The sequence below is a fragment of the Chlorocebus sabaeus genome, chromosome 6, assembly GCF_047675955.1.
Source record: "Chlorocebus sabaeus isolate Y175 chromosome 6, mChlSab1.0.hap1, whole genome shotgun sequence".
In the NCBI taxonomy this organism is placed as follows: Eukaryota; Metazoa; Chordata; class Mammalia; order Primates; family Cercopithecidae; genus Chlorocebus; species Chlorocebus sabaeus.
This window is the reverse complement of record NC_132909.1, coordinates 23,936,104-24,057,999: the sequence shown is the minus strand read 5'-3', so window position 1 is coordinate 24,057,999 and position 121,896 is coordinate 23,936,104. Positions and strand designations below refer to the sequence as shown.

The 121,896-nt window shown below is 43.1% G+C and overlaps 1 protein-coding gene and 1 long non-coding RNA gene across 3 annotated transcripts; both read left to right on the top strand.

The window, feature by feature from the left end:
• The first annotated feature begins 695 nt into the window (after positions 1–695).
• ZNF30 (zinc finger protein 30) lies at positions 696–120,175 on the top strand. Its single transcript, XM_073016654.1, is given in 5 exon segments — positions 696–733; positions 735–1,422; positions 92,331–92,336; positions 107,910–107,921; positions 118,615–120,175. Coding segments are annotated over 5 exon segments (1,593 nt in total). The 3' UTR covers positions 119,464–120,175.
• On the top strand, positions 40,811–50,064 carry LOC140711873 (uncharacterized). 2 transcript variants are annotated; one of them, XR_012093197.1, is made up of 3 exons: positions 40,811–40,861; positions 42,884–43,001; positions 48,196–50,064. It is a non-coding gene; the product is annotated as an uncharacterized lncRNA (long non-coding RNA). The 2 variants fall into 2 exon arrangements; XR_012093198.1 differs by having other exon boundaries at positions 40,815–40,861; positions 42,880–43,001.
• Positions 120,176–121,896: the final 1,721 nt, after the last annotated feature.

Sequence of the window (121,896 nt, the reverse complement as noted above, 5' to 3'; positions counted from 1 at the left end):
AGGGCAAATTAAAATAATGAGATACCACTACTCACCTGATAGAATGGCTGAAATCCAAAACACTAACAACACCAAATGCTGGTAAGGATGTAGAGAAATGGTATATCCACTTGGAAGACGCTTTGGTGGTTTCTTACAAAGCTAATCATAGTCTTACCATATGATTCAGCTATTGTGCTCCTAAGTATTTACCCAAATGAATTGAAATCTATGTCCACATAAAAACTTGTACAAGAGGGCTGGGTGCAGCGGCTCATGCCTGTGATGGCTTGAGCCTGGATACTCAAGACCAGCCTAGGGCAACATAGCCAGACCTTCAGCTCTACAAAAAATTTAAAAATTGGCTGGGCGTGGTGGCATGTGCCTGTAGTAGCAGCTACTTGGCAGGCTGAGGCAGAAGGATCACTCAAGCCCAGGAGTTCAAGGGTGCAGTGAGCTGTGATTGTGCTACTGCACTACAGCCTGGGAGACAGAGCAGGACCCGGGCTCAAGAAAAAAATGGCAACATGGTTTCTCTATGGTCCCCACCGGCCACCAGCACCGGAAGCAGCTGCGAAGCCAGCCTTCCCCAGCCTTCCCCAGTTTCTCCCCGGCAGCGCTGGGTTGGTGCTTCCCGCCGGGAAGAGTGTCCATAAGGAGAGCTCCACTTCCTTGAGGATTAAAGCCTAACAGTACTGAGGTATTTGCCAGTCAAAATGTCTGCAAAATTGGGAAAGTCATTATCACTCCTAACACACTTCAGAGGAGTGTGATGGGATTCTGACAGTGAAGACAGAAGAGCAGACCGGTGATCTGGACTCTAGCCTCCGTTGGAGCAGCAGCTACAGCCCAGAGACCTTCCGCTGGCAGACCTTCTGCAGTCAGTTTGACTACCAGGATTCACCGGGGCCCTTGGAGGCTCTGAGCCGGCTCTGGGAACTTTGTCATCTCTGACTGAGGCCAGAGGGGCACACCAAGGAGCAGATCCTGGAGCTGCTGGTGCTGGAACAGTTCCTGGCCATCCTCCCAAAAAACCTGCAGCCCTGGGTACAGAGGCATCATCCAGAAAACGGAGAGGAAGTTGTGGCTATGCTGGAGGATGTGCAGAGAGAGCTTGATGGACCAGGGCAGGTCTTTTTTGGACAAAGAAAGGACATGGTTGCAGAGAAGCTAGCACCTTCAGAAATCACTGAGCAATTACCAGCTAGCCAGCGCACGCCCGTGAAAAAGCAGCTCCAGGGAGCATCATGGGAGCTGCAGTCCTTAAGACCACATGATGAAGACATCAAAACTATAAATGTGAAATCCGCTTCAAGGCAAAAGACTTCTTCAGGCGTAGAACTGCATCGCGATGTTTCCAACATCCTCCGTACGAATGCCTCCCAGAGTTCCACATATAGAGGAATCTATGAACAAGATGATTCAAAATATGAGCATAGGATTGTAGAGTCCCAAAAGAATATGTACTTCAAGCCTAGGCTGAAGTGTCCCAGGTCACTGTCAGGAGGCAGATAAATAAAGGACCTTAATCTCTTATGAAAGCTCACAAGACCCTCTATACTATTGATGATATCAAGTTAATTTCCTGTGTTGGAAAAAAATAATCTCCTTTGCAATGTATTTTGGAAATAACTCATTGGAAACATTAAAATGACTGCATGTCTATAAGAAGTCACCTAAACATAAAGAATGTTTTCATAATAAGCAACATTATTCTATGGGTGCTTCTGTAAGGTGGATGATCATCTTAATATAAAGGAAAAAGGGAGATGAACAGAACAAAATTGTCAAACAAGACTGGTGTACCACAAGTGTTGGCAAGTGCAGTGTGTGATGGAGAAATGTACCACAGCTTAACTGGAAGAGGAAGCCCTTAACTGCTGATCACAATGCCTCAGTGTCCCCTTTTCCAGCATAAATCAGCCATGAATATGTTTCAAGCATCACAAGACAACCTTTTCAGAGTCTCCTGCATTCTTAGTAAGATGAGTTTCTAGACATGCTGTCATGAAATGAGACCCTGGATTTTGATGTTCTTGTACATACAAACAAATCACTGAAGTTCAATTTAAAGGGTCCACTGCAGTCCCTTATAAACAATTGTTGAACCTAACCTTTATAGTTAATAAGTTTTAAAACAACATTTTTGGGATATCTTATTTGACTTATCTACGAGATATGAGTAGCTATAAGTTTTACCTGTATTTAATTCAGTCAGATTTCCTGTTTAAAAAGAAAATTACTGACTCGTGTGTTATTAAAGTTATTTTGACAGTATACACACAGCATAATGATCTCTTTTCCAGAGATTCTTGATAAAATTCTGTAATGTTATTACAAGAATACATGTATTGTGTTTTCCATGGTGCTACAGTTAACCAATATGGAGAAAAACATCAGAAATCAAAGCCCTTGAAAAAACAGAAGAGGATCTTAGTCAACTTCTTTGTCTGGTTGAGTTCCTCATAGAGTGTAAAACATTTCATTCTCAGAAAATCCAACCATATCTTAGAGTAGCTCCAGAAACTGGTTTAGAGGAACTCCAGAAATGTGGAGTGACCACACTCTGCTTAGTTAGTATGCTAATAAATTTAAGATCAGTAGGAGGAGAAATGAATGTGAATTTTATTACAGAATTTTCTGATAGTGATTATGCTTTATAGCTCTAGTGAATAGGAATAAGTATTGAGTTGTATTTTCAGTCATTAAAAATGTAGGATACTTTTTATTTGGGCCTCATTCTCTTTGTAATTAAAGAGAGGAACAAGCACATCTATTGAAACAACAAATGCCTCAGAGATATGTGTATTGTGAATTACTGCTTAATTATGGGAAAAGTTTCTTAGGTTCTATGTCATCAGCTTTGTAAGATTACATTCTCTTCATTGTGAATAATTTGAATGTCTCCACCAGAAAGTGGTGCGAATCATATCATCTAAGTATGTGATGAATCTTTAAGGGGTATTGCTGTGTAATTTGAATTATTTTGCAGTTATGTAGGTATCCTAATGAGTGGATGGTACTAGTTTATATATAAGGAGGATTACTTGATCTAACCTTGATTTTTAAAAATTAGCATTTTATTAGCACCCCCATTACATTGATTAATTTTCAGGGATAGTAAATACTCCAAAATGAAAACAAACAAAAATAACAACAACAAAAAACACCTTGCACATGAATGTTTGTAGCAGTTTTAATCATAATTGCCCCAAATTAGAAGCAACCAAAATGTCCTTCAAAAAGTGAATAGATAAACCAACTGTGGTGTATCTATGCAATGGAATATTATTCAGCAATATGAAGAAATGAGCTGTTGAGCCATGAAAAGAGATGGAAGAACATTAAATGCATGCTGCAAAGTGAAAGAAGACTGTCTGAATAGGTTAAATACTGTATGATTCCAACTATATGACATTTGGAAAGGCAAAACTAGAGACAATAAAAAGATCAGTGGTTGTTAGGAGTTTGGGGGAGGAAGGGATTACATGGAGCACAGGAGATTTTTAGGGTAGTGAAACTGTTATGTATGATACTACAATACAGGTACATGATATTATGCAATTGTCAAAATCTGCAGAACTGTATAACAGGGAGAGTTAACCATAATGTGTACTATAGACTTTAGTTAACATATTAATATTGGACCATTAATTGTAACAAATGTACCACATGAATCCAAGTGGTTAATAACAGGATAAACTGTGTATGTACAGGTAGAGAAGATACATGAGAACAGACTGTACTTCCTCCTCAATTTCTCTGTGAAACTAATATTGTTCTAAAATAAAGTTTGTTAATTTAATAAAAAGATTACAGAAGTTGTAACTTGACTTTATTGGTATTTGTAAAACATATAACCCAACACCAGCTGAACACATGCTTCTTTTCAAGAGCACATGGAATGTTCATTAAGATTGGGCCAAAAAATAAGTCTTAATAATTTTGAGATTAAAATACATTTTCTTTGATCACAATAGAATTAAAGTAGAAACAATAACAATATGATATCTACAAAATCCTCAAATTTACAGATTAAATATTAAATAAGTACTATAATAAATATTAAATTTAAATCATTAAATATTTAAAAATATGTTCATATCTAGAATGAAAACAAGACACACTTTTATACAACCAATATATTAAAAAACAAGGAAAAATACAAAATATTTTGGACTGAGTAAGCAAAACACAGCAAATCAAAATTTGTGACAGACAGCTAAAGTGTGGCAGCTTTAAGTGTTTATATTTAAAACAGAAACATTTTAAGAAACAATGATTTAAGTTTCTATCCTGAGTAGAAGAATCAAAGAATAAATTAAATACAAAATGGGTAGAAAAGAAGAAATAATAAAAATAGAAGTGGAAATAGAAATTATAGGCATTACATTAATTCTATTAATTTATATTTATAGACATTTCTATATATAATATAGAAATGATAAAGTGTAATAAAATAGAGAAAGCTCCATCAAGATTGAAGAAGAAATAACAAAGAGAAAACTCAAATTACCAATATTAGGAATAAAAAGGGAAGGGCACGAGTCAGATCTGAAAGATGCTAAAAGGATAATGGGGAATCGTAAACATCCTCTAAGAAAAAACATGCAAGTCCAGATGGTTTTTCTGGTGAATTCGATCAAATGTGTGAGAACAATATTTTACCTGTGTTACACAAACTCTTTCAGCAAGTGGAGAAAGGGGCAACTTTTCCTAACTCATTCTATAAAGCCAGTATTACCCTAATATCAAAACCTAACAAGAAGAGAAAATTACAGATTAATATCGCTCATAACATAGACACAAAAGTCTTTAGCAACACTTTAGGAAATCAAATCCAACCAAATATAAAAAGATGATATTTTGTAACTAAGTAAAGTTGTCCCCAGGAAGGCAAAGATTCGTTTGACATCTAAAAATCAATCAATGTAATTCACCATATTAAGAGAATAAAGGAGAAACATCCTATGGTGATCTCAATAGCTGTGAGTCTTACATCACTTTTCAAAAACATTCTAAGCAAAGCAGGAATTGGAGAGAATTCATTTCTGTGATAAAGCACATCTACAAAAACTCTTCAGTTAATACCATACTGAATACTCTTAACCTATGATTAGGAACTGGGAAAGAATGTCCATTGTCTCTGCTTGTATTTGATAGTTTCCTGGATGTTGCAGCAAATGTAAAAGATGAGAAAAATTAATAAAATGCATGGAGATAAAAAGAGAAGAAGGAAAAGTGCCTTTATGCACAAAAAAAGTCTGTGTATGTAGAAAATCCAAAAGAGGGCTGGGCACAGTGACTCACACCTGTAATCACAGCACTTTGGGAGGCCCAACTGGGCAGATCACCTGAGGTCAGGAGTTCAAGACCAGCCTGGCTAATATCCCCATTTCTACTGAAAATATAAAAATTAGCCAGGCGTGGTGGTACATGTCTATAATCCCAGCTACTCGGGAGGCTGAGGCAGGACAATCACTTGAACCCAGGAGGCAGAGGATGCAGTGAGCCGGGATCACCCAACCGCACTCCAGCCTGGGGGATAGACCAAGACTCTGTCAAAAAAAAAAAAAAAAATCCTAAAGAATCTACAAAGGAACTATAAAATGTATGTAAATAGGAGTTGAGCAAGGTTTCAATATAAAAGTAAATATATCAAAAGCAGTTATTTTGTCCATATACTACTATATGCCCATATATGTATATAGCACATGAGTACACACATATATACACACACACACACACACATCATTTTCAAGGGCTAGGGAAGTTGATATTGGTCAATTATCAATTTCAGCCAGGGCCCTGACAGCTGGCCTATGGAATTATTGTAAGTGATATTGGTGCCCTTGGGGCATAAAGCTTTTAAGCTAGCATGGATCTTGTACCTACCTGATGTACATCTTACGTCCTTGTTCCTGGGAGAGGACAGCTCACAGACAGCTGAGTTTTTGGCTGCACATCCTACTTAGAAGAGAAATGCCTCATCGTGCCATGTTGACAAGTGTTGGTCCTGGCAAATACAGAAGGAGATAAAGAGAAATAAAAGGCATGTAGATTACAATGGAAGGAAAACTAGCTTTATTCACAGAAACATGATTCCTAGAAGCATTATTGTGTATGTAGAAAATCCTAAGGAATCTGCAAAGAAACTACCCGAAATCAAAAGCGATTTTAGTGAGGTTCAATATACAAACTCAATAGGTACCCATATATACATTTATGTACATATATAGTCATGCACCTCGTAACAATGTTTTGGTCAGCAATGAACTGTAAATATGACAGTGTTCCCGTAAGATAACATGATATTGTTACTGTTTCTCTTCTGTGTTTAGATATATTTAGATACACAAACACTTACCATTGTGTTACAATTGCCTCAAATTCAGTATATGCTGTACAGGTTTGTAGCTACAGGCTATACCATATGGCCTAGATGTATAGTCAGTTACGCTATCTAGGTTTGTGTAGGTACAGTCTATGATGTTTGTGCAATTACGAAAATCACCTAATGATGCATTTCTCAGAAGGTATTCCCATCGTTAAAGCGACACCAGACTGTGTATGTATTACCTGTATTCTACCACTGAACTATCAAAAATTAAAATTTAAAAGATTCCATTTACAGTAGCACTTACAAACCCCGTAGAATACTTAGAAATAAATTAGCAAAAGCTGTGGAACATCTATGCACAGACAACCACAAAACAGTGGTTGCAAATTTTCTCTAAAAAGCCAGAGATTATTAGGTTGGTGCAAAAGTTATTGCGGTTTGAAAGTAATGGCAAAAACCGCAATTACTTTTGCACCAACCTAATAAGTAACATAGGCTTCGTGGGTCACATTGTCTGTGACACAGACTCTGTGTGTTTCTGTGTATTCTGCAACTCTTTAAAATTGTTAATACGATCCTTCACTCACTGGCCTTACATAAACAGGCTACGGGCTAAATTTGTTGGCCCGTACGCTGCAGTGCTGATCCTTGCTATGAAATATTTCTAGGAGAAAATATTCAAGACCTAAATCTGTGGAGATACATACCATCCTTGTGACCTGGAAAAGTTAATATTGGCAAGTTGTCCATCTTGGCCAGGACCCTGAAAGATGGTCTACGTTATTGTAAGAAAGATTGGTGTCCTTGGGAGCATGGGCTTTTAAGCTAGGGTGGAATCTGCAGAAGTCTGAGGTGCCGTTTCCTGTCCCTATACCTGGGAGAAAATAGCTCTCAGACAGCTGTGTGGTTTTCTGCAAAGCTCAATTAGAAGAGAAATTATCAGACATGTTGGCGCATGCCTGCAGTCTCAGCTATTTGAGAAGCTGAGGTGGAAGGATTGCTTGAGCACAGGAGTTCGAGGTTGCAGTGATCTGTGACTCCAGTCTGCGTGACAGGGTGAGACATTGTCTGGAGAAATTCATCATGGGGATATGCTGATAATTGGTGGCCCCTGCCATCCTCCCAGGAGACTGAGCTAGGCCTGGTGTGGCCAATGGTCCACTTATAAATTGAACCAAGTTAGACCTCCTAACAGTGAAGGTACTCATTACAGCTCTGCCATGGTGCTAAGCACCCCAAGTATTATTAAAAAATGTAATCCATCATGTACACACGGTGAGACGACACCAAAGTCTGGTGGTTAAATGCATGATCTATGGAATCAGACAGCATGGGTTCAAACCCTAGCTGGGGTGAGATGGGGAACTTTCTAAGGCTTAAATGCTGTTTTACCAAATCTTGTTTCACTTTTGAAAGTGAAAATACACTGCCTGTTAGAAAGGGAAGTTTTGGGGTGAAGTTTGCAGGCAGTTTAGAATACCTGGTCCCCACCGCAGAAACCATGGCAGCCCAGATATTATAGGTTCAGGTCTTTTCAGGGTGACCACATAGAATGTCCTTGCCTCCAAGATTTGAAGAGCTGCCCTATAAAGGTTCTTGGAGGTGGTGTCCTGAGCCCAGAGCTACCTGCAGGCGGGCAGCAGTTGTGGGGGTGTTGGCATGACCTGATGTCCTCTGCGACAGTTGCCTGAAAAGACGAGGCCGAGGGTTCTTTGTCCTGTGTCTCTCCCAATCTTAGTACCTGCCCTGCAGCAGCCTCCCTGGCTGCCAGGGCACACCTGTCACCCCGGGAGACAGTGCCGGCCCGCCCTCGCCAACCCCTTATCCCAACTCCCATTTCCAGACTTCCAGGAAGCCCGATCCCCACCATGTGGGCTGCTCCTCTACTCCGCGGAGGGGAGGCTCTGCCTCCGGTGACCTCTAGGGAAAGAGCTAGAGCACCCACAGGTGCTGACTGCCGCGGCGCTGACGACGCTGCACACCCGTTCCCCGGCGGTCCCAGTGCTGCTGACAACCAGCGTCCGCGGCCCCCAACCGTCGAACAGAGCGCGTGGGGCCATCTGGTGCCAAACGCCCGCAACGGAGTGCGGAAGGTCACGAGGCGCTAGAGACCGGTTGGGGCAGGCGGTTGGGCCTTGTCACTCTTTGCTGGGCGTGATTTTTTCTTCTCTTCCCCTTCACTCCCGGCTCCTGTGCGCTTGGTGCTGAAGCCCTGGGCTCACATACCCTTTCTCTGTCACGTGTTCCAACAGCATCTCACCTGCATCAGGCTGAACAGGAGACCTGAATTTTCTACTCTACTCCAAGGATTTGCTGGCTCACAAACTGCTCTTCCTATCTTCAGCAAGCTTTGTCTGTGCCCTGCTCCTCTGTCCCCCATTGGCTACCATACCCGCTCCCACCAAGCCTACATCACCTCGCTGTCTCTGTTCCACTCTCCCGGGCCCCCTTCCAGGCCCTTCTTCCAGAATTTCCAGTCTTTGCTCCTGGATGTTCCGTCCACCCTAAGAGGCGGTATCTGCTCTGGCAGGCTCAATGCCTTTCTCTGGCGCTGTCTGCACCTCCAATATATTCAGTGACTCAGGATGGATCCATCCTGCAGGGCGCAAATAGACTGTCCTGTTCGCCACCTGAGCAGAAAGGCACCTCTATGAGGTCTTTGCCACCCAGTCACCCTACCAGACCCAATCAGCACGTGGGAGAGGTGGAGGAGAGGAGGACAGATGGAGAGAGACCAAAAGACTACATGGGGCCTTGAAAGGATGTCATAAGAATGTTGCCTTTTACTGAGAGATGGGGACCATGGAGGGTTTCAAATTGAGACTGGCATGATATGACTTAGGCTTTTGTTTTTGTTGTTGTTTTTGAGACAGAGTCTCAGAGTCTAGCTCCCTCATCCAGGCTGGAGTGCAGTGGCATGATCTCAGTTCACTGGAACCTCCATTCTCCAGAGTTCAAGCCATTCTCCTGCCTCAGCATCCCGAGTAGCTGGGATTACAGGTACCCACCACCACACCCGGCTAATTTTTGTCTTTTTAGTAGAGATGGGGTTTCACCATGTTGGTTAGGCTGGTCTATAACTCCTGACCTCAAGTGATCTGCCAACCTTGGCCTCCCAAAGTGCTGGGATTATAGGCGTTAGCCACTGTGCCCAGCATGGCTTAGGTTTTTACAGGATCATGCAGCTTGCTAGGGGCACAACATAGAAGCGGGGACACCCATCATGAGGCTACAGCCCTAGTCCAGATGGCAGTGCAGGGGGTGAGAGGAGGATTTTGTATAGGTTTCAAAGTATTATTTGCTGTTGGATTCAGTAATACATACACGGATGAGAGAGAAAAAGTGGCCTATGGAGTTACCATTCTAGGCTAGAGAAAGGTTTTAGTCATCATCAATGTGTACTTGTCACTGTAGTCATAGAAAAGGACTGCTTGTGGGGAATTCCAGAAAGGGGAAAATAAGAAAGGAAAACAAAAGGCATAACAGACCCCTTGGTACATGTATTTGGGATTATTGGCTGTGCATGTGGAAAACAAATGCTAAGACCCTGTCTTCGTCCATTTTGTGTTGCTATAAAGGAATATCTGAGGCTGGGCAATTTATAAAGGGGTTTATTTGGCTCACAATTCTGCTGTCTGGAAAGTTCAAGATTGGGCTCCTGGGCTAGGCGAGGTGATTCATTCCTGTAATCCCAGCACTTTGGGAGGCCGAGGTGGGTGAACCACTTGAGGTTAGGATTTCGAGACCAGCCTGGCCAACATGGCGAAACCCCACCTCTACTAAAAATACAAAAATTATCCGGGTGTGGTGGTGTGTGCCTGTAATTCCAGCTACTCGGGAGGCTGAGGCAGGAGAATCACTTGAACCCGGGAGGCGGAGGTTGCAGTGAGCCAAGATTGTGCCACTGCACTCCAGCCTAGGTGACAGAGCAAGACTCTGTCTCAAAACAAACAAACAACAAACAAACAAAAAAAGATTGGGCTTCTGATGAGGGCCTCAAGCTGCTCCCACTCATGGCATAAGGCAAAGAGAAGCCTGCATCACACGGAGAGAGAGGAAGCAAAAGAGAGTGGGGAAGTGCCAGGCTTTTTTGGTACAAATTTAGGGAGTGTAAGTGCAGTTTTGTTACACGGATACATTGCACAGTGGTGAGGTCTAGGCTTTTAGTGTAGCCATCACCTGAATAGGGTGCATTGTACTCATTAAGTAATTTCTTATCCCTTACTCCCTTGCCACCCTCCCACTCTTCCAAGTCTCCAATGTCTATTATTCTACACTCTGTCCATGTGTACCCATTATTTAGCTCCCGGTTTTTAGAAAACGTGGTATTTGACTTTCTGATTCTGTTTCACTGAAGATAGGGGCCTCCAATTCCATCCATGTTGCTGCAAAAGACATGATTTCTATTTTTTTTTTTTTTTTTTGGCTGAGTAGTATTCTGTTGATATGCGCGCACACACACACACACACACATATATTTTATTTATCCAGTCATCCACTGATAGACACCGAAGTTGGTTCCCTATCTTTGCTATTGTGAATAGTGCTGTAATAACATATGAGTGCAGGCATCCTTTCGATATGATTTCTTTTTTCTTTCTCTTTTTTTTTTTTTTTTTTTTTTGAGACGGAGTCTCGCTGTGTCACCCAGGCTGGAGTGCAGTGGCGCGATCTCGGCTCACTGTAAGCTCCGCCTCCCGGGTTTCCGCCATTCTCCTGCCTCAGCCTCCGAGTAGCTGGGACTAAAGGCGCCCGCCACCACGCCCGGCTAGTTTTTTGTATTTTTAGTAGAGACGGGGTTTCACCATGTTAGCCAGGATGGTCTCGATCTCCTGACCTCGTGATCCACCCGCCTCGGCCTCCCAAAGTGCTGGGATTACAGGCTTGAGCCACCGCGCCCGGCCTTTTTTTTTTTTTTTTTTTGAGATGGAGTTTTGTTCTTGTTGCCTAGGCTGGAGTGCAATGGCGCAATCTCCACTCACTGCAACCTCCGCCTCCTGGGTACAAGTGATTCTCCTGCCTCAACCTCCCGAGTAGCTGGGATTATAGGGATGTGCCACCACCCCCAATTAATTTTTTATTTTTAGTAGAGATGGGGTTTCTCCATGTTGGTCAGGCTGGTCTCAAACTCCCAACCTCAGGTGATCCACCCGCCTCAGCTTCCCAAAGGGCTGAGATTACAGGCGTGATGGCAATCAAGTGCCTGGCACTTTTTGATATGATTTCTTTTCTTTTGGGTAGATACCCAGTAGTGGGATTGCTGGATTGAATGCTATTTCTAGTTCTTTGGGAAATTTCCATATTGTTTTCCATAGAGGCTGTGCTAATTCACATTCCCATGAACAGTGGCCCCTTTTACCACTGTTTTTTAGTTTTACCAAAACCAACTTTTTGTGGGAGTAAATAGAGTGAGAAGTCACTCACCCCTAAGGGAGAGCATTAATCTATTTATGAGGAATCTGCCTCCATGACCCAAACACTTTGAGAACTTTGGGTTCAGATTATAACATGTGGTTTGGGATCAAATTATAACATGTGGTTTTGGAGGAAAATATCCAAGCCATAGCAGACACCCCAAACACTAAAACTCAGACACCAGATTTTTTTAAAACAAAATTATGAATGCTTTAGAACAGATTAGGATAAATTATGAGAATCTGTTACAGCTTTGGAATATGAAGGCATTCTTAATATTGAAAGATCATAAGATAAAATATTGAGAAATTGAACGCCACTGAGTTTTAAAATCTTTTAAAAAACAAAATGCAGAGGTAAAAGATAGATTTAGAACTTCTGTTCATCATAAGATACAATTCAGAAAATGAATACTCAAGCTGTCAACTGTGCAAAAACATTTGCAAACATATCTCTAACAACATAGTGCGAGATCTATGAAGATATATGAAGAGTTCCGACAACTAAATAACAAAATCCCAAAGCCTCTAATAAAAGCGGGCAGAACACTTGAACAATGCCTTTACAAAAAGTGATTCATGAATGTTCCAACAACATTCTGGGAATCATGCTTGCAAACCTTTCTGACTAATGAAACTGAGCGTCTTTTCATGTGCTTATTGGCCATGTGCACATTATCTTTGTAGTCTCATTTTTAAGTCAATTTAGGTAACCTTTTCCGTCACTTGCAGCCTAGAGTCCTAACTGATTCAAGAAGTATGTTTCATCTCAGAGAAAGAGTTTCCATGTTCTCTATCTCTTGTAAACAGGTATTCTTCAAGAAACTTTACAATATAACACTCAGACACAGAAGTGTACAAATCATCTATTCCTCAATATATTTTTGCACAATGAACAAACCTATATAATCTAGATCAAGAAGAAAAACACAGGCACCTCAGAATCAACCTCATGCTCACTCCTAGTCAGTGTGCCCCCTCCCAAACTTTTAACATTATAGATGAGTTTTGCCTATTTAAAAACTTTATATAAATGGAACCCTACCATGTGTCCTGTGTGTGGCTGTGTCTTTTCATTCAGCAGTTTGTAACATTCATCCATGTTGCTTTTAGCAGGACTGTGTTCTTTTATATTGCTGTGTGATGTTCCATTGAACAAATATAATTTATCCATTCTATTATTGATGGATATTTGAATGGACTTAGTTTTTGGCTATTAGAAATAATAATGCTGCTGTGGCTGGGTGTAGTGGCTCATGCCTGCAATCCTAGCAGTTTGGGAGACCGAGGAGAGTGGATTGATTGAGACCAAGAGTTCAAGACTAACCTGGCCAACATAGTGAGACCCCCATCTCTATTCTTTTTTTAAAAAAAGAAATAATGCTGCTGTGAACATTCATGTATATGTTTTCGACTACTTCTGAGGTAGGACACAGGACTTAGCTCCAAGGTGGGGCTTGGACACTGAAGCAAATTGAGGACTAGCTAAAACAGCATCAGGGTGGAAGCAGCCTTCCATCAGACACATCCACCAGTGCGCCATGTCAGTTTACCATTGTCATGGCAACATGCAGGAATTACTGCTCCTTTCCATGGCATTGACCCAATGACCCAGAAGTTACTACCCTTTTCCTAGAAATTTCAGCATAAACCACCCCTTAATCTGCATGCAATTAAAAGTAGATATAAATATGACTGCAGAACTGCCCTGAGCTGCTGCTCTCTGTGCACTGCCCATAGGGTAGCCCTGCTCTGCCGGAGCAGTCACAGAGCTGTAACACTGGCTCTTCAATAGAGCTGTCTTCTTCCACCACCAGCTCACCCTTGAATTCTTTGCTGAGTGAAGCAAAGAACCCTCCTAAGCTAAGCCCCAATTTGGGGCTTGCCTGCCCAGCATCACTTCCAATATCATAGACATTTTCAGTGATGCCTACTTATGAGGTTTATCACTTAACTTTTCACATTTAGGTCTGTAATTCTCCTGTTGATGTGCATGTCTTTTGTAGATTTATTTCGTGTTTATTGATGCTACTATATATCCTCCGAAGGAATTTACCTTTGGAGGTAGCTAAAGGCAGCTAGGATGGGAAAGCATACTTTATTCTGAGATTAATGTAAGTCACAGTCATGCTTCACTCCTTTTGAAGGCTGAATCTCTCCTGTTATCCTTATTTCTGGGATATTGGCTTTCAGACGTTTTACATGAAAGCCTGAGTATTTACTGGGGACCCTCTTCACTAGCAGGTCCTGACTCTGAATTTTTTTCTCACCAGCCCCTGAAATTGCTGAAAAGCTCTTCTCGGCTTCTCTGCTTCAGAGCCACAGTTTTCTATGTAGTATTTCAGAAGCCACTTATGAATCAGTAACAGTTTAAAGGGGAAAAGAAGTACCCGAGTCAGGCTCATTTCTTAACACTTCCTCTTCTATGTCCCTAAGAAATTGGACCTTCAGTTCTTGGCTTCATAGTTAACACTTGATGCTCGCAAATAGGTGTTTTAAAGAATATTTTATGCAGCTTTTCTAGATTTTCCTGCAGGAGAGTTGATTTGATAACTAGCTTATCTGTCATTTCTGGAAGTGAAAACAGTGGCATACTGTGAAATTTATAATTGTTCCTTTAGGGAAAAATAAAATTTTAATTTGTAGTCTTTATGGGTTTGCATACTGTAAATGCTCTCACGATGGCTGATTTTGAATAACAAATGTGACATCATTGAACACAAAGTGGAGACTATCACAGCTCACCAAAACAAAAACAAAAACAAAAAAAACACAGTTACAGGAAATAGCTAAAGTTGCACATCATGTTGAAAACTTATGTGTTGTCACTGGACTCCCAAGATTCTATAATCTGCTTTGTGATGCTGGGGTTGCAACTCCTCATAGACTCCTCTGCCAGTTGACTTCTTCCCCCGAGGAAAATGGGTAAACAGACACTGGCATACCCATACAACGGGTTACCACTAAAAAGTAAGATGGAATGAACCATGGATGTATGCAACGACACAGATTAATCTAAAAATCAGTATGCTGACCAAAAAGAGAGCATGGTCACACATACACATGCAAGACTACATGAGTCAATTTACACGAAATTCTAGAAATGGCAAAATTAATCTATAATGTTTCTTTTTGTTTGTTTGTTTTGTTTTGTTTTGAGACGGAGTTGCTCAGACTGGAGTGCAACAGTACAATCTTGGCTCATTGCAACCTCTGCCTCCCAGGTTCAAGCGATTCTCCTGCCTCAGCCTCCTGAGTAGCTGGGACTACAGGTGTGTGCCACCACACCCGGCTAATTTTTTGTATTTTTAGTTGAGATGGAGTTTCACCATATTAGCCAGAACGGTATCAGTCTCCTGACCTCATAATCCGCCCGCCTCGGCCTCCCAAACTGCTGGGATTACAGGTGTGAGTCACCGTGCCTGACCATAATTTATAATGTTTAATAGATAAGTGGTTGTTTGATCTATTGATCAATGGTCATAGATCAATGTTTGTTTCGGGCTAGATATATGGAGGGATTGAGAGGGAAGGAAATTTTGAGGAGATGGAATATTCCTATATCTGTCTCTTAATTACCTTGTTAGGTGCTTAAGAGCATGCATTTGTCAAAACTTACCGAGCTCTATATTTTAAATGAATACATTTTGTTTTACACGAATTTTACCTCCAACATTTGATTTGAAAAAAAGCGAAGCAAAGGTAGAAAGAATATCATTCTAAAATCATTGTTTTATGAAAAGATTTTGCTACACAGATGAAATTGGCCATAATAATGGCAGAGAAGGCCAGATTTTCTTTATAATTGTTGTAACAGTTTTTAAACATGAAAAAGGTTCATTTAGGAAACAATGTGAAGGCAGGGACATGGCAGAGAATGGGAAGATGGTCAGCGGGGAGGAGCAGAGTAAGAAGAGAGCAAAGACACAAGCACTCTTGTGTGCAGAAAAGGCATGGTGAACATAGGGGTAAAAATCACTAGCCCTTCTCAGAGCAATTCCACCATTCTCTGAAGGAAAGTCCATGGACCATGAGAACCCCCCACCTTCTGGGACATATATATCTGGACTGTGGGACTTTGACCTCTGTTGGATCAGCCAGATCCCCTTTCCCTGGAGCAGTCTGTCAGCACAGGAAGAGAACAGCTCAGCCCTTGGGAGAGAGAGTCATTTATGGGTAGGATGCCCTGGCTTCCTGCAGCTGGCAAGTGTGAAAGTTGATTATATAAATTGAGCCATTCTTGTTATACCCAACTTAAACAGAATTGGAAGGCCATGAGGAGAAAACACACTCAGGGCATGCGAAGCATGTAATTCTTTGCAAGCCTAGCTGCTGAAATTGCCTGCTGTAACCCAAAAACAGTTTTATGTAGTAGCTTCTGAAACAACCTGCTGGACTCTATGACTACTTTCACCCACTGCTATCACTTACCAATCCTAGCTTGCCAGCTCCCCAAAACTTTACTAGTGCCAGTGAATTGTCTTTGCAAAACAAATTGTCTTTTCTCTTTTTAATGAAACCTCTAACCTTCTATTTGTTCTTCTAAAAGGCTGCCCAGTTGTATGCCCTGAATTGCAATTTTCACTTCCCAAATAAAATGGTTTATATTTAGAGATATAGTTCTGTATTTTGACTTCGACCCAAGGCCCTGATTTGCTCACTGCTGTGATCCAGTTGCACCTCTAGGTTCAGTCAATCCTCTCCAATTCTTCAGGGATTGTCCCAGGATAGGTTAGTTTTGGGTGTCCTAGCTTGTCATATAAATAGGAACATGCAGTATGCATTCCTGTGCAAGGATTCTTTTCACTTAGCAGAATGTTGTGATTTTTGACTTTTCTTGTCTGTCATCAGGGTTATTTTCTTTGATAGCTGAGTAATATGAATACTTCATAATTTTTTTTCTATTCTCATGTGAATTGGTATTAGGGATATTTCTAGATTGTGCTTATTATGAATCAGGCTTTCATGAATTTTGCCTACTATGCAAGGCTTTTTGTGTCATGCAAGGCTTATCGTGTACATATGTTTTCATTTCTCTTGAGGAAATAACTCAGAATGGAAGTGCTGAGTAAGAATAAGTGTATGTTTAGTTTTATAATAAGTTTTATGATATTTTTTCAATGTGATTGAACCATTTCATATTATTATTGCAATGAGAAATGTTCCATGTTTTCGTTTCTCTCGAGGAAATAATTCAGAATGGAAGCACTGAGTAAGAATATGTTTAGTTTTACAGTAAGTTTTATGACATTTTTTCAATGTGGTTGTACCATTTCATATTATCATTACAATGAGAAGTATTCCACATTTTCATTTCTCTCGAGGAAATAATTCTGAATGGAAGTGCTGAGTAAGAATAAGTGTATGTTTACTTTTATAATAAGTTTTATGACATTTTCTCAATGTGATTGTACCATTTTATATTATTACTGCAAGTAAGAAGTGTTCCAGGTGCTTCACACCCCTACAGGCATTCTGGTGGATGAGCAATGGCATCTCAGTGTGGTTTCCACTTAAACTTCCCTGATGATTAATAATGTTGAGCATTTTTGATGGGCTTATTGAACATTTCTGAATCAACTTTTGGAAAGGGATTATTGTTCAAATGTTTTGCCCAGTTTTTTTTAATTGAGTGGTTTGCCTTATTGTTATTCTATCATTATTATTGTTACGTTTTGAAGGGAGGGAGAGAGAGAGAGAGTTGGTGGCTCTACAGCAACACAGGTTTATTGCCAGTACAACTTGCAGAGAGGGGACCAGCTTAGTGCCAGAGCTCACTGCCGCTTAGAGGCTGGGGTAATTACAGGCCTGGGCAGGAGGGGTCTGGGCCGTATGGCTTGCTGCCCGGGAGGATGTTGATAAGGATGTTCCTTGGGCCTTTGCCCAGCAGGATGTGATAAGGAAGTCATGTGGCTGGGCAGGATGTTTCTCACAGCCCAGGGCCCCATGGAATGAATGTTTCACTCTGACCAGGGTCTGTAAAATGGCAGGGGCTTGCAAAATAGTGCAACTTGGACTAACAATTATTGTTAATCCTAAAGGGAGAAGGAGATTCAGCAAGAATGGTGAAAGGAGAATTATAATTTGGGCATCTTATTTCATGATCAATATCTCATGGTGGGGTAAGAACAGAGGCAGTCAGGATTGGAGGGTCTGGCAGGCAGGTCAGCTGAATCCGTGTCTACTAATGAGGCAGGAGCCAGGATCCGCATGATGAAAGTGGTCACAGTCAGGAAGTCTGAAATTTTCTCAGCAGAAAGGAAGAAAGAACAGACAGGCTGAGTGGCCCTGCTGTCTGAAGGGGCCTCAGTTTTATCCTCCAACACCTTGGGGCTCCACTGGTGCTCACCTTTCTTCTCCAAGCCTAGGTCTTCAGCAGTGACTACACAGGGAAGGTAGGGGGCAGGGGAAGCTCTCCTCCACCCAACAACAGTGGCAGTGGCAGCAGCAGGAGTACTGGAATTGGGGGTTACAGAGCTTACAGCTGTCAGATGTGTTTGGAAAGTTCCTTCTTGACAGAGAGTGTCTGGAAACTTTTTCTCCCTGTGTCTTGCCTGGCTTTAGTGAGGCTGAAGATCTGGGTGAATGGCCTCCATCAACATCTCCCTTTGTCCACCTCTCCAGTAGCAGAGCGCAGATAAGACTGGACGGGACAGCCCTGCTGAACCCACAGCAGACCTCCAAAGAGGGCTGTATAAGTTGGCGATGCCACTGCCTTTGGCAAATGGGCTCAGAGAAGATGTTTGGGCTTTTCTTACTCAAGGTGTCTTCTGGGTGTTTGGGACAGAGGCTTCCTTTCAGGGGTCCAGGACTGCACTGGAAGGAAGTGACCACAAGATGACACCGTTGTTCTTCCAGACACTCCCGTTGTTATGAGGGTGAGGGGGCAGCGCTTCTCTAATCATCCTTCCTTTGCTACTTTTCCCCTCCGCCTTAGCTTTTCCTTTCCTGCACTTTCCTGGGGACTTCAACTCAGTCTTCCTGAGACAAGGATAGAGGGGAGGACGGGACAGGCCAGCCTCGTAGAGGTCACTAACTGCTCAAACCCCAAACAGAAAGGAGTCATTTGCAACCTGGTAGAGGACTCTACCATTCCAAGATATTCAGCTGAACACCCTAGCAATGGCTCCTGAGACCTCCACACTCGACAGAGTCCCGCACACAGTCAAGGTAAGAACCCTAGAGAGGAGCCCAGAGCCTGCGGAATCAGACACCGCCTCCTAGCGGTGATGTCCGACCGAAACGGCGCGGGACTGCAGTAAACCTGGGCGAACAAGGTCGAGGAGAGCTCTGTGCCGGGACCGCGAGGCGATCCAGACCAGATGGGGACCACTGGGGGCAGTGGCGGGGGGCGAGGGGCGCGTGTAGAAGAGGTTGCCCGTGGAGAGCAGCCTGTGCGCTGCACACCCCGTTCAGCCGGATGCAGTTGAGCCGCCGTTGGAACGCGTGGAGAGAAAGGGTGCGCGAGGCCAGGGCTCGAAGAAATGCCGCAGAGGGCAAAGCGCGAGGTACAACGGTCCAGCCCCAGCAGGGGACTCTCGAGCTTCGAGCTTCGGAATTTCGCTTATCGGGTAGGGGCTGTTTAGACCCAGACCGGCTCCTGCGCGATGTGAGCACTGTTCAGGACTGCAGCTGTTGGGCACCAGCAGCCGGGTCGGCAGGCTCCGCGAAGCCTGGCCCGGACCGTAGCTTCTGCAAGCAGTGCGGGTGTACCCTGGGGTCACTGGAAGGCAGCGGCTGCTCAGAGCCAGAGTACAGAAGCAGCCCAGGTCTTCCCAGCACCAGGTTGCTGGAGAGGGAAGAGGGCTGTACTGGTTCCCGAGCTGAATGAGGGCCAGGTAGCTGCAGCAGGTGCTAAGGTGAGGAGGAGACGCTATCATGGGGTGCAAATATGGAGCACACAAGGCTGGACCCTCTTCCTTTTAGGCAACTGCTGCTGATGACATCAGTTTCCTCTCTCCCCTCCTCAGGCCACCACCTCCTTCATGCTCCTCTCTGATCACATCTCCAAGTCCTGGTGTCAGGAGCCTTCTCTGTGGCCGCCCTGGAGAGACTTGAGCCTGGGACATGACCTGCTGGGCTGTGAAGGTTTCTGAGAAGGGAAACTTGTGGCCTGACCTGCCTGGATGCTGCACCCAACCTCATCTCTTCCTGGGAGGCAGGTTCTCTTCGCTTGTTTCTACACATTTGGTAAAATAGCATTTAAGTCCTAGTCCCTGGTAGTTACCCTGCCAGGATTTGACCCAGGCTGTCTGACTCTATTTATGCACACATCATATATTACCGTTTTTTATTGTCCTTAGGCCATGGCACACATATAATGAACACTTAACGTGACCCACCAGGAAGTCTTTCCTTTTTGGTTCAACTCAGATCTTGGCCATTGGCCACAATGGGGCCTTGGTCTCCTCTGAAGATGACCTGGGACTGCTGTTCACAGGCAAATCCCCATTGGGCATTTCTATTCTCATTGAGCTTGCAGCAAACCATGAAGGTCTCTGTGGCCTATCTTCTCCCAAAGCCAAGGACGGGAGATGGTACGTCAGGTGGGCACAGGATTCATGCTGATTTAAAAGCTTTATGGCAGGGCACAGTGGCTCCTGCCTGTAATCTCAACACTTTGGGAGGCCAAGGCAGGAGAAATGCTTGAGACCAGGAGTTTGAGACCAGCCTGAGCAACATAGTGAAACCCTGTCTCTACAAAAAAAAATTTTTAATAAAATTAGCCGGGCATGGTGGCATGCGCCTATAGTCCCAGCTACTCAGGAGGCTGAGGTGGGAGGATCACTTGAGCCCAGGAGTATGAGGTTATAGTGATCTATGATCACACAACTGCAGTACAGCCTGGGCAACAGAGCGAGACCCTGTCTTTTTTGTTTTGTTTTGTTTTGTTTTTGAGATGGAGTCTTACTCTGTTGCACAGGCTGAAGTGCAGTGGTACAATCACTGCAACCTCTGCCTCCTGGGTTCGAGCAATCCTCCTGCCTCAGCCTCCTGAGTAGCTGGGATTACAGGCACCCACCACACCGCCCAGCTAATTTTTGTATTTTTAGTAGAGATGGTGTTTCACCATGTTGTCCAGGCTGGTCTTGAACTCCCGACCTCAGGTGATCCACCCACCTTGGCCTCCCAAAATGCTGGGATTACAGACATGAGCCACTGCGCCTGGCCCTGTCTCTTTTTTTAGAAAGACTTTTCAGAATCCTGGTCAATATTGACAATTTATCAACATTAACTTTTCCAGTACAGGAGCATGATATATGTCTCCATATATTTAGGTCTTTTAAGATTTAAGATTTTCACTCAACAATATTTTGTAGCAAGATCAACAAGCTAATTGGCCCCGGAACTATTTTTGTAAGGCCAGTGACTAAGTACAGTGTTAACATTTTTGGCCGGGTGCAGTGCCTCATGCCTGTAATCCCAGCACTTTGGGAGGCCGAGGCGGGTGGATGACCTGAGGTCAGGTGTTCAAGACCAGCCTGGCCAACGTGATGAAACCCCATCTCTACTAAAAATACCAAAAATTAGTTGGGTGTGGTGGCAGGCACCTGTAATCCCAGCTACTCGAGAGGCTGGGGCAGAAGAATTGCTTGAACTGGGAGGCAGAGGTTATAGTGAGCCAAGATCATGCCACTGCACTCCAGCCCTGGGCAACAAGAGCGAAACTGTCTCAAATAAAAAGAAAAATTTGAGGGGCTAAAAATATAAAAACGAGAATACGTGGAAAAAACCATAAGCAACCCATAATGCCATATTTACTATCTGAATTTTTAAAAGAAAATTTGTAACCACGGTTTTGTAGTTTTCTGTGAATTGAACTTGTACAGCTTTTAATTTATTCCTAAGTATTTTATATGAGTTGTAAACACTACTGTAAATGGCATCATCCCAATTTTAGTTTTCAATCATTCATCAATGGTATACACAAAATACATTTTGAAAATATGTATTGACTTGTATACCGAGTCCTTGGTAAATTCACTTTTGACTTTTGGTAGCGTCTTTGTTTTCTGTGAATCATGTTTATGTGAATAAAGCTACTTTAACTTCTGTTTTAATCTGCATGCCTTTTTCTTTCTCTTTCTTACCTTTACATTTGCAGAAACCAACAACTGTCAGCATTAACACCGTCAGGCATTTCTCTTCTAATTTAACCTTGCAGCCAACCACACAGCTATCTGTGCGTGACTTCTCCCCAAGCGCAAGGACATGAGATATGGATCAGGTAGGTGCAAGATCCATGCTGTCTTAAAAAGTCTTATAAGGCCAATATGTCTTGTAGCAATTCCAGACCAGTACTGGCTGTGGCCTGTTAGGAACTGGGTCGCACAGCAGGAGGTGAGTGGCAGGTGAGCAGGTATTACCGCTTAAGCTCTGCCGCCTGTCAGATCAGCAGCGGCATTAGATGCTTATAGGAGTGTGAACCCTACTGTGAACTGCGCATGCGAGGGATCCAGGTTTCACATTCCTTATGAGAATCTAATGCCTGAGGATAGTTTCATTCCAAAACCATCTCCCCGCTACCCATGGAAAAATTTTCTTCCGCGAAACCAGTTTCTGGTGCCAAAAAGGTTGGGGACTGCTGCCATAGACCAGCTTTCTGGATTCTGGCTGAAATGGACAACTTACCAATATTAATTCTTCACTCTACCAGCTGATACACACACACACACACACATACATTCATACATGTATTGGTATATGGTAGTTTACAGAAAAATAATTGTTTTATATATATTGATTTTGTATACTGGCACCTTGCTAAATTCACACCTTACTTTTTATAATTTCTTGATAGATGGCATAGGATTTTCTGCATACACAATCATGATTTCTGTGCATTGAGTAATTTTACCTTTTCCTGTATGATTTTAATTTTTCTTATCCTCTACATTTGTTACAACCTCCAATACAATATTGAATCCAAGAGAAGTCAATGGACTCCATTTTTTACTTCCTGATCTTGGGGGGAAATATTCAGTATGCTGTTAACTGAAGTTTTTTTTTCTTCAATGCATGCATTGTCACATAAAAGAAATAAGGAAATTCCGTCCACTTCCTACTTTACTGAAAGATTTTTTTGAACAGAATGTTAGCTTTTTTCAATTAGTTTGTTCACAACTTTGAGACAAATTGTATCGGCTGATTCTTTTCTAATAGCTTTTTTGAGAGATAATTCATGTACAATACAATCCACATATTTGAAGTATAGAATTCAATGGCTATTAGTATATTCACAGAAATGTACAACCATCAACACAATTTTGTAAAATATTCATCACTCCAAAAAGAAATTTTGTACACCTTAGCCATCACCTTCTAATACCCCCACACCTCCCAGTTCTAGGCAAGCATTAATCGACTTTCTCTCTCTATGAGTTTACCTACTCTGGATGTTTCCTGTATGAAATCATAGACTATGTGGTTCTTTCGGGCTGGATTCGTTCATGTATTATAATGGTATTATGTGGTGTATACATAACACAAAATTTACCATTTTTACAATTTCTAGATGTACAATTCACCGGCATTTAGTACATTTATATTGTTATACAACCATCGCCACTATTCATATCCAGAACTTTTTCATTATCCTAAATTGAAACTCTGCCCCTATTAAACAATAACTCTCCAGTGCACATTCCCCACAGCTCTGGTAACCTCTACTCTGTCTCTATGAATTTGCCTATTCCAGGTATATCATATAAGTAGAACGATACATTTGTCCTTCCATGTCCAGATTTTTTTACCTGGCATAGTTTTTTTTTCAGGTTTTATCCATATTGTAGCATGTATTAGAATTTCCTTCCTTTTAAGGCTGAATAATATGCCACTGGATGTTTTGTTTCCAGATTCCTACATTGCTGGTTACCTGGGTTGCTTCCAGCTTTTGGCTATTGTGGATGATGCCACTGTGAACACGGGGTACTACTGGGAAATAGAGTATACAATGAACTTGACGTTTATCCAACAACATAGATACATCTCAAAGCCATCATGCTTATCAACAAGCACCCACACCCAAAACTACATACTCTGATTCTGTGTATAGCAAATTTTAGAAATAGCAAGATTAATATGAAATGTCAGAAAGCGGATGAATGGTTGTTGGTGGTTAGATATGTGGAGGAACTAACAACAAAGGAGCATAAGGGGATTTTTTAGGATGATGGAAATGGTCTATACCTGAATTACGGTGAGTCCTTGAGTGTACACATTTGTTAAAACTGAGCAAACATAAAACAGATGCATTTTTCACGTAAATTTTACCTCCAAAAGGTTCATCTGAAAAAAAAAAAAAAAAACATTTGATGCAAAGGCAGTCACGTCATGCTAACGTCATTGATTGTTTTATGGGCAATTGCTATTGCACTAGATGAATTCGAAGATAATTGGGGCAGAGAGAGACTATGTGGTTCTTTGTGGCTGGACTCACTTACATAACATAATGGTTTTACATTGTGTATACACAACATAAAATTTACCATTTTAGTAGTCTCAGCTACTCGGGAGGCTGAGGCAGGAGAATGGCGTAAACCCGGGAGGCGGAGCTTGCAGTGAGCTGAGATCCGGCCACTGCACTCCAGCCTGGGCGACAGAGCGAGACTCCATCTCAAAAAAAAAAAAAAAAAAAAAAATTACCATTTTAACAATTTTTAAATGTACAATTCACTGGCAATAAGTACATCTATATTGTTGTACATCTATCGCCACTCTCCATCTCCAAAACTTTTGTTCCTAACTGCTATGGTAGTTTGTAATATATTTTAGATAATTAATTTAGAAAAGATTAATGTTAAGGAAGGGGTATGGTGGATAATAGGAAGGCAAGCAGTGGGGGTGCTGGGCCGGGGGTAAGGCAGGAAGAAAGACAAAGCAGCAAGTAAGCTTAGATGCAGAGAAGGCTCGATAACATGCAGACCTTGTCAGAGCATCTGCTGCAATATACCCTGATGAGAAGTTCATGTGCGATGAAACTCCAACTCCTGGGACCCATGTGAGGGACAGTGGGACCCTGATCCCGTCAGATCAGTCAGATCCCCCTTCTCCAGAGCAGATTGGTCAGCACAGGGAGACAACAGCTCAGATCTTTGCCCTGTGAGGTCACTTATGGGAGGGGCTGCCCTGACCCCCCACATCCGACTTCCCCGTGCTATAGTTCGGTTTGTGTGACCCCTCCAAATCTCATGTTGCAATGTGATCCCCAGTGTTAGAGGTGGAGCCTGATGGGAAGTGTTTAGGTCATGGGGTTGGAGCGCCCATGATGTCTTGGAGCTTTCCTCACAGTGATGAGTGAGTCCTCACTCTATTAAGCCCTGCAAGAGCTGATCGTTAAAAACAGCCTGGCACCTTCCTCCCCTCCTCTCTCGTTTCTTCTCTTGCCAAGCGATCTTTGCACATGCCAGCTCCTCTTCACCAGAAGCAGATCCTGGCATCATCCTTCTTATATAGCCTGCAGGACTGTGAGCCAAAGAAACCTCTTTTCTTTTTTTTTTTTTTTTTTTTTTTTTTTTTGAGACGGAGTCTTGCTCTGTCGCCCAGGCTGGAGTGCAGTGGCCGGATCTCAGCTCACTGCAAGCTCCGCCTCCCGGGTTCATGCCATTCTCCTGCCTCAGCCTCCCGAGTAGCTGGGACTACAGGCGCCCGCCACCTCGCCCGGCTAGTTTTTTTGTAGTTTTTTAGTAGAGACGGGGTTTCACTGTGTTAGCCAGGATGGTCTCGATCTTCTGACCTCGTGATCCGCCCGTCTCGGCCTCCCAAAGTGAAAACCTCTTTTCTTTATAAATTACCCAGTCTCAGGTATTCTTTTATAGCAACACAAAAATGAATGAAGACATCCCTCTCTTCAATGCTGCAGGAACTGTTTTCATTACAGGTTTGAGCTGCTCTATAATTTCACATAAATGGGAGCATACATTATGCACTGTTCTTAAGCCTTAAGGTGTCTTTCATTCAGCGTCATGTTTCTGTGATCTATCCGTGTTGTTGCCTGTTATCAGGAATTCATTCATCTTGATATCCGAGTATGAATGCACCATGGTTTGTTTTTGCTTTCTATATAAATAGACATCTGAGATACTTCCAAGTTTTACATGTCATGAATAAGGCTCCTGTGAACTTTTCTGGTAGAAGTGATTCTGTGTCCATGGGTTTTTATTTCTCTCAGGTTAATATGTAGGAATGAAATTGCTCAGTCAGACTAGATATATGTGTAGTTTTCTGAGAAACCATATGAACTTTTTTCCAAAGTGGTTTTACAATTTTATATTCTCCCCAGAAATGAAGAAGAGTTCCAGGTACTCCATATGCCTGCCAACATTTGGATACCTGGGTAGGATACCTTTTAAACTTTATCCATTTTTGTGGCTGTGTAGTGGTGTTTGAAATTTTCATTTCTCTAATGACGAATGATGTTGAATACTTTTACATGTGCTTGTTTTATGATGCTTCTTTATAGGAGAATTGTTCAAATATTTTGCCCATTTATTACGTGACTGGGCATTTTATAGTTGACTTGTAGGAGTTCTTTATAGATCTTGCACACTTGTCCTTTGCTAGATAAATGTTTTGCCAATAATTTTCCCAGTTTATAGCTTATGGTTTGCCTGTTTATTTTCTGAATTAAATACTTTTGGGGAAAACGTTTTAAATCTGAGGTTTTTTTGTTAATCTCATCTATGGTTTCCAGATAATAAATTTTCTTTTGATACAATCTCATTTCTCAGTATCTTATTTTATAATCTTTTTATTCTTAAAAACTTCTTTGTAGCCCAAGGGATTAATCAGGGTCTCTTACATTTTGTTCTAAGACATTTATAATTTTTTGAAAATCTTGTTCTTTGAATCCATCTGGAATTTGTTTTCATAATAGCCTAAGGTGAGGATGTCAGCATTTCTCCCATACACACAACCAATGATCTTAGATCTCAACTGCATGTTTGAGGAGGAGAAAGAGGAGGAGTCCATCCATCATTCCTCTGTTTTCTCCCTTCTTATTTTTTTTGAGACAGGGTCTTGCTGTCACTCAGGCTGGAGTGCAGTGGCACAATCATGGTTCACTACAACCTCCAACTCCTGGGCTCAATTGATCCTCCTGCCTCAGCCTGAGTACCTGGAACTATAGGCACATGCCTGGCTAATTTTTGTATCTTCTTATAGAGATGGAGTTGTGCCATGTTGCCCAGAATGGTCTTAAACTCCTGGGCTCAAGCAATCCGCCGCCTTGGCCTCCCAAAGTGCTGGGATTACAGGCATGAGCCACTGCGCCCAACCTTCCCTTCTTATTTTTGGATGCCATCTGTGTGATTTGTTTCCATAGTCCCTGTGATCAAGTATTCATTAATAAGAAAAAATCTCCCCCTGCCCAGAACAGCAAATTCCTGGACTCTTTCTCTCACACACACTCCCATCATTCAATTCCACAATACTTTGCTACATGTACACAATCCAAAGTGAATGTGCACAGTCCACTTCTCATGCCCCCCACTGCTGTTGCTGTGTCCAAGCCATCATTACCCTCCACCTTAGGGGCTCAGCCTCCTGACTGGTCTCTCAGCCTCCGTGCTCATCCAAGCAACCAAAATCATCTGCTTAAAACCTATGGCAGATGATGCTGTCCTTTGCTTTAAGCCCTCCAGTCATTCCCATCTCTGAGGATGTCATCAGTTTATAATGACAACCTACAAGGCCCTCCCTATTTTGTGTGTCCCCATCCCTCTCTGCTCTCCTCGCTCCCACTCTCTCTCGTGCTGACCACAGCCCCATCAGCTAACTGACTGCTCCACGAGGATGCCAGCCATCCTCCCTTCGATCCTTTGCAGTGGCTACTTCCGCTATTTCCAGTGTTCTTCCCTCACATGTCTGCGTCGGTCAATTGATGGCCCCCTTCTAGACCTTGCTCAAAACTCACCTTCCTAGTGAGGTTGTCCTGTCTTCCACGTGAACATTGAGACTTCCGCTTCTCCTTACTTCAAGTGTCAAGCCTCCATCGGCAATTTTATTCTTCATAACGTGTTACCAGCTAAACCACCACATCATTTACGTGTCATTGCGATTGTTGCTTATTTTCTCCTCCCCGCCCAACTCGAATGTAAGCTCTACTACTTATAATAGGTCCCAGCTCATCCCAGATGCTCAATAAATATGGCAAATTGACAAAATAATGAGTCAACTGCCTTCTGAATATTACTGATTCATCCACAGGGTTTCACACTATTAAAAACTGAACACTATTAAAAGCTGAACTCACCCTACCAAAGCAACACATGTCCATTTGTCTAAGTCAAGTGGCTAGAGTCGCCCTGGTGGTGTGTGGCAGTTACTCATCTCACTTCCTTCCCTCTTCTGTTACTTCCTCTCCAGCCACTCTCAGCTCCTCCGGAACGCATTGTCTCGTCTTTGCTTTGATCATGCAAAGAACCCCCGAAGCCCCTTTACCTCTGTTCTAGCACCCACTGGATTCTTCCTTCCAGGGAAGTACAAGAATGTTTCTAAAATCTACATATCATCATTTCACTTCTTTGCTTTCACTCCTTTCATGACTCTGCATACTTTCAGCATGACTGACAAGTGCCCATCATGATACATTAATTTGTCCATTATCTGGCCCCTGCTGATCATTACAGCTGTACACCCCAGGCTTGACTTCATTCTCCAGCTGCACCTGACTACCTTCCTGGTCTCCCACAGGCTCACAGCCTCTCCGGCTTCCTTGACTTTTCACATAATATTTCCTTGATGTGAAAAAAGCCCTGCTTTACCTAGAGGCTTCCTACTACTTCTTGAGGTGCAATTAAAGTTCCTTCTCTCCCGTATTTAATACTATGTCTTTCTTTCCTGCTCTCCAATCCCTAGCATGAAGTCCTGTTTAAATTTTTGGTTTGCATCTGTCTCTCCTACTAGACTATAAGTTCTTGTAGGTCAAGATATGTCTTTGAACCCCATCTCACCAGTGACTAGCACAGTGTCTAGTGCAGTTTCATCACTAAGTAAATGTTTAATAAAATAATACGTAAGAAGCTGGCAGAAATTCTTGGGTTTTCCCTCTTTCCTCCCTCTGAAGGTGGTTTTCCTGGGTTATAAAATGCCTTAGAAAGTATTGAGTTTTCAACAATGAAATCTAGTTTAGACTCGGCCTGGCTCTATGATCAGCCATGAGGTGGGTGGAGCGGCAACTTTTGCAATTTGGGATTTTAGTGGTTTAAATAGGGACAAACTGGATCTTTTCCCACATCGGCCCAATCCAGGTACTTACTTGAAAATAATTTATTTTTCTTTCTTTTTTTCTTTTTGAGAGGGAGTTTTGCTCTTCTTGCCCAGGCTATAGTGCGGTGGCGCGATCTCAGCTCTTTGCAACCTCTGCCTCCTGGGTTCAAGCAATTTTCCTGCCTCAGACGCCTGAGTAGTTGGGATTACAGGCGCCCACCAACACACCCAGCTAATTTTTTGTATTTTTAGTAGAGATAGGATTTCACCATGTTGGTCAGGCTGGTCTTGAACTCCTGACCTCAGGTGATCCACCCTCCTCGGCCTCCCAAAGTGCTGGGATTACAGGCATGGGCTACTGCGCCCGGCCTGAAAATAATTTTTTGTAGGACTTTTTAAAGAAGTATGATAACAACTTTTGAGTCATATATTTTATCCTAGACTTAAAATGTTTCCATAATTACCCAGTGGCATGAACTCTTTCTTTCATTGTTCTTGCAGGCCCAAGAGCCTGGATGCCAAGCCTACCCTCTCCATGTGAAGCACCAACTTGGAGGTGTCAACTTAAAATATGAGACCCGTAAACTTGGAAAGGAGGACTTTATTTCTTGAGAAGGGTTGCAAACTGCAGGCTCTGGAAAGTGACACCTCCAGCAGAGACCACAAACAGGTACTCTGAGGGAGAAAGGGTGGGATAGGAGTTTTATGCCAAACAGGTTGGCTAAATAGACAAATCCAACAGGTCACAGGGGGAACTATGAATATTCATGAAAGGGGGTCATATGTGTGCTTGATAAGCAAACATACGTGTTACATACAGCCCATGTTTACCTTCGAGTGGAGATATAGCATTAAATGCAGTAAAATTAGGCTCTGTATGTTAAAAGGCGAAACACAGGGCATGAAGGCACTTTGTACACAGCCTCGGTGAACCAGCCAGAACCAGCCCATGGTTGAATACTTTATAGCCTGGTCAGTTTGTCACGTCAAAATAGCAAAACGGGTTGGGAGTCAGGCGGCAGCAGCAGGCAGTTGGTTGAAGTCAGCGGAGGGGTGTTCCATTCGTTGTTTTTCCAGGGCTGGTTTCTGTTTAATTTAGGAAAAAACCAACCAAACAAACAAACAAAAAACCTGGTAACAGTTAGAAAGGAAGTGCTATACGGAGGCGCAATTTCTCGTCTCCTTATGGCCGGGAAACTTAGTTTTTCTGGGGTCGCCTTGGCCAAGACGGGTTGTTTCAGTCGGTCAGAGGGCCCAAGGTTTTATTATTGATTTGTTTATTTATTTTTCTGAGATGGAGTCTTGCTCTGTCACTCAGGCTGGAGTGCAGTGGCAAGATCTTGGTTCACTGCAACCTCTGACCCCCGGGTTCAAGCAATTCTGCCTCAGCCTCCCGAGCAGCTGCGATTATAAGCACATGCCACCATGCCTGGGTAATTTTTGCGTTTTTGTAGAGATGGGGTTTCACCATGTTGGCCAGACTGGTCTCAAACTCCTGACCTCAGGTGATCCACCTCCCTTGGCCTCCCAAAGTGCTGAGATTACTAGCGTGAGCCACCTCACCTGGCCTCAGGGTTTTATTTTTATTTCATGGTGGAATTCCTGGCTCCAATCTAATTTTTTTTTTTAAAGACACAGAAAAGATAATTCAAACATTTTAGAAAGACTAAAACCATAAAGTGTGGTTTCCTGTCACACAGCAGGGAGGATCTGACCTTCGGGGAGGTCAGATGGTGCGGAGGAAGCACAGAGGGAGGTGGCAAGGGCATTTCCTGGTCTCTCTTTCTCTGGACCTCGCCTCCTCCTGGGCTGATATCCTCACACTCTCCATGGAGACGTCAGAAGTTAGCACAAACAGTCCTAGAGCGTGCTACTTCCATATCACATTAGCTGAGCCACAGAAAATTTGGAAATGTCAAGTCAGGCTCAACCTGTCACCATTTATAGAAGGCATCCCTCCTTCTAGACTGGCCTAAAAGTGAAGACCCCAGAGCAGAGGACTCATTAACATGAAGGAAGCTTTAGATATTTAATCCGGAAAAGCAAGTAAAAGGACCATGGAGACAAATGGGTTAAGAGAAAAGGAACAGCCTGCCAGCTGCGGGGTGGGAGTTGCCAGAGGTGCTACCAGTCCCAAGACTAGAAGGAAACTGTCCCAGAGCTTGGGTCTTCCAGGCTTACAGACAAAACCAGAGTGGAGCACAGTTGGTACTTACAAGTCTCTCTTTCCTCCCCACAGTGGACCTTCTCAAACCGGGGTATTGACCTCTGATGAACCCCCATCCAAACCCGTGCCTTCCATCATAAAAAGAAGCACTTTGAGGTGCTCAACTTCAAGCTTGCTAGAGAAGGAGGAAAAGCAGGTTGAGTTTGACGTAATTAGAATGGGTTGAGCCTTTCCAGCAGAGTAAGTTTCTTTCATGGTGGACAGCGACCACCCACTGCCATTTCTACAATTTCGGCGACCACCCACTGCCATTTCTAAGAAGATTTTGCTTCTTAGACACTGAGTTCCTGGTTCTTTCACTAGAAAAAAATGAGTATGTTGGCAATCCAGTACTTCTAACTTCTGTGAAGACCTGGGCAGGCGACGGGAGCTTGGGGACGGGGGCGGGGCCCAAAGACAAGGCTGCCATTTGCTGTGCCCACCACAGAGGGACATTTACTCTACCTGAAGCACATGTATTTTCTCAGTGATGTTGGCTCCTACAAAGTCGAAAGGGGTAGGCTCCCTGGCTTACGCCCCGAGTTTGGACTGAAAGGGAGACTGAAAGGGTCTTCCTCTAAGTTTATGATGTTGCCCTCCCCTGGCTACAACAGATGTGCTCTGGCCATAAGCATCCCAGGTTCTCTGAGTGATGGTGGGTATGGAAATGTTGCCAAACACAGGTATGGGGGTGTCCCCTCCCACTGTACCAATCCATGCCCAGGGCTGGAAGGTCCCTGGAGCTCTGAACTGGATTCATAAGCAGTAGCATCTCCAACCACAAGTATGGTGTCAGCCCCTCCAACAGTAGCACATGTGTTCCCATGGGTGCCTGATAGAAAGTGGGAACATGTGTTTATTAACCAGGTGGGCCCCAAATGCTCTGATAAGGTGCAGAAAGAGGACTCTTTGTCACTGTTGTGCTGTGCCCTCCCATTACAACACATGTGCTCTGAACAGGTGGAGCCCAGGTGCTTTGCATGTAGGCGGACACAAGAGGGCCTCTAAGCACAAGTGTGGTGTTGGAACCCTCAAAGCTACAGATGCATTCTGGCCAGGTGTGTCCCAGGTGGTCTGACTATAGACAGCAGTAGAATTCTCTCCAGCACAATCATAGAGAGGCCCGTCCAACTGATGTGCTCTAGCAGGATGGGACCTGGGTGATCCGAACACAAGGAGGAACAGAAGTTTCTTCTGAGACATGCTTTTTCTTAGCGATGCTGTCTCCTTCAATAGTAACAGGTATGCTTTGGCTGGGTGGGCCTCAGGCACTCTGACTGTAGCCAGGAAGGAAAGGTCTCCCAGAACAGATTTCTGCTCTGTAGCGCTGATCTTCCCTCATTGCAACAGGGATGCTATAGGCTGGCAGGACCTTGTGCTCAGGTCTAAGCCCCTCCTAGAATAAGCTGTGGTTCTGGGTGTTCTCCTCAGCTCTTCTGCAGATTTCAGTGCCCCCTGACAAGGAGCCAGGGTTTGGGACAGACACAACGACTGCAAAGCTGCCACTACCCAAAGGGGCTTAGATATTAATGGCGCATGCCACTGCTGCGGTGGCCCTTTCTCGGACGGTCATCCTTTGATCCCTATTTTTTTTATCATCCTCCTCCTATGCTATCCCTTTTCTGTGAGCTCCTAGAAAAGGAGAAGTCTCTTAAATTTTTTTTTTTTTTTACTTTTTTGAGACAGAGTCTCACTCTTATCGCCCAGGCTGGAGTGCAGTGGCATGATCTCAGCTCACTGCAACCTCCATCTCCTGGGTTCAAGCGATTCTCCTGTCTCAGGCCTCCACCTCTCAGGTTCAAGTGATCCTCCTGCCTCCACCTCTGCCTCCTGGATTCAAGCAAACCTCCATCTCCTGGATTCAAGTGATCCTCCTGCCTCAGCCTCCCGAGTAGGTGGGACTACAGGTGTGCGCAACCATGCCCAGCTAATTTTTGTATTTTTAGTAGAGATGGGGGTTTCACCATGTTGGCCAAGCTGGTCTCAAACTCCTGACCTCAGGTGATCTGCCCGCCTCAGCCTCCCAAAGTGCTGGGATTACAGGCGTGAGCCACCATGCCTGGCCCGCAGTCTCTTTTAAGCAAGGATCAGGGGAGCAATCGGATGGCCCAGATAGCGCTCCTGCTATTGAAGAAGCCCAGATGTTGCTCAGATAGCAGCAGGAAAAGAAGTCACTTTCCCCCTGCAGGTTGGATCGGTACTTTTCCTAAGTGGCTGCACTTCCTCGAGGTGCAAGCATACAGTGCTGTCTTTCTGAGAGCCCCGGCGTGACACCAAGGGGAGGCCCGCTTCTGATGTAAACACTGAGCTTGCTGGGTTGCATAAGGCCTCTCATACATCAGGGGTGATATAAACTGAGGGGGTAAAGGTGGCCGTATTGCTCTAGGAACTGTGTTCAGAAGACGCACAGGTGCAGCAGGAGGATTCCTGCCAGAAGCAGGAACGGAGAGGGTGGGGAGAAAAAGGAGGATGGTGGCCCCGGGGCCGGGCAGGGTGAGGCTTACTGAGGAAGTTGTCCGTGAAGAGCAGTTTGTGTGCTGTCTGACACTGAGAGTCTAGTAAGAAATTTGGAGAGAGAGGTCTCCTAGCTGCGTGTTCCTCCAAGGCAAACCATGCTGGATGCTTGTGACATGTCATTGGAACACATACCAGAGAAAGGGTGTGCTAGAGCAGAGAGGAAAGACAAGTCACTGAAGGGCAAAGGGGAATCCCAGCAGGACTTTTGAGAGCTTGAGACAGCTCATGCTCTTCGCAGGTGCTTGGCACCAGGCATGCCCGATGACACGGAAAAGCATTCAGGACTGTGTATTATAGGACCCCACATAACTGTCACCCCCAGATCGCCGGGTCTGCAGGCTCCTCAGCATCTAACCTAGGGGCAGCAACTAGTGCCTGTGAGTCTCCTAGCCCTTTTCTCTGGGGTTATTGGAGGTCAGAGGTCAGAGTGTCCTAGATCCTGCCAGGATGGGGCCCTGGCTCGCAGGAGGTCAGGGTAGGAGAGGTAGGGCTGTGGCCAGCAGAGATCAGCTCTGTCTTATGCCATTACTGGTGCACCCAGCTGGCCCAGCAGGGCTGCAGCTGCAAGACACGTGCTCTAATGCGGAGGAGAGAGCAAGCAGTGTGGGCGTGATTTGCCCTGACCTCTTCCTTTCAGACAACCTCTGCAGAGGACACCAGTTTGCTCCCACAACATCCCCTTCCCATATGGTAGCTCAGGGCTACCACACACTGTTTCCTCCAGGGATCCCTCTAGGGCCTCTCAAGTCCTAGAGCGGGCATATCTTCTCTGTGGCCACCCAGGAAGGTGTGGGTCCATGAGCATGAGGCATGAGTCCAGCTGGGCTGTGAAGGTTTCTGAGATGGGTACTTGGCACCTCGATCCTCCCAGGTCCTGCACCCCATACCATCCCTTCCAGGCAAGCAGGTATCCTTCCCTCTTTTAACAAATTTTTCAAATTGAAAACAGCATTTAGGACTTGGCACCTTCCTCAGGTCACCCATGTGGGCATAAGGGAGAGTCAGGATTTGAACTCAGACTGTCTGATTCCAGAGTTTATCCACTGACCACCTGACAGTGGTGATGCCTCATCATATGTGTCATGTATTTACATTTTTAAATAGTCCTTAGGGTACACCATGGTACACCTGTCATGAGAGTATTCACTGCCTGCATCAGAAGATGCAGGGTGGAGAGCCCCAGTTGTCAGCACAACCTTATTGGGCATTTGCTAAATGAGTCTTGCACAAACCACATAGCTGTCTGTGAACTGTCTTCTCCCAGGTACAGGACAGGAGACCACTTAGGTGCAAGATATACCCTGTCTTAAGAAGCTTATGCTCCAAGGACACCAACATCTCTTGTGACAATTCCATAGACCTACTTTTCAGGATTCTGGCTGAAATTGGCAATTTACTGATATCAAATAGTGCACTCCATCAGGATGGTAAACAGTTCCTTACATTTAGAACTCTTTTTTTTTTTTTTTTTTTTTTTTGACAGAGTTTCACTCTTGTTGCCCAGGCTGGAGTGCAATAGTGTAATCTCAGCTCCCTATAGTCTCCACCTCCCGGGTTCAAGTGATTCTCCCGCCTCAGCCTCTTGAGTAGCTGGGACTACAGGCATGCACCACTATGCCCAGCTAATTTTGTATTTTTAGTAGACTTGGGGTTTCACCGTGTTGGTCAGGCTGGTCTTGAACTCCTGACCTCAGGTGATCTACCTACCTTGGCTTCCCAAAGGTGTGAGCCACCATGCCCAGTCTTTACAATGCTGTAATTTTCTCTCAGAGACTATTTTGTGGTTGGGGTTGACAAATTACAGTTTATGAGCTGAATTTTTTCCAGTCAGTTTCTGTAATACCAATAACCTTAGAATGGTGATAAGAGTTTTCAAAGTTTATAGAAAAGAGGAAAGGGAAAAAGAAAGAAAAACAGAGGAAAATAATGCAACAGGGACCATATGCAATCTGCAGAACCTGTAATATTTACTATCTGGTCCTTTACAGAAAAATTTGCCAACACTTCTTTTGTGATTTTCAGTGTATAAGTCTTCTACAGTATTTACTAATTTATCCTTATGTATTTTATAAGTTTTTTGTATACTATTGTAAATGGTATCTTTTACATTTTAGTTTTCAGTATTCACTACTGGAAAATACAGTTGATTTTTATATATGCACCTTGTATGCTGGAACTTTGCTAAATTCACTCTTTACTTTTAGTAGTTTCTTTGTAAATTCCTTAGGATATTCTATGTACACAATCATGTTTTCTATGAATAAAGAGAGTTTTGCTTCTTCCTTTTTATTCTGTATGCCTTTTATATTTGTTTCTTACCCTTATATTTGCTACAACCTCCAGTAAAATGTTGAGAAAAAGTAGAGATATAGACATAGTTTTACAGTCCCTGATCTTAGGGGAAAAGTATTCAAGATGCTATTGAGTGAAAGTTTGTGTCATATGCACTTAATCACTCAAAAGAAACATTCTCTAATTCCTAGTTTGCTAAAAGATGTAAAATTGTGTTAATTTCTTTGCCCATTTTGTTAATTTATTTTAGTTCCCACATCTGAGGCAGAACATGTGGTATTCATATTCACCCCTTTGAGCTCATCAGTTGTGACATCTAAGTCTCTAAATTATGTTTTGCCTGCTGGACCAGGAAAATGTGTTGTTTTCCTCCCTTAATCTGGTAATAATACAGCCATGAATCTTGTGATCTGTGCAGGGAAGTCTATTATTTATTTCATCCTTTGTTAATATGTTGGTGACTATGAGGTGCTAGTTATAATTCTAGGAATTTAGTATACTCATTGATTAAGAGTGGCAATACCCAGCTTTCATAAAGCTCATTGTAGACCCCAAATACGAAATTATTTACAAAATTTACAAGGGTGACTCAATCTAGTCATGTGTTATTCATTGATGTAGAATTTCGGAGTCTTTCAAGGAAGTACATTTGAGAGAGACTACCAAATTAAGGAATGTAAAAGAAGTATTTTGCACTATGCCTGTGTCTTAACCATTTTCATGTTTTCTAAGCTCAGATATGCCACACAGCTGCATTTGGAAGAGAAAAAAATCATCTAAAATGACTCATGTAGGCAATGCACATATAACATAACTGAACCAAAAATAAGCTATCCAGTGTGTCCCAGAGAATACAGGAGATTAGACAAGAATTCTAAGCTTTGTCCTAAAAGTAAAAGCCGATCAATGAAAGGGCTCAGTCATATGTGTGAATCATCAGCTCTGTTAATTATAAAGCACATACTATGTAGTCAATTAAACATGTTTCACTTCAATGTAGGTAGTTAACTTCTCATTTTGGTTAAAATATTTTAATAGTCTTCAAGCAGAATGTATTTTCCAAGTTATAATGTGCATCTTCTTTCTTAACATGAATGGTTGTGTAGTTTTTTTCAAACATTGATATCCAAAGGAAAACTTTCAAAAGAACTTAATTTAATTGTTTTGTTTCCCATTTTTACCCCTATGGTAAATTTCTTTTCAATGACCTGATTGTTTTATTCAACTGAGGCTCCTATATTGCTTTATTCAGCTGCCGCCTCCCCAGCCATAGTACCAAAGACTGCAAGTAGCTGGTCCCATATTGTCTTACTAGCTGAATTTTTAAAATTATCTTTACATAGCCAGCTGTTTTATACAAAGGTACTTTGCTGGCCCACTTTGATTTCCTTTAACTTCATATTGCTTTTACAAATAATCACTTCATTAAACTCTTAATTGCCCTGCTTTGAAAACAGTTGCCTGTTACCTTCCAGGACCCTCACTGACAAGAGTAATTGGAACCAAGAAGATCCCAGGAAACAGATGTGCAAAATGGGATTTGGGGATTGGTTTGATCACATATTAAAGGAGAATAGGTATAACTAATTTTATGGTACTTTGCTTTCTTGAACTTTGCATAAATTGTGTTTTTTTACAAATTGAAGGTTTGTGGCAACCTCGCACCGAGCAAGTCTATCAGCACATTTTTCTAGCAGCCTGTGCTCCCTTTGGGTCTCAGTGTCACAGTTAGGCAATTCTCACAATATCTCAAACTTTTCCATTATTACTGCATCTTTTATGGTGCTCGGTGATCACTGATCTTTGATGTTACACTGTCGTTGTTTTGAGGCACCACAAACCACGCCCACCACCATATAAGATGGTGAACTTCATGGAGAAATGTATATTTCCTGACTGCTCCATCAACCGGCCATTCCCCCAACCCTCTCCCTCACCTTGGGTCTCCCTATTCCCTGAAACACAACAATATTAAAATTAGGCTGATTAATAACCCTATAATGGCCCCTAAGTGTTCAAGTAAAAGGAAGAGTCACATGTCTTTCACTTTAAATCAAAAGCTAGAAATGATTAATTTAGAGAGGGAGGTTGGCCAAAAGGCAGGCCTGTTACATCAAATGATTAGCCAAGTTGTGAATGGAAAGGAAAATTTATTGAGGGTAATTAAAAGTGCTACTTTAGTGAACACACAAATGATATGAAAGGGAAACAGTCTTATTACTGATATGGAGAAAGTTTGAGTGGTCTGGGTAGAAGCTCAAACCAGCTACAACATTCCCTTAAGCCAAACCCTAATCCAGAGCAAGGCCCTAACTCTCTTCAATTCTATGAAGATTGAGAGAGGTAAGCCAAACCCTAATTCAGAGCAAGGCCCTAACTCTCTTCAACTCTATGAAGTTTGAGAGAGGTAAGGAAGCTGCAGAAGAAAAGTTGGAAGCTAGCAAAAGTTGGTTCATAAGGCTTAAAGAAAGGAGCCATTTCCACAACTTAAAAGTGCAAGGTGAAGCAGCAAGTGCTGTCCAGAAGATCTAGCTAAGATCATTGATGAAAGTGACTACGCTAAACAACAGATGATTTTATGCAGATTAAACAGACTTCTAGTGGAAGAAGATGCTATCTAGGAGTTTCATAGCTAGGAGAAAAAAAAAAAAAAAAAGTCAATGCCTGGCTTCAAAGGACAGGCTGGCTCTTATTAGGGGCTATTGTAGCTGATTAGTTTAAGTTGAAGCCAATGCTCATTTACTTTTCCAAAAACCACAGGACCCTTAAGAATTACATGAAATCTACTCTGCCTGTGCTCTATAAATGGAACAATAAAGCCTGGATGACAGCACATCTGTTTATAGCATGGTTTACTGAACATTTTAAGCCCACTGTTGAGAAATACTGCTTAGAAAAAAAGATTCATTTCAAAATAATTACTGCTTATTGACAATGCACCTAGTCATCCAAGAACTTTGATGGAGATGTATAAGGAGATTCATGTGGTTTTCATGCCTGCTAACATAATATCCATTCTGCAGACCATAAATCTAGGAGTAAGTTCAACTCTCAAGTCTTATTATTTAAGAAATATATTTTGTAAGGCCATAGCTACCATAGATAGTGATTCCTCTGATGGATCTGGGCAAAGTAAATTGAAAACCTCCTGGAAAGGATTTGCGATTCTAGATGCCATGGAGAACATTAGTGATTCAGGAGAGGAGGTCAAAATATCAACATTAACAGGAGTTTGGCAGAAGTTTATTCCAGCTCTCATGGATGACTTTGAGGGGTTCAAGACTTCAGTGGAGGAGGTAAGTGCAGGTGTGGTAGAAATAGCAAAAAAAGAGAATGGGAAGTGGAGCCTTCAGATGACACTGAATTGTTGCACTCTCATGATCAACCTTGAACAGATGAGAAGTCGCTTCTTATGGATAAGCAAAGAAAGTGGTTTTTGGAAAGTGACTCTATCCCTGGTGAAGATGTTGTAAACATTGTTGAAGTGACAACAAAGGATTTAGAATATTCCATAAACTTATTAATAATTTATAAAGCGGTGGCAGGGTATATGAGAGGATTTCCTCCAATTTTGAAAGAAGTTCTACTGACAAAATGCTATCAAACAGCATTGCTTGCTACAGATAAATATTTCCTTAAAGGAAAAAAATCAACTGATGCATCAAATTTCATTGCTGTCTTATTTTAAGAAATTGCCACAGCCACCCCGACCTTCAGCAACTACCACCGTGATCAGTCAACAGCTATCAAGACAAAAGATTATAACTGGCAGAAGGGCTCAGATGATCATAAACATTTTTGGTAATCAAGTATTTTTAACGATGGTACCCACATTTTTTAAAAGACAATGCTATTGCACACCTAATAGACTACAGTATAGTGTAAACATAACTTTTATAGGCACTGAGAAACTAAAGAATTCCTGTGACATACTTTACTATTTATTTATTTATTTATTTATTTATTTATTTATTTATTTATTTATTTTGAGACGGGGAGTCTCGCTGTGTCGCCCAGGCTGGAGTGCAGTGGTGCAATCTCGGCTCACTGCAAGCTCCGCCTCCCGGGTTCACGCCATTCTCCTGCCTCAGCCTCCCATGTAGCTGGGACTACAAGCGCCCGCCACCGCACCCGGCTAATTTTTTGTATTTTTAGTACAGACGGGATTTCACCGTGTTAGCCAGGATGGCCTGTATCTCCTGACCTCGTGATCCGCCAGTCTTGGCCTCCCAAAGTGCTGGGATTACGGGCGTGAGCCACCGCGCCCAGACTCTCCTGTGACATACTTTATTGCGATATTCGCTTTATTGCAATGGTCTGGAACCCAGTTTGCAGTGTCTCTGAGGATGCCTGCATTCGTTAGCTCTCAGCTGATAGGCACACTGTATTGGACTGGCATTACCGTGTTGTGTACCCAACTGATGTTGCAGCTTTGGAGTGCACGTGAAATACTGACTCCAAGTTTTCTTTTTTTTTTTTTTTTCTTTTCCTTTTTATAGAGGCGGGGTCTTACTCTGGGTCCCAGGCTGGAGCGCAGCGGTGCAATCCTAGCTCACTGCAGCCTCAAATTTCTGGGCTCAAGCATGTCCCGTCCTCAGTCTCTCGAATAGCTGGAACACAGGCGCGCGCCACCATGTCCCGCCCGGTTCAGTTCTTGAGGCTTGGAAACAGCATTTCCTTAAGCCCTTCCGAGGGTCCCTTAGCCTATGCTCGGTGGTCTGAAGCAAGTGTGCCTAGCCAGGACCCTTGTCTCTATGGGAACTACATTACCCAGATGCCTCTGCGCCATGCGCCTGAGAAGTTGGGCCAATGGAAGCCGAGGAAAGAGGCATTTCCGAGCATATAAAAGCGACAAGGCGGGACTTCCGGCGTCCTCCTGGAGGCGGTCAATTTGGTAGTTCTGAGGTGAGTCCCTTGACAGAACAGTACAGTGGGGCGCAAGATAAAGTGAGTGGGAAAAGCCCTAGAGCCGGTGTTGCCCCACGGACAGAGGCGGTTCTGAAGCTTGGCGAGGGCTCTGCCGGGCGACCTCGCGCCAGGCCGGGTGCGGCCGAGTCCACCGCTCCGGGGGTCCTCGCCGCCAATGGCCTTTAATGGCGAAGCTTGAGCTAATCAACCCGGCGCGGGTTAGTGCTGTGTCCTCTAAACCCTCACCGGGCAGAACTCCTCTCAATCCTAAGACCCGAATGAAGGGCGCCCACTCAGTTTACCTTCAGTGAAGTTTGTTCAGGACGGTGGCGCGTTCCTAGTTGTGTTCCCGTCTTGACACCTAGCGTGATGAGGGTGAAAGAGTGTTACGAGTAGAGCCAGCACGTGCGGGGGCTTGGAGGTCTCATTGTGTGGAGCAGTAGGGAAACCGGGGCCTGTCACCTGTCCACAGGAAAGAGATTGCCAGGACATGAGTCACATGTGACTTGGTTGCCTGAGCATTACCCTTTCCTTCTGAGGTCGCCATAGAAGATTAGCCCCGGGGGTGTTAAACTGAGAGATTCCAACTGAGACAGGATTTGAAAAGGTTCCCAAAGGCTGCTCAGGACTGAGGAAGTGGGGTGGTAAGAGTGAAAGTGGAAGACCTTGGGGAGGCTGCTGGAACAGGAGAGTTACGATGGGGGAGCCAGAGGAGAAGCCATAGAAGAGTGTCAGAATAAAAAATGAACTGGAAAAAGTTGAAACAGGCAGAGAAAGTTATTCAAGACTTTTGCAATATGAGAGAGGTACCGAAGTCAGCGCCATTGGACCAAAAGGTGGCAGGCTTTTGAAGCACTGGAGTGAGCTAGTGGAAAAATACTGGAACACGTTAAGTGGGGAGGCTGACCAGTGGGATCTGTGAACCACCGTGAATTATTCATGAATTTGCTAATGTTTTGCTCCAGCCCTGAATGTTTGATAATAGGTACCCATTGATGTTAGGCTCCTACCCTCCCACAGAAACTGGGAGATAGGTGTGCTGTCTCCTTCCATATCTACAATATCTACGTTTTAAAACAAAAGTTTCCAAGTCCTTTAGAAAGACATTTCCTGGTTTGTGAAAGTGGCAAGAGGCTGGGAGAAGATTTAAGTACATTTCAAGGGGCGTGGAAAGATTACAATTAAAAGTTTCCTGAAGTGAATGCTCTAAGGAAAGGGAGGCCAGGGGCCTATAAGAGGAGAAACCTGTCTAAGTTTAGTCAAGCTGAAGGAATGTGCAGGCTGTTTTGGCTATGGGTAGAAGGGATACCATTCAGGGCAGATCTTAAGAATAGAGGACTATTTTAAGGATAGAGAATTAATGCTCACACCACAGGCCCGGAGTTACCCTCTCTACTCACTATTTTTAACTTATAAATTTATGAAACACCATTTATTTCAACATTAAGCAATTAATATCGTGCTAAATATGTGCATGTAGGTAGTGAATTAAACATTGAAAATATATGGATTTAAGAAGTTAAACTTATGCAAGTACTTCATATTTGGTTCACCGTTTAGTATGCCACTAAGCGTTGTAAACATACTAAAATCAAAAGCCTTAAATATCACATTGTCTTTGTTTTGTGCTGCTATAACAGAATACCACAGACCAATTTATAAAGAACAGAAATTTATTTTCTAGCAGTTCTGGAGGCTGGGAAGTCCAAGATCAATGGGCCAACAGATTTAGTGTCTAGTAAAGGCCTGTTCTCTGCCTCCAAGATGGTACCTTGAATGGTGCATTTTTGGGGGCACAGGAGAAGGGTCAGGCTGGGTGGAGTGGCAGACACACTATTTCCCAAATGGCAGAAGAGCAAAGAAAGCATACAGGTCCCAGAAACCTTTTCTAAAAAGCATTAAACCCACTCATGAGGGCAGAGCCCTCATGGCCTAATCACCTCTTAAAGTTCCCACCTCATAATACTGTTTCAGTGGTAATGAAATTTCTTTCTTTCTTTTTTTTCTTTTTTGAGACAGGATCTTGCTCTATTGCCCAGGCTGGAGTGCAGTGGTACAATCTCAGCTCACTGCAACCTGCGTCTCCCAGGTTCAAGCGATCCTCCCACCTCAGCTTCCCGAGTAACTGGGACTACAGGTACGTGTCACCACCCAAATGTCATCTTGAATTGTAACTCCCACAATTCCCATGTGTCGTGGGAGGAACTCAGTGGATGATGATTGAATTATGGAGGCAGGTCTTTCCTGCACTGTTCTACTGATAGTGAATGAGGCTCACAAGATCTGATGGTTTTAAAAATGGGAGTTTCTGCATGAACTCTCTTTGCCTGCTGCCATCCATGTAAGATGTGACTTTCTCCTCCTTCCCTTCCACCATGATTGTGAGGCTTCCCCAGCCATGTGGAACTGTGAGTTCTCCATTAAACCTCTTTCTTTTGTAAATTGCCCCATCTTAGGTATGTCTTTATCAGCAGCATCAAAATGGACTAATACAATGCCCAGCTGATTTTTGTGTTTTTAGTAGAGATGGGGTTTTACCATGTTGGCCAGGCTGGTCTAAAAGTCCTGGCCTCAAATGATCCACCTGCCTCAGCCTCCCAAAATGCTGGGATTACAAGTATGAGCCACCATACCCAGCTGGCAATGAAATTTCAATATGAGTTTTAGAGGGTACAAGTATTCAAACCTAGCACACATTCTCTTAAATGCTTGAAGGTGGCTAAAACTCATTCAAAATTTCAATCACTTTGCATTAAGAACACTGACAAAAGCCTTAATTCATTTTTCCTTTTTATGTGTTATAACATGGTTTTAATTTAGATAATGAATTAAGTGAAACAATTTATGATGATGTAAATCATTATGTCATAATAATGATTTTATCAGTATAAAAATTCTGGTAGTGAAATTTTGAGTTCTAAAAGATACCTGTATGCCGAGACCAACTCGGTTGGGGAGACCCTAACCCAGCAGCGCTAGAGGAATTAAAGACACACACACAGAAATATAGAGGTGTGAAGTGAGAAATCAGGGGTCTCACAGCCTTCAGAACTGGGAGCCACGAACAGAGATTTACCCACGTATTTATTAACAGCAAACCAGTCATTAGCATTGTTTCTATAGATATTAAATTAACTAAAAGTATCGCTTATGGGAAACAAAGGGATGGGCATTCCATGCAGGAGCATGTCCTTAAGGCACAGATCACTCATGCTATTGTTTGTAGCTTAGGAATGCCTTTAAGCAGTTTTCCGCCCTGGTGTTGCTTGTTGTCATTCCCGTAAACCCACAGCCTGCCAGCGTGGATATTAGGGCCATTATGAACATGTCACAGTGGTGTAGAGATTCTGTTTATGGCCAGTTTTGGGGTCAGTTTAATGCCAGATTTTGGGGGGCTCGCTCCCAACACCTGTAAATTAAACACTTTTGTGCATGCAAACATATAATGAACTGCTTTAGTCAACATCTGAGACAGCTTTGTTTATGGTTGTTTTGATTTACATTAAAATTACACAAAATAATATTTATGATGTATAAGTAAGGCAAAAAGAATGACACTAAGACAGACAGCCATGAAGCTATCATCTGCTTTAAGAAACAGAATTTTACCAGTATCTTAGAAGTTGCATCTGTATTCTCTCCCCTGCTGTAGAGAATCATCCATTCTAAGTTTTGTGTAGTCAGTTAGTAATTTTATTTTCCTTATACTGTTTCTTCGGCCATATACGGCTGTATCCCATAACCATATATTACTTATTTGTGCATATTTAAAACTTTACATAAATGTTGTGATACTGTATTTGTTTTTCTGAGATACATTCATGACATGCATGTGGCTGTAGTTTATTTTAACAAAAGTCTTGATTCTGTGGATAAGGATAGCATATACTTAGCACTTTATATGTACTAATGTGTTTGATACTAACACTACCCCTATGAGTTGGTTCCATTACTGTCCCCATTTTACAGATGAAGAGGCTAAGGAACAGGGAGGTTGAGTAGCCCAAGATCACACAGCTGATAAAACGCTGCCCTAATGTGTGAGGCCCACCACAGTAGACAGTCAGCTGGAGGCCATCTTGCTCCAGCACCAGGAGAAGGGGTTGGACAAACCCTTAGAACCCCACCATGGTTGCCAGTTGCCTATAGTGTTGTTCTTCTCACAGATACTAATGGCTGCAGAAGTGCTTGTAGGTCATGCACAGGTGAGTAGAGGGTGTCTCAGACCTGTACCCTCCTCATCTCCTAACCATATAGTCTCTGGGATTATGGTGTCCCGGGACTATATGCCTGCCACTTTCCTGGCTGTTGGGTTTAGGGCCCCTGAGTTCCCTCAGACTCAGGATCTTAATCCTAGGTCAGGAGATACATGCAGAGGTTCCCATTTCTGCTAACTGCTAGAATGCTATGTAGATGGTGTTATGAGCACAAGGATCAGCATGTGAACATATTTCTATGCAAAACTGAGCTGGCGGTATTCAGGGAACTGAAGGTCTCCATTATGTTTGGTGGGACCAGAAAGTGAGGATGCAGGATTCAGACCTGGAAGGGCAGGCAGAGCAGATGTGTCTCTTTTCTGAGGAGTCAAGGAACATTTGGTGGAGAGGATGGAAGTCAGAATCAGGTCTTAACCAACATCCTCTGGCTGTAAAGTGGAGAACAGGGAGCAGAGGCAAGGGAGAAGGCCATAGTGGAATTAAACTAGAAATCAGTAACAGATAGTTCTGAAATATAGAAAATTCCAAAATATATGGATATTAAGCAACACACTTCTAAAAAACACATGGATCCAAAAAACAAACAAAAAAAAAGTAAATATTTTGAACTAAATGAAAATACAACCTATTAAAATCTGTGGGATACAGTGAAAGCAGGGTTTATAAAGAAATGTATGACATTAAATGCCCACATTAGAAAAGAATAAATACCCCAAAGCAGTAATCCAAATTAGAAAATTAGAGAAAGAAGAACAATTTAAATCCAAAGTAAGCAGAAGAAATAATACAAATTAGAGGAGAAATCAATGATATTGAAAACAGGAAATCAATAGAGAAAGTTAATGAAATAAAAAGCTGTTTCTTTAAAAGGTGAAATTAATAAGCCTCTAGCCAAGCTAATGTGAAGAGGTGGGGCAAAGAGAGAGAACACAAATTATTAAAATCAGAAATGAAAGGGAGTATCACTATAGATCCCATGGACGTTAAAAGGATAACATAGGAATACCATGAACAACACTCTGCCTACAAGTTTGATAACCTAAGTGAAATGGATCAATTCCATGAAAAACACAGTTTGCTAACCTCACATAAGAATTAATAGATAATCTGAATTGTCCTATTTAAAATGAAATAAGTAATAACCACCTGAAATAGAAAGCACTAGTTCTTTACAATGTCTTCCAGGAGATAGAAGTAAAGAGCATACTTCCTAACTCATATGATGAGCCCAGCATTACACTAATACTAAAACATTACATTGTAAGAAAGGAAAAATGCAGGTCAACATGTTCTATGAATATAAATGGAAAAGTCTTCAACAAAATGTTAGCAAATCAAACCCAACAATATATAAAAAGCATTATACACACCATGGCCAAGTTGGGTTTCTTCCAGATATGCAAGGCTGGTTCAGCATTGGAAAATCAATTAATATCCATCACATTAACAGGATAAAGAAGAAGAAATCACATAGTCATATCAATAGTTGCAAAAAGCATTTGTCAAAATACAGCACCCATTCATAATTAAAAAAACACTTAGCGGCTGGGCATGGTGGCTCACACCTGTAATCCCAGCACTTTGGGAGGCCGAGGTGGGCGGATCACAAAGTCAGGAGATCAAGACCATCCTGGCTAACACAGTGAAACCCCGTCTCTACTAAAAATACAAAAAATTAGCCAGCCGTGGTGGCGGGCACCTGTGGTCCCAGCTACTTGGGAGGCTGAGGCAGGAGAATGGCATGAACCCAGGAGGTGGAGCTTGCAGTGAGCCGAGATCACGCCACTGCACTCCAGCCTGGGCAACAGAGCGAGACTCCATCTCAAAAAAAAAAAGAAAAACACTTAGCAAACTAGGAATAGAAGAGAGCTCTCTCAACTTGATAAAGAACATCTACAAAAAATCTACAGCTAACATAACACTGAATGAGAGAAGCTAGAAGTTTTTCTGATAAGATCAGGAACAAGGTAAAGATATCTCCTCTCACCACTTTTCAATGTTTTAATGGAAGTTGGGTATACAGATTGGAAAGGAAAAAATAGAACTGTCTTTGTTAGTAGATATGATTGTCTTTGTACAAAATCTTTAAAAATCAAGGAAAAGCTTCTGGAATTAATAAACTATTAAGACTGCAGGATATATGTTAATATATACAAGTTAATCACTTTCCTGTATACCAGCAATGAGCCATAGGGATTTGAAATTAAAAACAAAATATCATTTACATTAACTTCCTCCAAAATGACATTGTTAGGTGTAAATCTAACAAAATATACAAAAGGTCTTTTATGAGGAAAACTACAAAGCTAAAATGAAAAAAATAAATAAATGGAGAGAGATTTCATGTTCATGGATAGGAAGACTCAGTATTGTCAAGATGTCAGTTCTTTTCAATTGATCTGTAGATGATATGGTTTGGCTTCATGTCCCCACCCATACTTCATCTTGAATTGTAATCCCATAATCCCTACATGGTGTGGGAGGGACCCTGTGGGAGGTAACTAAATCACGGGGGTGATTTCCCCCATGCTGTTCTCATGATAGTGAGTGAGTTCTCGTGATAGTGAGTGAGTTCTCGTGAGATCTGATGGTTTTATAAGTGTCTGGCATTTCCCCAGCTGACACTCACTCCATCCTGCCACCCTGAGAAGAAGGTGCCTGCTTCCCCTTTGCATTCCACCATGATTGTATGTGTCCTGAGGCCTCCCCAGCTAGGTGGAACTGTGAGTCAATTAAACCTCTTTCCTTTACACATTACCCAGTCTTAGGTGTGTCTTCATAGCAGTGTGAGAACAGACTAATACAGCAAATTGGTTCCAGTAGAATGGGGTACTGCTATAATGATACCCAAAAATGTGGAAGCAGCTTTAGAACTGGGTAACAGGCAGAGGTTGGAACAGTTTGGAGGGCTCAGAAGAAGACAGGAAAATTTGGGAAAGTTTGGAACCTCCTAGAGACTTCTTGAATGGCTTCAGTCAAAATGCTGATAGCTATATGGACAAAGAAGCCCGAAATACGCCTAACCGCTTTGGGCTCACTCCTTATGAAATCCTCTACGGAGGACCTCCCCCTTTGTCGACCCTGCTTGACTCCTTCTCCCCCTCCAACCCTAAGACTGACCTGCAGGCTCGGCTGAAAGGACTACAGGCAGTACAGGCCCAAATCTGGGCCCCCTTGGCAGAACTGTACGGGCCGGGACATCCACAAACCAACCACCCCTTCCAGGTGGGAGACTCCGTCTATGTCAGACGGCACCGTTCTCAAGGACTGGAGCCCCGGTGGAAAGGACCCTACGTCGTTCTCCTGACCACACCCACGGCCATAAAGGTTGACGGAATCGCTATTTGGGTCCACGCATCCCACGCCAAGGCCGCTCCAGAGACGCCCGGACCAACGCCGCCTGGAACATGGAGGCTCCGTCGCTCGGAAGACCCGCTCAAGATAAGACTCTCTCGCACCTAACCCCTTGCTTACTACTGGTTCTCCTTCCCTGCGTCGCTTGTAGTAATCCCCATCAGCCATATCGATTAACCTGGAAAGTAACTAATTTTGAAACTCATGAAGTCCTAAATGAGACTTCGCAAATTGCTCCTATAGGCACTTGGTTCCCCGACCTCTATTTCAACCTAGATAAAATAGCAATGGTAGATGACATGGAAGGGGGAGAATGGAGAAAACAGGCAAGAAGGGTGTCCATAAGCCGGAACGGGTTCTATGCCTGTCCCGGATTCCGGACAGGGCAAATGAAAAAAACCTGCGGAGAAATAACCTCCCTATATTGCTATAGTTGGTCTTGTGTAACCACTAATGATGGAGAATGGAAATGGGCCACAAAACCCTGGTACATAACCATGTCTTATGTCCAGCCCTGTACCAGAACTCGGTATTCGGCCAATTGTAATTTAATCCGCATCAGATTTGAAGATGCAGCAAAGTCTGATTCCCGCTGGACATCAGGGTTAATATGGGGCCTATATTTATACCAAAAGCCACTGTTTGGGCTCCCTATCCAAATTAGACTAACAGTTAGCCCAGTCGCAACTCCTGTCGCGGTAGGGCCAAACCAGGTTATATCAGAGGTGAAGCCTCCCCAGCCAGGGTTGGGACGGGGACAGCGGCATTAGTGCATGGCAATTACCATCTGCAACAACTCAGGGTAGCTATAGATGAGGACCTACTCTATCACGAAGCTTGAAGAGTCTCTAACCTCCCTGTCTGAAGTTGTACTGCAAAACCGGCGAGGACTAGAAATTGTTTTTCTGAAAGAAGGCAGGCTCTGTGCGGCCCTCAAGGAACAGTGTTGCTTTTACGCTGACCATTCAGGAATAGTTAAAGACTCTATGGCAAAACTTAGAGAAAGATTAGACAAACAACAGAAAGAAAGAGAGTCTCAACAAAATTGGTTTGAAAGTTGGTATAACCAGTCCCCTTGGTTTAGCACCTTAGTCTCTACCATCTTAGGTCCCCTGATCCTACTCATGCTCATCCTGACTTTCGGGCCGTGCATACTCAACCGCCTGCTCACCCTAATCAGAGATAGATTAAATATAGTACAGGCTATGGTCCTGACCCAACAATACCAGGCACTCAGGACTGAAGAAGAGGCTCAAGATTGAGCCTCTGAGTCACAAAAAGAGGAGGGAATGAAGATAGGTCATGGGTGACTAAGGAAAGCCCCCCCCCCCCACCCAATGTTCCCGGAATTCAAACAGAAAAACAATTCCAGAAAAGGGAAAAAAAAAAAAAATACCCCACGCGTACAAGCCCCAACCAATCAGGGTGAGACGCCTTGCTCAGGCCATGACAAGCCCCAGTCATCTCGCGCCCCTAAGCTTTGTTTGAATTTCGCGCCCTAAAAGCTTTGTTTGAATTTGTGGTTTTTGCCTTTATAAGCAGCCTGTAACAAGCGCTCGGGGTCCCTTGGCCATCCTTGTGCATGGGGGACCCTAGCGCGCTAGAAATAAAAGTGTCTCTCCGCTGTGATTTCGGTGTTGAGTGGTCTCTCGCGGCGACCCCTGCCCAGAGTGGAACTTTAACTTAGGTTCCAACACACCTAAATAATTAAATAATTCTTCCTCAACCCCTCCGTCTCTCTAATTCCTTAATTATCCCACAGCAGGACGACAGAGTGAGACTCTGTCTCAAAAAAAAAAAAAAAAAAAAAAAAAAAAAAGTCAGGTGATCGGGCAGAATGTTTCTCACAGCCCAAACCCCTGTGGAATGTTTCACTTTGACCAAGGTCTGTGAAATGGTGGGGGGCTTACAAAATAATGCAGTTTGGACTAACGCTTTCCTTGTTTTTCACGGCCTTGGTAGTCTTCAAGAGACCTGGCCAGATGGAATGCCCCACAGTCTGAGTTTGGTGCTTCCTTACCATGAGACTGGGGTTTTGGAGTTTTGAGGTTTTTGGAAAGACACCTTAGAAGTTAAGTATCTTTCTTGTCACATTGCATCGGGGTACATGGTATCAATATCTCTTATCTCTGGTGATGTAAAACTTGATCATTTGAATAATGTAGTCTTTCATGGTTTTTTACCCTCTGTAAAGTTGCTATGTGTTCCTCCCTCTACTGTAGTCTTTGGAAAGGAGTCACCAAGTCAGCCCACCCTTAAAGAGGGAGAATATTTAGTCTCCACCTCCTGGAAGAAGGAGCATCCATATGTATTATTTGCAATTTGTCTATAAGATAGGTTTGTCTACCCCATTAAAAAGTGGGCAAAGGATATGCATATGTCAAAACAAAAATGACATGAAAATTGCTGGGTACTTTTTTTTTTTTTTTTTTAGGTTCATGGGTGCATATGCAGGTTTGTTACATAGGTAAACTCATGTCAAGGGGGTCTGTTGTACAGATTATTTCGTCACCCAGGTACCAAGCCTAGTACCCAATTGTTACTTTTTCTAATCCTCTCCCTCCTCCCACCCTCCACCTTCCAACAGGCCCCAGGGTGTGTTATTCCCCTCTTTGTGTCCATGTGTTCTCCTCATTTAGCTACCACTTATAAGTGAGAGCATGCGGTATTTGGTTTTCTGTTCCTGCATTAGTTTGCTAAAGATAATGGCCCTCCAGCTCCATCCATGTTCCCATAAAGGACATGATCTCATTCTTTTTTGATGACTGCATGGTATTCCATATTTTTCCATCATATGTATCACATTTTATTTATCCAGTCTGCCATTGATGGGCATTTAGGTTGATTACGTTTCTTTACTACTGTGAAAAGTGCTGCAATGAATACATGTGTGCATGTGTCTTCATGGTAGAATGATTTATATCCCTTTGGGTAGATATCCTTACCAGGTTATTTATGCCTACCACCAGGCAAAAATAAAATAAAAGGGCTTCAGATGTTAAAGACTTATCAATAGACCTTTTTATATGAATATGTATGGCTGTGTGTGTGTGCACTGGAGCTGCTGCTTGGTTTTTTTTTAATTCACAAGCCCCTTTCACATGAAAACTATTACGGTTGGGTTTCTACAAAGATCTATTCATATCTGAAGTATATCTCACTATTTTTAAAATGTTTTTATTGCTAAATAAGGCACATACACAAAGAAGAGGAGGTGTTCACTTATATGAACACTTTAAGGAATAATGGACAATGAACACCTGTGAATTCACCATGCAGGTGAGCTCACAGTGCAGAGCCCCCTGGATCCCTCCTCATCTGCATGCAGTCCTAGTCCACCCTCCTGCCTCTATCCTGCACTTTTTATTAGTCATCCTTGTTTTTCAAAATAGTTTAATAATGACTGCATGGCTCCACCTTTAATTTACTTTTATTTGCTTTTCACCATTAGATAAGCAGAATCAGGCAGGGCATGGTGGCTCACACCTGTATTCCCAGCACTTTGGGAGGCTGGGGCGTGTGGATCACTTGAGTCCAGGAGTTCAAGACCAGCTTGGGCAACATGGTGAAACCATGTCTCTACTAAAAATACAAAAATTAGCCGGGCGTGGTGGCACACCACCTGTAGTCCCAGCTACTCAGGAGTCTGAAGTATGAGAACCGCTTGAACCTGGGAGGTGGAGGTTACAGTGAGCTGAGATCATGCCATTGCACTCCAGCCTGGGGGACAGAGCGAGACTCCATCTCAAAAAAAAAAAATCATAAGCAGAATCATACTGTATATATTCACCTGGAACCTTTCCTTTTGCTCAACATTATGCATCAGTTTGTCAACTTGGGGTTTATTCATTTTAATGTCTGTGTAGTGTTTTTTGTATTTACAATTTATTCATTGTACTGTTCCCGTTTTTGACATTATAAACAGACCTGTTTGCTGGACACACCCGATTTTAAAAAACTTTTAATATATTTTGTTTAAAAACATTTTTAACTTTTAAGTTCAGGGATACATGTACAGGATGTGCAGGTTTGGGGTTTGTTGTAAAGATTATTTTATCACCCAGGTATTAAGCGATACCCAATAGTTATTTTTCCTGGTCCTTTCCCTCCTCCCACCCTCCAACTCCAATAGGCCCCAGTGTGTGTTATTCTCCTCTGCATGTCCATATATTCTCATCATTTAGCTCCCACTTACAGGTGAGAACATGCAGTATTTGGTTTTCTGTTTCTGCATTAGTTTGCTAAAGATATGTCCTCCAGCTCCATCTATGTCCTTTCAAAGGACTTGATCTTGTTCCTTTTTATGGCTGCGTAGTATTCCATGGTGTATATGTACCACATTTTCTTTATCCAGTCTATCATTAATGGGCATTTGGGTTGATTCCATGTCTTTGCTATTGTGAATAGTGATGCAATTAAATACACACATGCATGTGTCTTTCTTTATAGTAGAACAACTTACATTCCTTTGTTTAAGGAATACCCAGTAATGGAACTGCTGGGTCAAATGGTATTTCTGTCTTTTGGTCTTCGAGGAATCTCCACACCATCTTCCAAAATGGTTGAACTAATTTACACTCCCACCAACAGTGTATAAGCGTTCCTTTTTCCCTACAACCTCACTAGCATCTGTTAGTTTTTGACTTTTTTTTTTTTTTTTTGAGACGGAGTCTCGCTCTGTCGCCCCGGCTGGAGTACAGTGGCTGGATCTCAGCTCACTGCAAGCTCCGCCTCCCAGGTTTACGCCATTCTCCTGCCTCAGCCTCCCGAGTAGCTGGGATTACAGGCGCCCGCCAACTCACCCGCCTAGTTTTTTGTATTTTTTAGTAGAGACGGGGTTTCACCGTGTTAGCCAGGATGGTCTCGATCTCCTGACCTCGTGATCCACCCGTCTCGGCCTCCCAAAGTGCTGGGATTACAGGCTTGAGCCACCGTGCCCGGCCGACTTTTTAATAATAGCCATTTTGACTGGTGTGAAATAGCACCTCATTGTGGACACATCCAGTTTATCTAGGGTTTAGAATTGTAGAAGTTAAATTTTCTCATTGTACAATATGTACATATTCAACTTTATTAGGCAATGCTAAATGATTGAATTATCCAACTTTGAAATTTCTGCCACCTGGTGGATATGAACTAACAGCTCATACTGGTTTTAATTTGCTTGTCTTGCATTAAATAATAAAGTTATACATCTTTTTATATTTAATGGCTGGTGTAGTTTGGCTGTGCCCCACGCAAATCTCTTCTTGAATTGTAGCTCCCATAATCCCCACATATCATGGGAGGGACCTGATGGGAGGTAATTGAATCATGAAGGTGGGTTTTTCCCATGATTTTCTCATGATAGTGAATAAATCTCATGAGATCTCATGGTTTTATAAAGGGCAGTTCCCCTGCACACGCTGTCTTGCCTGCTGCCATGTAAAGACGTGCCTTTGCTCTTCCTTCACCTTCTGCCATGATTGTGAGGCCTCCCCAGCCATGTGGAACTGTGAGTCCATTAAACTTATTTTTCTCTATAAATTACCCAGTCTCCAGTATTTCTTCATGGTGGTATGAAAATGGACTAATACAATGGCTACTTGAGTTTTCCTTTCTGTGAAATGCCTAATAGCATGTATTTCCCCACATTTCTATTGGCCTATGTTTAATTTCCTTATTGAATCATTAGTGTTCTTTACATCAGTCCTTTTCAGTTATATATGATGCACATATCTTCTTCCAGTTGGGGTATATGTTTTCATGCTCTTTGTGACATCTTTGATTAACAAAGTCCTTGAATTTAGTTGTGTTTTCCTTTGGGGCTTATGCTTATTGCATTGTCTTTAAACATTTTTCTTTACCTTGAAATCATAAAGTATTTTCCTATATTTTCTTTTAATTGAATTTTTCTTTTTCTTTTTTTGAGACAAAGTCTCACTGTGTCACCCAGGCTGGAGTGTAGCAATGCGATCTCAGCTCACTGCAAACTCCACCTCCCGAGTTCAAGCAATTCTCCTGCTTCAGCCTCCTGAGTAGCTGGGATTACAGGCATGCGTCACCACACTCAGCTAATTTTTGTATTTTTAGTAGGACAGGGTTTTACCATGTTGACCAGGCTGGTCTTTAACTCCTGGCCTCAAGTGATTCTAATTGAATTTTGAATGTAACCTGAAGTAGGGATTTGTTTTCATTTTTTCAGTACCATAGCCAATCAATTTTTCAAGCATGCTTTATTGATTGGGCCATCTTTTCTCAGCTAATCTGTGTTGCCTCCTCTGTCATGTATCAGATTCCCATACATGAATATATTCCCTCATCTTTAGGTTAGCTCCTGCTGGAAGTCTGATAGATGTATATTGGACTTCTTGACCTACCCTCTGATCTCATAAACTTAATACCTTACTTCCAAACCGTAACCCTATTAGAGAAGTATATTTTGTATTATATTCAATACTTCAAGCATGTTCAGTCCAGCTAGTCAGATTGTATATTTTGTGTGTGCATGTGTGTTTTCTGTTGTATTTCCATCATGATCAATTATTTCCTCATGTGTTTTGTAATTTTTTGAATTGTGAGACCATGATCCCTAATCTTTCAGAAAATAACTGGTTTTCAATTTGCCAGGGACCTAGCCATGCCTGTTCCTGTGTGTAAAAGTACACTGGAGGGTAAAAGTACACTGGAGGACTGTATTCTTGCATCTAAATTGTAGAAGTAATAAATTGAACAAAAACACAATTCAATGAAATACATCCTATCCTCCTACCTTGATAAATATTTATTCATAATGACAAAATAGAAACAAATTTTAAAATCCATGGATTTTATAGGACTAGAAGTTGTTCAAAAAAAATCAAAGATGAGGAAGTTTCATTATTGTTATTATGCATGTCTATGTCTTCTCTTGATAGGCTGGTGAAGTTTGGGTTCATTATTGTGAAAATAAGTAAAAGGGAAACTAACACAGGCCTACTGTAAACACTAGCTCAGGAATGTATGTATGTGCAAGAGCAGCTATGCTAGTCAAAGCTATGTGTTGCAGCCTCCCATAGATAGACACGTGTCAGCTTCAATCCCAAGGCCTATAAACTAAAGTTGACCACTTCCTGTGTACCTAGAGTCTGTTGAATATTTCACTGATGGGTACTGGTTGTAAACTTGTTTATCAGTTGTAAAACGAGGCAAGATAAAATCAATTATCCTTCCACCAGGCCCTAAGATGCCTCCATCTCCTACCCACTCAACCACACATTTGCTTTACCTTATGTATAACCTCTCTAAACACTGATCAAAATCACAGGAATGTAATGGTTGCTTCACTGCCCACCCTCTGTACCACAGTATCCCTGATTTAAAAAAAAAAAAGTTAATACTGTGCTTTATGTAATTGACTTTGGAACTCAGTTACAGACTGCTGTAATCCTGGCTCCCCTGATGCGCACTCTCAAGCTCCAGATTAGTAAACCTTGTTAGATTGTGATCCCTGTCTCAGTCCCTCATTTGGGTTGACATTACAAAAAATTTATTTTATTAGTCTATATTTACTCTACAAAATTTACTTTTCTTGCCTTCATTTTAACAAAATCAGTAAATATGTTATAATCAGGGTTTTGCACATCATCTTTTCTATTAAAAATAACAAGCTAAAATAGGAAAATGAAATGTAATTAACAGTGACATCAGCAAAATAGTGGAGTAGGCAGCTACAAACTCTCATCCTCCCACGGAAACATAAGTAAAAAGCAGGGCCAAGCATGGTGGCTCATGCTTGTAATCCCAGCACTTTGGGAGGCTGAGCTGGGAGGATTGCTTGAGGCCAAGGGTTTGAGATCATCCTGGGCAACATAGTAGGACCCCATCTCTACAAACAAACAAACAAAAACTAGCAGAAATTGTTAGAAACAACTTTGCTAGAACGCTGGAAAACCGTCAAAGGTTTACACCAACCAAGAAGATGCTGAATCAAGAAAAAGCTAAGTAGTAGGAAAGCTTTGTACATTCTTACTGGCCTTTGCCCCATACCCTTTTCAGCTCAGTGGCAGTTTTGAAGACTTCAGTTCGCATTCCCACCATAGGGTCCTGTTCCCTGGTTCCAGAGGGAGCAGAGCAGACCTTACTCACAAATTATCATGTATTGCTGTGCTAACCTGCTTAGGGGACACATGAAGGACCAATGCAAAGTGTTTATTTCCAATTAATCTAACTTCAAGTCACACAGGCTGGAAGACAGACATTGCTTGAAAATATTGTAATGCAAACAACCTGAAGTGGTGTAGGGCAAAAGTTATGGTTGAAAGAAACAATAGACCACCTAAGCCAGAGAGGAAGAGTAGGAAGAGAGTTGCTCTGGGAAATTAGGGCATTAAAAGCGCCCTTAAATATGACTAAATTTAGAAAATTCCATGCATGTTCAAGGCAAGACACATGTTCAGAAAGACCTGAAAAGACAGACCCTTAGCTTTCACCATGGGCTCGTCCCCAGCTCAATAAAAGCCTTGCTAAGTGTTAATGAATGCCATAGCACAGAGCCAGTCTGAAAATACTGGAAGAGATAGCTGCTGCTTCTTCTCTCATCTGTTTTTTGTTTCTTTGTTTGTTTATTGCCCTACCCCAATGCCTTTGTCTCTGATAGTTAATTTCAGCTGTCAGTCTGGCTGGATTGAGGAATACTTAGAAATTGGGTAAAGCATTATTTTGGGTGTGTCTGTGAGGGTGTTTCCACAGGAAATTACCATGTGAGTCTGAGTGGACTAGGTGGGGAAGGTTCATCCTCAATGTGGGTGGGCACCATCCAATCTGCTTGGGGTCTGGAGAGAACAAAACCAGAGAAAAGGTGAATGTGTCAATCTATCTGTGGGAACTGGGATACACTCTTCCTCTGCTGTCCCTGTACAACAACTCTAGGCTCCCCAGCCTCTGGACTCCAGGACTTACACCAGTTCCTGGATTCTCAGGCCTTTGACTTCAAACTGAGAGTTACACCATCAGCTTCTCTGGTTCTGAGACCTTTAGAGTTGGACTGGGCCATGCTACCAGCATCCTCGGGTCTCCAGCTTGCAGATGCCCTGTCTCAGGACTTCTCAGCTTCTATAATTACATGAGCCAATCCCCCTAATAAATCCCCTCCCATATGTCTGTACCTCTATCAATATATCCTATTTATTCTGTCTCCCTGGAGAATCCTAATACGCTTTATCTTTCTCTCTTTTTTGCCCTTGGCATTCAAGGAATACTCGGTCAAAACAGTAGCTAAACATAAGCTAAGGAAGAGAGACATCAGTTGGACACATAACAAGAAAAGCAGTCTATGCAAAAGTAGTTGGGAAAAGTCAGTAAACAATTGAACTACTATAGCTTCCAATAATTAAAATAAAGCAACACACCCTGGGTAAGGTGAAAATATGACTTCCAGAATTATCATACTGTAACTTTCAAATGGCCCATTCAAAGGGAAAAAATAAATTCACAGAAACTATTCCTTAGGAAGCTCAGATATTGGACTTACGAGACAAAGACTTTGAAACAACCATTTTAAATATGGTGAAAGAGTGAAAGAAAAACATGGACAAAGAATTAAGGAAATCAGAAAAATTATGTTTGAATAAATAGTGACTATCAATAAAGAGATAGAAATTACAAAAAGGAACCAAAACATTCTGAAGCTGAAAAGTATAATAATTACAGTGAAAAACTCACTATTGGGGTTCAACAGTAGATTTGAGCAGGCAGAAGACAGATTCAGTGAACATGAACACAAAACAATGAAAAGTATGTAGTCTGAGGAGCAGAAAAAAAAAAAGTGAAAAAAACATAAGACCTGCAGGACAACATTAAGCACATTAACATATGCAGTGAAGGATTCCCAGAAGCAAAGAGAGAAAAAGAAGAAATAACATTTGAAGAAAGAATGCCTGAAAGCTTCCCGAATTTGATGAAATACATGAATCTATGATCAATGTATTAGTCCATTCTAATGCTGCTATGAAGAAATACCCAACACTGAGTAATTTATAAAGGATGGAGGTTTAATTGACTCACAGTTCTGCATGGCTGGGAAGGCCTCAGGAAACTTACAATCATGGCGGAAGGGGAAGCAAACACATACTTCTTCACGAGGCAGCAGGAGAGAGAAGTGTCAAGCAAAGGGGAAAAAGTCCTTTATAAAGCCATCAGATCTGGTGAAAACTCACTCACTATTTTGAGAACAGAAGCATGGAGGTAACCGCCCCCATAATTCAATTACCTCCTACTGGGTTCCTCCCATGACACATGGGGATTATGGTAATTACAATTCAAGATGAGATTTGGGTGGGGACATATCAATCAACAAACTCCACATAGAATAAACTGAAAGAGATACACATTGAAATACATTACAATCAACCTGTTGAAAGACAAGCACAAATTCTCTTAAAAGCAACAAGAGGGAAGGAGCTTATCATGTACAAGGGATACTTGATCTCACTTTTGCCCAGGCTGGAGTGCAGTGGCACGATCATGACTCACTGTATCCTCGACCTCCTGGGCTCAAGCAATCCTCCAGCCTCAGCCTCCTGAGTAGTTAGGACTACAAGTGTGTGCCACCATGCCTACTAATTTTTAAATTATTATTATTATTATTATTTCTGCAGAAATGAGTTTCACTATGCTGCCCAGGCTGGTCTTGAACTCCTGGGCCCAAGCAATCCTTCTGCCTTTGCCTCTCAAAGTGCTGGGGTTACAGGCATGGGCCACCATGCCCACCCAACAACCAGTTTCTCATTGGAAACCATAAAAGCCAGAGGTATTAGGTTGCTAAAAGAAAAAGATGAACTGTCAACCAAGAATTCTATATCTGGCAAAACAGTCCTTCAAAAATGAGGCAAAAATTAAGATACTCCCAGGTAAACAAAATCTGAAGGAGTTTGTTCCCTACAGGAGACCCTAAAACGGGCCTTTCAAATTGAAGAGAAAGACCGTTAGACAGTAACACAAGGCCGCAGGAAGAAACAAAGATGTCTGGTAATGATAACTACACAAGCAAACATAGGAGTCAGTGTTGCTGTGCTTTTGATTTGTAAATCCACTTTTTCTTACATAATTTAAGAGATGAGTACATAAAAATTATAAGTGTATATGACTGGGCACACAACATATAAGGAGGTAATCTGTGACAAGATAAAGTGGGAGGAGCTGTATAGGAGTAGATACTTTATATGCCACTTAAGTTAACTTGCAATAATTTCAAACTATATTGTTATAGGATGTTAAATATAATTCTCATGGAAACCACAGGAAGTATCTTTAAAAATATACATAAGGTCATGAAGAGGGGATCAAAAACATTTATTATAAAATATCAGTTAAACACACACAAAAAAGCAGTAATGGAGGAAAAGAACAAAAAAGACATAAGATATACAGAAAACAAATAAAATTGCAGAAGTTCTACCTTATCAGTAATTACTTAAAATGTAAATGAATTAAACTCTCCAATAAACATGTGGATATTGGCATAATAAATGAAAACCAAGACCCAATGATATACTGTCTAAACAAGACTTGTTTAGATCTAAAGACACATATAGGTTGAAAGTGAAAGGATGGGAAATGTTATCCAATAAAAATAATAACCAAACAAGAGCTGAAGTGGCTATACTAATATTAGACTTAAAGTTAAAAACTATTAAAAGGGCCAGGCACGGTGGCTCATGCCTGTAATCCCAGCACTTTGGGAGGTCAAGGTGGGTGACTCATGAGGTCAGGAGTTTGAGACCATCCTGGCCAACATGCTGAAACCCTGTTTCTACTAAAAATACAAAAATTAGTTGGGCATGGTGGCATGTGCCTGTAATCCCAGCTCCTCAGGAGGCTGAGGGAGGAGAATCACTTGAACCAGGGAGTCGGAGGTTGCAGTGAACCGAGATCACGCCATTGCACTCCAGCCTGGTGACAGAGTGAAACTCTGTCTCAAAAAAAAAAAAAAAAAAAAGAGACTATTAAAAGGAGAGACATTATATACTGATAAAAGGGTCAGCTTATCAAGAAGATATAACAATTATAAATATATATGATCTAACATGACCACTTTTGGGTGGGGTTTTTCCCAAAAATGCAAGGTTGGTTTAATATTTAAAAAATAAATGTAATTCACCATATTAAGAGAATAAAGGAGAAAAGCCATAGGCAGTGCCTGTGTTCACTATGGAGGTGTAATTGTACTAAGTACCCTAAGGACTGTCAAAAATGGTAATATGTGATGTCTACATGATGGGAAGGCACCATAGTCTGGTGGTTAAATGTATGAGCTCTGGAATCAGACAACTAGGGTTCAAATTCCACCCAGTGTGGAATGCGGGCCGCTAGTACACATGTGATATGAGGAAGGTTTTACGGCTTAAATGCTGTCTTACTAAATTTGTAAAAATAAGTGAAGATAAACTGCCTGCCAGGAAAGAATGTGTTGTGGTATCCTCATTGCCACCTCAGAAAGCCTAGCAGTCCCCCAGAGATGCTTGGGATACTCGCCTGTCCTGGGTGGCCACAGAAAAGGTGCACCCAGCTCCTGGAACTGAAGAAGAGCTAGGGAGGCCCCTGGAGGAGCTGGTGCTGGAGCCTTGACCTGCCAGCCTGGAGGAGTGGGGATAGGTGTTGAGGGTGAACTGGTGTCATCTGCGGCAGTTGTCCGAAAGGAACAGCCTGAAATTCGCCCTGTGGCACTGAGGTGCCTGCAGACATGGTGCCCTGGAAGTGACAGTTATGTAGGCTCCTGGAGTTCAGTCTTGGACAGTCCCACCTTGCCACCAAGACTGTCTGGTGCCAAACACCTGCAACCTGTAGGAATGCCAAGAAGTACTAGAGAGTCCTGCTGGGGTTCGGCCTCTGGGCCTCTTGCCCTTCAGTGCTTTTCCTCATGCATTTTCCTGGCAGTATGCCCTTAGCTGGGGCACTTTTTCTCTGTCACGTGTCCCATGTGTCACATGCGTCAAGCTGAACAGTACCTGGTTTGCCATGGAGGTAGCAGGTAGTTAGGAGACCTCTCCAAATGTCATATCCTCCCAGGACCTGACAGCACACAAACTGCCCTCATAGGCAACTTGCTTAGCAGGCTTTGCCCCCATCCTGATCGCATGCCTGGCCATGCTATCACGTACTTGTTCAATCCTACCCAGTGTGCTCCCCCTTCTGGCTGGGATCACTCTATTTTGGCTTTTTGCCTGGTAGTTCTACCAGGATCCTGGTGTCACATACCCTAAAGGATCGTGTCCCACCAGGAAGCCTCAATGTTCCTCTCTGGGGATCCTGAGATGACGCTCTGAAAATGACATTGCTGTCTGCTTGTACCACAAAGTGGCCACTCCAGAATGACAAAGATCCCTCCTCCGAGGCACAAATGGACTCTCCTCCCTCATCACCTGATCAGACAGTCACCTTTGAGGCCTGGGACAGCCACTTACACCTCCCCCCAGATCCTTGCTTAAAGGAGACCGAGATAAAGATACCAGGGGCATGAAGGAAATGGATACTGAAGGAGGAAGATCCTCAGTGTGGGAGAAGACAGAGTTAGAGAAAAGGGGCCCCTATTGCAGTGGGAGAGTACAATCAGCATCTAGGTCCCTAGCAACCAACAGAAGCATCACATATTTGGGAGCAGTCCTGGACCCCTGAAGATAAGCCTCTATTCCAATCACTCAGAAGACAGCTGAGGTCAGATGTTACAGATGTCTTCTATGAGCTCATTCACAAAAGATCATGCCATCACCAGCCCAGATAGTCCTGCCTGCTGCAGGCTTCCTGCCTCTTCATGGCAGTGAAGGAGGTGCAGCAGGGCTGAATGGCCAGCCACATTCTCCTTCCTGCTGCCAGAGAAAGGAAGAGCTTGATGAAGGCCATTATCAACCCAGCTCACCAGCCACATTGAAGTCAAAGACAACAACTCACAGAGGAAAGCTTTCAGATACTCTGTCAATGAGAAATTCTCCACTCACATCTGCCAGTTGTAGGCTCTGTGAACAGAAATTGTCAATGCCCCTGCTGCTGCCATTGCTGCCCCCATTGCCACTGTTGTGAGAGTGAAGAGAGCTGCCCCCATCTCCTACCTTGCCTGAATAGTTACTGCAGAAGACCTAAGCATGGAGAACCCTGAACACCAATAGAACCTCAAGGTGGGAGAATAATATTGAGGCCCCTTCAGACAGCAGAGCAGCTCAGCCTGCTTGTTCTCCCTATCTGCTGTGGAGGCCACAGGTCCTTTGCCATTGGTCACCTTTTCCTTGCAGATTCCAGAAACTACCAAATTTAGCAGTCACTGACTTGACTGGCCTGTTAGGCCACCCGTACTCTTTGCCCCTGTACCTACACGCACATCAGATACTGATCATGAAATGAGACGCACAGTTCGTGACTCTCCTTTTGCTCTTCCTGCTATTTCTCACTTTGGCTTCCAACCTATATTTGCTATTCCACTTCATAATGAGAACAGGGGCCCTCTGCATTCCAGTCCCTCAGTCATAGTTGCAGGATCCTCTACTTCTGCCTAACCCACATGTCCTAGAACTTTCTCCCTCTCCTTAAAGCTTGCCTTCTGCAGAATGGAGTCATATACACCTGTGCATGTGGATTCTCCTCCCCGTTTCTTACAGATCCCTCCTTAAGTTGCTTGCACCAGTACCCCTGTCTTTACCAGCCAACCCATCACTGCTTCTGCAGTTACTTCTAGCATGCCAGACAGCCTGTCTGCAGACTGGATATCCCAGCCTGCTTGGACTGTGTTATAATTTATGTGAATAGTACTCTTCCTTCCAAGCTTTCTTCTTCAGGTCTCCCTCAAGATCTGGGGTGGGCTTCCTCCCATTGGACCAGGCCCATCCCAGTGTGGAGCAGATAGCCCCTGCAAAGGCCACCGTCCCCACCAGCCCACCTGCTTTTATGGTCAGCAGCCCTACTTGAACTTCTAAGCTTGTTTTTGATTGAGGAAACACTTATCAGCTGAAATCTTGGGGTGCTGATTCAGGGCCTTGCCAAGAAGCCACTCTCCCCAATGCCCTGTCTTTTCTGGCCCACCTACCACTGATTCTGCAGTCACCTTCACTCCAGTATGCAATCCGTCTTCAGACTCGGTGTCTCCACCTGACTTTGCCTCTAAGGAAATCAACATGGGTACCATGCCCATTCTCCATCTGTTATCATCCTGTCTCTCCCTGCAATGTTAACAGCTGTTTTCCTTTGAGAAACCTGCCAGTCCCTGAAAACCCTTCATACTTAACCTCTACTGCAGCCCTAGAACCCGATGGCAGCACAACTCATTCAGCTTTTGGGAACTAGACACTCCCATGTCCACTCTGGCATCAATGTCAGCATTCAGCCAGCCCATGGTGATGCCTTGGGTGTTTTACCCATTGGTGTGGCCACTGTTATTCTTGCCATGAAATGCTACCAGAAAGCACAACACTGAGGACTGTTGCTCATTTCTTGCTGATGCCAATCCAAACCAATTTGTATTTGTGGGATCTGAAGCCCTGATGGATAGTAAAAGCTTTGGGGTCATTGGGTCTACCATCCAGAGTCTACCACCACATCTGGATCACTTAGTTTTGGAGCAAAATGACTGGGGGACAGCCAGTACCATAGCTCATGATGGGGGAGGCTTAGACCTGAGCACCAGGGTCCTGTCAGCCCTGATGCACCCCTGCTGCAATTGGGGAAGACAGCACTGCTAAGAACAAATCAAATCTGTCCTGGGAAACACTTTCCTTCCCAACTGTAGTTAGAGCACCTGGTGCCAGCCCAGCCAAAACACACCTACCACTACTGGAAGATTCGTCAGCACTAAGAAGGAGTGTTTCAGAAGACATGACTGTTCCCCCTTTTGTTCAGATCACCTGGGACCTGTCTAGCCAGAGCACTTGTGTTCCAGTGGAAGGGACCAGCACCACACCTGTGCTGAGATCCTTCTCTTCCTGCCCCCAGTCAAGCCACCGGGGGCACACCTAACTAAAGTACACCTGTCGCAGTCTAAGGGACCAGCACTGTATCTATGCTTGGATGCCATTACGTTCCTACCTATAGCCAGAACACCTGAATCCCACCTGTCCAGGGCACATGTGTTGCAATGGAAGGGGCCAACATCATAACTGTTTTTGAAAAGTCTTCTCTTCCTGCATATGGTCTAAGTATTGGGGCCCACCTGGCCAGAGCAAACCTGCTGGAGATACCTGCACCACTGAGAAGAAATGCATGCCACGTGATATATCTGTTCATTCCTTCCATCAGACATGTAGGGCCCACCTGTGCTGTTTGAAGGGCTGGCATTTCACCTGTGATTGGAGATGCTGCTGGCAGAGGACCTGGGGTACACAGTCTGGAGCACAGGCGATACTCTGGGAGGAGGCAGGCCCATTTCTGTGCTCCAGGGTATCTGTATGCTCACCATCATTCACCGCTGCTGGCGTGGTCATGCTCAGGGCACATCTGATACAGTCTCACAGGAGAACACCATGCATACACTTTTCGGGAGACACTTCTATTCCTGCACCCACTCAGAATACCTGGGCTCTATCTAGACAAAGTAGCCCTTTGACTTGGTGTAGTGAACACCACTGAGAAAATACCTAGTTATGGGCCGGTTTTCCATTAGTCTTAGACTGGCAGTACCCCTTGCTGCCTATAGCTATCCCCTTTTGTCTTGCCCATTTGCCTTAACAAACCCCATTCTTTCTTTCCCAGATTGCTATACAAATATAATATAATATAATATAATATAATATAATATAATATAATATAATATATACTTGTTCTTGTTCATTAATCCTGTGCTAAGCTTCAGCACTTTTGCTCCATCTTTCAGAGCAAATGTACCTCCAGCGTGAGCATAGAAGCAGCAGTCCTGCTTAAGGCACCTTTGTCACCTGCCCAGGCTTCCTTTGGAGACCGAAGTTTGGGATCACCAACTCGTTCATTTTCTTCTAGTGAAAGAAACAATATCTCATCAACTCTAAGCAAAAGCTATCCAGAAGTAGCTGGTAGTGGTGGGGGACCACAACTTGCCATAAATGGACCTTGCTCCATTAGGAAGAGGCTCCGCCTCTTCTAGTTATGTCAAACAAACTTAACCTGCCCTCTATTATCCTTAAGAAAGCTGGCAGCCCAACCCTTCAGGGTGTTTTGTATATATGTTAAAGGGTGTGGGTTCAGATGAGGCTGGTCAGAAGTCAACACACAGGCCTTGAGGCAGTCTACTGTGGAAAGAAGAAAAAGATCAGTAAGTGTCCACCACACCACACCCAGTTTCAACTATCAGTCTGGTAGAACCAAGCTATGGGTCAGTTTTCCTCCCGTCTTACACTGGCAGGACCCCCTGCTGCCTGTAGCTGCCTCCTTTTGTCTGGCCCATTTGCCTCAATGGGCCCTTTTCTTTCTTTCCTAGACTGATAAACACACACACACACATACACATTATATGTATGTGCATATGTATATATACACACACATATACATTATGTGTATATACATATATACATCATGTGTGTGTATATATATATAGAGAGAGAATGCCTTGTTTTTGTTCATTGATCCTCTCTGCTCACATGTCTTTGCTCTTTTACTCAATTGTGGAAGAAAAACTGACTTCTATAAGTGGTGCTATGTTGAGGCAGATGTAGCTTTTCAAAGTTCTGTGGCTCAGCAAATAGGATGTGGCATAGCCACACTTTACAACTGCACAGGCTGACATCTGACATCTCTGTGTTTTGATGTAAGGGATAGCAGCCATGAGGAAGAGAAGCTCAAAGGAGGAAGGGATGGGTGACCCTCCCTTGCCTTTTCCCTCTTTGCTTCTCTTCCATCACTCTGATTTGGTCGTAGGCTAGACCACCCCTGATGTGTGTTAGAGAAACAAACTTAACAAATTTGGTCTTTTGAAAATAATTAAATGTCTCCTTTGTGTCTTTCTCTTTCATTTAGACTTAAGAAAATCATCCCCACATATTCACACCTTGACTAGAGAGGATAGGTATGGCATAGAGGCCCTTATGTCTAGAAGAAAAAAAGGAAGAAAAAGCTCATGGCTCCTTTGTGATTATTGGAAATTTTAAGTCTAGGATGTCACATATTATATAGAAGTGTTTTCATGCTCCATGAAAATTCAGAAAAGATCATTTTTTCAAGAAAATACCTAGATAAGGTCTATTTGGAAAAGTAATTGGTCTGGCTCTAGTATAAAACCCTAAAATAGCAAATTACAGTCCTTACCATTTTATCCAAATCTAGTTGTCTGTGGAGTCCTGCTATGTCCTCCACTAGACTTAATTCCTGAAAATACATCTTTCCTAAGATAATTCATGGTTCAGGAGAACCAGCTGAAGCTGGGGGGAAAAGAAAAATATAAGCATTTCACTTAGCTTACACATATTATTTTACTAAATGTTTATTCAGAGTTGATTCTACACTAGACATTGTGCTTGAGCCTAGTGACATATAGCTGAAAGGCATCTATTGCCTCAAAGGAATTTACAATATAGTAGGAGTGATGGGTGAATATATCAAAAGTAAAATTGGAGGGGTTACTAGTAGGGATATGGGAGCAGTAAGAACACTAAACTAAGAATATCATTTCTTCAGAAACTAACAGAACTAGACTAACAACAATGAACAAAAAAAATAGTAAATCCTTCCCTATCGATAATTACTTCAAATATAAATAGATTAAATTTCTCAATCAAAAGACACAGAGTAGCTGTATGGATAAAAAGAGTTACCGCTGGGCGCAGTGGCTCACACCTGTAATCCCAGCACTTTGGGAGGCCGAGGCAGGCGGATCACGAGGTCAGGAGATCGAGACCACGGTGAAACCCCGTCTCTACTAAAAATACAAAAAATTAGCCGGGTGAGGTGGCAGGTGCCTGTAGTCCCAGCTACTCAGGAGACTGAGGCAGGAGAATGGTGTGAACCCGGGAAGCAGAGCTTGCAGTGAGCCGAGATTGTGCCACTGCACTCCAGCCTGGGCGACAGAGCAAGACTCCATCTCAAAAAAAAAAGAAAAAAAGAATTACCCAACTACATTCTGTTTACAGTAAACTCACTTTAGATTTAAGGACATACATCGTTTGAAATGGAATGAATGGAAAAAGATATTCCATGCAAATAGTAACCAGAAGTGAGTCAGGTGGCTACACTTATATTGGACAAAATAGACTTTAAGTCAAAAACTACCGTAAGAGACAGAGAAGGATATTATATAATGATACATGGGTCAATTCATCAGGAAAATATAACAATTATAAATATATATGAACCAAACATAAGAACACCTAAATATATAAAGCAAATATTGACAGGACTAAAGGGAGAAATAGACAATAATAGGAGACTTCAATTCCTGACTTTCTGTATGGATAGAAAAAACATGCAGACAGAAAATCAATTATAAACAGAAGTTAGTAAACAGAAGACTTAAACAACACTGAAGACCAAATAGACCTAACGCATATACAGAACATCTCACTCAATAGCAACAGAATACACATTATTCTCAAGGCCACATAAAATATTCTCGGGAATAGATCAATTACAATTTTATCTAGATCTGGCTGGCTATCGAGTCCTGCTATGTCTCCACTAGACTTAATTCCTGAAAATACAGTCTTTTCTAAGATAATTCACAGTTTAGGAGAGCCAGCTGAAGCTGAGGGGGAAAGATCAGATAACAAATTTATGAAGATCATGTCAAGTATCTTATCTGAGCCAAATGGAATGAAACTAGAAATCAACACCAGAAGGGAAACTGGAAAATTCACGTATATGTGGAAATTGAACATTGAAGAGGAGAGTACACTTCCAAACTCATTTTATGAGGCCAGCACTACCCTGACACCAATGCCAAAGATAGCACAAGAAAAGAAGACTATTGGCCAATATCCCTGATGAACACAGATGCGAAAATCCTTAGCAAAATATTAGCAAATTGAATTTAACAGCACATTAAAATAATGAGATACCATAATCAAGTGGGATTTATCCCTGAGATGCAAGTATGGTTCAATATATGAAAATCAATTGGCCGGGCGCGGTGGCTCAAGCCTGTAATCCCAGCACTTTGGGAGGCCGAGACGGGCGGATCACGAGGTCAGGAGATCAAGACCATCCTGGCTAACCCGGTGAAACCCCGTCTCTACTAAAAAATACAAAAATCTAGCCGGGCGAGGTGGCGGGCGCCTGTAGTCCCAGCTACTCGGGAGTCTTGAGGCAGGAGAATGGCGTGAACCTGGGAGGCGGAGCTTGCAGTGAGCTGAGATCCGGCCACTGCACTCCAGCCTGGGCGACAGAGCGAGACTCCATCTCAAAAAAAAAAAAAAAAAAAAAAAGAAAATCAATTAATGTGATTTACTGTATTAACATAATAAAGGATAAAAATCATTTTATGTGGCTCTAAAACCCAATGGCAGCACAACTCCATCAGCTTTTGGAAATTGGAATATGCAGAAAAGGCATTTGATGAAATTTAACACCGTTTCGTAAGAAAAAATATCTCAACAAATTAGGTTAGACGGGATGTATCTCAACACAGTAAAGGCCAATAGGAAAAGGCCATAGCTAACATACAGTCAACAGTGAAAAACTAAAAGCTTTTCTTCTAAAATTAGGAACAAGGCAAGGACTCCTGCTCTTACTACTTCCATTTAACTTACTACTGGAAGTCCTGGCCAGAGCAATTAAGCAAGTAAAATAAATAAAAGGCATCCAAATTAGAAAGAAAGATGTAAAATTGTCTGTTTGCAGATGATATGATCGTACATATTGAGAATTCTAAAGAATCCATAAGAAAACTGAGAACTCAGCCCGGGCACAGTGGCTTACACTTGTAATTCCAGCATTTTGGAAGGCCTAGGTGGGCAGACCATGGGGTCAGGAATTCAAGACCATCCTGGTCAACATGGTGAAACTCCATCTCTACTAAAAATACAAAAATTAGCTGGGTGTGGTGGCGGGCACCTGTAATCCCAGCTACTTGGGAGGCTGAGGCACGAGAATCGTTTGAACCCGGGAGGAGGCAGAGGTTGCAGTGAGCCAAGATTGCACCGTTGCACTCTAGCCTGGGAGACAAGGCGAGACTCTCAAAACAAAACAGCTGGGCATGGTGGCTCATGCCTGTAATCCCAGCACTTTGGGAGGCCAAGGCAGGTGGATCATAAAGTCAAAAGATCGAGACCATCCTGGCCAACATGGTGAATCCCTGTCTCTACTAAAAATACAAAAAAAATTAGCTGGGCGTGGTGGTGAATGCCTGTAGTCCCAGCTTCTCAGGAGGCTGAGGTAGAAGAATCACTTGAACCTGGAAGGTGGGGGTTGCAATGAGCGGAGATCACACCATTGCACTCCAGCCTGGGCAACAGAGCGAGACTCCATCTAAAAAAAAAAATACTGTTCAAAAAAGGCAGAATTCAGAAAATGAAAAGGTAAACCTTAACAAGAAAAAATATTTGCAAAATATGTGTCTAACAAAGGACTGCTACAACTCAATTATAAAATATCAGGCCATTGAATAAAAATTGGCAAACTTTTAGCTATACTGACCAAGATAAAAGGAGAAAAGATTCAAATTACCAAAATCAGAAATGAAAGAGGAAACGTTACTACCAACATTATAGAAATTAAAAGAACTATAAAGGAATACTAGTACAATTTTATACCTAGAAATTCTATAATTTGGGTGAAATGGACAAATCCCTAGAATCATAGAAACTATGAAAGCTAACTTGAGAAGAAATAGGATCATCTAAATAGGCATACAACAAGTGAGGAGTAATTAATTCATAATCAAAAAACCACCCACAAAATATTCCAGTTCCAGGCCAGGAGCAGTGGCTCATCCCTGTAATCCCAGCACTGTGGGAGGCCAAGGCAGGCAGATCACTTGAGGTCAGTAGTTCAAGACCAACCTGGCCAGCATGGTGAAACCTATCTCTACTAAAAATACAAAAAAAAAAAAAAAATTAGCCAGGTGTTGTGGTGCATACCTGTAGTCCCAGCTACTCAGGAGGCTGAGAAAGGAGAATCGCTTGAACCCAGGATGCAGAGGCTGCAGTGATCCAAGATCACTCCACTACACTGCACTCCAGCCTGGGCAACAGAGCAAGACTCCATCTAAAAAAAAAAAAAAAAAAAAAAACCTTCCAGGTCCAGATGACTGAATTTTGTTAAACATTTAACAAAGAATTAATACCAATTCTTTGTGAACTGTTCATTTTATGGACAGTTAACTCATTTTATGAAACCAGTATTACCTTGATACCAAAACAAGACAAAGACATCATAAAAAGAGAAAAGTACAGGCCAATATGATTCTTATAAATATGGATGCAAAACTCTCAACAGAGTACTAGTAAACAAGGCCCAACAATATATAAAAAGAATGTATGCCAGCAATGCAAGGTTGGTTTAACATCCGAAAATAAACTATTGTAATACATAATATCAGTAGAACAAAAAACAAATCATATGGTCATTTCAACACATGCAGAAGAAGCATATCACAAAATTCAACATCTTTTCATAATAGTAATTTTTAAATTATTTTTATTTTTCAATATAGAGATGGAGTTTTGCCATGTTGCCCAGGCTGGTCTCAAACTGCTGAGCTCAAGTGATCTGCTGGCCTTGGCCTTCCAAAGTGCTAGGATTACAGGTGTGAGCCATCATGCCTGGCCATAATAATAATTTTTTAAAACTCAACAAAATAGTAATAAAAATGAACTTCCTCAACCTGATAACAGCAAGTACAAAAAACCCACAGCAAACATCATAATGATTAAAGTTGGATGCTTTCCCTCTAAGTTTAAGAACAAGATTATAGGCTGGGCATAGTGGCTCATGTCTGTAATCCTACCACTTTGGGAGGTTGAGGCAGGCAGATTGCTTGAGCCCAGGAGTTCGAGACCAGCCTGGGCAACATGGCAAAACCCTGTCTCTACAAAAATTACAAAAAAATTAGCCAGGCGTGGTCGTGGGCACCTGTAGTCCCAACTATTTGGGAGGCTGAGGTGGGAGGATCACCTGAGCCCAGGAGGTCAAGGCTGTGGTAAGCTGCAATTATGCCACTGCATTCCAGACTGGGTGACAAAGTAAGACTGTCTCAAAAAACAAACAAACAAAACAAAACAAAAAAACAAGATTATAATGTCTACTCTCATCACTTTTATTTATTATTGTACTTGAGTCTGTAGCTAGGGAAATTTGCAGATTAGAGTTATTTTGTGGGAAATGTCCAAAAGAATCCAATGAAAAATCTATTAGAACTAATAAACTAGTTCAGCAGTATTATATAAATTGATATATAAAAATCAGTTGTATTTGTATACACTTGCAATGAATCATCCAAAACTAAAATTAAGTAAACAATTTCATTTACAGTAACATAAAGAATAAAACATTTAGGAATAAATTTAACAAAAACATTTTCAATATGTACTCTGAAAACTACAAAACATTGTTTAAAGAGAGTCAAAAATATCTACAGAATAGGAAAAAGAATGCACATTCACGAATAAGAAGGCTTGATATTGTTAAGATGACAATATTCCCCAAACTGATCTACAGATTCAATGCAGACTCTAGCAGAATCCCAGCTGACCACTTTGTAGAAAGTGATAAGCTGATTGTAAAATTCATATGGAATCGCAAGGAACCCTAAGTAGCCAAACAGTTTGAAAAAGAAAAACAGCCGGGCATGGTGGCTCACGCCTGTGATTCCAGCATTTTGGGAGGCCAAGGCGGGCAGATCACCTGAGGCAGGAGTTCGAGACCAGCCTGACCAACATGGCGAAATCCCATCTCTACTAAAAATACAAAAACTAGGCCAGGTGTGGTGGCTTATGCCTGTAATCGCAGCACTTTGGGAGGCCAAGGCGGGCGGATCACAAGATCAAGAGGTCGAGACCATCCTGGTCAACATGGTGAAACCCCATCTCTACTAAAAATATAAAAATTAGGCAGGTGTGGTGGCACGTGCCTATAATCCCAGCTACTGGAGAGGCTGAGGCAGGAGAATTGCCTGAATCAGGGAGTCGAAGGTTGCAGTGAGCCGAGATCACGCCACTGCACTCCATCCTGGATGACAGAGTGAGACTCCATCTCAAAAAAATAAAAAAAAGAAAGAAAGAAAAAGAAGGAAGGAAGTTATTCCAGCTTTCTCTGTCTGGTTTGTTTTTGTTTTTCTTAGATATGTTTGCTTAGAGATTCTTTGCAGTTTATCTGTTCAGTATCTTTTTCATTAGGTCACTCTCTCCTTTATGGTGCTAGATGTTACCTTAAGCCCAGGTGTGTCTTTGCCCTAGCAAACATTTTGAGATCTGCCCATCCTGAATGAGGGAGTCCCAAAGGGGCTACCCTGGCAGGGTAGGAAGGCTGGCTAGGGTTTCTGCCCAGGAGACCCTCTCGTCTGAGTTCTGGGATATTGCTGGTGATTATCTTTGTGCTGGATATTTGTTTCTGTTTTCTGTGGTGAGAGTGAAGCCAGCTTGCTTCTACTCCACCATTTTGGATCTAGTACCAGTGCAAAACCCATATATCTTTGGTCAACTGATTTTTTAATAAAGGTGCTAAGACCATTCAATGAGGGAAAAGTAATCTTTCAACAAATAGTGCTGGGGCAACTGGATAGTCACATGCAAAAGAATAAAGTTGGACCATTGCCTTGCACCGTATACAAAAATTAACTCAATGTGAATTGACTACATAAATTAAGAGTTAAAACTATAAAACTCTTAGAAGAAAACATATAGAAAAAGCTTCATGACATTGATTTTGGGAATGGTTTCTTAGACGTGGCAGCAAATAACAAGCAAAAGAAAAACTAGATAAATTTTTTCCTACATCAAAATGAATAACTTTTGTGCTTCAAAAGATACCATCAAGAAATTGAAAATAAAATCCATAGAATGTGAGAAAAATATTTGCAAATCATATATGTAGTAAGAGGCTTGTATTCATAATATATAAATAACTCTTACAACTCAATAATAAAAGATAAAAACCTATTTAAAAATCAGCAAAGGATACGAATAGACATTTCTCCAAAGAAGACATACAAATGGTCAATTTGCAAACAAAAAGATGGTTAGCAACATTAGTCATTAGAGAAATACAAATCAAAACCACAATGATGTGTCATTTCATACCCACTAGGATGGCTAGAATCAAAAAGTCAAATAAGCAAAAACCTGGGGAAATTTGAACCTGGAACCTCGAACACCGTTGGTGGGAATGTTGAATGGGGTAGCCACTTTGGAAAACAATCTGTCAGTTTCTCAAACTATCAAAAAGAGTTACTGTATTACCTAGTAATTCTACTTCAAAGCATGTACCCAAGATAAATGAAAGCAACCCATGCCCACACAAAAACTTGTATATGAGTGTTTGCAGCATTATTCGTAATGGCTGAAAGGTAGAAACAATCCAAAGATTCATGGGTAAAAGAAAGTGGTACATCCATATAACAGAATGTTATTCAGTCATAAAAACACATATTTGGCCATAAAAACATCCATGCTGGCCGGGCACGGTGGCTCACGCCCGTAATCCCAGCACTTTGGGAGGCCGAGGCGGGCGGATCACGAGGTCAGGAGATCGAGACTATCCTGGCTAACACAGTGAAACCCCATCTCTACTAAAAACTACAAAAAACTAGCCGGGCGAGGTGGCGGGCACCTGTAGTCCCAGCTACTGGGGAGGCTGAGGCAGGAGAATGGCGTAAACCCAGGAGGCGGAGCTTGCTGTGAGCCGAGATCCGGCCACTGCACTCCAGCCTGGGCGACAAAGTGAGACTCTGTCTCAAAAACAAAACAAAACAAAAACAAACAAAAAAAAACAAAAAACATCCATGCTGCAGCATGGATGAGTCTTAAAAACATTATGCCAAGTGAAAAAAGCCAGACATAAAAGACCATATATCATACGGTTCCATTTATATGAAATGTCCAGAACAGGGGATCCATAGAAACAGAAAACAGATCAGTGGCTTCCAGGGGTTGAAGGATATAGACTTGTAGCTGAAAAGTAGAGGGTTTTCTTGAGATGATAAAAGGTTCTAAAATTGACTCTGGTGATGGTTGTACATATCTATGAATATATTACAAAACACTGAATTATACACTTTGAGTAAATTATATGGCTATGTGAACTACATCTCAATAAAATATAAAAACAAAACAAGAATTACCAATATCATGAATAAAAATGGGGCATGAATGCAGATCTGAAAGATATTAAAGGAACAAAAAGGAACTAAAAATATCTTTCCAAAAAGAAAACAGCAGGTCTAAATGATTTTAATGGTGAATTCTATGAAACATGTAAGAAAGATGTTTTACCAGCATTAAACATAGTCTTTCAGAGAATAGAGAAAGCAATTTTTCCTAACTCATTCTGTGTAACTGACATTACCCTAATATAAAAACCGAGCAAGAAAGGGATACAACAGATTAATAAACCTCATGAACATAGACATAAAATTCTTTTTTTTTTTTTTTCTTCTCACTCTGTCACCCAGGCTGGAGTGCAGTGGCATGATCTCAGCTTACTGCAACCTCTGCCTCCCAGGTTCAAGCGATTCTCCTGTCTCAGCCTCCCATGTAGCTGGAACTACAGGCATGCACTACCACGCCCGGTTAATTTTTGTATTTTTAGTAGAGACAGGGTTTCACCATGTTGGTCAGGCTGGTCTTGAACTCCTGACCTCAGGTGATTCAACCGCCTCGGCCTCCAAAAGTGCTGGGATTACAGGCATGAGCCACTGCCCCCAGCTGACATAAAATTCTTTCACAACATCTTTGGGAATTAAATTCAACCAAATAGAAAAGAATGACCTAGCAAGACCAAGTGGGGTTTGTCCCAGATATGTAAGGTTGGTCTAACACTCAAAATTAATAATGTAATTCACCATATTAAGAGAACAAACAAAAAGTCATATGATTTTCTCAATAGCTTTGGACAAAGTAATTGAAAAAAAGTTTTAATTCTGAATATCAATCCCTTCTCAAATATATGATTTACAAGTATTTTTTCCAATTGCGTGGGTTGTCTTTTCACTCTGTTAGATAGTGTCTTTTGATGCACAAAACTTTTTACCGTGTATTTTTTTGTGGCCTGGCACATTTGTTTTTGTAGTTATGGCAAGAGTTCTTAGATTAATTTTAATACATCTTTGACTCCAGACACAATAGCTCACAACCAATCATTACTTAATTTATAAAAACATCTGGCCGGGTGCGGTGGCTCAAGCCTGTAATCCCAGCACTTTGGGAGGCCGAGACGGGCGGATCACGAGGTCAGGAGATCGAGACCAACCTGGCTAACACGGTGAAACCCTGTCTCTACTAAAAAATACAAAAAATTAGCCGGGCGTGGTGGTGGGCACTTGTAGTCCCAGTCACTTAGGAGGCTGAGGCAGGAGAATGGCGTAAACCCGGGAGGCAGAGGTTGCAGTGAGCTGAGATCCGGCCATTGCACTCCAGCCCGGGCAACAGAGCAAGAGTCCGTCTCAAAAAAAACAACAACAACAACAACAAAAAAAACAAACATCTTTTCTATGACAACGTGGGTTTCAAGGAATAGTTTTATTTTTCCTTTCCAACTTTTATTTTAGGTTTAGGGGAGTACATATGCACATTTGTGACATGGGTTGAAAAAATTTAACACCTCTTTCAAAAAATTTCGCAGTATAGAAAGAATTGGAGGGAACAGCCTTTACATGATAAAGCACATCTATAAAAGCCTTAAATTAATAGCACACTGAGCACTTCCCCTGCTCCCCACTCCCATCAGGAGTTGGAAAAGGTTATCTATTGTCTCCACTTGTATTAAACATTTTACTGGAGATCACAGTAACTGTAAAAGGTAAGAAAAATAAAATCATACAGATTAAAAAGAAAAAAGTGCCTTTATGCATAGAAAACATAATTGTATATGTAGAAAACACTACCCGATATACAAAGAAATTACAAGACATAAGAAGGGAATTTACTGAGGTGCCATATAAAAAAGTGATTACTTTTGCTGTATCCTCCTACATACCAATAGATAGATAGATAGGCAAAGATATATACGTGCACGTATATATACACATACATGTGAGTACATGCATATATATGCATATATATATATTTAAAAATGTCTATATGTACACACACACACACACACAAAATGCATACCATGATAGTGGACTGGAAAAAGTTAAGTCATCCACTTAAGATGACGTTTAAGAAAGGTAAGTCCGGTGGCTCAAGCCTGTAATCCCAGCACTTTGGGAGGCCAAGACGGGCGGATCACGAGGTTAGAAGATCGAGACCATCCTGGCTAACACGGTGAAACCCCGTCTCTACTAAAACTACAAAAAAACTAGCCGGGCGAGGTGGCGGGCGCCTGTAGTCCCAGCTACTCGGGAGGCTGAGGCAGGAGAATGGCGTGAACCCGGGAGGCGGAGCTTGCAGTGAGCCGAGATCCGGCCACTGCACTCCAGCCTGGGCGACAGAGCGAGACTCTGTCTCAAAAAAAAAAAAAAAAAAAAAAAAAGAAAGGTAAGTCAATCCCAGCACTTTGGGAGGCCGAGTCGGGCGGATCACGAGGTCAGGAGATCGAGACCATCCTGGCTAACACAGTGAAACCCCGTCTCTACTAAAAATACAAGAAAATTAGCCGGGTGAGGTGGCGGGCGCCTGTAGTCCCAGCTACCGGGAGGCTGAGGCAGGAGAATGGCGTAAACCCGGGAGGCGGAGCTTGCAGTGAGCCGAGATCGCGCCACTGCACTCCAGCCTGGGGCACAGAGCAAGACTCCGTCTCAAAAAAAAAAAAAAAAGGTAAGTCATCCATTTCAACTAGGACCCTGAAAGTTGTCTATGAAATTTTTACCAGAGATATTGGTGTCCATGGGGATAAGGCTTTTAAGCCAGGATAGATCCTGCACCCACCTGATGTCATCTCATGTCCTTGCCCCCAGGAGGAGATGCCGCACACAACTGTGTAGGTAGCTGCAAAGCTCGGTTAGAAATGAAATGCCCAGTTTTGCTGTGCTGACAGTTGTTGGTCTCTGCAAACGTAGAAGATAAGAGAAATAAAAGGCATGCAGGTTGAAACAGAAGTAAAACTGACTTTATTCATACATGATGCATGGAAAATATATGTAGAAACCCCAAAGGAATCTGCACACAAAAAAATCTACCAAAAATAAACAATGAATTTAGCAAGATCCCAATAATATAAGGTGTGTGTGTATATATGTGTGTGTGTATACAAGTACCATATATATACATATATATTTAATGCATTTTCTGTGTTCTACTAATGAACTATTTGAAAATAACATTTGCAAATCCCATAACATACTTAGGGATAAATTAGCAAAAGCCAAGTAAGACCTATACACAGAAAACTATGAAAGAGTAGCTGCAAACTTTCTCCATAAAGGGCCAGGGAGTAAATAATACAGGTTTTATAGGTCGCGTATGATCTCTGTCACATATTCTCTGGAATTTTCTGTTGTTTTTAAAGACCTTTAAAAGACATTAACATCATTCTTAGCTAACTGGCCTTATAAAAACAGGCTGTGAGTGGGGCGTGGTGGTTCACACTCTTAATCCCAGCACTTTGGGAGGCCAAGGCGGGCGGATCATTTGAGGTCAGGAGTTCGAGACCAGCCTGACCAACATGGTAAAACCCGTCTCTGCTAAAATACAAAAATTAGCCGGGCGTGGTGGCGGGCGCCTGTAATCTCAGCTACTCAGGAAGCTGAAGCAAGAGAATCTCTTGAACTCGGGGGTGGGTGGAGGTTGCAGTGAGCCAAGATCATGCCACTGCACTTCAGCCTGGGTGACAGAGCAAGACTCCCCCTCAAAAATAAAAATAAAAAAGAAAACAAAACAGGCTATGGGCCACATTTGGCCCATGGGCTGAAATTTGCTGACCCTTGGTGTAAAACATTGCTGAGAAAAAATGTAAAAGATTGAAATATATGGAGATATATCCCATGAGATGGATTAGAAAAGTTAATATTGGTAAGTTTTCCATTTTGGCCAAACTCTGAAATGTGTTCTGTGGAATTATTACGGGAGATCCTGGTCCCTTGGGGCACAAGGATGTTAAGCCACAAGAATCTTGCACCTGCCTGATGTGCCATCTTCTATGTTTGCTGAGACAGCTGTGTGGTTGGCTGCTGGGGTCCATTTGAAGAGAAAGGCCCTGTGGCCTATGCTGACAAGTGGAACTCCCTGCCCTACATCTTCTGAGGAAACTGGAACCCAGCCAAAGAAGACCTTCCAGTAGGCAGTGCCGGTGATCACTGTAGGTGTGCATGGTGCTAAGTACCCTACAGGCTATAAAAAATAGTAATGCACGATGCACATATGATAAGGCGGCAGCACAGTACAGGTGGTTAAATTCAGGAACTCTGGAATCCGAGAGCCTGGGTCAAATCCTGGCAGGGCCACTACCACCTGTGTGAGCCAAGGAAGGTTCTAAAGTTTTACAGATGCTGTTTTACCAAATTTGCAAAATGAAGAGAACCTGCCTGCCAGGTAGAGATATTGTGGGAAACAACATCCAGGAAGGTCTGAGCACCTGGTCCCCAAGTCAGAAAACTTCACAGCCCAGATGGGGATGCCCTAAGTTCATACCCTTCTAGGCGACCACAGAGAAGTGCCGCCTGGCTCCAGGACTCGGACAGGCGCTAGAGAGCTTCCTGGAGGAGGCGGCATCCTCCCATGCTACCTGCCTAGAGAGGAGAGAAGGGAAACTGGGTCCTCTGTAGCGGCTGCCTGAAAGGAAGCAGCTGGGGGCTCTTGCTCCCTGCCTGCGCTGGCGTCTTCTCCCCACGTTAGCCCAGACCGGCTGCAGCGGCGGGGCTGCCTGGGCAGTCAGGAGACAGCACTGCCCGGCCCCTCCCTAGGGACCTTCCCTGTGAGCCAGCTCCCTACTGTGGGAGGATCTGGGGAGATCCCGCCTCCAGCTTTGGGCAAGGTCTGCCTCCAGCGTCCCCAGCGGCAGGGGCGGGCGCACTCACGGGCACTGGTTACCAAATCTCCCGCCCTCCAGGCCAGGTGCCGAGCGAGCCTCCGCAGTCCTGAACAATCCCCACTTAACGGCGGGGAGCCGCTGGGAGCCTAACGCTTGCAACCGAGTGAGCTCGAGTCCAGCTGGCATCGGACCGTTGGACCTCCCCGTTGGCCCTTTGTTGTATTTCTTCGCGCCCTGGGCTCGCGCAAGCGTTCTCTGCCAAGCGTTCCAACGGCCGCTCACCGGCATCTGGCTGAACAGGGTGCGCTTCGCCTTGGAGTTCCCACTCCACTCCAAGGATCCAACAGTGCACAAGCTGCTCTTCACGGGTAACTACCTCTGCAAGCTTCACCCCCGGCCCCGCCACGCCCCACAGGGTTCCCTGTCTGGTCTGGATCACCTCGCTCTCCCTGCGCCTCTCTCCTTGGCCTAGCTCGACAAGTGCTTCCCGCGATCCTGCGCCTCTACCCCTTGGTTTCGTCGCCGCTAAGGGGTGGTGGTGTCTGATCCATCAGGCTCTGCGCTCCTCCTTCGGATCCATCCTCAATGTCCAGGCAGGACTCTCACATGAAGCTGGTGCTGTCTGCTGTTCACTCTAAGATGCTCAGCCACTCAGGACAGTTACGATATGTCATCCAGGGCGCGAACCGACTCTCCTCTATTGCTATCTGAGTAGGCAGTCTCCTCTGTGAGGTTGGTCCCATCCTTACTGCTTAGATCCCTGCCCAGGAAGACTGAGATGAGGACCCTAGGAGAGAGCAGCCAGGCATAGTAAAGGTGGAGGATGAGTCTAAATAGTGATCCCAGCGTGATCAGAGCAGCTCCCCTACCCCGACCCATCGGATTGGGAGTGAGTCATCAGATCTATCCCCAAGACAAGGAAGTCCTAACTTCATTCCCGTGCAGTCCCGGGCCATTGAAGGGAAACCTCCACTCCAACCCCCAGAAGACGCCTTAGATGAGAAAGTGAAGAGATATTGTATGAGCTCATTCATCAAAAGCCATGCCAACACCAGCTCAGGCAGTGCTGCTAGGGGTTTCCTACCTCTCTGGAGGTCCAGTTCTCTCTGAAGACAGAGAAGATGAAGGGAAGAAGGGTTTCAAACAGGAACTCTCAACCCACGTCTGCCAGTTGTAGACTCTGTAAACAAAGTTCCAACTCGCCTGCTGCTGCCACTGCCGCTGCTATTTTTTGAGGTCAAGGTGAGCTGCCCAACCTCTCCTAAGCTTTTTTGTATAGTCATTGGAGAAGATGTAGGCTTGAAGAAGAAAGCAGAGCCCCAGTCTAACCACATGTTCTTAGAAGAGAAAGTCAAGGCCCCTTCAGATAGCAATGCAGTGCCCCTCAGCCTGCCCCTTCTTTCTTCCTGCTTGTTGCAGGGACAGCAGGCACCCCACCCTTGGCCATTTTCACCTTGTAGTTTACTGATACTATCATGTTATCAGCCACTGACTTGGCTGTCCTGTCTTCCAGGCCCCCAGTCCCTTCTGCCCCTGTACTAGTCCTCACCCCATATACAGATCATTAAATGAAATGCCCATATCCTAACTCTCCTTTTTTTTTTCTTTCTGTTCTTGTTTCTCCCCTTAGGTTCAATATCATTTTGGGAGTTCCCCTTTATGGGAATAAAAGCCATTTCCATTTCTGTCCCTCATCTGCAGAAGGGGTGCACTATTTATCCATCCCAGGCTGGAATGTAGTGGTGCAATCATGGCTCACTGCAGCCTCAAACTCCTGGGCTCAAGTCATTCTCCCACCTCAGCTGCCAGAGCAGCTAGGACTATAGGCATTATTTTTTGTAGAGATGGAGTCTCGCTATGTTGCCCAGGCTGGTCTGGAACTCCTGCTTTCAAATGATCCTTGTGCATCAGCCTCTCAAAGTGCTGGGATTACAGATGTGAGCCACCATACCCAGCCCAGACCGTTACTTTTTTTTTTTTTTTTTTTTGAGACAAAGTCTCGCACTGTCACCAGGCTGGAGTGCAGTGGTGCGATCTTGGCTCACTGCAACCTCCACCTCCCGGGTTCAAGCGATTCTCCTGCCTCAGCCTCCAGAGTAGCTGGGACTGCAGGCGTGTGCCACCACGCCCAGCTAATTTTTGTATTTTTAGTAGGCAGTCTTCTCTGTGAGGTCGATCCCATCCTTACTGCCTAGATCCCTGCCCAGGAAGACTTCACCATGTTGGCCAGGATGGTCTCTATCTCCTGACCTCATGATCCGCCTGCCTCGGCCTCCCAAAGTGCTGAGATTACAGGTGTGAGCCACCATGCCTAGCCTAGATCTCTACTTTTGACCTCACCACATCTCCTAACCCCTTGCCCTTTGCTTCAAGTCTACCTCCTGCAGATTTGAGTCATCTGTCAGTCTAGTCATCTAATCAGAATCTATCTAGTCATCTAATCAAAATTAATTCATTGTGGATTTTTCTCCCTTTTTCTTACAGATTCTTCCACCTGTATGCCCATCTTTACAGACCAGTCCATCACTGGTGCCTCAAGCATTTTCACTATTACAGCCAGTAATCTGCAGACGTAACCTCAAGCGTACTTTGTACTTTGGTATAAACTACATGGATACCAATCCTTTTTCACAAGTTTTCATCTCCTGGTCTCCCCTAGGATCCAGGATGAGTATTCCCCCATTTGACCAGTTCCATCCCAGTATGGAGCAGATATCCCTTGTAAGGAATGCAGTCTCCACCAGCCCACCTGTTTTTATGGTCAACAGCCCTACCTGAATTTCCAACATTGCCTTTTGACCCAGGAAACACCTGTCAGCTGAAATCTAGGGTTCCTGACAGGCCTCAACAGGAAACCACTCTCTTCAATGCCCTATCTTTTCTGGCCCTCCTACCACTGCTTCTGCAGTCACTTCCACTATAGTAAGCAGACCCTCTTCAGACTGCCTTTGACTCTGATGAAATCAACATGGATACCATGCCCATTTCCCCATCTGCTATCTTCCTGTCTCTCCCTGCAACATTAACAGCTGTTTCCCTTTGAAGAACCTGGCAGCCCCCCAAAACCCTTCAAACTTAACCAATGACAGCACCACTCTGTCAGCTTTTGGGAATTTGACTCCCCCATGTCCACCTTTGGCATCTGCTATGGTTTGAATGTGTCAACCAAATTTCGTGTATTAAAAACTCAATCCCCAAATTCCTATGTCAATATGTTTGAAGGTGGGGGCCTTTGGGAGGTAATGAGGATTAGATAAAGTCATCAGGGTGGACCCCTATGATGGGACTGGTAAGAGGAAGAGACACCTGAGCTGACAGGATCTTGCTCTTGCCATGTGATGTGCTCCATCATGTAATGACACAGCAAGAAGGCCCTCACCAGATGCCGGCACTGTGCTCTTGAATTGCTATCAGAAGGGACAGTGCCATACATCTGGTTGGAGATAGATGACTTACGTAAAAAGCTTATGACCTCAGTCAGAATGCCTGGGGTTCAAGTGGGTGTAGCACATCTGTTGCAGGTGCAAATGTATGTTTAAAAGTCCCCATATTCCTGTCTCCCAATCAGAGTAGTAAGGGCTCACCTGGACAAAGCACAGAGCTATAATGGGTAGAGACCACACCATACCTGTGTGTGTCTATATGTCTCTTTCTACAATGACTCAGATATTCCTGACCAGACCATATTTGTTGTAATCAGAGGGTATAAGAGCATATAATTTTAGGGAGCCACTCCTATTCTTGCCTTCAGTCAGAACACCCAGAGTCCATCCATTCAAAATAGCACCTTTGACTTTTTTTTTTTTTGAGATGGAGTCTTGCTCTGTTTCCCTGGCTGGAGTACAGTGGCATGATCTCGGCTCACTGTAACCTCCACCTCCCAGGTTCAAGCAATTCTCCCTGCCTCAGCTTCTGAGTAGCTGGTATTACAGGTGCCCACCAACACACCTGGCTAATTTTTGTATTTTTAGTACAAACAGGGTTTCAGAATGTTGGCCAGGCTGCTCTTGAATTCCTGACCTTGGGTGATCTGCCCACCTCAGCCTCCCAAAGTGCTGGGATTACAGATGTGAGCCACTGTGCTCAGCCCCCTTTCAGAACCATTGAGAAAATTCATGTGCTTGGAAGCATTTGTGTTTCTAGCTTTGGTCAGAGCAACTTCCTTTCTGGTGTGGACATGGCGAGCAACAGTCTTGCTTTTGGGGCACTTTTTTGCATGCTCAGGGCTCACTGGAGACAGAGATTTGGGGTGGCCAATTGATTTATTTTATTTGGTGAAAGAATGAGGATCTCACCAACTAAGGAGCAAAAGCTTCCTCTAGAAGCAGAGAGAGGCCACTATCAGTCATGAATAGACCTTACACTTTAGGACGGAGGCTCAGTCCCACCTAGAGATGTCAAACAAACCAAACCTGCTCTCTGCCCTGCTAAAGCAAGGTGGAAGCCCACACATTGTGAGGCAGATGAGACCAGTCTGAAGTCAACACACTGGAATCAAGCAGTTCCACTGTGGGGAGTAGAGAAAACTAGTTAGGTATCATTAACCATGCAGCCCTGGCTTTGACTGTCAGCCTGCCAGACCTAACCCCTGGCCCAATTCTCCTGTCTTGAAACTAGAAGAAAAGAAAAAAAGAAAGTAGCAGGATGCTTCATGCTACCTACAGCTGTCTCATTTCCCATCACCCATTTGCCTTGATGGGCCCTCACCTTTCTTTCCTCGATTATATATAAGATGGGATGACTTGTCCTTTCCTCCTCCCTCTGTGCTTCTCCCCCGACCATCTGACCTCAATGTAGGCCAGATATCCTGGACATGTGTTAGATGACACTTGACAATTTTATCCTTTCAAAATGCTTAACTGGCCGGGGGGTGGTGGCTCAAACCTGTAATCCCAACCCTTTCGGAGGCCAAGGTGGGTGGATCACCTGAGGTCAGGAGTTCCAAGCAGCCCGGCCAACATGGTAAAACCCCATCTCTACTAAAAATACAAAAATTAGCCAGGAGAGGTGGTGCCTGCCTGTAGTCCCAGCTATTCAGGAGACTGAGGTAGGAGAATCACTTGAACCTAAGAGGTGGAGGTTGCAGTGAGCTGAGATTGCACCACTGCACTCCAGAGTGGGTGACAGAGCGAAACTCTGTCTTGAAAAAAATAAAAATGCTTAAACATCTGAAGTGTCTCTTTCTTTCACTTTGACTTAAGTCAATCATCCCAAACATTCATACTTGAACCAGAGAGAGTGGATGTGGTCTCCAGGCTCCTGGGCCTGTAGAAACAAAGGAACTAAAAGCTCGTACTCTGTAATTACTGAAAATGTTAAGCCTAGGTGAGCGTATTTTTCCATTTCATCTAGGAGAATATGTATATACACATATATATGACAGATATGCACAAATATCCTGTTTTTAGAAGCTGTTAGCATGCTGCTTTAAAAAGAAATCATTATTTGGCTGGGAGTGGTGGCTCATGCCTGCAATCCCAGCACTTTGGGAGGCCGAGGTGGTCAGATCACGAGGTCAGGAGATTGAGACCATACTGGCCAACATGGTGAAACGCTGTCTCTACTAAAAATACAAAAATTAGCCTGGCATGGGGGCGCATGTCTGTAGTCCTAGCTACTTAGGAGGCTGAGGCAGGAGAATCACTTGAACCAGGAGGCAGAGGTTGCAGTGAGCCGAGATCGCGCTACTGCACTCCAGCCTGGTGACAAAGCAAGATTCCCATCTCAAAAAAAAAAAAAAAATCAAGGAAATGCCCAGATGACACCTATTTGGAAAACTAACTAGGCTGGCTGTACTCTAAACCCCTAAAATATTACCCCACAAGTGCTACAATTTCATCCAGATCTGGCTGATAGTAGAGCAGTTCTCATCTCTGCTAGACTTATGTGCTAAAATAAAATATTTTCATATCCCAGGAGAACCATCAGAAGCTAGTGAAAGTGACACATACAAGCATTTCCTCAGCTCCTTACATATCAGTTTATAATACAGTTATGATTCTACATGAGAGTCTTTCTCAGGCCTTACTCATATTGAGTTCAAAGACATCTCTTAGCCAGGCACAGTGACACATGCCCATAACCCCAGCACTTTGGGAGGCTGAGGCAGGAGGATCACTTGAGGCCAGGAGCCGGAGACTAGCCTGGGAAACATAGTAAGACCCCATCTCTACAAAATTAAAAATATTAACTGGGCTTGGTGGCATGCACCTGTAGTCCCAGATACTCGAGAGGCTAGAGCAGGAGGATCACTTGAGATCAGCAGGTCAAGGCTGCAGTGAGCTGTGATTGCACCAATGCACTCTGACTTGGGTGACAGAGTCAAACCCTGTCTCAAATTAAAAAAAAAAAGAAGAAGAAGAAGACATCTTTCACCCCAGCAGAATTTACAAGGCAGTGTGGGAGATAAATGAACAACCAGAAGGAATGGTGATAGGGAGAAGGGAGCAGGTAAGGAAGAAGGACATAAAACTAAGTCTGGGGGAGACAAAACATGAACTGCACCTTAAAGAAGGAAGAACAGCCAACTAGGTGGAGAAGGGCTATTTCCAAGGTCAAGAAAATAGCATGTGAAGAGGCAGGGAAGAAAGAGAGCTAGTGGGACACCAGGAAGATAGTCAGGTATGCGTAGAAACTGAAACCAAAGTGGGAGATGTGGCTGCAGCATTTGGCAAGAACACATTTTGACAAATATATATACAATCATGGGACATTTGTTCATTATCCTGAGCATATAGGGAGTCATCAAGGGATTGGGAACAAAAAAAAAGTGGCACGATTCTATATACACTTGAGAAATACACTGTGGCTACCTGAGAGGGAGATTAGATAGGTGTCACACCAGGGGTGAGGAGGCTAAGGGACTCCTTGCAGTGACTAAAGCAAAGTGAGACAATGGCTAAAGCTGTGACTAAAGCAAAGGTAAGGACTTGACAGTGGGGATGGCGAGGAGGCAACAGAAGATAAAGTAGAGTAGGTGACAGCAAGGCCAGGGCTATTCTAGCCATCTGCTTGGACAAATGGACATGAGTCATTTGGACAAACATATAGTGAGTTCAGTTTTTAGCTGTGAAGTCCAGGTACTACTCAGAAGGCCATTCATTCATTTATCTTTTTTTTTTTTTTTTTTTTTTTTTTTTTTGAGACAGAGTCTCACCATTGCCCAAGCTGGAGTGCAGTGGCGTGATCTCGGCTCACTGCAATCTCTGCCTCCTGGGTTCAAGCGATTCTCCTGCCTCAGCTTCCTGAGTAGCTGGGACTACAGGTGCCCTCCACCATGCCCAGCTAATTTTTTTTGTATTTTTAGTAGAGATGGGGTTTCACCATGTTGGCTAAGCTGGTCTCGAACTCCTGACCCTCAGGTGATCCACTCACCTCGGCCTCCCAAAGTGCTGGGATTACAGGCGTGAGCCACCGCGCCCGGCTCATTTATCAATTTAACATACTTATTGAATATCAAGGATGTACTTGGGACAATTTCAAGTAGCATCAATTGCAAAAAAAGGTAAATCCCTGCCTTATTGGTGCCTCTATCTTAATGGGGCAGGGGGAGAACATGAACAACACACATAAAAAACATATGCATTATTTTGTAGATTAGCTAGTTAATGAGTGCTATAGAGGATAAAGCAGTTTGTGGGCAACTAAATTTGGGAGTAAGGAGAATCATGGGTGTCTGTTTTTACATAGGATGGACAGAATGGGTCCCACTAGGAAGGTGAAATTTAAGCAAAATCAAGAAGCAGGCAGTTGAGGGAACCATGCAGATATCTGAGAGGAGAACAACCCAGAGAGTGGGAATAGCCACTGCAAAGGCCCAGAGTAAGGCTGCCCGGGGTCCCAGGGAGTAGATATTAAAGCCAATGGAGATAGCATGGAGCCAAGTATGACAGCAAGAGGAGGAGAGCGCAGAGGACAGGGCACAGTCTATGCAGGCCTAGTTAGAAGTCATAAGAAAGGGGCCTTTAACTTAGAGATGGGAATGATTGGAGGACTTAGGTTTTTTTTTTTTTTTTTAATTTTTATTCTAAGTTCCAGATACATGTGCAGGTTTGTTACATAGGTAAACGTGTGCCATGGTGGTTTGCTGCACCTATCAACCCATCACCTAGGTATTAAGCCCTGCATACATTAGCTATTTTTCCTAATGCTCTCCCTTCCCGACTGCACTCCCCAACAAGCCCCAATGTGTGTTGTTCCTCTCCATGTATCCATGTGTTCTCATTGTTCAGCTCCCACTTATAAGTGAGAACATGTGGTGTTTGGTTTTCTGTTCCTGAGTTAGTTTGCTGGGGATAATGGCTTCCAGCTCCATCGATGTCCCTGCAAAGGACATGTTCTCATTCCTTTCTATGGCTGCATAGTATTCCATGGTATACACGTACCACATTTTCTTTATCCAGTCTACCACTGATGGGCATTTAGGTTGATTCCATGTCTTTGCTATTGTGAATAGTGCCTCAGTGAACATACACGAGTGTGTATCTTTGTAACAGAATGATTTATATTCCTTTGTGTATATAATTGCTGGGTCAAATGGTATTTCTGGTTCTAGATCTTTGAAGAATCGCCACACCACCTTCCACAATGGTTGAACTAATTTACACACCCACAAACCGTGTAAAATTTCTGTTCCTGTTTCTCTGCAACTCTGCTAGCATCTGTTGACTTTTTAATAATAGCCATTCTGACAGCATTGTTTTGTAGCTGGGCAGGAGCATGGAAGCCAGAAGAACACCAAGAGGCTAAGGCTGTGGTCAGGGCGAGGGACAGTGATGGCTCAGATTTGGCAACAGTGATGGAACATTATGTCTGGTCTGTGTATTTCCTTTCCATCTGCTGCTCCCACTAGGTTCATGTTGCTGTGCTTAGAGTTCATCAGAGAAGTCATCCAGTCTGGGCTTTTCTTTGTGTGGGGTTTTTGAAAACTGGCTCAGTCTCTTAAAATTTATTCAGATTTTCTATTTCTTCTTGAGTCAGTTTTGGTAGCTTGTGTGTTTCCAAGATTTGTCCATTTTGTCTAGGAGAAAAACATACACACACACGCATGTTGACATATATGTATATATATCCTGGGATTTTTTTTTTTTTTTTTTTTTTTTTTTTTGAGACGGAGTCTTGCTCTGTCGCCCAGGCTGGAGTGCAGTGGCCAGATCTCGGCTCACTGCAAGCTCCGCCTCCCGGGTTCACGCCATTCTCCTGCCTCAGCCTCCCGAGTAGCTGGGACTACAGGCACCCGCCACCTCGCCCGGCTAGTTTTTTGTAATATTTAGTAGAGACGGGGTTTCACCGTGTTAGCCAGGATGGTCTCGATCTCCTGACCTCGTGATCCACCCGTCTCCGCCTCCCAAAGTGCTGGGATTACAGGCTTGAGCCACCGCGCCCGGCCATCCTGGGATTTTTTTATATGACCATTTTTTACTTAGAAATGTGTATTCTTCCCTTTTTGTGTCAGTAACAAACAAAAGATATATGAAGAATTTGAGTACACTAAAGAGTTTCAGATATGGATGAAAGATACCAAGAATAGGAAGAATGAATCTGCTCCCTGGGTTGCACACGATAATCAGGTAGGAGCAGGAAGGTCACAACCACCTTGAAGAACAATGAATTAGCTTTGACAGAACAAGGGGTTGCATAACATTTTTAAAGTAGAAAAAACATTAAGCATTTTATTGTTAATATTTTTAAACATTTAATAATAAAGCAATGTTTTATTATTAAAGAAAATATAAAGTTTAGATTGATTGTTTAAATAATCTTATAAGGCCAAGCAGTCATACCTATAATCCCAGCACTTTGGGAGGCTGAGGTAGGCAGACTGCTTGAGCCCCAGGAGTTCAAAACCAGCCTGGTCAATATAGCAACGCTGTCTCTACAAAAAATTTAAAAATTAGCCAGGTGTGGTGGCACATACCTGTGGTATTAGCTACTCAGGAGGCTGAGGCAGGAGGATCGCTTGAGCCCAAGAGACAGAGGCTGCAGTGAGCCGTAATCACACTACTGCACTCCAGCCCAGGCGACAGAGTGAGACCCTGTCTCTAAATAAATAAACAATCTTAAAAGTATAAAAATCTTAAAAGGTCTAGCCGGGTGTGGTGGCACACGCCGATAGTCCCAACTACTTGGAAGGCTGAGGTGGGAGGATCATTTGAGCCCAGGAGTTTGAGTGTGAACTGTAATCACACCACTGGACTCCAGCCCGGGCAACAAGAGTGAAACTCTTATCTCAAAAAATAATAATAATAATAATAACAATAATAAAATTAAAATAAAAGATCTATCAATTAATAAGTTGATCATCATTTAAGGATATGGAAATCCTGCATGGCCTCTGTGTTACTGTTTTTTGATCCATCATTTCATTTTATTTGCATCCTGTTTTGTGAGATTTTTCCTATATGTATATCAACACTCAGTCTGGGAAAATACATTCATCCTACATTTCAGAGAGTATATGTCAACATACAAACACTCCTTCTCCTTATTCATATCTACTGGCCAACTTCTAAAAACAAAAATAAAACTGAAATCAGAGATAATGTAGACAGAACAATGAAAAGACAGAAGGCCAAGACAGAAAGATGAAGCTAGGTGTGGTGGCTCATGCCTGTAATCCCAGCACTTTGGAAAGTTGAGGTGGGCTGATCACTTGAGGTCAGGAGCTCAAGACTAGCCTGGCCAACATGGCGAAACCCTGTATCTACTAAAAATACAAAAAAAAAAAGCCACATGTGGTGGCGAGCACCTGCAGTCCCAGCTACTCAGGAGGCAGGAGAATCACTTGAACCTGGGAGGCTGAAGTTGCAGTGAGCTGAGATCGCACCACTGCACTGCAGCCTGGGCAACAGAGCAAGACAAAGGGAAGGGGAGGGGAGGGGAGGGGAGGGGAGGGGAAGGGAGGGGAGGGGAGGGGAAGGGAGGGGAAGGGAGGGGAGGGGAGGGGAAGGGAGGGGAAGGGAGGGGAGGGGAGGGGAAGAGAGGGGAAGGGAGGGGAAGGGAAGGGAAGGGAAGGGAAGGGAAGGGAAGGGAAGGGAAGGGGGAAGGTAGGAAAAGAAAGAGAGAGAGGGAGGGAGGGAGGGGAAATGTGTTATTTTGAGAAGAGGAAACTGACGGAGAAAAAAAGGAAATGGCATCCCGGTAGAGAACTGGCCACTCTGCAGAAGTGTGCAGGGGAAGTGCCACTCCACACTGTGTTCTGGGCCACTTCAGCACTTCTTGGGGTGATTCTCAGGACCCAGATCCTGTCCTCAGATATGGGGACATATCCCACCATGCTCTTTGGGGACCCTTTGAAGTGTGTTCTCCAGAACAGGGAAAGAGAGCACTGTGAAGGTGGTGCTAACATGTTCCAGAGGGGAAAGAACAAGTGGCTGACCTTCATAGAAAGCAGTAGAACCTCCAGCCTGACTACTTGTGTGGGGAAGAGCTGGCCAGAGCAGTCTCTAAGAAGCCTAGTGAGCATGGGTGCCTGCAAGGGTCTTCAGGGAATAGAACAGGTTGACTCCAAGTTTGTATCTTTGCAGTTGAAAGGTGCTATGTGAGCTCCACTTGTTGTTCCCAAAGACTACTTCTCGGAGCACTTCAAGGACTGGCCATGTGCCCTGCCATTTTAGCAGGACTGACCACAAGGAATGTCCTTGGAGGTAAGGAGAAAGAATATTTACCGATACCCTGCCATGATCAGAAACTTCCTCTAAAATATTGAGAAATATTGTCACTTTCATAAGCTACTACAAAGAGACAACTTCTATATATCGTGTCATAAAAGCTCAGATGCTAGAAATGAGACATCAGCTTAGAGTACCCATACCTTTAGAATCTGCTGGGTTAGTGGTCCTAATTCCAAAAGAGGCCACTGTTGACTGGGACACAGTAGGATCCTTTTGAACTAGCTAGCAGTCATGGCTGCTCCCTCTGGGGACTTTTGAAGAGCCGCTCCATGAATGTGCCCAGGGAAGTGGCTCTGTGCAGCACTAGGGGTGGACTGTGGTGGCCATGGAAGTGTTCCCTTGGATCTACCTTCATGAGACCTGTTGGGGCACAGGCACAACTAATGGACAGCTTCCAGGAGCTGTGCTTTAGATCCACCACAGGGTTTATTCCAGGCCTCCCTTCCCCTAGGCTCCTCCCATCTAATGACCATGTACAGCAAAGGTACAAGAATCTGGCCTTTCCTGCCCAATGGGATAATCCTCGGCAGGGTTTGTGTGGCTCCAGGACTCCCCCCTAGCCTGGTCAAAAACTTATCAGAAGTGTGCTGAGATGTGACTCATTTGCTACCTAGTCCTTCCTTCTTTCACTGTTTTCACAGGAGGAGGAAAAACTCTCTCCAACTGTGTTTTTCCTCTGCACTCACACCACCACCACAATCATCAACACAGAATAAGCCTTCTGTGACCAAATGTGGGGGTTTTCCCCACACACCAAGAAGTGGACACCAGTTGGGTGTCTTCCAATTCAGTTCCAACACTACCTACCTGGAGATAGCTCCATATCCCACAGGTGGTAGTCTCAGTTCCCAAGACTGCCCCCACCGCCCCATACCCTCAGACACCAATCACAAGTCCGGTTCTCCAGAACTTCTGACCAACAGACTTCAAGTTACAGTTCCCATGGCCCCCTCTTTGGGTTTGATTAATTTGCTGGAGCAGCTCACAGAACTCAGGGAAGCACTTATTTACATTTACTATTATACTTTATCATAAAGGGCATTACAAAGGACACAGATGAAGAGATGGTATGGGGGAAGGAGCACAGAGCTTCCATGCCCTCCCCATGCACACCATCCTCCAGGCACTTCCATGTGTTCAGCTATCTGAAAGCTCTCCAAAGCCAGCTGTCTTGGGTTCTTATTGAAGCATTTCTTCCCCCAGCATATGAGGCAGGACCCTCTCAAGGGAGGGTCTTAAGACCCACAATCAGAAAGGCAGGGGAATGTTTGAAATGCTTGTTTCCTGGTGCCATAAAGAAATAGCACTTGAACATAAATTTAATTTTCTCAGCAAGGCCATTTTTATGCTTTCTGCAGAAAGGGTACACTCGCCAGCAGTTTTGCCACGAGAGTACACTGAACAAAGGAGACAGGGTCATTTAGAACCTGATGCGTCCACCCTACTGCTGTGTCCAGTTTCCATTGGCTGGAACGGGACCTCACATTCTGTATTTGTCCCGATTGGCTAGCAACTTAGAACTTTTTAAGAGGCAAAGGCAGAGGAGAACGAAGGAAGGAGGAAGTAACTTGTGGAATGCTGAGAATGGTAAAAACACCTTCAAATAAGGAAGAGGAACACACTATGACCTAATGCTTGCTTGGACCAGTATAAGCATGCCAGGGCAAATATTTAGGCTAAATTGTGGGAGCTAACAACATAAAGTACATTGATTTCTTTATTATGGTTAGCAGATATTTAAGAATGTTAGCACAGGTCTTTGAATAAATTTTGCTTCTAAGAGAAGTTACTATTTATTCCTAATTAGATGGGGAGGAAAATCTTTGAAGAGAAACCTCTACTTTACTTTTCACAGGAAGATTACAATCGTGCCTTGGGACAGATTAAATGAGGGCAGGAGAGAGATTCTGTTTCCTGAGGCCTGCCCTTCAGGCCCAACACACCCAACATTATAACAAAAGACTGTAACAAGAGCTAGGAGAGTTATGAGCCAGGAGCCGTGGATGAAAACCAATATATATGAAACTGCCTTTGCAAAAAATTGTAAGAGAAAATTCTGGCCAACTCCGTCTTGCCTTTAACCTCCAAACTGCCCTTGGTCATTCCTGGGCATAAGTCAGCCTAACTTTGGAAGACAATAGCTCTTCTCAAGAACTAAACCACTCTTGTAAAACTAATGAAAGGCTACCAGGTTAGGAAAATCAGAGGGGCCTGAATTCTACTAAGATGTAGGTGTAGTTAAACAATTCCCAGCCATTATTCTAGAGGTCCCAAGATCTGCAACTTCCCCAGCTCCTCCTATGTTAATTACTATGTTAATGGTAATTAACATCACTATTGTGGAATCGAAGACAGGCCTTTTGAAATGTCTTTTCAGGCTTTTGCATTTCTGACAACCAGATGGCTCCCCCCAACCTGTGACTCAAGCAGTCCTGTTGCCCCCACACAGAAGCAGACTTAGTGCACAAGGACCATTTTCCTCATCCCTACAATTGCATTCCCCAACCAATCAGCAGCACCCATTCACTAGTCCCCTGCCCACCAAAATATCTTTGAAAAACCCCAACCTCCAAATTTCAGGGAGATTGACGAATAATAACTCCATCTCCCTCGTGGCATGGCCAGCCTCTCATCAAACTTTTTATTTACTGCAAAGCCATGGTCTCAGTGGATTGATTTTTTTCTGTGCAGTTGGCAGGAAGAACTGATTGGGTGAATAGAGGCTCCATTAGGGGCCAAATTCTATATATATATATATAAAATATATATATAAAAAATAACACAAAAGGAATCCCACAGGTACTGAGTTTTGTTTTGTTTTGTTTTGTTTTGTTTTTGAGACAGAGTTTTACTCTTGTCATCCAGGCTGGCGTGCAGTGGTGTGATCTCGGCTCACTGCAACCTCCACCTCCCAGGTTCAAGCAATTCTCCTGCCTCAGCCTCCCAAGTAGCTGCAATTACAGGCATGTGCCACCATGCCTGGCTAATTTTGTATTTTTAGTAGGGATGGGGTTTCACCATGTTGGCCAGGCTGGTCTTGAACTCCTGACCTCATGTGATCTGCCTGACTCAGCCTCCCAAAGTGCTGGGATTACAGGCATGAGCCACCATACCCAGCCAGGGTTCTGAAAGCTCTCTCTCTGCACTTCTAGCTTCCCTTTATCCTTTAAAGGTGCTTTCCCCCAACAATTCCCTTGCGTCTCATCCTATTGTTGTATCTTCTCTTCGGGGGACACCTGCACTGACAGAACATGTTGTATGTTGGCTTTGGACAAAATATGATTTCTAGTTGTCATGCTTACACATAATTTGCTGCCACCATATCAGCTGGAGAAAAGTCCTTCCCTATACCTTTAAAATGCTTGTCCACTTCAACTTAGAAATTGTGAATGGCACCAATGCCAGGCTAGCGGTTTTAGAAAGTGGCTCTCCAGATCTAAAATGTTTTCATGGGTAAACTCCCTGTGTCCTTGTATTCCCCTATTAGCTTTTTAAACTCTTCTGATTTCCACAAAATAGAAGTTGCATATGGAAATATGCAGTTAGATGGGCCATGTGACTCCAATTTCAGCCCTCAGTCTACCATCTGAAAAAGCCCAGGAGATCTCAGAATTCTTGTAGTCTAAATTGACCCTTTTATTATAATTATTTCTTGAGATAGGGTCTCACTCTCTCACGCTGGCTGTTAGATCAATGACTCAAAACACAGCTTCTTGGTCTTCCTCTGAATCTGCAGTACAAAAGATTTTCTGCTATCTCTATTTCTGATAGCCTCTTCCTATATTGATACTTTCTTTCTCTTTTTTTTTTTGTTTTGTTTTGTTTTGTTTTGTTTCTGTTTTTTTTTTTTTTTTTTTTTTTTTGAGATGGCAGAGTCTCGCTCTGTTGCCCAGGCTGGAGTGCAATGGTGCGATCTTTGCTCACTGCAACCTCCACCTCCTGGGTTCATGCCATTCTCCTGCCTCAGCCTCCCGAGTAGCTGGGACTACAGGTGATCGCCACCATGCCTGGCTAATTTTTTGTACCTTTAGTAGAGATGGGGTTTCACCATGTTAGCCAGGATGGTCTCGATCTCCTGACCTCGTGATCTGCTCGCCTCGGCCTCCCAAAGTGCTGGGATTACAAGTGTGAGCCACGGCGCCCAGCTTGATACTTTCTTTAGTAACATACGTAGATTGCTTGCTTTAACAATTCAACCAAATATTTGATAACATCAAATTAATTTAACTCTCTCACAGGTTGGGTTCACAGGCAAGCAGACATTGAGATGGAGATTATCACACAGGACAATTATTTGGAATGGCTCTTGGCCTCAGTACCTGGGGAAGGTGAAGGAAGTAAACAGTATTGGGCAGAGGGAGTAGACATGTTATACATTCACAACAAAGGCCTCAGCCAATCCCACAGGAAGCTCTGGATCTGTAAAAGACCTTCAATGTGGTCCCAAGTTGGGGAGGGAACCCTAGATTTTATCTTCTCACATTAACTAGTCAATAAATGTGGGCATCCTCCTGCCAAAAGGGCATTGTTCTGACCACTTCTTCATGGAACATCTTCATGTGTCTCCAAATCACTCATTCCCTCGCCTCCTTTAAATATTTGCTCAAGTATCATTTTCCCTATGAGATCAACCCTACCCCCTCTATTCCCTACTGGAGTCCCTCCTACTCCACAGGCTCCTCATCACTCGGTTCTGCTCTTCATGTTTCCTTTCCTATTGCACTTTTCACCTCATAAGTCACTATGTAACTTATAAGTTACAGATATGTAACATAGGTTACATAACTTATAACACCTTATAAGTCACTATGTAACTTATAACATTTCCTTTATTATTTATTGTGTGCTTCTCTCAACTCAGATTAAGGTAGATACATTTCTTTGTTTGTTCACACATCTAGAAAGCATCTGCAACAGGGTGGGTGCTCAGTTAGTATTTGTTAAAACACACGGGAACCATGGCTTTGCACCTGTTTACTCTCTCTAAATCTACCCTCAACAATTCCTTTCCTTCCACATTTATGATTGTTCAATGTTATCAGGAAGAGAAATAAATCATAATCTGAAGGAACAAAAATTTAATGGTAGCCACAATTCTAGTAGAACCATTACCTCAACTAAATTTCCTCACATCTCAGAACTCAGTATTCTGTACTTACCTCCCACTGGGACGTATCTTTTCTCAGGCATCACAGATAATTTTCTTCTCCAGTTATCTTATGATTCTTTTTGTATAATTTCATTAATCAACAGTAACAGCCTTCTGGGAATTGCTCACTTCACAAATGTTTTTTGGAGGTAATCTCAATTCCCCCTGAAGACTCTGTCTCTGCACTTACAGATGAGAAGAAAATCACTCCCAGAAAGAGATAGGAGCATGGAATCCCAAGCCTTTATCTCAGTGTTCAGATGACCTCTCTTGACAAATGCACAAGATGCTACAACTGCGGCCACTATCCTAGTTGGAAACACCATTCGGTAAGTGGCTGTTCTTTTCAGATAAACATATGGAACTTAGATGAAATGTATTTCAGGAAATGCAGTGAGAAACATTATATGGGGGAAAAATTCTGCTCTCCTGGATTAGAACATCACTGACAGAGGTCAGAGAAAATTTCCTGAGGGATCAGGGACTGTAATTTTCCACTGGATGCTAAGATTCCAGCTGTAGGGCTTGTAAGTATCCTTCCTCCCTCTTCCCTGAGACAGCTTCATCTGAAATCTCCAATTTACCCTCAACGATTAAACATCTAGAACCTCACTATAGTCACGCAAGTCTTCACTCAAAACACAAGGGCATAGCAGTAAGATTGTGATCCTTAGCTGTCATCTATGGAGTGGGCACTTGGTATTTGAGGGGCACTTTTTGAATAAATAATTTCAAAATCATTTCAAAAATTTTCTCAAAAACACCTGTGATTTAAACATTTCTTTGAGATTCTAAGTATTCTACTAATCTGTTGCATTTCTACCCACCATGGAACTCACGTTCCCCTCTGCAAAATACAAATTTCTATTGTATTCACCCCTCACTCCTGAACATAAATTTATCCTCACAAATTTCTGCCCAGATGACATTTTGATGGCTATTTACACATCCCCATCTCAGACCGCACAGTGTACATAATTTGGCCCCTAATGGAGCCTCTATGAAAACTCCTTTAATCAGGGGAATAGATGAGTCCTTATTTGTCTTGAATGTCTCTACTTCCTCCAGGACAGAAGTGATCAGTGACCACAGCTGGTTCAGGAATCACAGGATCTTGCAAAGTTGTCTCCGATTGACATAAACTGGCTGGATTCTCACTCCAGGTCTATCACCTTCTTATCTGTTAATGAAATATTTGTCTTCAGACATTATGACAGATATCCAATGAGTTTCAGAGGGTTTGAAAATGATGGACACTTTAGACATGAATAGCCTACATGGTGAACTTACAGAGGCGAAGCAACTGGTCAACAAACAGCTGCTCTACCAAAAAAGCCTGGAATTACAAAGCGGACGGACGTTTTTGCAGAGCTAGAAACTAATTCCAATAAGGCTAAAAACCTGCTACTGCTGGTAGTGAAAATCCTAACTATTCACAGTCAAATTGCGAGGTTATTAGGTTGATGTTGATAAGGGAAAAGTTCCCTTGTCCTCCTGGCAGGGCGTGCGATGGGAGTGTGGCTCGCTTCTTCAGTGCCCCGCTGCTTAAACCTCCAGGGGAATATACAGACGGGTGGGCTGTGGGGCTGCGACCCCATGGCAGTGTCTAGGGATGAATGTTGACAGCTGAAGCCCCAGTGGGCATGTTACAGGGTGCTCTTTTAGTTTAGCCGTCCGCAGGCGGTTTATGTTAGTCAGCTCAATTAGATCCCTGCCTCATCGCAAAGACAGAGGGCTTTCTGTATCCGGGGGTTCCTGTCTTGGTGTACCAGCAGAATCAGATCACACATGGGCTTGGAGGATGACTGCAGGGTTTTGAGTTAGCTCTCCACAGTTGGGGGAGCCAGAAGGGAGATGGTTTTCCCCTGGAGTCGGGCTGCTCCGCAGCACCTGCTCTCCTCCGACTGCCCCAGCCAAACTCTGCGTCCTTCTGGTGGGTGGCCTGCCCGCGTGCCAGCGTCTGTCACGTCTTCTTCCGCCAACATGTTCCTCTGGATGTCCAGTGGCATGTGTGTCTGCTTCCTAGGGTCTCAGAGTATTTATACGTACAAGATGGGGGCGGGAACAGGATGGGGGCGTGGCAGGCCAGGGCGGTCTTGGGAAATGCAAAATTTGGGCAGGAAAACAAAAATGTCTGTCCTCACCTAGGTCAGTGGGCACAGGGCCAGGGGTGGAGCCCTAGCCAGGGTCCACACCCTCCTGTACCCAGCACTTCCCTTCCCCCTTCCGTATCATTTAAAGGGACCCCGACCTTCCCTCCCCAGCACTCCCCTTCACCGCTTCCGTATCAATGTCATCACCCTGGACTGACACCAGGAATCACTGTAACGTGGGCTTAATAAGAACAGAGCTCAGCTGGCCGCGGTGGCTCACCCTGTCATCCCAGCACTTTGGGAGGCCGAGGCGGGTGGATCACTTGAGCCCAGGAGTTCGAGACTAGCCTGGGCAAGATGGCAAAACCCCATCTCTACAAAAAATACATAAAAATTAGCCAGGTATAGTGGCGCGCGCCTCTGGAGGCCACTACTCTGTAGTCCCAGCTACTCTGGAGGCCGAGGTGGGAGAATCACTTGAACCTGGGAAGCGGAGATTACAGTGAGCCGAGATCGAGATCGCGCCACTGCATTCCAGTCTGAGCAACAGAGGGAGACCCTGTCTCAAAACAAAACAAAAACAAAGCAAACAAACCAAAAGCAGAGCTGACATTCAAGGTGAATTTCACGTTTGCCTGTATTCAGTTTTAGCATTATATAAACCAAAAGAAGAATGCCATAAAGGCTACAGGCAGATAATACAGAGAAGTATTACTGGAAAAGGAACCAGAAAGAGTGAAAGATAAATGCCTTTTACATATAGTTAATGTCTGTTTGATTCGTCTTATTTACATTCTCCTTTTAAAAGGTCTTACATTTAGCATCTTAGATAAAACCCACAAAATTTAAATATTTAATAGAAACTTAAAATTTCTGTATCAGAGGACAGAAATATATTTTTCTCACACGTGATCAGTCAAATTGCCACTATTAATCGTATTAATGTTCTGTTAAATAATAGTATTTCTGTAGCGAAAAGCAAACAGTACGGAAAGATAATTTCAAACACCTAGTTTTCATATTTTTGTGTTAAAGTAATAACATATTTTGGTATACATTATCATTTTTTGTTTTTGTTTTTGCTTTTTCTGACCTGGTGTGTTACTGCCCTGGGTTGGCCCTCTAAGAAGCTGGCCACCTACTTCGGGCCTCGGGTGTCAGTCGCCCCCCGACTCCCCAAAATCACCCAGCTTGGAGGTCTACAGCTTCCAGCTCTGCAAGCGCCTGCGCCTGCGCACTCTCAGCCAGACGGGAGCTCCCAGAAGTCTCCGGGCGCCGGTGGGAGGACTTGTGGACTGCGCTGCGCATGTTCGGCGGTGTGACGGCTCCGGACTACATTTCCCACAGGCTACTGCGATCCGGCCAATGTAGCCTGAAACTACATTTCTCAGCTGCTCGTGGAACGACCTCACTCTACCTCTTCGCCAGTTCATTGTGGTCGTTGACCTGGCAGCGACCTTTGGAGTTCTGCGAGGTAGAAGTCAGCGCCCGGCTCAGAGGTTAGAGCAGCCCCGCCAGGCAACCTGAATTTCTGCAAAGGAACACAGTTAGCACCGGGAGTTCTGCAGACCTCGGTCGGCGCAGAACCCGAACTGAGACATGCGTGAGCGTTGGGTGGACCGGGCGAGGATCCCGGGCCCGCGAGTGCAGGAGAGGCAGGGAAAGGGAGGGTGCGTGGGAGAGGGCCGGTGTGCACCCGCGAAGACTGGGTGCACGGCCTCCATGCGAATCTGAGCTATTAATATTTGTTACTATTTTGGATAAAATCACTGTAATTGATTTATGTAAAGGAAGAAAAGAGTCTTCAACTCTCAGTTTAAAAAGGAAACGATAGATATGATACCTTGTGCATGCAGCGGGAAGAAGTGGGAGTGCCAGGAAGCCTCTTCTTGTTTGGAAAAAACTTTATAAGTATTACACCTTTTTTAAAGATGAGAGCAATGTCATCTGAAAATTATCAGTGCAGGGAAAAGGACTTCAAAGTATCTGTTGTGCAGATTACTTTCCTAATGACAAAATTATGTAAGAAAGGAGAGCAAGATGACAGCTGTACACATTTCCGTCAATCTCCATATTGCACAGAAATAGGACCCAGCCTTTTCTTAAGGGTCTTCAATTTTGCATTATCCCACAGCAGTAGCTCGCTCTCTCTAGCTGCTAGGGGACAGAGGAAATTTAAACATCAGAGAATCTTTTCTGTTGGTTTTTTGTTTGTTTTTAAAGAAGAGTTGCTCAATTTTTTAGTTAGAATTAAAAGAAAGCATGCCAGAGAAACACGTTTTAAGTAAAAAGTGGAAACAGGTCGGGTGGAACGGCTCATGCCTGTAATCCCAGCACTTTGGGAAGCTGAGGCGAGTGGATTGCCTGAGCTTAGGAGTTTGAGACCAGCAACAGGGCAACATGGTGAAACCCTGTCTCTACTACAAATATAAAAATTAGCCAAGTGTGGTGGCGCGCGCTTGTAGTCACAGCTACTTGAGAGGCGGAGGTGGGAGAAGTGCTTGAAACTGGGAGTCGGTGGAGGTTGCAGTGAGTGGAGAGGACGCCACTGTAATCCAGCCTGGGCGACAAAGCAAGGCCCTGTCTCTGAAAAAAAAATAGATACATAAATAAATTAAGTGGAAACAAAGTGTTTCTTTAATTAAAATGAAATAAAGGTTGTATAATGTTTATGTAATAACAACTCCAATGCAGTCAGGAGTTTGAGACCAGCCTGGCCAACACGGCAAAACCCTGTCTCTACTAAAAATACAAAAATTAGCCAGGCGTTTTGGCAGGCCCCTGTAATCCCAGCTACTCGGGAGGCTCCCAAGAGGTGGAGGTTGCAGTGAACCGAGATCACACTACTGCACTCCAGCCTGGGCAACAGAGCGAGACCCTGTCACAAAACAAAAAGAAAAAAGGAAAAAGAAAAAAAATCCCTTATGATGCCTAATATATAAATTAAACGTAATCATAGGTGTGTAGGTATAAGAAAAAACAGTATATGTGGGGTTCGGTCAGACATCTACTGAGGATCTTTGAGTGTATCTCCCCACTGTGAAAAAGAGGGAACTACCATAATAAGAGTTAACTCGACTGCACGCTGTGGCTCTCGCCTGTAATTCCAGCACTGTGGGAGGCCGAGGCGGGTGGATCACGAGGTCAGGAGATAGAGACCATCCTGGCCAACACGGTGAAACCCCCCTACTAAAAATACAAAAATTAGCTGGGCTTGACTGCACCTGTAGTCCCAGCTACTCAGGAGGGAGGCAGAGGCAGGAGAATCGCTTGAATCTGGAGGCAGAGGTTGCAGTGAGCCAAGATGGCGCCACTGCACTCACTCCAGCCTGAGTGACAGGGCAAGACTCTGTCTCAAAAAAAAAAAAAAAAAAAAGAGCTAACTCATATTAAACAAGTATTCTATTAGGTTTTGGGGATGGGTTTTCTTATTCTTCAGGACAACCACATGTTGGAGCTGATATTCCTAATTACTATTTTAGTGATGAGAAAACTGAGCCATATTAGTAACTGCCTAATCATTTTCTCCTATGTTCTCTATCTCCCATGTCCTGACCAACCTCAGATTTATACTGCCACCATTAAAGAAGCTCTGGATTGGGTGATGTGGACTCTTAGGCTTAGAACGTGGGAATGGAGTGAGGAGAATCTGTTCAAGAGAGGACTGTGCAGCCCAATTTGAGACCTAGATCGACATTCCCAAAATGAGGGCCTAGTGGGAAAGATTGTGTCTGATTCTGCCTTCCTTAAGAAGTGCCACTCCTCTGCATCCAACTCTGTACAGCTTAGTTCACTGGGGCTTGAATTCCACTGTTCTCCAAATTTTGTTTGAGGGTGTTTGTAGCACAGTTCGGAAGCTGAAATGGAGGGACAAGAAGGTTTATTAATGTATGTCATTGAGAACACTAAAGCCTCCTTTTCCTCTTTCTGGATTTTCTAGAGTTTGAACTTCTCAGATAGAGGAACCCCAGTGAAGACTGATCAGTTCTTACAGTTCTCAAAGCATGGCCCACGTAAGTTGGTGTTTCTTCTTGAAATATTGGGATTTTTACATTATGTGGCTATTTTCCTTAATTGATCTGAAGCATTCTGCATCAGAGTACACCATCTAATTGCCTACTTGATTCCTTCTGTGTGGCAGAAAGATGTCGAAGTATTGTTTCCTCCTTACGAGGTCCTCGTTTCTGATTGGTGTTCCTGAATTCATTGAGCAAATTACTGAGCAGGTAAATAGTAAGTCTTAGCTGAAAGGCTGTGATAGAGCAGTGAAGGACTGAAGTCCCATAGCAGAAGTATTCGAGCTTCCTACATCCAGCTGTGGTTTGATGAGTTCGATCTGTTGGCTTCATCTGGCCACACATCAGAAGATTTGAAGTTTTCCACAGAGCTGATAAGATGGAATTTTGTACTAATTGGTCTCAATATGATGAGATAACATGCTCTCTGAGGCTTTTAAGATTGACTGGGGGGCCAGGCGCGGTGGCTCAAGCCTGTAATCCCAGCACTTTGGGAGGCCGAAACGGGCGGATCACGAGGTCACAAGATCAAGACCATCCTGGCTAACACAGTGAAACTCCGTCTCTACTAAAAAAAATACAAAAAACTAGCTGGGCGAGGTGGCAGGCGCCTGTAGTCCCAGCTACTCGGGAGGCTGAGGCAGGAGAATGGCGTGAACCCAGGAGGCGGAGCTTGCAGTGAGCGGAGATCCGGCCACTGCACTCCAGCCTGGGCGACAGAGCCAGACTCCGTCTCAAAAAACAAAAAAGATTGATTGGGAATGTGATTGTGACGTGAAACATTGATATGATTCTTCTTGGGATGCCCAAGAGTGATACTAGGTCAATTTTGTTATGGAATGGGACCTGCCAGACTTGGACAACATGCTTTCGGTTCTGAGTCATTTTCACCCTAATCCACTAACTCAAGCCTAGCCAAATGGCCAGGTGCAGTGGCTCACACCTGTAAACCCAGGACCTTGGGAACCCAAGGTGGGAGGATCACTTGAGCCCAAGAGTTCAAGACCAGCCTAGGCAGCATAGCAAGACCCTTTTTCTACCAAAAAAATTTTTTTTAATTAGCCAGGCATGGGGGCACTTGCCTGTCATCCTAACTACTTGGGAACCTCAGACAGAAAGACACTTTGAGCCCAGGAGTTCAAGGTTGCCGTGAGCTATGATCATAGCACTGCACTACACACTGGGCAACACAGTAAGACTCCATCTCAAAAAAATTTTTAAAAACAACAGACAAAATATTAAGTGAAGGATATTGTGTGACGCTGTAAGTATATTGTTATCAGTAGTAGATTAACAGATTACCAGAATTGGGGAAACCTGAGGCGTTTGGTTCAGTCTTCTTTTATAAGTATAAAATCATTACTTTTTTTTTTTTTTTTTTTTGAGACAGTCTCGCTGTGTCACCCAGGCTACAGTGGCACAATTTCGACTCACTGCAACCTCCACCTCCTGGATTCAAGTGATTCTCCTGCCTCAGCTTCCCAAGTAGATGGGATTACAGGCATCTGCCACAACGCCCAGCTAATTTTTGTATTTTTAGTAGAGACAAGTTTCACCATGTAGGCCAGGCTGGTCTCGAACTCCTGACCTCAAGTGATCTGCCCACCTCAGCCTCGCAAAGTTACTAACTCAATGTAGATCCACAAGATAACTTTTATGTCACTATGGGAAAAAGTGTTTATTAATACAAGGAAAAACACTTACGATCTGACCATAATGAACTTGAAGCTTGAGGAGTTATTCAACAAATTTGTGTCATGGCTATTTTCTAAGACAGATTTTATTCTACAGCTGGAGAAAGAAATCATAGCTATTTTCCTCTTAAAGGAAGAGTAATATAGAGACTAATCCTTTTTGAGAATTTGTTTAGTTGGATACCTAACAGGCAATATCTTTGTATATACTCTTTTACATAAAAGGGAAACTAGGATTATTTTGTCCATTTCACCACAGATATAGAGTATTGTGATATCCTACAATATATAGGACATTTTGTCCATAGCAGCAGGATTCTTCTAGAACATGCAGATACTATGCTCATCCACTTCCCATGTTATAAGCTTCCAGCCTATGTTATTGTTCCCTTACTACATCGAAACATTTATTTCCTCTCCTTTCACCTTGAAAGCATTTTCTTTGATTTCACCAGAAATATGTGGGTTTGCAGTTTCAGGGATCAGTGACATTTGAGGATGTGGCCATAGCCTTCTCCCAGCAGGAGTGGGAGAGTCTGGACTCTTCCCAGAGGGGCTTGTACAGAGATGTGATGTTGGAGAACTACAGGAACTTGGTATCAATGGGTAAGTGTACCTTTCTCAAATAATTGAGAATCTGCTCCCTGTTATACTTTCTCCATTATAGATTTTAGGGCTATCTTAAGAACTGAACACAATTTCTTCTTGTTGCCAGATAAATCATTTGAGCTCTGTTAGGTTGGAAATGATCCAATGGCAGGATTAGAATTCTGGATTGTTTATTGCAAAACATTGACAAAAGAGGCCAGGTTTTCTATTATGTTTTTGCTCTGAATTGCTCTGAACGTTCTGTGAAAATCTGACCCACCTTGCAGGCAAAACAGCTAGACAAAGGGTCTTGATTTGTTCTACCTGAAGAGCCTATACAACTTATATGCCGGCGGATTGGATAAACAAATCATTTAAAACTGGAGCTACCTCATTTTATTTTGTATGATATAATCTGATTTTGTGGTTAAAATTCATCATCTCTGAACTTTGCATTTAAGAGTAAATGCAAATTAAACCTATATCCTATAGATGTAGATGTCTAAGGAGACTTTGTTTTTCTCTTAGCAAAATAACAATAATAATGTTAGTAACACACAGTGTGCTTACTGTGTGCTGGTTCACTGTTCTCTGCTCTTTATATTAATATATATTTGTATTAACTGATTTTTATCCTTACAAGCACTCTATAGGTGCTAACCATTTTAGATGAGAATTCTAAAGCACAGTGTATTTAAGTGAGTTATGCAAGATCACACAGCCCATAGGTGACGGTAGCAGAAACTTGAACCCAGGCACTTAGGTTCCACAATCCGTGTTCTCAATCACAATGTCATACTTTTTTTTTTTTTTTTTTGAGACGGAGTCTCGCTCTGTCGCCCAGGCTGCAGTGCAGTGGCCAGATCTCAGCTCACTGGAAGCTCTGCCTCCCGGGTTTACGCCATTCTCCTGTCTCAGCCTCCCGAGTAGCTGGGACTACAGGCGCCCGCCACCACGCCCGGCTAGTTTTTTGTATTTTTTTAGTAGAGATGGGGTTTCACCGTGTTAGCCAGGATGGTCTTGATCTCCTGACCTCGTGATCCGCCCGTCTCGGCCTCCCAAAGTGCAGGGATTACAGGCTTGAGCCACCGCGCCTGGCCTTTTTTTTTTTTTTTTTTTTTTGAGACATAGTCTCACTCTGTTGCCCAGGCTGGAATGGAGTGTAATGATCTCAGCTCACTGCAACCTCCACCTCCCAGGTTCAAGCAATTCTCCGGCCTCAGCCTCCCTAGTAGCTGGGATTACAAGCATACACCATCACACCCCGCTAATTTTTGTATTTTTGGTAGAAACGGGGCTTTACCATGTTGGCCAGGCTGGTCTCAAACTCCTGACCTCAAGAGATCTGCCCACCCTGGCCTCCCAAAGTGCTGGGATTACAGGCATGAGCCACTGGGCCCCATTTTTTATCAAGACACAAAAAATAAATGAGTATACACTTATCTATATTTATAATAGATAGATAGATAGATTTCATTTAAAATAAAACCTTGCAGCCGGGCGTGGTGGTTCATGCCTGTAATCCCAGCACTTTGGGAGGCCAAGGTGGGTGGATCACAAGGTCAAGAGATTGAGACCATCCTGGCCAACATGGTGAAATCCCATCTCTACTAAAAATACAAAAATCAGCTGGGCGTGGTGGCACATGCCTATAGTCCCAGCTACTCGGGAGGCTGAGGCAGCAGAATCGCTTGAACCCGGGAGGCAGAGGTTGCAGTGAGCTGAGATCACACACTGCACTCCAGCCTGGTGACAGAGTGAGACTCCATCTCTAAATAAATAAATAAATAAAACCTTTCTCTACCTATCTGGAATTATGAATCCTCTTACTCTTCTCATCTCTGAGATATAAAGGTCACTGTCATTTGACCTTTCATTTATGGCAAATTTAACCAAAGCTGAAAGTATTTTTGAACTCATATTTTATTTCTTTTCCACATTCTTATAAGCAGGACATTCCCTTTCTAAACCACATGTGATCGCCTTATTGGAACAATGGAAAGAGCGTGAGGTGACAGTGAGGAAAGATGGAAGAAGGTGGTACACAGGTGAGTAAAAGCATGGCAGGTAGGGAGGTCATCATTGCTGGAAACAGCCCAGCTGTCAGGGAGGAGGTGCATCTCTGCCATGTTTGGAAGTTTCCCTTCAAAGCCCTAGGGCCTGCATAGAAAAAGGCTGAGACTTGGGTAAGAAAGAAATATCTCACCAGCCTCTCCAAAGGAACTTCATTACCCATGTTAATACTCACCTCTTGTTTCCCTCTCAGTTTATTACTGACTTAGTCACTTTCCCAGTGCATTGTTCCATCTGTGTTTTGAATTTCACTGCTTTTACCTCCTCTTTTGCATTTGGATTTATTCATATATTCTTAGACAGTAATATTTGAACAGAGACAGGAACAAGAAGTGAGAGTTCAGGCCATGTAATTATGTAAGACATGCCAAGCAGAGGGAATAGCAGATGTGGATGCTTTAGGTGGGAATGAGTTTTGTGTGTTTCAGGAGCAGTAAGTAGGTTCGGGCAGAATTAATGGGAGAAAAGTAAGAAGGAAAAAGCTAGAGTGCTAGGAGGAATTTGAATTTGTTTGTTTTGTTTTGTTTTTGAGTGAGACAGTCTTCTTTTGTCACCTAGGCTGGCATACAGTGGTGCAATCATAGCTCACTGCAGCCTCGACCTCCTGGGCTCAAGCCATTTTCCTGCCTCAGCCTCCTGAGTAGCTGGGACTACAGGCGCAGGCCACCACACCTGTCTAATTTTTTAAATCTTCAGTAGAGACAAGGTCTCACTATGTGGCTCAGGCTGGTCTTGAACTCCTGGGCTCAAGTGATCCTCCTGCCTTGGCCTCCCAAAGTACTGAGATTGCAGGCATGAGCCATCGTGCCTGGCTGGGAATTTGGATTATTTTCTAATGTAACTAGAAACTATGACCTAATTTACATTTTTCCAATTTTTGAATTTTGGAAAATTCTATTAAATAGGAAACAGATACCAGAAAAACAATATTAAAATGTACAGCTTGATGAGTTATTATAAAGCAGATACCTTTGTAACCATCACTCTGGTCAAAAGATAAAACATTTTTACGGGGGCTGGGGGACAATGGGAGGGAGAGCATTTGGACAAATATATAATGCATGCAGGGCTTAAAGCCTAGATGACGGGTTGATGAGTGCAGCAAACCACCATGGCACATGTATACCTATGTAACAAACCTGCATGTTCTACACACATATCCCAGAACTTAAAGTAAAATAAAAAATTTAAAAAACAATTTTTATAAAATAATATTAGGCTTATAGAAAAGTTGGAAAGTTGTACTAAGAGTTTTCATATACCCTTCAACCCGGATTCTCCAAATGAAGAGAGAAAACTCTTTTACCTTCCCTTAAGGCTTATGCCCTGTACCTAATCACACTCACCTGCCTCCCTCCCTGATTAATCACCTCTAGCCACTTCAAACTTTGCCAGACATCCCATATTCTCACTCCCAGTCTTACCTGCTCTTCTCAAATCAGCCTGCTATGCTTATGGACACCTGCTGGTTATTTTGGGGTTCTCAGGTCTGTCAGACACCCCACATTGTCCCCCTCTGCTTTTTCCTGCACAGATGCCTAAACCACACAAGTCTTAGCTGTAATATTTTGTCTCTGTCTGCTAGAATTTTGCCATTTTGAGGGTACCTCTTCCTGTAGTTTTGTTGTATATGTTATCTGTAGTTTTTTTGTCTGTTTGTTTGTTGTTGTTTTTTTACAGTTTTGCTATCCTGTTTGCTCTGTTTTTATGGGGGTATTTGTTTAAATTCAAAAACAATGCTACCATTTCCACCATTGTGGTAGTCTGTTTTCACACTGCTGATAAAGATATACCTGAGACTGGGTAATTTATAAAGAAAAAGAGGTTTAACAGACTCACAGTTCCATGTGGCTGAGGAGGCCTCACAATCATGGCGGAAGGCAAAAGGCATGTCTTACATGGCAGCAGACAAGAGAGAATGAGGACCAAGTGACAGGGGTTTCCCCTTAGAAAGCCATCAGCTCTCATGAGACTTATTCACTACCGTGAGAACAGTATGGGGGAAACTGCCCCCATGATTCAGTTATCTCCCACCAGATCCCTCCCACAACACGTGAGAATTAGGAGAGCTACAACTCAAGATGCAATTTGGGTGGAGACACAGCCAAACCCTATCAACCATCATCCTAGTTGATGTTTTTAGATAATTACTGCAGGTATTTGTAGTGGGTAGTCTGAATGGGGGCAAGAGCAATGCAAGCTGGGGTTCTGAGTGGTTTGTGGTTTGGATTAGGATGTTAGTGGTGGACAGTGGTGAGAAGGCAGGGTGTTCATCATACATTTTTAATGTAAAACCCACAACATGTAGGTGGATTGTAAATGGATATGGAGGCGAAGAGGGAAATCAAGAAGGATCAACAGGTTTGGACTTGAGCAGCTGAATGGGGGTACAGTCATGTGAGATGGTAAAGAGGGAAGGGCAGGTTGAAGGGCATACCTAAAGGTGTCTGCTTTCCATATGTTAAGTTGGAGATGACTACTAGTGATCCAAGCAAAGATGCTGAGTGGGCTGTGGAATATGCAAGTCTGGAGCTCAGGGAGAGTTTAGGCTTACACATGAGAACTTGGGATGCAGCTGTGCCTGGTGGCTCATGCCTGGAATCCCAGCGCTTTGGGAGGCCAAGTTGGGAGGGTTACTTGAGCCCAGGAGTTGGAGACCAGCCTGGGCAACACAGGGATATCCCATCTCTACCTAAAATGTACAAATTAGCCATGCGTGGTGGTATACACTGGTAGTCCCAGCTACTTGGGAGGCTGAGGCAGGAGGATGGCTTGAGCTCAGGAAGTCAAGGCTGCAGTGAGCTATGATCACACCACTGTATTCTAGCCTGAGCAACAGAGAAAAACTCTGTCTCAAAATAAATAAATAAAAATAAAAATTGGGATTCATTGGCATTTGGCTGCTATTTAAAGCCATGGCACTGGCTGAGGTCCCCTAGAGAGTCAGTGCAGGTAGTGACTATTCTTTTTTTTTTTTTTTTTTTTTTTTTTGAGACAAAGTTTCACTCTTGTCATCCAGGCTGGAATGCAGTGATGCAATCTCAGCTCACTGCAACCTCTACCTCCTGGGTTAAAGTGATTCTCCTGCCTCAGCCTCCTGAGTGGCTGGGATTACAGGTGCCTGCCACCAAGCCTTACTAATTTTTTATATTTTTAGTAGAGATGGGGTTTCATCATGTTGCCCATCATGTTGCCCAGGCTGGTCTTGAACTCCTGACCTCAGGTGATCCATCTGCCTTGGCCTCCCAAAGTGCAGGGATTACAGGCGTGAGCTACTGCACCCAGCCAGTAGTGGCTACTCTTAACATTTAGAGGTCTTCTAGAGGAGGCTGCAAAAGAGACTGCCTCTTTTAAGGTAGAATTAAAACCAGAAAGTGGTGCCACCAAAGACAAATGAAGAAAGTGTTTCAAGATAGAAGAGTAGGCCAGACACAGTGGCTTCTTCCTATAATCTCAACACTTTGGGAGGCCAAGGCAGGGGGAATCACTTCAAGCCAGGAGTTCAAGACCAGCCTGGGCAACATAGCAGGACCCCCATCTCTACAAAGAGTTTAAAAATTAGCCAGGCATAGAGTCATGCCCCTGTAATCCTAGCTACTCATGAGGCTGATGCAGGAAAACTGCTTGAGCCTAGGAGTTTGAGGCTGCAGTGAGCTATGATCACATCACTGCATTCCAGCCTGGGCAACAGAGCAAGACCGCATCTCTTAAAAAGAAAAAAAAAAAGATAGAAGAACGATCATCTGAAAAGTGAACTAAGCTAAGCAGTGATGAGAATTGACCACAATAGATATATATTTTTTCAAGACAGAGTGCCACTCTTGTCGCCCAGGCTGGAGTGTAGTGGCACAATCTTGGCACACTGCAACCTCCGCCTCCAAAGTTCAAGTGATTCTCCTGCCTCAGCCTCTTGAGTAGCTGGGATTACAGGCGCCTGCCACGATGCTTGGCTAATTTTTGTAATTTTAGTAGAGGTGGGGTTTCATCATGTTGGCCAGGCTGGTCTCAATCTTCTGACCTCAGGTGATCCACCCACCTCGGCCTCCCAAAGTGCTGGGATTACAGGTGTGAGCCATGGCTCCCAGTCTGACCACAATATTTAGCCTTGCTAAAGGAAATTTTCAGGGGCATCTAGGGGTGAAAGCCTGACTGGTCTGGTAAAAACAGAATGGGAGACAAGCCAGTGCCAAGAATGAGCACAGCAGTCCTCTTGAGGCATTTGGTTCTGAAGAGACGGAAAAAAAAAAAAAAGAAAGAAAGAAGGTCACATTCTGAAGTACTGCGTGGACAGGACTTTGGGGGACACTATTCAAACCAATACACCTTGTATCCTACCAGTCTCCTTATATTCCTTGGAGGATTTTCTTTTTTGTTTTTTATAATATTGCTTAATATCTGGAAGTATTATACCCCTCTTAAAAGTCTGAATTTGGGAACTTTTTTTTGCATTTTGCCAACTGAGTTAAAAACTCCGTAACAAGGCCGGGCGTGGTGGCTCAAGCCTGTAATCCCAGGACTTTGGGAGGCCGAGACGGGCGGATCACGAGGTCAGGAGATCGAGACCATCCTGGCTAACCCGGTGAAATCCCGTCTCTACTAAAAAAAATACAGAAAAAACTAGCCGGGCAAGGTGGCAGGTGCCTGTAGTCTCAGCTACTCGGGAGGCTGAGGCAGGAGAATGGCGTGAACCCGGGAGGCGGAGCTTGCAGTGAGCTGAGATCCGGCCACTGCACTCCAGCCTGGGCGACAGAGCGAGACTCCGTCTCAAAAAAAAAAACAAAAAAAACTCCATAACAATCTTCACCAAGATTCACTAGTCCTTAATAATTTACCACTTTGCTCTATATCTGTATATACAAAATTTTTTTGCTGTACCATTTAAGTAAGATGTACAATTACAAGACTTTATTCCTAAATACTCCAGAAGGTACTAAGAATTAAGGATATGATTCAAACACACAAAAGACCATTTCACCTGCAGTGCCCACCGGAGGTTCATCTTAGGCTCAACTGCACATTCAGACTAAGACTGCCTGTGGTTGTCTTGGCTCCATCTGTTCCGCAGCAGGAACCCCAGCTTGCCGGCAGGGCAGCCTCACCTGTTCTGTCAGGCTGCATCCTTACAGTGGTTCACACGGGATACACTCGCATAGCCATCCAAAAGTAAGGCGCAGATAGACGAGACACACACCAGGTGAGTTTGCGAGCTGCCACAACTTAAAGAAGATACAAGCATTTCACAGAACTCAGTACCCGTAGCAATTCCATGGGCATGGTTTCCAGGGTCCCCACAGAAGACATGCCATTTAAAAGAGATTCTACATTTAGGGAAGCTCAGAGTATGGAGTTCTCATCAGGTACTTATAGAGTTCCACTCAGTCCACATGCAACTTACCTATCAGTGTCTCCTCTTCCCTCCCCTCCCCTCCCCTCCCCTCCCCTGCCCTCTCCTCCCCTCCCCTGCCCTCCTCTCCCCTCCCCTCCCCTGCACTCCTCTCCCCTCCCCTCCCCTGCCCTCCTCTCCCCTTCCCTCCCGTCTCCTCTCCTCTCCTCTCTTCGTTTCAGATGGAGTCTTGCTCTGTCGCCCAGGCTGGAGTGCAGTGGCGCAATCTCAGCTCACTGCAACGTCTGCCTCCCAGGTTCAAGAAATTCTCCTGCCTTAGCCTCCAGAGTACCTGGGATTACAGGCATACACCACCACACCAGATAATTTTGTATTTTTAATAGAGACAGGGTTTCACCATGTTGGCCAGGCTGGTCTTGAACTCCTGACCTCAAGTGATCCACCCGCCTCGGCCTCCCAAAGTGCTGGGATTACAGGGGTGAGCCACTACACCCAGCCAGTGTCTTTATTTTTAAAAATAAATAATGTGGGGCCGGGCGCGGTGGCTCAAGCCTGTAATCCCAGCACTTTGGGAGGCCGAGACAGGCGGATCACGAGGTCAGGAGATCAAGACCATCCTGGCTAACACGGTGAAACCCCGTCTCTACCAAAAAAAATACAAAAAACTAGCTGGGCGAGGTGGCGGGCGCCTGTCGTCCCAGCTACGCGGGAGGCTGAGGCAGGAGAATGGCGTGAACCCGGGCGGAGCTTGCAGTGAGCTGAGATTCGACCACTGCACTCCAGCCTGGGCAACAGAGCGAGACTCCGTCTCAAAAAAAATAAATAAATAAAATAAATAAATAAATAATGTGGATTAGTAAGACAATGCACCAGGTATCCTTTTGTCATCTAGAACAGCACTTCCAATAGAAATATGATGCAAGCCACAAATATAATTTTAAAATTTCTAGTAGCCACATTTATTAATAAAAAGGAAAAGGAAGATGGTAAAGTTAATTTTAATAACATATTTCATTTCAGTATATTCCAAATATCATTTTAATACATAATCACTATATAATTATTTTCCTTTTAGTAAGTCATTGAGATCTGGTGTGGATGTTTCACAGAACATCTCAATTTGGTCTAGGCCTGTGGCTCGTGGGCCCCAGACGAGGCAGTGAAGGTCTAGAATGCTGCTTCCTTTATTTTCACATTTATCTTCTGATTTGTCTGATATTTATCACATGTCTTCCTTTGTCAGCTTGCTAATCTTTGTTCCTATGGGTAGATAATGAAATTTTTGAATTCTCAACAGTGTTCAATAAAAGTTAAATTTTCTTTTTTTTTTTTTTTTTTTGGAGACAGAGTCTTGTTCTGTCACCAAGGCTGGAGTGCAGTGGTGTGATCTCAGCTCACTGCAACCTTCACCTCCCAGGTTCAAGCAATTCTTCTGCCCCAGCCTCCCCAGTAGCTGGGACTACAGGCACCTACCACCACACCTGGCTGTTTTTTTTTTTTTTTGACAGAGTCTTGCACTGTCACTCAGGCTAGACTACAGTGGCATAATCTCAGCACATTGCAACCTCTGCCTCTCGGGTTCAAGCGATTCTCCTGCCTCAGCCTCCTGAGTAGCTGGGATTACAGGCGCCCATCACCATACCAAGCTAATTTTTGTATTTTTAGTAGAGACGGGGTTTCACCATGTTGGCCAGGCTGGTCTCGAACTCCTGACCTGGTGATCCACCCTCCTCGGCCTCCCAAAGTGCTAGGATTACAGGCGTGAACCACCGTGTCCTGTCTAACTTTTATATTTTTAGTAGAAACGGGGTTTCACCATGTTGGCCAGGCTGGTCTCAAACTCCTGCCCTCAACTGATCCACCCTCTTTGGCTTCCCAAAGGGCTGGGATTACTGGCGTAAGCCACCGTGCCTAGCCTAAAAGCTAATTTTTTTAAAAAAAGATATGCAGGTGATGTGTCCAGACTTTTTTCAAGCTTTCAAAGGCACTGCAGGTTTTTGAGCAACACAGTAAGGATATGGAAGGATGGTTCAGCGTTGATTTATTTCACTACTGCATCATCTTTCTAGGCAGTGTCATCATTCATCCACTTTCTTATTTAGTCTTTCTGTTTTCACATGCTTGGGCATAATTGACAAATAATGATGAAATAACTCTCAGGATGATGAGACAGAAAAATGTTCCCAGGAAACTTATTCTTACACATGATTCTTACTGGAATAAATAAGATTACTGTCTCATAGTAGATTGTAGTTTTATAAAAAGGTGTAGTACAGCTCTAATTATAAAATTGCATGAAATTTAGTGTATTTTGAAAATAAGTAAATTTTCTCTTTGTTCTTTTGAAGGCCTTTAAGAAAGACTAAAAGTCATGAAATACTAATTCTTAGAAATAGAACTGCTTGAAAAAGAAACTCAAAAACTAAAAATTGATCCCGTGGGCCCTGAGAGAATATTGAAGGTTAAGACAGGTTCAGGGAGGTATGCTGGTCTCAGTTTTCTTTAGTGATAGGGAATTTCATTTTTTCAGAGATAGGGAATTTCATTGATTTCTGTTCTCAATGTCCCCCATCTCCTTTTTGGTCATGCTTCAGCCTTGTCTGTAAAATAGGCTATTATCTTCTTGGGACCATGATTATCCAAATGTACACAACTATGTCATTTCAACCTCCAAAAGTTTTTTTTCTATTCTTTTATTTAGAGTATCATTTGGAGTTGAACATGATGGCACACACCTGTAATCCCAGCTCTTTGGGAGGGCGAGACAGGCAGATCACCTCAGGTCAGGAGTTTGACACCAGCCTGGCCAACATGGTGAAATGTCTCTACTAAAAATACAAAACTTAGCTGGGCATGGTGGTGCATGCCTGTAATCCCAGCTACTCGAGAGGCTGAGGCAGGAGAATCACTTGAACCAGGGAGGTGGAGGTTGCAGTAAGCTGAGATAGCCACACCGCACTCCAGCCTGGGTGACAGAGCGAGACTCTATCTTAAAAAAAAAAACAAACAGGCCAAGCGCGGTGGCTCACGCCTGTAATCTCAGCAGTTTGAGAGGCCAAGGCGGACGGATCACGAGGTCACGAGATCAAGACCATCCTGGCCAACATGGGGAAACCCCGTCTCTACTAAAAATACAAAAAACTAGCCAGGCGTGGTGGCAGAAGCCTGTAGTCCCAGCTACTCGGGAGGCTGAGGCAGGAGAATGGCGTGAATCCAGGAGGTGGAGCTTGCAATGAGCTGAGATCGTGCCACTGCACTCCAGCCTGGGCGACAGAGCAAGACTCCGTCTCAAAAAAAAAAAATTGAGTATCATTTGGATCATTTGATGAGAAAATGGTTGCACAATAGCATTTATGACTCTAGGCATTTGAACCCTAGAGTATAGACAAATCCTAAGAGAATGGTTACGGTCAGAATTTATAGTTCACTTCTAAGCCAGGATCAAAGACCCAAATGCAACCACATGGACAGATCCCATCCCTAAGCCAAAGAGCCTACAGAACCAGATATAGAAGAATTATCCCAATTATCTAATTTCGTGATTTCTTATTTCTTTCCTAAATCATTTTAGAGTTTTTAAAGATTTCAGAGGTCTTTAAAGATGTGAGTACAACATTCTTCTCATAAGAATAATGTTTCTTGCTTGGAAGGCAAGGTACTTTTTCTAAACAATGTATTTTGAACCAGTTGCCTATCCAGTTTCATGGACATGAATTTGTGTCTTTGTGACATTGTCCAGATCTGTTATCTGGATTACAGTGCGAATATGGTTCTCCCCATTTTGAGGGTCCTTTTGTGTAGCCTGACATTAAAAGGCTCGGAGGTAGAAGAAAACAGTCCAAAGTTCTCTTTCAGTGGTGACTGAAGTTTTGTTTTGTTTTGTTTTGTTTTTGAGATGGAGTCTCACTCTGTTGCCCAGGCTGGAGTGCAATGGCATGATCTCGGCTCACTGCAGCCTCCACCTCCTGGGTTTAAGTGATTCTTCTGCCTCAGCCTCCCGAGTAGCTGGGATTACAAGTTCCTGCCACCATGCCCAGCTAATTTTTGTATTTTTAGTATAGACAGGGTTTCGCCATGTTGGCCAGGCTGGTCTTGAACTCCTGACCTCATGATCTGCCCGCCAGTTTCCCAAAGTGCTGGGATTGCAGGTGTAAGCCACTGCACACAGCCTGACTGAAGTTTTTTGACACAAACTAAGGTCCAGTTTCTCTCCTCTTTGAATTAAGTTATCTAAAGGTTTCTTTTTCTGACAAGGGGGATGAATGGGCCACAGTGATCCTAGGAGATAACAGGAACCATCCTAAAGGCAGGTATTGAGTTCAGTGAGATAACATCTAATCCAATTTTGCAGTTGGTTTTTGTGTACAAACCCAGTGCTTTAATGGCCACCCTGGTGATCTCGTCCTATGGGCTTATCAAATAATATGGTAACATTTTAAAAGGTGGTAAACAGTTTTGTCTGAATATATCAAAGGAGGCAATGTGTATCTTATCAGGAGACATCTAACGTCTGGCTGTGCTCCTCATTAAAAGACTGTCTACTAGATTACAGTGATAATGGTCCAAGCCTACATTATTGAGTTACATGTCTCTCCTTGTGACTAAACAATAATCTGTGTGATCTTACTTTATTCTCAAGGAGTATGCATTTCTTCAGTTTAGCAATATGTCTTGTCATGGTTTTAACAACAAATGATAATTGTCATTGGAATTATAAAATATCATTCTTTGTATGGAGATATTTTATTACTATTATTTCTTTTGTATAGGAGGCTGGACTCAGTGGCTCATGCCTGTAATCCCAGGACTTGGGAGGTGAGGTGGGAGGATGACTTGAGCCTAGGGGTTGGAGACCAGTCTGGGCAATGTGACGAGACCCCATCTCTATAAAAATTACAAAAACATTAGCTGGGCGTGGCGGCACATACCTGTAGTCCCAGCTACCCAGGAGGCTGAGGTAGGAGGGAATCACCTGAGCCTGGGAGTTTGAGGCTGCATTGAGCTGTGGTTGTGCCACTGCACTCCAGCCTGGGCAAGAGTGAGATCCTGTCTCAAAAAAGAAAAAAAGAAAAAGAAAACCAGTAGGAAACCAAGGAATGAAGTGCTGGAAAATAAAGACATGGACATCCTTAGACCAAGTTAGCAGTTTACCATATTCCTGATAAAGTGACATTTTATTTTAAACACGGATAGGATAAGAAAGCTCCAGTCTACAAACAAAACATGCCAGAAGATTTTTAGGCAATGATGCCACCTGCACATGGAACCAAAAGGTGAGAAAATTTGTAAGAACGTCAAGGTGCTAAAAGGGGGAAATTAGGTCAGTATGGGACAGAGGGAGCTGTGTCTTGATATGAGGTGTGAGAGGTGAACAGGGACCATATTATTTGTGGAAAGATACATGGATTTTAATGTAAGTGCCACAAGAAACCCCCAGAAGGAACAATAAAATATGGATTATAAAAATTTCATCTGCATCAGAAACATTTGTTAGAAAGGTTGACAGTATTGATGCCCAGGAACTTCCCCTATATCTGATTCAGAGGGCCTGGATGCTGCTTGAACATCCATTTTTTAACAGGCTCTTCAAAGATTTTTATGCACACCTAAATAAAAACTGTGTCACTAATCACCAACCTCACTATTTTACATAAACACTTGTTAATCTCTATATTCCTTCTGTTTTTTGAATTTCATAATGGTATTTTAATATTACTGAGCTATTTATTTCTAGTTAGTGTTATTTTCAGTTTTTCTCTTTTCTTCCCTAGAATTTTTTTCATATAGAACAATAAGATATTTTAAAAATTTTTCTTTCAGATTTGCAGTTGGAAGATGATACAATTGGCCGTAAAGAAATGCTCCCCTCTGAAAACTGTCCATCTTTTGCCCCACATCAGAAAATTAGTAGACAGAAACCACATGAATGTCGGGAATATGGAAAGACTCTTTGGCAAGACTCAAAGCCTGTTCAACATGAAAGAATACATAGTAATGAAAAACCCAACAGATGTAAAGAATGTGGGAAGAATTTTAGTAATGGACATCAACTCACCATACATCAGAGATTGCATGTTGATGAGAAACCCTACAAATGTGAGAAATGTGGGAAGGCCTTTATCAGAGGTTCAGCCTTTGTTAAGCATAGGAGAATTCACACTGATGAGAAGTCACTCAAATGTAAGCGATGTGAAAAGACTTTTAGCGGTAACTATCAACTTACAGTACATGAGAGTATTCATACTGGGAAGAAACCATATGAGTGTGGGGAATGTGGGAAAGCTTTTCTAGCATATGGAAAGCTTACCCGGCATCAGAGTATTCACACTGGTGAAAAACCCTTTGTGTGTGAGGAGTGTGGGAAGGCCTTCAGTACCTTTTCATACCTGATTCAACATCAGCGAATTCATACTGGTGAAAAACCCTATGAATGCAAAGAATGTGGGAAGGCCTTTAGTACTAGCTCACCCCTTGCTAAGCATCAGAGAATTCATACTGGCGAGAAACCCTATGAATGTAAGGAGTGTGGGAAGGCTTTCACTGTGTATGGACAGCTTACTTGACATCAGAGTATTCATACTGGTGAGAAGCCTTTTGAATGTAAGGAATGTGGAAAGGCCTTTAGACTTAGTTCCTTCCTTCATGCACATCAGCGAATTCACGCAGGGATAAAGCCCTACAGATGCAAGGAATGTGGGAAGACCTTCAGTCGTGCCTCGTATCTTGTTCAACATGGAAGACTTCACACTGGTGAGAGGCCCTATGAATGTAAGGAGTGTGGCAAGGCCTTTAGTACTGGCTCATACCTTGTTCAGCATCAGAGGATTCATACTGGGGAGAAACCCTATGAATGTAAGGAATGTGGCAAAGCCTTTATTAGTCGCCATCAGCTTACTGTACATCAAAGGGTTCATACTGGAGAGAAACCCTATGAGTGTAAGGAATGTGGCAAGGCCTTCAGAGTGCACGTACATCTCACACAGCATCGGAAAATTCATACTGATGTAAAGCCCTATGAATGTAAGGAATGTGGAAAGACTTTTAGTCGAGCTTCGTACCTTGTACAACATGGCAGAATCCATACTGGTAAGAAGCCCTATGAGTGTAAGGAGTGTGGCAAGGCCTTCAGTTCTGGCTCATACCTTGTTCAGCATCAAAGAATTCATACTGGGGAGAAACCCTATGAATGTAACAAATGTGGGAAAGCCTTTACCGTTTATGGACAACTTATTGGACATCAGAGTGTTCACACTGGTGAGAAACCTTTTGAATGTAAGGAATGTGGGAAGGCCTTTAGACTTAATTCATTCCTTACCGAACATCAGCGAGTACACACTGGTGAGAAACCCTTTAAATGTAAAATATGTGGGAAGACCTTTAGATACAGTTCAGCCCTTAAAGTGCATCTGAGAAAGCATACGGGTGTTATACCCTAAGAGTTTGAGGAATGTGGGAAGTGCTTCGTGTATGGCTCAAACATTGTTGAACATCAGGGAATTTATGCTGGTAGGAAACTTTCAAATGTGAAGAATATTGGCAGGCGTATTCTCATCTTATAATTCATAATATAATTCAGAAAACATAAGAATCTTCATTTAATTTTTAATCTTTAATTTACCATTAAAAGACTTTAAGGCCAGGTGTGGTGGCTCATGCCTATAATCCCAGCACTTTGGGAGGCTGAGGCGGGTGGATCACCTGAGGTAGGAAGTTTGAGACCAATATGGAGAAATGCCATCTCTACTAAAAATACAAAATTAGCCCGGTGTGGTGGTGCATGCCTGTAATCCCAGCTACTCAGGAGGCTGAGGCAGGAGAATCACTTGAACCTGGGAGGCGGAGGTTGCGGTGAGCCGAGACCATGCCATTGCATTCCAGCCTGGGCAACAAAACTGAAACTCCGTCTCAAAAAAAAAAAAAAAAAAAAAAAAAAAGACTTTAAAACAAGGTAAAATGTGATTGTAGCAGGTAAACTCTAAAAAGAACCCCAAATCTCTACTTCCTGGAATTCTTACCCTTGGGTACCCCTCGCACATTTTACAAGGGTTGATCTGTAAAGCCCATATAAAACAGAAAAAGTGAGGACATATAACTTCCAATTTTAGGTTATCAAGGACACTGGTCTCCTTGGATAGACTCTCCTGCTCTTGGATCACTTTCTATGTTTGAAAGAATCCATGTGATGAGCATCCCTATGGAGAGACCCATGTGGCAAGGAACTAAAGCTTCCTGTCAACTGCCATAGAAAAGAGATTAGAATTGAATCTTCCAGCCTCTAGCAAGTCTCCCGAGACTGTAGCTCCAGAGACAGCTTAACTGCAATTTCATGGGGGATTCTCAACCCAGACCTACCTAAGCTGCCCCCGGATTAATATAATAATCTAAAATATGTAAACAAATGTAGAGTGACAGAAAGCAGATCAGTGGTTTCCTAAAGATGGGTAGGTGGGTAAGGAGGAAGAGATTACAGAGGGCCCAAGAAAACCTTAATTTCGTGGCTATAAACATGTACCAAAACTTGTACATGTTAAATATGTGTAGTTTAAACTTCAATAAAGCTGTTTTTCTAAAAAAAAAAAAAAAAAAAAAACTTTAAAAATCCTCATTTCCTAATTATTTTACTATTTTCTATGCTTTAGAGGTTATTTACATTTATTGCATCTATTCAGTGGAAACAGAATACAATGGTGTGCTATTGCACATGTCTTCCCAACTCCATATTCAGAGACATTGTGTTGTAGCTTGAAATTGGCCAAGACAGAAGTATTTACACCTAGGGTATTGGTAAACACTACAAACCAGAACTTGATCTGTTGTTTTATTGGCCATATAGACTTAAAAAAGTAGAGAATATCTTAATCATTCAGATTAAACTTAAAAGTGTTTCATGTCTCTAGTTTTCCATTGTGAACAGCACAAAATTTTGAGGAAATATTCTTCCAGTATTCAAAATTACCCTATAAAACAAATAAGTCACTGCAGTTACTTATCGATGAATAACTGCAGTTCCAAAAAATGTCTTTACTAGTTCAATATCAACTAATATTTACTTTTAAAATAGGCAAGAGATATGAGTAGACATTTTACCATAGAAGTTATATGGGTGGCAAATAAAAACATGATTTAAAATATGCTCAAAATCATAAACCCTCAGAGAAATGCAAGTTAAAACTACAATGAGATATTATTACTCCATCCCTAGTAGCATTATGAACATTAAAAACACAGATCATAGCAATTGTTGGTGATTATGTGACAAAACTGGAACTCTTGCTCACAATCAGGGATGCAATTTCATGGGGGATTATACCATTTATGCCAATAAATCTGGTAAATAAAATGAACAAACTCTCTTTGAAGACACAAACCACTAAAGTTCACTTAAGAAAAATAAATATATATCCCTATATTTTTTTAAATTTTTATTTTAATATTTAATATTTTAATAAATTTTAAATAAATATACATCCCTATATTTATTTTAAATTTTACATCCCAGGGGATGTAAAATGGCATAATAATTTTAGAACACAATTTGGCAGTTTCCTAAAATGTAAACTATTCACCTACCCTGCAACAAAGGCATCGCACTTTTAGATAATAACACAAGAGAAGAGAAAGAATATTTCCACACAAAGACCTATACACTAATGGTTACAGTAGCTCAATTTGTAACAGACAAAAACCCACATGCAACTAATAGAAGAAAAGGTGGGAGTGCCAGAGGAAAGAGAGAAACAAGGAGGAAGAGGGACTATTTTTAAGAAATGGCCAAAACTACCCAAATTTGATGAAAGACTTTTTTTTTTGTACCCGCACTACACAGATGTAAAAAGACATAAACACCCAAGAAGCTCAATGAGCTCCAA